Source organism: Nicotiana tomentosiformis, chromosome 4, assembly GCF_000390325.3.
Source record: "Nicotiana tomentosiformis chromosome 4, ASM39032v3, whole genome shotgun sequence".
In the NCBI taxonomy this organism is placed as follows: Eukaryota; Viridiplantae; Streptophyta; class Magnoliopsida; order Solanales; family Solanaceae; genus Nicotiana; species Nicotiana tomentosiformis.
Window position 1 is genome coordinate 108,224,921 of NC_090815.1, and position 144,179 is coordinate 108,369,099.

General features: G+C 38.2%; 3 protein-coding genes and 1 long non-coding RNA gene across 18 annotated transcripts; 3 read left to right on the forward strand and 1 right to left on the reverse strand.

The window, feature by feature from the left end:
• Positions 1-34,589: 34,589 nt before the first annotated feature.
• On the forward strand, positions 34,590-34,943 carry LOC138910309 (uncharacterized). The gene has a single exon (XM_070201539.1). It carries the CDS (start codon positions 34,590-34,592, stop codon positions 34,941-34,943), a length of 354 nt encoding a protein of 117 aa, XP_070057640.1.
• A 14,362-nt stretch (positions 34,944-49,305) lies between these two features.
• On the forward strand, positions 49,306-103,911 carry LOC104091713 (uncharacterized). Of its 12 annotated transcripts, none has more exons than XR_685228.3 (8): positions 49,306-49,449; positions 49,894-49,967; positions 54,212-54,364; positions 54,443-54,574; positions 69,270-69,354; positions 75,535-75,626; positions 87,541-87,931; positions 88,313-88,813. It is a non-coding gene; the product is annotated as an uncharacterized lncRNA (long non-coding RNA). The 12 variants fall into 12 exon arrangements; XR_685233.3 differs by having other exon boundaries at positions 69,282-69,354; XR_001968372.3 differs by lacking the exons at positions 49,306-49,449; positions 49,894-49,967; positions 54,212-54,364; positions 54,443-54,574 and adding exons at positions 90,201-90,351; positions 90,854-90,916; positions 92,482-92,667; positions 103,647-103,911 and having other exon boundaries at positions 68,885-69,354; positions 88,313-88,538.
• Positions 75,827-115,615, reverse strand: LOC104091711 (MADS-box transcription factor 23-like). 4 transcript variants are annotated; one of them, XM_009597114.4, is made up of 9 exons: positions 115,373-115,615; positions 115,046-115,261; positions 90,486-90,558; positions 82,921-82,982; positions 76,753-76,852; positions 76,630-76,671; positions 76,457-76,540; positions 76,164-76,315; positions 75,827-76,073 (listed from the first exon to the last, which is right to left on the reverse strand). In XM_009597114.4, exons 2-9 carry the CDS (start codon positions 115,225-115,227, stop codon positions 76,058-76,060), a joined length of 711 nt encoding a protein of 236 aa, XP_009595409.1. In that variant the 5' UTR covers positions 115,228-115,261; positions 115,373-115,615; the 3' UTR covers positions 75,827-76,057. The 4 variants fall into 4 exon arrangements, with proteins under 4 accessions (XP_009595409.1, XP_070056236.1, XP_009595408.1 ...); XM_070200135.1 differs by having other exon boundaries at positions 90,480-90,558; positions 115,369-115,615; XM_009597113.4 differs by having other exon boundaries at positions 90,480-90,558; positions 115,373-115,610.
• A 21,210-nt stretch (positions 115,616-136,825) lies between these two features.
• Positions 136,826-137,752, forward strand: LOC138910310 (uncharacterized). The gene is made up of 2 exons (XM_070201540.1): positions 136,826-136,957; positions 137,420-137,752. Exons 1-2 carry the CDS (start codon positions 136,826-136,828, stop codon positions 137,750-137,752), a joined length of 465 nt encoding a protein of 154 aa, XP_070057641.1.
• The last annotated feature ends 6,427 nt before the right edge of the window (positions 137,753-144,179 follow it).

Sequence of the window (144,179 nt, forward strand, 5' to 3'; positions counted from 1 at the left end):
AGCCAGTCAGAGGCCGTCCCAGGGACGCAATTCAGAGTGGTGGGGCCCAGCCCCGATTTTATGCTTTTCCAGCTAGGCCTGAGGCCGAGTCATCTGATGTTGTGATCACAGGTATTATTCCAGTTTGCCATAGAGATGCTTCAGTTCTATTTGATCCAGGATCTACTTATTCCTATGTGCCCTCCTATTTTGCTTCATATTTTGTTGTGCCTTGTGATTCTCTGAGAGCTTCTGTGTATGTATCTACACTGGTGGGAGACTCTATTATAGTGGACCATGTCTATCGTTCGTGTGTGGTTACTATTGGTAATCTTGAGACTAGTGTGGATCTTCTACTTCTTGATATGGTAGATTTTGATGTCATTTTGTGTATGGATTGCCTGTCCCCCTTATCATGCTATATTGGATTGTCATGCCAAGATAGTGACCCTAGATATGCCAGGGTTACCTCGGTTAGAGTGGAAAGGAACTCCTGGTCATTCTGCCAGCAAGGTTATTTCTTATATGAAAGCTCGGTGTATGGTAGAGAAAGGGTGTCTAGCCTATTTGGCTTATATTCACGATCCCAATGTAGATGTCCCTTCTATAGACTTAGTACCAGTTGTTCGTGAATTTCCAAAAGCATTTCCTACAGATTTGCCGGGGATGCCACCCGACAGAAATATTGATTTGGCTCCGGGCACTCAGCCCATTTCTATTCCACCATACCGTATGGCCCTGCCAGATTTGAAAGAATTGAAAGAGCAGTTATAAGACTTGCTTGATCAGGGATTCATTAGGCCTAGTGCCTCGCCCTGGGGTGCACCAGTATTATTTGTAAAGAAGAAAGATGGCTCTATGCGGATGTGTATAGATTATCGGAAGTTAAACAAAGCCACTATCAAAAACAAATATCTGTTGCCACGAATTGATGACCTATTTGATCAGCTTCAGGGTGCCAAGGTATTTTCGAAGATCGATTTGAGGTCTGGTTACCATCAGTTGAAGATTAGGGCATCTGATGTCCCTAAAACAACTTTTCGAATGCATTATGGGCATTACGAATTCCTAGTGATGTCATTTGGGTTGCCAAATGCCCCAGCAGCATTTATGGATTTGATGAATCTGGTGTTCAAGCCTTATTTGGATTTTTTTGTAGTTTTATTCATTGATGATATCTTGATTTACTTCAGCAGTCGAGAGGAACATGAGCAGCATCTTCGAAGTGTGCTTCACACCTTGAAGAATAATCAATTATATGCCAAGTTTTAAAAATGTAAGTTTTGGTTAGACTCAGTTGCCTTTTTGGGGCATGTTGTATAGGCAGAAGGCATAAAGGTGGATCCTAAAAAGATTGAGGCTGTTCAGAATTGGCCTAGACCTACTTCAGTTACAGAGATCCGGAGTTTCCTGGGTTTAGCAGGTTATTATCGTCGATTTGTGGAAGGGTTTTCATCTATAGCAAGCCCATTGACCAGATTGACCCAGAAAGGTGTCTCATTCAGATGGTCAGACGAGTGTGAGATGAGCTTTCAGAAGCTCAAGACCGCTTTGACTACGGCGCCAGTGTTGGTATTACCCACAGGTTCAGGATCGTATACGGTATATTGTAACGCATCTCATATTGGGCTTGGTGCAGTATTAATGCAAGATGGCAGGGTGATTGCATATGCGTCGCGGCAGTTGAAAGTTCACGAGAAGAATTATCATGTTCATGACTTAGAATTGGCAGCCATTGTTCATGCGCTGAAGATTTGGAGGCATTACCTCTACGGTGTCTCGTGTGAGGTATTTACTGATCATCGTAGCCTTCAGTATCTGTCCAAATAAAAGGATCTTAATTTGAGGTAGAGAATATGGTTGGAGCTGTTTAAAGACTATGATATCACCATTTTGTATCACCCCGGAAAGGCCAATGTAGTAGCCGATGCTTTGAGTAGAAAGGCTATGAGTATGGGCAGTCTTGCGTATATTCCGGTTGGTGAGATTCCATTAGCTGCAGATGTTCAGACTTTGGCTAATCAGTTCATGAGGTTAGATGTTCCAGAACTTAGTCAGGTTCTAGCTTGCACAGTCGCTCGGTCTTCTTTATATGAGTGCATCAGAGAGAGGCAGTATGATGATCCTCATTTACTTGTCCTTAAGGACACGGTGCGGCATGGTGATGCCAAACAGGTTGTTGTGGGGGAAGATGGGGTTCTGCGAATACAGGGTCGTATTTGTGTGCCTAATGTGGATGGGCTTCGTGAATTAATTCTTGAAGAAGCACACAGTTCCAGGTATTCTATCCATCCAGGTATCGCCAAAATGTATCAAGATTTGCGACAACATTATTGGTGGAGGAGAATGAAAAAGGATATAGTTGCATATGTAGCTCGGTGCCTGAATTGTCAGCAAGTTAAGTACGAGCATTAGAGACCTGGTGGTTTGCTTCAGAAGTTAGAAATTCCTGAGTAGAAGTGGGAGCGTATCACTATAGATTTTGTTGTTGGGCTCCCACGGACTCAGAGAAAAGTTGACGCAGTTTGGGTCATTGTGGACAGGTTGACCAAGTCAGCACATTTCATTCCAGTGGCAGTTACCTATTCTTCAGAGAGGTTAGCTGAAATTTACATTCGTGAGATTGTCCGCCTTCATGGTGTACCCCTGTCTATTATTTCAGATCGAGGTACGCAGTTTACCTCACATTTCTGCAGGGCTGTACAGCGTGAGTTAGGCACGTGGGTGGAGTTGATTACATCATTTCTTCCACAGACAGACGGACAGTCAAAGCGCACTATTTAGATATTGGAAGATATGCTTCGCGCTTGTGTTATAGACTTTGGAGGTTCTTGGGATCATTTCTTGCCATTTGCGGAGTTTTTTTAAAATAATAACTACAAGTCGAGCATTCATATGGCTCCATATGAGGCATTATATGGAAGGCGATGTCGATCGCCAGTTGGTTGGTTTGAACCAGGAGAGGCTCGGTTGTTGGGTACCGATTTGGTACAGGATCCCTTGGATAAGGTCAAGATTATTCAGGATCGACTTCACACAGCTCAGTCTAGGCAAAAGAGTTATGCCGACCGTAAAGTTCGCGATATTGCATTCACGGTTGGAGAAAGAATATTGCTCTGGGTTTCACCTATGAAAGGTGTAATGAGGTTCGGAAAGAAGGGCAAGTTGAGCCCTAGGTATATCGGACCCTTTGAAATTCTTGAAAGGGTGGGTGAAGTAGCCTACAGGCTTGCATTACCACCTAGTTTATCAGTGATTCATCCGGTGTTCCATGTGTCTATGCTCCGGAAATATCATGGTGATCCGTCCCATATGTTAGATTTTTGCTCAGTCCAATTGGACAAAGATTTGACTTACGAGGAGGAGCCGATGGTTATTCTAGCCCGGCAGGTACGGCAGTTGAGGTCTAAGAGTTATCCTTCAGTTCGAGTGCAATGGAGAGGTCATCCGGTAGAGGCATCTACCTGGGAGTCCGAGTCGGACATGCAGAGTAAATATCCACACATTTTCTCCAGCTCGGGTACTTTTTCTAACTTCGTTCGAGGACGAACGTTTGTTTTAGAGGTGGAGAATGTGATGACCTAAAATGTCATCTTTAAATTTAATAAGCAATGTTGTGTTCTAAGACCTCGAAAAGCACCATTTATCATTTCTCGACTTGCGTGAGCAGTCCGTACAATTTTTCGGAAAGTTTTTATGCGAAAAATGGATTAAAATGTGAAATAGAGTTTGAAAACTCAATTGAGTTGTCTTTGGTCAGCATTTAGAGCAAACGGATCCGGATCAATGTTTTCACAATTCCGGTAGGTCCGTATCGTGATTTGGGACTTGGGTGTATGCCCGGAATTGAATTTCGAGGTCCCTAGCCCGAGATATGGAATTTTGATGAAAACTTAAAAGCTTGAAAGCTTAATAATTTTTAAAAAATTATTGATGTTAGATTTATTGACCTCGGGTCCGTATTTTGGTTCCAGAGCCCGGTGTAGGTCCACTATAATATTTATGACTTGTCTGCCGAATTTGGTGAGAATCAGAGTTAATTTGATGTGATTCGAAGGTACGGTTGTAAATATAAAGGTTTTAAAGATTTCTTAAAAATTTCCTTTGATTTGGTATCCGATTCGTAGTTCTAGGTATTAGTTTGGCGATTTGATCACGCAAGCAAGTTCGTATGATGTTTTAGGACTTTGGTACATGTTTGGTTTGGAGCCCCAAGGGCTCGGATTGGTTTCGGGTGGTTAATAGATCATTTTCGGACTTAGGAAATCTGGTTTTCTACGGGCTTTAGGCTTCTCGTGTGTTCTTCTTCGCATTCGCGAAGAGCAAATTGGGGCTGGCACGTTTTGTGCTTCGCGTTCGTGACAGAGTAACCACGTTCGTGAAGGCTTGAGGTTCAAAGCTTCGCGTTCGCGAAGGGAAAGAGGTTGGCCAGGAAAATTAACCTTCGCGTTCGCGAAGGCGCCAGGCAAGCATCGCGTTCGCGAGGTAACCCTCGCGTTCGCGAAGAGTAAAATGGGATAGCACAAATTTGTGCTTCGCGAACGCGAGGCACTGACCGCGTTCGCGAAGGGTAAAAATCCCAGAAACAGAACTTAAGTTCTAAAAAATGGGATTCATCCCATTTTCAACCCTTTTCCATTTTTTAGCTCGGGTAAGGCGATATTTGAGCGATTTTCACGGAAAAACATTGGGGTAAGTGTTCCTTATCCTATATTGATTATATTTCATGATTTCATACTCATTTATATCATGAATCCGTGAATTTATGGAAGAAAAATTAGATTTTTATAAAATCTTCTAAAAACGAAAAATTAAGATTTGAAGGTCCATTTTATATCGGAATTGGACAATTTTTGTATGGTTTAACTCATATCGAAACGGGTGTTCGGATTTCGCATGTTTTCCTGGATTTGAGACGTGGTTCCCACTGCCGAATATTTTAATAAATTTTTATCCGAAAAATTTATATATTCCTGTGAAATTAATTCCTATGATTCGTATTGAGTATATCGAATTATTTGTGAATAGATTTGAGGCTTTTGAAGATAACTTTAAAAGGAAAAGCGGTGATCGAGTAATTGATTGAGATTTGCAAAGCAAGATAAGTATCGTGGTTAACCTTGAGTTGAGGGAATAGAACCCTTAAATTATTTGTTATGTGAATAGCATGTGAACAACGTATAGGCAAGGTGACGAGTGTCTATACGTAGTCAAATTAATTATTTGCCTGCTTACTTGAAAAATCATAAATTATTTTAAAATCGTAAATTAATTATTGTAATAATTGTTTCTCTCTTATTCTTTGTCAAATATTAATTCTTGAATTCCTGCATTAATTGTTACATGCTATTTGAATTATGTGCTTTAATTATTATTTGACATTTAGCATATTAATTAATAAACTGTATATTTTCTCTCTGATTTCTATAATAATTTGCTATTTGTCTTTGTTTGTTTCATAATTAAATCAAAATTATTGTATGCTTTTTATCTTATAATTCTATATTAATTGTTGCATTTATTGGAGAAATTCCTTCTATAAGAATTGGTAAATGAATATCTTGGAGGAGCGGGTTGCACACTGTAACAGAATTGATTATAATGAATATATTGGAGGATCGGGTTGCATGCCGCAAAAGACTTATTGAAAGTCTATATTGGAGGATCGAGTTGCACGCTGCAACAGACTTATTAAAATTCTATATTGGGGGATCGGGTTGCTCGCCGCAACTGACTTATTAAAAGTCTATATTTGAGGATCGGGTTGCACGCCGCAACAGACTTATTAAAAGTTCATATTGGAAGATCGGGTTTCACGCCGCAATAGACTTATTTAAAAGTCGACATACATATATATATATATATATATATATATATATATATTAGGAGATCGGGTTTCACACCGCAACAGAATTGATTATAATGAATATATTGGAGGATCGGGTTACACGCCTCAACAGACTTATTAAAAGTCTATATTGGAGGATCGGGTTGTACGCCGCAACAGACTTATTAAAAGTCTATATTGGAGGATCGGGTTGCACGCCGAAACACACTTATTAAAAGTCTATATTGGAGGATCGGGTTGTATGCCGCAATAAACTTATTAAAAGTCCGTATTGGAGGATCGGGTTGCACGGCACAGCAGACTTATTTAAAAGTCGACATACATATATATATTGGGGGATCGGGTTACACGCCGCAACAGACTTGATTAAAAATGAATATATTGTGAGAGCGGGTTGCACGCTGGAACAGAACTTATGAAAATGATAATTGGTTATGACTGCTGAGTTGGCTTCAATTATTATAAATGAGTTACCTGATTTATTTCTATTATTGTTTTTGTTACTAATATTGCGTACAGGTAATGTAAGTGACCCGCCTTAGTCTCGTCACCACTTCGTCGAGGTTAGGCTCAGCAGTTACCAGTACATGGGGTCGGTTGTACTGATATTACACTCTGCACTTCTTGTGCAGATTTTGGAGTTGGTCCCAGCGGCGTACCATAGACTTGCTTGGATTTCAGCTACTCAGAGGAGACTTGAGGTATAAATGCACGGCGTTCACAATTCTGAAGTCCCCGTCTATTTTACTTTAGCTGTGTGTTTATTTTCAGATAGCTTTATTTTATTTCAAACCTTTATTTTGTATAATTCTAGAAGCTCGTGCACTTGTGATTCTAATTATGGGATGGTATTTAGACACCGTTATTTGTTTATGGATTATTCACTATATTTCATACGTTACTTCCGCAATTGTTCTATGTTATTAATAAATTTAAAAATTATTTTTAAAATGGATAATATTATTCTAACGTTGGCTTGCCTAGCAAGTGAAATGTTAGGCGCCATCACGGTCCGAAGGTGGGAATTTCGGGTCGTGATACGTGAGTTATCCGTGCTTAGCGCTTGGGCTTTGGGAGCCCCTCCGGAGTCTGTACACACCCTCAGTGAGTGCAGAGTGTTGAGCGTTGAGTGTTGAGTGCAAGTATTGAGTGATGGAGTGACACTGCTGTGAGGTTGCATTTACTTTTGCTGTTGTTGCATTTACCTGTTACTTTTCCTTGTAGTCTTACTAATTTATGAAATTACATGTCTACTCCTGTTTGTACTTAATTGTGGAAATAATAATTGGATTATTCTGCTTAGCTCGTCACTACTGCTCAGTTCCTTAGTTATTTATGTTACTACTAAGTCGGTTGTACTCATACTACACCATGCACTTCATGTGCAGATCCAGGTGAGTTAGAAGGTGGCGATCGTTGAGTTCGGGCCAGCTATCTTTGGAGACTGCAAGGTAGCTATTAGCGTCCGCAGGACCTTGTTACTCCTCTTGTCATTTCTTCTTTTGGACAGTTAGACAGTTTATATATCTTAGTTCATAGTTTTAGATGCTCATGTGTTAGTGACACCCCGATATTTGGGACTCGTTTCCGTATTTTCTATAGTATATTTAGAGTTGATTTAGTTTATGAGAAATTCAAATGTTGGTATTATTTTTATTAAATTCTTATAATCGATTTAGTAATAAAATTTGGAGAAATAGGCTTGCTTTGTAATACGATAGGCGTTATCACGACCATGGTTAGATTTTGGACCGTGACAACGGCACCTTTACCTCTTAGTTCCATCTCCACTACATTCAAGCTAAGTTTCTGTTTACACTCTTTAATAAAATAGATGAAATGGTCTTCATGGCTTTTTTTAATTGAAATTAAGAAGTTATTATTTTTAGATCTCTTATTTGTAAAAGATAGATCTCTTAGGTGTAAAAGATAAATTTGTAATGACCCACAAAACCATTTGACTACAATTATAATACAATTATATATATTCCAAAATATAGGAAATGAGAAGTATTAATAATTTCAAAAAACGAAATAGAAGATAATTGATATAAAAAATTATAATACAATGAAAACGTGCTCACTTCAAGAAAATTCATACCAGTTGAAATCAAATAGGAAGTTCACTTCTAGATCCCAAAAAAGAATGAAACAATAAAGAACAACATAAAATTGAAAATCATAATTACCTGTCAAAAACAACACATCAATGAACTACCAAAAAGCAAAAACATGATAAATAAAATGACATCCACCATATAAGAGAAATAAAATAGAACAAACAACACTTGGGAACATTTATTATAAGGCAAAATAAAACATCAATGAATTACCAAAAATAAAAAATTATGATAAATGGAGTTACATCCAAGGTAATATTGATCTAGGCCTACAATTACAAACAGATAAAAAAACCTACCAGAAAAAGAAGATTCCAAAGGAATGACAAAATAAGTTGGTGGGGGAGCAACTGATTAAATTTGTATTACTTACATCCAAAGACTATTTAGTAAGCATGATAATGTTCTAAATTTATTCACGGTAAAAAATTGAATATGAATATCTTTTATATATATATATATATATATATATATATATATATATATATATATATATATATTATGAGTTTTTCAAAACGATATCTGGAACTATTCCTGGAGCATTCACAGTTTGAAAGTTTTGTTTGGTATAATAATATTTACAGTTGCAGGATTTCCCATAGTGGCAATACCAAATAGATGCATGTAAAACAACTTGTTAATTAAAGATTATCCAACAAAAGGTGACGAAAATATGAAATTTAGAATTACCTGATGGAACATTATGAGTTTTCACTAAGCTTGTTGGGAAGCTGCCAGAATCTTGTGTCTAAAGCCTCTAGCATTTTGTTGAGTTCTTACTACCTTCAAACGTTATAATTATTAGGAAGAAACTGAAGAGGTGGGAAAAAGAAGAGGAAGAGATGAATGTGTAATAAAGAGAATTTAGAGTAAAGCAGTAATTATTGAGTCATTTACTGTTATCAAATAAGGCGCATAAAAATAGAAGAAGAAAAACAATAAGAGGGAAAAAGCAAAAAAAGGAGGTAAAAGATAAATGTGTTTCTTGGCCAAAGAGGCATGCCACATCATCTTGTCTATGCCCTATATATATATATATATATATATATATATATATATATATATATATGGAAAAAGATCAAAATAATTACTCTCTTGCAATGTCATGTGGCAAATAGCAATGAAAATCTAGTTTAGAAAGGATGTCTCTAATTAGTTCCTTCCTAGAGTCCCTTAAGTCCCAAGGGCATTCATTTCTACTGCGAGCTCATGAATGTTGAAATTTCTTTTTAAGTTAAAGTTTAGTTCGATTCGGAATCTCGGTTCTTTGACTCGATCAATCATGTGTAATTTTTTAATTTTAGAAATGAACTCCATTCCTTATGTTTGTAGTTTTGGTGTTTCATACTTCTATTTTGATGTACATAAATTTTTAATCACGATGTAACTCAAGCCTACTTTATCCACGACGTGAAATATTGTAATTACAATGTTTAATGTAAGAGTTCAAAATTACAGTTGAATTAAATTCTCAATTCGAATTTTGATTATTTTATTAACAAGATAAGTATCAAAAACTATTTACAAAAAGTGACAAGGTGAGAGAGGAAATTGAAATTGGGAATAAAGGAGGGGGAAAAAAAAAAACTAGGAATATGGAGCCAAGATTTCAACTTTGTTAGTTTTGTGTTTTTAAAACGACAATTTCAACTACTAATAATTGAGTTATAAATTTAATATTTATATATATTAAATAAAAAATTTAACATAAATGTATTACTTGAGCAAAAATTACTGAGTTCGAATGAATCTGTATCCGGACGTCTAGCTCCGCCACCGGTAAATAGCCAATCTCAATATTGCAAGAAAGCATTAGCGTTAAAGATATTTCTTAATGATTTCAATTTAGCTAGAAAGTTTTTCATCTTTTATATTTTTCTTCTTCACTATCATTTAGACTTACTGTCACCATAAAAAGATTACAGATGAAACAAAAAGAGGAACAAATAAAGGAAAAGTAATTGGAAGAAAATATGGAGAATTAAGGAGATAAAATACATAATTCCATTTCATATTTGCGCTTTGATCCTATGATAAATTATCTCATGATTGCAAATTAACACGTAATTATCATAATTCACTCCACAAAACCCTATTTTCTCAAGGATGTAATGGACTCAAATTCATCACCAAGTATTGTGGTGGAAAGGTAAGTAATTCTTGATTTTTAATTAGAGGTTCCGATTTAGAGCTTTAAATATAAAGTTATCACTATTAAAAAATACTTTATCCCTAATATTGGACTTATCGATGCAAATTTGGATTTAATTGCACCAGAATACATATGCCGAGCATGTGGTGCTAAAAAAAAAGTAATGTTCTCAAATTCTCCTTTTGCCCAACACGTCAATTGTTCAATAGCTCAAACCTACCAATCATCGCACATTTGCCCTCGATCTCGGTTATATGTCCATGACCACGACTCCTAAGTCTATATCTATCTTTGCACCCCCCCCCCCCCCGGGGCCAATACAACGTACTCCTTCCCAGTCAGCAGGGAACTCAATCAAACTCCATACACCCCTTAGAAATGAAAACACGAGCGGTGAATTGAATATTATTAGTAGATTAAGTTCGACTATTTTTATCTGCTGACAAATTTTTCTACTTTAAGCAAAGATTAGATTAGATGAATTAAGATATATATAAAATCGTAAAGTAAATTTGTTTACCCGAAAAATCGGATAAAGGATACGCAAATTCCTTTTAATACAAAAATGACAATACAAGTATTTTCACTATAAAATGGGGGTGATGAACAGGAAAACTGAATGAATAGAGAAAAACAAGTACCAAGTAATCTATATGTCTATGGAAAAAGAATGTCTTTATTACAAAGTCTTGCCTCTTTTTATAATAGAGGGTCACCACTTTATCTATAACAGCATACTAAAATAATACATATAGTGGAGGACCAATGATGGTTTGTCTCTTCCTTGATTCCCGCCGAGATTCTCTCCCTTGGTGCGGTTATAGCGGCTTTTGTCTGCGAGCTCGACACTGGCTCGAGCTCGGTGTTGGATCGAACCCCCGGTCTTGGTTCGAGCTTGATTCTACTTTGGAGCATCGATATCCGGGGCCTGTATCGGTCGGTGTTGTCTCGTAGTTCGATTCGGATACGGGCTCGATAATGATACCGGGTTTTGCCGTTGATCGGTCTTATAGCTCAAAGCTCGATGCCCCTGCTTCGGAATTCGTTCGAGCTTGTCATGTGGATACCCTTTGGTCGAGATGTCATCGTCTCGACCAGTTGTTACGACCGAGAATCGATTTTGACCGTACACAGATAGTCCCCTCGTTTCTCGGAAAGGATGTGGCGAGAAACGATATGATCTCTCTATGACTCGATCAAATTTATGCTGACGTTTCTATCGAACTCGATCATGATGTATGTGATAACTGTCCCATCGGTTTGATTTTACCGAGGCATTTAATGTGTGTCAGATGGTGGTCAGCCACCGCTAATACCGAATCGTCATGCCTCAGTCTATAAATAGTCTTTCCATACAACTTTTACCATTTTTGCGCCTCCTCTTCTTCCAAATTCTTTTATTTATCCTCTCTATTTCGTTGCTACAGGGCACCCCTTACTAGAGTTTTTTGGAGCTGTCCATTCTTTCACCTTCCTTTGCACTCTTTCTTCCCATATCAATGGCGAAAACTTCCAAAATCGTACCTCAGAAGGAGAAAGCTTCTTCCTCACGGCCGTTTGACGATAAGGCGCCAGTGGAGCCGTCCGTTCATGACTATGTTCCTGGCCCGTGCACTTTGAAGACCGATTTTAAGGTGGAGAACCTTTCATCTGTTCCGGGTCGATGTGAGCACGTATCGATATATACGTGCTCCATAACGGAGGATCACCTCGAGGCCGTCAGAAAAGACTGCAATTGGGGTTCCGAGGTTGTGTTGCAAATTCCATCCTCCGATGAGAGAGTCACTACTTATGTGGAGGGGTTTTAAGTGTTTATACTTACTCCTTCACATTGGGACCCGTCGACCTGGTGATTATTAATTTTTACAAAAGATATCAGGTCACCCTTGGCCAAATTCATTCTTCGTTATGGCGTATAGTGATTTTGTCGCGCTTCTTCTCTATCAAAGCCGGGGGGTTGGATTTTTCTCTGAACGACCTCATACGACTGTACCGGCCTCAGATATTTTGAGGACTAATTAGACTTCATCGTCGAGCGTCGAAGGCTTTGATGTCGAGCATCGATGAAGACAAGGATCGGGGTTGGATGGGTCGTTATATTCGAGTGAGGACCCGTGATCTTATTCCGGAAGAGAAGATGTCGTTCCCCGAAGAATGGAATTTTGAGCGTGAGTGATTCTTGTTCACTTTTCATGTCCTTTTTCGATTTTTTCTGATGTCTATCCCTGATGTTCAGCTGCCCCTTGGATGCCACAAGCGGTGCCTGACCTCGAGGACTGGGTTCGGAAGTTGGCCTCGACCTCCTCTTATGCCGAGCGTGCTTGGCGTGATTTGGCAAAAGGCAGATGGGAGGCCAAGAACCATGGTGAGGTTTGCTTCTTATTTCCTTCGAAGTATTCTTTGCGTTCGATTTGTAACCGATTTCCTTTTGTGCAGGCGTAACTAGGGATGCCGCTTTGAGGCCTTCGAGCAGTGAAGAAGGAAACAAGTCCCTGGTCCTTAAACATGGGAAAGATAAGAAGCGAAGGGCTTCCTCTCGGTCAGAGGACCCTAAGCCCAAAACTCGAAGGGTGAAGAGAAAAGCAATTGCCCTTACGATTGACTCGGTCCAACGACAGAGAGAAGAAGAAGAAGAAGAAGAAGATAGCTCCTCGGCTTTGGTAGTCCGATCTACGGAGGCCATCGAGATTGCTAGAGCCCCCGAGCCGATGGCGGTTGTGCCTGTCAGGGTTGGTTCTGAAGACCTGAGCCTCGATCGGAGTACTCCGAGAGATTTGCTCGGGGCTATGACAATGGGTCATTCGCCTTCTCTTCCATCTTTTTCTGAGGAGGCGTTGAAGGAAGCTCGAGAGTTGAAGACTCCCGATATCGGCGCAGGCTCTGGTGCAGGGGATCCTTTTAAGGATTGTTTTACTGGAGTCGACGACGGTTTCTATATCGGTGATGCTTCTCTTTTATTAGAGGAGGCTCAGCGTTTCATTACTCGGGTAATGATTCTTCTATACTCGGTTTCTTTGTTCTTTTCCATACTTGACTCGTGTTTCTTTACTGTGCAGGCCATTAGTAGGTTTCGAGTCGATCTTAGCCAGTGTGAGGCCGAGCTCCGGAAGGTCTCAGGTGAGAGAGATGCCATGCGGCTTCTTTGCAGCCAAAAGGATGAGGCTATAAAGGATCTCCAAACGGATTTGGCTAAGGTCTGTGAAGAAGGGGTCGAGCTCGATAAGCAGGTGAGCCTCGTTCTGTTAAAGTATGGGTCTGACTCAACTGTGGAAGTTAATCCTTCGTTGTCTCAGTTGCAGCAAAAGATCAAAAAGATTGGGTTACTTTGAGAAGAAGTCGATCATATCCGAGCTGAATGCAATCAATGGAAGGAGACCCTCGACCGTCTGGCAGCGGAAAAAGAAACCATCTTAACAAAATTATTATCGGCCGATGTTCAACTTTGAAGTGTCAAGCAAAAGGGGTCGGTTCAATCTAAGAAGATCGATGAGCTTGAAACACGACTTTCTGAGGCTAAGGCGGATGTTGAGTCGTCAAAAGTCTTGGCGGATAAGTCCATTGTTGTATATCGGGCTGATGCTGAGGCTGCTCAGATGGAGGCCCGAGAAGAAGCGAAGACCACCGATGCTCGAGGTCATTGGGTTGCCGAACTTGCTAAGTGTAGGTCTCGGAGGGAGACCCTCGAGGAGATACATGCTCGAGGTTTCGACCTTACCGAAGAGGTAAAAAAGGAAAAAGAGCTCGAAGCGGAGGCTGAAGCCTTGGCTTCTGATGATGATGATAATGATGGTGATGGTAGTAAAAGCGGATCCGAGGATGGGGAAGAGCTCGACCAGGAAGTTTAGTTTCTAATTCTTCATGTTTGTAAATTAATCACGTAGGCAATTTTGTATATATATATATATATATATATATATATATATATATATATATATATATATATATATATATATATATATATATATAACAAGGTCCACTTGTTTTTGTTTTGTGAAGACTTTTAATCAAATGTTGACCTCGTAGTCTCTCTGATCGATTAGATTTGTAGCCCCTATGTTCGCTTGTTGAGTCGATGATTCAAACTTTGAAGGAACATAATCCATAGGTGTAATGTAATGGTTGAGTTAATGTAAACTCGGTGAAAAAGTAGCTTTATTAGCCGTCGAGTGAATGTTTCGAATTTGAAATATTGTAGCCCGTAGGCTTAATAGTTGAATGAATATTTCGAACTCTAGATAATGTGGCCCGAAGGCGCACGCGTGAGTGTTTGCTCGAACTCGAGATAAAGGTAGCCCGTAGGCTTAATAGTCGAGTGAATGTTTCAAACTCGAGATAATGTGGCCCGTAGGTGCAATGGTCGAGCGAGTTTTTCGAACTCGAGATAAAGGTAGCTCGTAGGCTTAATAGTCGAGTGAATATTTCAAACTCGAGATAATGTGGCCCGAAGGCGCAATGGTCGAGTGAGTGTTTGCTCGAACTCGGAATAAACGTAGCCCGCAGGCTTTATAGTCGAATAAGTATTTTGAACTCGAGATAAAGGTAGCCCGTAGGCTTAATAGTCGAGTAATTGTTTCGAACTCAAGATAAAGGTAGCTCGTAGGCTTAATAGTCGAGTGAATGTTTCGAACTCGAGATAAAGGTAGCCCGTAGGCTTAATAGTCGAGTGAATGTTTCGAACTCGAGATAAATGTGGCCCGTAGGCGCAATGGTCGAGTGAGTGTTTCGAACTCGAGATAAAGGTAGCCCGTAGGCTTAATAGTCGAGTGAATGTTTCGAACTCGAGATAAATGTGGCCCGAGGGCGCAATGGTCGAGTGAGTGTTTCGAACTCGAGATAAAGGTAGCCCGTAGGCTTAATAGTTGAGTGAATCTTAATTCTGATTGCTCAATAAATCTCAAGTCATTGCATATGTGTTTATGTTTGGGCCAATCTATATGAGCATGGTACATTTTGACCATTTAGCTCTTACAAGTTTTCCTGTTGGAACCCTATTGCTGTGAAATGACGTTTCTTGCATCTGAACTCGATGTATTTGAGCTGCTATTTGAGGGCCTGATGCCCCCCCTCCCCCCCCCTCCGCCCGGTATTCGAGGTCGATTGGAAAGAGGACTCGGATACTACTAAAAGTGCAGCACGATCAATTGTTGCCTCATTAAAAACCTTGCCGAAAAACCTATTTGGGATAAAACCGGTCTAAGGGAAAAAGAGTGCAACACGTGCTTTTAAGCGAAAGATCCACCTCAGCTCTTGCTCGGACTTTTGCAGGGGTCAGTTAAAATGGATATGGAAAGGTCGTACCTTAGCAGTAGTACCGTTATAGAGGTGATACATTCCAACTGCTTGATAGCTGTTTGCCGTTTATGATGTCGAGCCTGTATGATCCTTTTCCAACGTTCTCGAGCACCTGGTATGGTCCTTCCCAATTTGGTCCTAATTTTCCTTCGTTCGGATTCCGAGTATTGATGGTGACTTTTCTTAACACTAAGTCCCCGGGCTTGAAATGGCGAAGTTTAGTTCTTCGATTATAATAACTTTCGATTCGTTGCTTTTGGGAGGCCAATCGGATGAGGGCAGCTTCTCGTCCTTCGTCCGATAATTCAAGGCTGGTGTTCATAGCCTCGTTATTTGATTCTTCCGTCATGAATCGAAATCTGGGGCTAGGTTCACCGACTTCGACTGGTATCAATGCTTCGGAACCATATACTAAGGAGAATGGGGTCGCCCCTGTGCTGGATTTTGACGTTGTTCGGTATGCCCAAAGGACTTCGGGCAGGATTTCTCTCCATTTTCCCTTAGCATCGTTCAATCTCTTCTTCAGGTTTTGAAGAATAGTCTTGTTTGTTGATTCGGCCTGTCCGTTCCCACTGGGGTGGTATGGTGTTGATAATATCCTTCTTATTTTGTGATCTACGAAGAATTTTGTGATTTTGCTGCCGACAAATTGCTTCCTATTGTCGCATACTATTTCGGCGGGTATCCCGAATCGGCATATGATATGATCCCAAATAAAGTCTATAATTTCTTTTTCTCTTATTTTCTCGAACGCCTGTGCTTCAACCGATTTAGAAAAATAGTCAGTCACAAATAAAATAAATCTGGCTTTACCTGGGGTCGATGGTAGAAGGCCGACGATGTCCATTCCCCATTTCATGAATGGCCATGGTGATAGGACCGAGTGAAGTTGCTCTCCGAGTTGATGGATCATTGGTGCAAACCTTTGACATTTATCACATTTACTAACAAATTCCTTCGCATCTTTGCCCATATCAATCCAGTAATATCCCGCTCTGATCACTTTTCGAACTAATATATCGGCACCAGAGTGATTGCCACAAGTGCCCTCGTGTACTTCCCGAAGGATGTAATTGGTATCTCTTGGACCCACGCATACCGCCATCGGTCCATCGAATGTTCTTCGATATAGTGTTCCGTCTGCAGCCAACGTAAATCGAGCAGCTTTAGTCCGTAGGGTCCTGGAATCCTTAGGGTCTGAAGGGAGCTTTCTATTTTTTAAGTATTCAATATACTTGTTTCTCCAATCCCAGGTTAAGCTAGTAGAGTTTATTTCGGCATGACCATCTTCGAGTACCGATCCTGAAAGTTGAACGACAGTCCCCGAGCCCAGATCATCTACCTCGACCAACGATCCTAAATTCGCAAGGGCATCGGCCTCATTATTCTGTTCTCGTGGAACATGTCGTAGACTCCATCATTTGAAATGGTGCAAAGTGATGAGCACTTTGTCAAAATACCTTTGCATCCTACCTTCTCGGACTTCGAAGGTTTTGTTTACTTGATTCACCACCAGCAAAGAGTCACAATGCGCCTCAACGATTTCTGCTCCCAAGTTTCTAGCTAGTTTGAGACCTGCAATCATGGCTTCATACTCGGCCTCGTTGTTAGTTAACCTGATAGTTCTAATAGCTTGCCTAATAATGTTACCTGTCGGGGGTTTCAAAACTATGCCTAGCCCGGACCTCTTTACATTTAAAGCCCCGTCCGTAAAAAGGATCCACACCCCTGACGATATACCTGATTTCGAAAAGAGTTCTTTTTCGACTTCGGGTATGAGGGTTGGAGTGAAGTCGGCCACGAAGTCTGCTAAAATTTGAGACTTGATGACCGTACGAGGTTGATATTCGATATCGTACCCACTGAGTTCGATGGCCCATTTGGCCAATCGGCCTGACAGTTCGGGCCTATGTAAAATATTACGGAGTGGGCAGGTGGTTAATACGCTTATGGGGTGACATTGAAAGTACGGCCTTAATTTTCTAGAGGCGCTTACTAGCGCAAGTGCCAATTTTTCTAAGTGCGGATACCTAGTTTCCGCTTCTCCTAAGGTCCGACTTATGTAATAAATGGGAAATTGCGTACCTTTCTCCTCTCGAACTAGGACACTACTTACGGCGACTTCCGATACCGCCAAGTACAAGTACAGTTTTTTGCCGATTTTTGGAGTGTGAAGCAATGGTGGGCTCGATAGATATCGTTTCAATTCCTGTAACGCTTGTTGGCATTCTGGTGTCCAGGCAAAGTCGTTCTTCTTTTTGAGTAAGGAGAAAAATTTGTGACTTAGATCTGATGATCTCGAAATGAACCGGCCTAAGGCTGCAATTCTTCCCGTTAACCTTTGTACAGCTTTCATGCCGTCCACGATGGTAATATCTTCGATAGCCTTGATTTTGTCGGGGTTAATCTCGATTCCCCGATTTTTACACCATGAAGCCGAGGAACTTGCCCGAAACGACCCCGAAAGCACATTTTTCGGGGTTGAGCTTCATGTTGTATTTTCTCAGAATTTCGAACGTTTCCTGCAAATGGTCCTCTACGCGCAAGGACTTAACTAGCATATCATCAATATAGACTTCTATTGATTTACCTATTTATTCTTCGAACATTTTATTTACTAGGCGTTGATAAGTGGCCCCTATATTTTTTAGCCCGAAGGGCATTACGTTATAACAATATATTCCATATCGGGTCACAAATGAAGTCTTTTCCTGGTCGTCCGGGTTTATCTGAATTTGATTATACCCGGAATAGGCGTCGAGAAAGGTGAGGATCTCGTGGCCGGTCGTGGCATCGATCATGCGATCGATGTTGGGCAGTGGAAAGGAATCTTTGGGGCATGCTTTGTTCAAATCTTTATAGTCCACACACATTCTAAGTTTGTTCCCTTTTTTAGGCACTACAACAACAGTGGCTAACCATTCGGGGTATTTTACCTCCCGAATGGACCCTATCTTGAGAAGTTTGGTTACCTCGTCCTTTATGAATGCGTGCTTTTCCTCGGACTGGGGTCTTCTTTTTTGCTTCACCGATCTGAACCTAGGGTCCAAGCTTAGCTGGTGCGTCGTTATGTCTGGTGGGATCCCTGTTATATCTAGATGGGACCAGGCAAAACAGTCGATGTTATCGATAAGAAATTGAATGAGTATCTTCCTGAGTTCGGGGCTCAAACCCGTTCCTAGGTATACCTTTCGTTCGGGCCATTGCTCGATCAATATGATTTTCTCCAGTTCCTCGATTGTTGATTTGGTGGCATCGGAATCATCGGGGGTTACGAAGGATCTAGGGATCCATCGATCATCACCTTCTTCAATGTTTTGCTTACCTGGATGGATCGAAGCCGATGTCTGTGATTGCTATTTGGCGCTCTGCTCTTCGATTGTGTTTCCTTCTGAACCTGATCCTTTTATCGGCGAAGACGAGGATATCGATTTTGCTTCTTCGACGGAGAACATTTCCTTTGCGGTCGGTTGTTCTCCGTACACTATTTTCACGCCTCTCGATGTTGGGAACTTGAGGACTTGTGTAGGGTCGAGGGTACGACTCTCATGCTGTGGATCCACGGCCTCCCGAAAAGGGCGTTATATCTCATATCGCCTTCGATCACATGAAACTTTATTTCCTGGATGATTTCGGCCACGTTTATCGGTAAGGTAATTTCGCCTTTGGTGGTTTCACATGCAAATGAATCCGTTTAGAACAAGAGTTGCGGGTACGACCTGATCTTGCAGGCCGAGCTGTTCTACGACCCTCGATCTGATGATATTGGCCGAGCTACCTGGATCAATTAACACACGCTTAATCTTAGTTTTATTCATGAGTACGGATATTACCAGTGCATCGTTATGGGGTTAGATGATTCCCTCTGTATCTTCATCATTGAAGGACAAAGTCCTTGTGGGTGTGTAATCTTGAGTTCGAGATTGCTTTTCCCTCACAATCGATGTTTTAGTGCGTTTAAGCGTTGGTTCTTGAGGGGCATCGATGCCGCCGATGATAATGTGAATGACGTGTTGCGGTTCTTCTAGCTCGTTTTGCTTGCCGAAGTCCTTGTTCTTAAAATGGTTCTTCGCCATATCACTCAGAAATTCCCAAGGGTGTCCTTTGTTAAATAAGCGGGCTACTTCCTCTCTTAATTGCCTTCAATCTTCCGTTTTGTGGCCATGGGTGCCATGATATTCGCACATTTGATTGGGATTCCTTTGGGCAGGATCGGTCTGCATGGGTCGAGGCCACCTGGTGTCTTTGATGCGTCCGATGGCTAATACGATGGCGGATGTATCAATGTTGAAAAAATATTCCGATAATCGAGGAACTTCTATAGGATCGGCGTATTTATCAAAACCACTCTTGCTCATAAGTCCCCGAGAATTTTGCCCCCGATCAGTCCTGCGGCTGTTCCGAATCGTATCACGTGCTGAGCCATTTTTCATCCGATCTGTGACGTACGGTTGGTATCGGTCTCTGTTCAACCTTTGTCCTCTGTTGATTTCCCTCTAGTTTTTAGTGGTTGTGTGGTTCTGATGCACGGGTCCATACAGAGTTTCCAATTGATCATCTTCGATCCTGATTTTCGATTGATACTGGTTGTGTACATCTGCCCAAATTATTGCTGGATACTCGATCAGATTTTGTTTCAGCCAACGTGATGCTGTCGAACTTAGCCCGTTCAACCCTTGGGTGAAAGCTTGTATGGCCCAATCGTCTGTGACCGGTGGCAAATCCATACATTCCATTTGAAATCGGGACACGAATTTCCATAGCATTTCGTTACCCCTTTGTTTTACTATAAAAAGGTCTGATTTCCTTGTTGCTACCTTTATGGCACCAGCATGTGCTTTTACGAATGAATCTGCTAACATGGCAAAAGAATCAATAGAATTTGGTGGTAAGTTGTGATACCAGATCATTGCTCCCTTTGCGAAGGTCTCTCCGAACTTTTTCAACAACACGGATTCGATCTCATCATCCTCTAAATCGTTGCCTTTGATGGCACATGTGTAGGAGGTGACGTGTTCGTTAGGATCGGTTGTACCGTTATATTTGGGAATTTCGGGCATACAGAATTTTTTGGGGATTGGTTTTGGGGCCGCGCTCGAGGAAAAAGGCTTTTGTTTGAATTTTTTTGAATCGAGCCCTTTTATCATTGGCGGAGCCCCGGTATTTGATCAACCCTAGCGTTATACGTTTTCACTTTTTTGTCGTTGGCTTCGACTTATTTTGTGAGTTCCTCGAGCAATTTAGCAATTTCAGTAGCGGTCCCCGATTCTTGCTCGTTTGATTTCACTATGGCGGGCTCCGTTCTGAGGGTGACTTCTCGAAGAAGCGGATTGGAGTTCGGCCTGCTTTGCATATGAGTTTGGCTCTGCAACTGAGCTATCGCTGTTTGTTGGGCTTGTAGCATTTCGAAAATCATGCGCAAGCTGACCCCGATTTCCCCCGTGTTGTGGGTGTCTCGGGCTATGGGTCGAATACCGCCCTGAACACTTCTTTCTGGTTCAGAACGCTGATTCGTTTCTAGAGCTATTTGTGAATTGATATCCAATGGTACTTCGGCTCGAATTTCTGGTTCTTCGATTCGAGCCTCGTTTCCGTCACCAGGTAGCCTTCTGGCCCCGGGCACCAAGTTGTTGGTTTCATCTAGAAGGCCGGCTTCGAGGTTGATAGGTAGAGCCATTGCTGATTTGAAGTTGTGAGCTGGAGTGTACTGTAGATTTATATCAAACAATCACTGTTACCCTTAGCCCCACGGTGGACGCCAAACTGTTTACCCGAAAAATCAGATAACGTTGAATTTAGGTATGGTTCTAAAGATACGCAAATTCCTTTGATAATATAATGACAATACAAGAATTTTCACTATAAAATAGGGGTGATGAACAGGAAAACTGAATGAATGGAGAAAAACAAGTACCAAGCAATCTCTGTCTATGGAAAAAGAATGTCCTTATTACAAAGTCTTGCCTCTTTTTATAATAGAGGGTCACCACTTTATCTATAACAGCATAATAAAATAATATATATAGTGGAGGACCCATGATGGTTTGTCTCTTCCTTGATTACCGCCGAGATTCTATCCCTTGGTACGGTTGTAGCGGCTTTTAGCTGCGAGCTCGACACTGGCTCAAGCTCGGTGTTGGATCGAACCCCCGGTCTTGGTTCGAGCTTGATTCTACTTTGGGGCATCGATATCCGGGGCCTATATCGGTCGGTGTTGCCTCGTATTTTGATTCGGATACGGGCTCGATAATGATACTGGATTTTGCCGTTGATCGGTCTTATAGCTCGAAACTCGACGCCCCTGCTCCGGAATTCATTCGAGCTTGTTATGTGGATACCATTTGGTCGAGACATCATCGTGACATCTCGACCAATTGTTACGACCGAGAATCGGTTTTGATCGTACACAAAATTAAAATGTAGTTTGACGGAGATAATTTTTATACAAGTTTGTGTACCGATATGATACTTACATTCAGTCCCCTTGAGCCACAAGGTTATCTTATTATTGCTTTTCTATTTTGGGTTGATTAGAACTGTTATTTTAAAAATCGGTCACCACCAACGATTTTCTCTCAACACTTTAGTTTTACATGTAAGGATGTTTATGTTCTAGATTGTCGTAAATAATCTATAGAAAATCCTATCAATTATTCAGAATCGTGGAACTATATGATTTTCACATAAAATACATATACAATAACTTCAATCAAGAAAACTTACCTGAATCCATGATGTGTTTTCTTGATAATATTGAGTGGAAGCCTTCTTTAGAGTTGTTGTTCTTGAGAAAATTAGTACTTCTCTCTCTTTACTTTTTTTGTATTCTTTTCATAATAGAATCTGATGGAGTTACACTATTCTTCTTTCAATAGGCAAAGAGAGGGATCATCGGTTAATTTCCACTTTCCATCAAAGTGGGTTAGTGGGGAGTTATAACTATAACTAAATTCCCCTAATTTTATCCAAATATTAATTTAACAAAATATATTTATTAATCCAAAATATTTATAAACCACACGTGGGCCATATTTTACATTCTCCCACTTGGCGCACGTGATGTTACTCACTTAATGGTTTAATAAATATTTCAATCATTACGTGCACAATAAAATATTAAATTCTCCTTCATTAGAAACATCACTCGTTGTTATTGAATAAGTAAACTAATATGAGTCATGGCGGTTGTACATCACTTACTCGATATAGTCCCTTCCGTGTACTACAATATCAATCTATTACCCAACACAACCTGTAAAAGTAATACTTAATTGGTCCAACGTTAATGCTTAGAATATCTTTATTTAAGCCTGAACTTGTCATCGTTATTCTCCATATTATGTATACAAGAGAAAAACATGTAGAGAATACCAAAAATATATGTTTAAATGAGCTCAAAGTGTCAATTGCATAAACATAATAAAGTCTTTATATAAAGTCATACCTTGCTATTAAGAATGCCCATTCTTTCAAAATGTTCAATAAATATTTTGGGCGGTAATCCTTTCGTCAAAGGATCGGCAATCATAAGTTTAGTGCTAATATGTTAAATTGACACTTTATGTTTATGGACTTCTTCTTTAACGGCAAAGTATTTCACTTCCATATGCTTAGCACCCTTCGAATACTTGTCATTCTTAGAGAAGAAGACTGTTGTGGATTATCACAATAAATTTTCAGTGGCCTGGCAATATTGTCGACTAATCCAAGTCCTGAAATAAAGTTCTGCATCCAATTACATGAATTATAGCCTCAAAGAATGCTACAAATTCAGCTTCCATGGTGGATGCAGCTATAACATACTGCTTCGCACTCTTCCATGATATTACTCCTCCAACTAACAGGAACAAATAACCAAATATAGATTTTCTCGTATCCATATAACCAACATAATCTGAATCTGAATATCCAATCACATCAAGATGATTAGATCTTCTATAAGTTAGCATATAATCTTTCATTCCTTGCAAGTATCGCAACACTTTCTTTGCAGCCTTCCAGTGGTCCATCCCTAGATTACTTTGATATCTGCCCAATATTCCAATAGCAAAATTGATGTTTGGTATTGTACATGTCTGGGCATACATTAAGCTCCCAACTATAAATGCATAAGAAATATCTTTCATTTGCATACGTTTCAATTCATTCTTTGGATATTGATTGTGACTAAATTTATTCCCTTTCTGAATTAGAACGGGACTTGATGAGCATTTTTCCATTATAAATCTCTCTAACACTTTATTAATATAGGTTTTATGAGACAATCCTAATAATCCTTGTGATCTATCCTGGAATATTTCAATTCCAATCAGATAAGATGCCTCTTCCATATCTTTCATTTCAAAGTTGTTAGAGAGAAATGTCTTGGTGTCGTATATCATACCAAGATCATTAGTAGCAAGCAAGATGTCATCAACATACAAGACTAACATAATAAACTTACTCCCACTGACCTTCAGATATATACACTAATCAATAGTGTTTTCTTTAAATCCAAAGTGGCAATAGTTTCGTTAAATTTAAGATACCACTGTCGGGAAGCTTTCTTAGGTCCGTATATTGATTTCTTAAGTTTACACACCATGTGTTCATTTTCTTTAATGGAAAACCCCTCTGGTTGATCTATATAAACTTTTTCCTCTAAATTTTCATTTTAAAAGACGATTTTTACATCCATTTGATTTAGCTCTAAATCATAATGAGCTACTAAAGCCTTTATAATTCTGAGTGAATCCTTTCTAGAGACCGGTGAAAATGTCTCTTTATAGTCAATGCCATCTTTCTGGGTGAAACCTACAAGTCTTAAGGACCCATTTACACCCGACTCTTTTGCAACTTTCCGGTAATTCAACAAAGTCCCAAACTTTATTTTGTTCCATAGACTTCAACTCATCTTTCATAACATCTAACCATTTATTAGAATTATAGTATCAGAATTATTACCTATAATGGCTTGTGAAAATGAAACTGGATCATTATCAATTCCAAAGTCAATTTCTGACTCATGTAGATAAACTAAATAATCATCTAAAATAGCAAATCTCTTTTGTCTTTGAGACCTTCTAAATGCTACTTCTTGCAGTTCATCTACTATAGGTTCATCAACTGCAACTTCATTGTTAGTAGTAGGATCATTTATTTGTTGTTCTTGTTGATTGTTAGGTTGTACAACAACTTCAGGAACTTAAAGTTTAGAAGAAGTGCAGGGAAGGGGCGCTTGCACCCTGACTTCTTTAATTTCCACATTACGTAGTTCTTCACTCCCACTAACTTCATCATTCTCAATGAACCTAGCATTTCCAGTTTCAACTATTCTCGTATTGTTATTAGGACAGTAAAATCTATACTCTTTTGATTTTACTAGATAACCAATAAAGAAACCACTGATTGTTCTTGAATCCATTTTCTTTTTTTGTGGATTATAAATTCTTGTTTTTGTCGGGCAACCCCAAACATGCAAGTTCCTCAAACTAGGTTTCCTACCAGTCCAAAGTTCAAAAGGAGTCTTTGGAACTGCTTTACTAGAAACCCTATTTAGCAAGTATACGGCAGTCCTTAATGCATACATCCACAATGAGATGGGTAAAGATGAATTACTTAACATACTCCTAACCATATCCATTAATGTACGATTAAGCCTTTCTGCCACACCATTTTATTGTGGTGTGCCAGGCATTGTATATTGAGCACATATGTCACGTTTTTTAAGAAATTTAGCAAATGGACCAGAGTGTTGTCCAGTTTCGTCATAACTTCCATAATACTCTCCACCTCTGCCTGACCTGATTATTTTTAACTTTATGTCTAGTTGTCTTTCAACCTCATTAATAAATACCTCTAAGACATTCACTGGTTGAGATTTTTTATGCAACAAATAGAAATATCCATAACGTGAAAAGTTATCAATAAAGGTGACCAAATATCTTTCCATACTGGAAGAAGTGACATCAAAAGGACCACATATATCAGTGTGTATAATTTCAAGAAGTTGTGTGTTTTTTGTGGCTACTTTCTTTGTGTGTTTTGTTTGTTTTCCTTTAATACAATCCACACAAATATTAAGGTCCATAAAATCCAAATTTGGAAGGATTTCATTCTTAACTAACCTTTTTACCCTTTCTTTGGATATGTGACTTAAACATTTATGCGACAAGTAAGCAGAATGTTCATTCACCAAACTACATTTGGTTCCAACATTATGATACAAAGTTAAGAGGGTTTCGACAAACAGATTATCAAGGTTCAATTTGTATAAATTATCACAAATAATACCATAACCAATAAGATGATTATGTTTAAACAAACTGAAACGTCCGTTGCCAAAATTGAAAAAATATCCAGCTTTATCCAACTTAGATAAGGAAATTAAATTTCTTGAAAGAGAAAGTACGTAAAAAGTTTCAAATAAGTCTAAGTGACCCCCAATATCTAGGATTAAGCGATAAATCCTGATAGCTTCAACTGGAGCCTTCACTCTATTCCCCGTGTACACAAATCTTTCATTCCGATTTATGGTCTGGGTTATAAGGAATCATTGCATCATATTAGATAACATGAACAGTAGAACCAGAGTCAATCCACCAAGTATTATAAGGAATTTCATTTAAATTTAATTCGAGACACGTAAAATTACAAGGCTTACCTTTCTTCTCGAACCATGCCTTACGTTTCAGGCAATATTTCTGAAAGTGTCCAGGTTTTCCACAAAAACGACACTTATCATTCTTGTGTTCCTTCTTACGTACTTAAGAAGAGGACTCATTGACATTATGTTGCCTCTGTTTAACTTTTTCATGTTTCTTTCCTTTCTTTCCAGCTCCTTGATGGCCTACAAGGTTAATAGAGTGGGTTTCTTGATTCTTTACCCTTGTTTCCTCTTGAACCAGCATTTCGTGCAGTTCATGCACGTTCCATTTATCTTTCATGGTGTTGTAGTTCATTTGGAAAGGACCATACTCAAATGGTAATGAGTTAATGATGAATTGAACAAGAAAATTCTCATCCATTTCCATTCCCAAAGACTTAAGTCTTGCTGCTATATTTGTCATTTCAATGACATGCTCATGCATGATACGCGAACTATCAAATTTCATGGTGGTTAAAGCACCCCATTAATGTCCCAGCAAGAGACTTATCAGCAGTTTGGGAGCATTCTTCCACAAGTTTTAGAAGTTTTTTCACGCTTTCAGTTTTGGGGAGAGTAGTCTTAATGTTGCCCACAATATTTATTAGCATAAACATTAGGCTTAGTCTGTTAGACATGTCGTAGTGCTTTAAATAAGACCTTTCTTCAGCACTGCTAGTTTCAGTAATAGAAGTTGGCTTTTCAGTGTAAAATGCAACATAAAGATCTAAAATTCCGAGATGGGATTTGATCTGTTCACACCAATCTGAGAAGTTGAGTCTGTTAAAGGTTGTAACAGAAGCAGAGTGCAAATGAAGAGCAAGTGATGCAAATAAAGTATGCTCATTCGTTAATGCTTTGAGTTAAAAATTAAGGATGCTATTAGATTCAGAATGATTTATGTATTATTAAATGTAAATTGATGTCCTCCTTTGGGCGATACATCAAAATACAACTTTAGACATTATGATGCTTATTTATTTTAACTTAATTTGATAATTTTTAATGCGCCAATTAGTAATACTTATTATCTTTGGATATATATATATATATATATATATATATATATATATATATATATATATATATATATATATATATATATATATATATATATATATATATATATATATATATATAAAATTAAAACTAATAACACATTCAGATTATCGACTTAATGTTCAATGGTTGCAAGAACAAACAATGAACCTTTGAGCGATCCATAAATGTCTTATAACCAAGAACTTTAATTTACCCATAAAGAAATATCTATTATGTCGTTTATAAGCATCATAATTTATGGGTAATTGAGTATAGATTCAATCGTTATTTGGAATTAAGTATTCGTAAAGATTCAATCACTTTGGTGATTAACAAATCTAACGTAATAACTCCAAAGAGGATAAAGAAAATAGTAATTTTTTTAAGTTTCAGTTACTGTACAATATAGGTACTAACACTTCGAAACATTGCAGTAGACTGATGAAACACAACATCAAGCAAATTTATCCGTTTACTGCAAATTCAAACTTGATTCAACTATAACCAAGTATTTGTATTTAATTTAATATATTATGAGTCCATAGTCATAAGAAGACTCCAGAATAGCTACGTAGATAAAGAAACAAAGTATATTCCCAATATAATTCTATTTAAGGAATAACATGTCCATTCAAGGTCAAAGGCCAAAAGCTTTTACTTTAACGTTACAAGTTAAAAGCCTCAACATTAAAGGATCCACAAAGATTATGTTCCCCATTATTTGGATAAAAATGGGCAATATTTAAGCATTAATCATCAAAGATGGAAAATGATAAGTGGTAATTTTGACTACTTATCGGCGCCTTTTAACTTTCGTTTTAGTCAAAAAGTGTCTAATTGTATTCCCGAAAACTGATAAAATATGCTTACGTGAAGGAGTATTGGAATATGAGCCACTACGATGAAATCCAACTCAAGGAGGAGTGATCTGAACAAGGAAAAAAATCAGGCACAAAAGCTCAAGTACAGACCGCAAATTTCTATCTGCGGCCGCAGAACGTGAAGGAAAATTAACAGAGCCCCAGTGCAAAGTGCGGACCGCACAATTATTGTGCGGCCGCAGAAGTTACGTAAGAGCCAAAGTTCAGAGGGTTTCATTTCAAGCTCAAGAAAAAATGTGGACCGCACAATAATTGTGCGGCCGCAGAAACAGTTATGCGACTGCACTCAGGAAATGTGCGGTCCGCAGAAGAGCCCAGTGCGGCCGCACCCAGAATTGTGTGGACCGCATAACATGAGAAATGCGGCCGCAATCTAAAATTGTGCGACCGCAGAGTCAACTCCTGTCAAGATCTGAAGAGAAGTGCGGACCGCACATATAATTATGCGGCCGCAGAACCTCTGAAAGGGCAATTTTGTCCGAAAATTTCAGCTTTATATAAATAGACTACTTTCACGAAATTAGGTCAAGTTTTGAATATTGAAAGTTCTGTAGCTGTTTTTCTTTACCCCTTTAGGCAACTTTAGCTTACTTTGGTGATTCAACATTGGATTTTTATCTTTTAATCTTGCAATATGAGTTTTATCATCTTTTCTTCTCTATTTCCCTCTATACCCATTATGAGTAGCTAGATTTTTAGCTAGGGTTGTGACCCAACCCTAATGTGTGAACCTAATGGGTGTTTGATTTATAGCTTGTTTATGGTTGGGTGTTTATTATTTAGCCTTGTTATTGCCTTTAATTGTAGAACTAATGGTTGCAAACATTAATTTATACCTATTTGACTTGGTCTCTACTTGAGAAAGAGAGACTAGTCTAGGAAAACTTGGCTAACAAGAATTTGGGATAAAATCAAGAGATTGATAGTCCCAATTAAAGGGTTGAACCTAGAGATAGTAAAACCCGACTTGAGCATTTTATCAATTATTTTGTTTAATACCCATTTGTATTTGAGAAAACCAAATTGGGAAAATCACTCTCTTACCGAGAGGTATAGAGTGGGTATTTGAGTGTTGATTGCTATAATACACCCCGACCAACAAAACAAGCTTTAAAGTTTACAATCCGTTAGAAAAATACCCCTAGGACTTTTTATATATTTGAAAACTATCCAAACACAATATTCTCTAGTTTTATATCTTTAGAATTGTAATCCTTAACGTAATTTTAGAAGTAAAAACAAAACTATATTTGTGGAAGTGCAACCAAGATACTTCACATACTTTATCCAAATATATACCACTAATCCCATCTAAGCTCCTTGTGGATTCGATCCCGGCTCCTTGTTGGGTATTATTATTGCAATCGACCATTTCACAACTCCGAACAGAAGTGTGACTTGGACGAGATTAATTTTTGGCGCCGTTTTTGGGGAGCATAAAAATGGATTTAGCTATATATTTGGTTTTGTGTGTGAATTATCTTCTTTTCCTTTCGTGTTACTAATCTTTTTGGTGAAATAATTGTAGGTGAAACAATGGCTCTCAACAACAATGATCCTCTCAGAAACATGCCTTTGGGGGATGTGGACGTGGAAGATGACCAAGTTGAAGGGGTTCCTCTTGAACCTCAAGCAAATAGACGAGGCTGACCACCTCAAGACAACGTTCCCGTTCCACCCTCAAATCCACCAAGAGCGGCTCCACACCGGGTGTTGCCGAATGAAGGGTATGCAAGTTCCATAGTCCCGCCCCACATTAGGGCGGGCAACTTTCAAATCACAAATGTTATGCTCACATTGCTAGAGAAACAAGGATTATTCACCGGGGCTCTGATTCAAAATGCATACAAACACTTGAAAGGGTTTGAGGACACTTGCTGGGGGAGTAAACAGACAAACATCTTTGAGGATGCTTTAAGGTTGAGGCTATTTCCTTTATCTCTATGGGGGAAATCCTTGGATTGTTTAGAAAGGTTGACAAACCATTCCATCCATACATGGGATGAATTGGCGGAGAAATTTATTTCCAAGTTCTTTTCTCCCGGGCATATGGCTACTCTTAGAGACGAGATTCTAGCATTCAAACAAGAATCCAATGAGCCATTTCATGAAATATGGGAGAGGTACCAAACTATGGTGAAAGAGTACACAAACAATGACATGACGGAGGCTATGATTCAACAAACTTTCTACAAAAGGATCAATACTACCAATCAATGCGTGGTCAACCAACTTGCCGGTGAAAATTTCATGACAATGCCATATGCGGAAGCTTGTGAGATCTTAGATGAAATAGAGGATACTTTATCAGCATGGCAAAGTAGAGAAAATGCTCCTCAAGGGTGATCCAAACGTGATTCACCTACATAAAGAATTGTATGATCATGGGCAAGCAATTGCCAAGTTGACCACCACAATGAATCAATTAGCCAAGGCTCAACTCCAACAAGTGCAAGGTCCTAAGCAAGTCAATGCTATGGAGAGAGTTAATATGATGGTAAATAGGAGAAGGCAAAAGGGTCCTCAAGTGCAAAACTGTGCGGAACATTATGTGCAAGAAGATAGTAGGTTTAATAAAGATGAATCCTATAATGACCAAGAGGAAGAAGTACAATATGTGAACGACTTCTAAGGGCAAAGAAATAACTCTCAAGGCCCGAATCAACAACAATGGCGACATCATGGTAATCAAGGGAATTGGAACAATCAATACAACCAAGGGAATTAGAACAATCAAAACAATCAAGGAAATTGAAATGGTCAAAATAACCAAGGCAATTGGAGTGGCAATAGTCAAGGATATTGGGGAGGCAACAACCAAGGGGGGTGGAATAATAACTAAGGAAATCAGGGGTCGGGCATTCAAAGGCCCCCGATGTATCAACAACCGAGCAATCCGCCTCCTTATCTTTCCAATGGTCCAAGCTCTTCCAACAATGAGATGGGACGAATTGAGAGCATGTTCAAACAAATGATGAAGAAGAATGACGACTCTGATGTCCAACTAGCCTCTCACACCACTTCAATTCGCAATTTGGAAGTTCAACTGGGGCAAATCTCTCAAGCTTTAAACACTCGTCCTAAGGGGGCACTTCCAAGTGACACGGTGGTGAACCCAAAGGGTGGGAACAACATGGTACATGCCATGGTCGTGACTACAAGGAGTATAAAAGGCGGGTATGCACCCACCTAAAGTCAAAGAAAAATTGTGGATGATGAGCAAATGGTACAAGAAGATTGGATCCTGAACAATGTAGTGCAAGCAAATGACGAAGTAAGAATTGATATTGATGACAATGTGGAGGAGGCTCAAGAGGAAGTGAACCCGTCTAGGGAGCACATTGTTGACATACCGGAACCGGTAGTGCCAAAGTCTAAGGCACCAATGCCAAGGCCTCCTCCTTCATATCCTCAAAGGTTTGCCAAGCAAAAAGATGAGAATCAATTCAAAAAGTTCATTGATATGATGATGAGTCTATCTATTAATATTCCATTAGTTGAGGATTTGGAGCAAATGCTCGGTTATGCAAAGTTCATGAAGGACTTGGTGACAAAGAAGCGGTCGATGAATTGTGAAACTATACAAATGAGTCATCAAGTGAGTGCAATTGTACACTCAATGGATCCTAAATTGGAAGATCCCGGCGCTTTCACATTCCCTTGTACCATTAGAAGTGCCGACTTTCTAAAGCTCTTTGTGATCTTGGGGAAAGTATCAATTTGATGCCATATTCGATTTTCAAGTCTTTGGGAATTGAGCAACCAAGCCCAACATCTATAAGATTACAAATGGCGGATCGTACCATGAAGAGATCAGTGGGTATCATTGATGATGTGTTGGTTCGTGTTGATAAATTTATTCTCCTGGTGGGTTTTTTTATTCTTGATTGTGAAGTGGACTATGAGGTGCCGATTATTCTTGGTAGACCTTTTCTTGCTACGGGAAATGGGAAAGAATCTTGTAGATGTGGAAGTCGGTGAACTCACTTTCCGGGTGGGTGATGAAAAGGTAGTTTTTCATGTGTGCAAATCTATGAGGCAACCGAATAGCAATGAAGTGTATTCGTTTGTGGACTTGCTGACCGATGTGACTATTGATGATACTAGTGCCACAATGAATGTTGATGATACTTTGGAGGCCATTTTGCTTAACCTTGATGATGACAAGATGAATGGCTATGTGGAATGTGTGAACTCATTGCAAGGAATGGGGTCGTACACTTATGAACCCCGCAAATTGTCCTTGGATCTTAAAAATCGGAAGACTCCTCCAGCAAAGCCCTCAATCGAGGAGCCTCCCACTTTGGAGTTAAAGCCATTGCCTCTGCATCTCAGGTATGAATTCCTTGGCCTTTGTTATACTTTACCGGTTATTCTTTCCTCTTGTTTGATTAACGTGCAGGTAGACTACACATTGCCAGTGCTACAAAAGAGGAATAAAGCTATTGGATGGACATTGCCGGATATTCGGGGAATAAGACCCGCATTTTGTATGCACAAGATTAATTTAGAAAGATTCCAAACCCTCCATTGAACATCAAAGGAGGCTAAATGAAGCAATGCAAGAGGTGGTCAAAAAGGATATCATCAAGTGGTTAGATGCAGGGGTTATTTACCCTATTTTCGATAGTTCGTGGACCTCTCCGGTGCAATATGTCCCAAAGAAGGGGGCATGACGGTGGTTACCAATGACAAGAACGAGTTGATTCTTACAAGAACGAGTTGATTCCTACAAGAACGATGACCGGGTGGAGAGTGTGTATGGGCTATCGCAAGCTCAACAAAGTCACAAGGAAGGATCATATCCTACTTCCCTTCCTAGATCAAATGCTTGATAGGTTGGCCGGCTGTGCTTTCTATTATTTTCTTGATGGGTATTCCGGCAACAATCAAATTCTTATTGCCCCGGAGGATCAAAAGAAGACTACTTTCACATGTTCTTATGGTACCTTGGCATTCTCGTGGATGCCATTTGGATTATGCAATGCACCGATGACTTTTCAAAGGTGTATGATGGCTATATTCACGGACGTGGTGGGGGATTTCCTTGAAGTCTTCATGGATGACTTTTCGGTGGTCGGGAATTCTTTTGATGATTGCTTAAAAATTTTGGATAAGGTCTTGGCAAGATGTGAAGAGACGAACTTGGTGTTGAATTGGGAGAAATGTCATTTCATGGTTGAGGAAGGAATTATCCTTGGCCACAAAATTTTAAAGAATGGCATTGAGGTCAACAAGGCAAAAATAGAGGTGATTTCTAAACTTCCACCTCCGACATCCGTGAAGGGAGTGAGGAGTTTCTTGGGTCATGCAGGGTTCTACCGGTGTTTCATCAAGGATTTTTTCAAAGTGGTGAACCCCTTGTGTAAGCTTTTGGAGAAAGATGCCAAATTCCATTTCAATGAGGATTGCATGAAGGCATTTGAATTGCTCAAGTTCAAATTGACAACTACTCTTATTATCACCGCCCCGAATTAGAGCTTGCCTTTTGAGCTCATGTGTGACTCTAGTGATGTGGAGGTCGGAGCAGTTTTGGGGCAATATGTTAACAAGATCTTTCATCCGATCTACTATGCTAGTAAGACCATGAATGATGCCCAAGTCAATTACACTGTGACCAAAAAAGAGCTCCTTGCTATTGTTTTTGCTATGAATAAGTTTCGCCCATACTTAATGGGTACAAAGGTGATTGTCCACAAGGATCATGCGGCACTTCGGTACCTTATGAGCAAGAAAAATTCACAGGCTCGGTTAATGAGATGGGTGCTTTTATTGCAAGAGTTCGATCTAGACATCCAAGACCGCAAAGGCAGTGAAAACCAAGTGGCGGACCACTTGTCTCGCTTGGAGGAGGAGGGGAGGCCATATGACGGCCTTGAAATCAATGACTCTTTCCCCGACGAGCAACTTATAGCCATTTCAATGACCAAGATGCCATGGTTCTTTGATTTAGCAAATTATCTTGTGAGTGGTATTGTACCGGATGAGTTTTCTTCAAACCAAATGAAGAAGCTCAAACGGGATTGCCTAGACTATTATTGGGATGAACTGTACTGATGGCATGATTAGAAGATATGTGTTGGAGGAGGAATAAGTTGAAATTCTTGGGGCTTGTCATTCTTCACCCTACGGTGGTCACCATGGGGGAGCAAGAACGGCGGCCAAAGTGTTGAGTTGTGGATTCTATTGGCCTACTCTCTACAAGGACGCAAGTGATCTAGTCAAGATTTGTGATGAATGTCAAAGGGCCGGTGGGATTTCAAAGAAAAGTGAGATGCCCCTCACCACCATCTTGGAAATTGATATTTTTTATGTGTGGGGTATTGATTTCATGGGACCGTTTGTAAGCTTTTGTGGGAACACCTACATTTTGGTAGCTGTGAATTTTGTGTCAAAATGTATTGAGGTCATTGCTCTACCCAACAACAAAGCTAGAAGTGTGGTGGCATTTTTGAAAAAGAACATCTTCACAAGGTTTGGTACTCTGCGGGCCATTATAAGCGATAGGGGGTCGCATTTTTACAACAAAGCTTTTGATACCTTGCTTAGCAAGTATAGTGTCACTCACAAAGTCTCGACCCCCTATCACCCTCAAGCAAGTGGACAAGTAAAAGTCTCCAACCGGGAGATCAAGAGTATTTTGTCAAAAATAATGAAGGCCAATCGAACTGATTGGTCAAAGAAACTTGATGATGCTTTATGGGATTATAGTATGGCTTACAAAACACCGATTGGGACGTCTCCATACTGGTTAGTGTTTGGGAAAGCTTGTCACCTTCCGGTGGAACTTGAGCACAAGGCTATATGGGCTTTGAAGAAGCTAAATCTTGAGTGGGATGTCGCCTCCAACTTAAGGGTGGCACAATTGAATGAGCTAGATGAATTTTGGAACAATGCATCTACAAGTTCATCCTTATACAAAGAGAAGATAAAGTACCTCCATGACAAGTACATTCGGAACAAGGAGTTTAAAGAAGGTGATCTTGTGTTATTGTTCAATTCTTAGTTACGGATGTTTACGGGAAAGTTGAAATCTAAATGGAGTGGCCCGTTTGAAATTGTGAGTGTGACACCTTTTGGTGCATTGGACTTGAAGAATAAAAATGATGAAGTGTTTAGAATCAATGGTCACCGGGTGAAGCATTATCTGGAAAAAGTTGGTGATGGCCACGTAGTGGTAGTGATTCATTTCAAGTGATTGACGGTAATCTGCGTCGTGCCGCGACATTAAATCAAGCGCTTCTTGGGAGGCAGCCCATGTTTCTTTTTCTTTTCCTTTTTATTTTTCTTTAGATAGATCTTGTTTTGTGCTAACTGGTTTTGAAGTGTGTTGCAAGAATGAGTGTGCTTTGCAGGAACTGTGCTCACGAAAAGTTGCTAAGTGTGAAAAAAGTGCGGACCGCACATTTATTGTGTGGACCGCACAATTTTGAAGGCCACAGCAGAAAGGGATCTGCGGCCGCACAATTCTTGTTGCGGCCGTACAACTTGAGATCATAAATTGTAAACTCTCTGAAGTTGTGCATGTCTGAGAAATGGCCAAAGTGCGGCCGCACAAGGAAATGTGCGGACCGCACAAAAATATGCGGCCGCACTCAAAACTGTGCGGACCACAGATCATCAAAAGGGTAATGTGTAACAGGTAAAGGAGTGTGGACCGCACACAAAATTGTGCGGCCTCACTCATCTCTTGAACTTTTTCCCTAACCGGTCAAGTATAAATAATAGACTTCTCACTAATGGTGAGACTTTACGAACTCTAAACAATTAACACAAAGGCAAACACAGTGCACTCAACTGATTCACGCATCTAACACTCATTCCATCATCTTTGATTCTTCCTTAGCATCACTACATTATTGGTATGTTCAATTCTTCTTTAAATTTTTCAATTTTCTTAATTTTGTACATAATTAGTTTAGTTATTTTTAGGCCTAATGTCAAATTCATCATCATGTGAGCTTAAATTTGTGTGGGTAACTTCCTATTTGCTATTTAGGCGATGGTAAATTGTGTATCATGTCTAAATTGCTACTACCATATCTAAATTGAGCATGAATTAGAAACCCTAAGAACCTGCCCGATAAATTTTTGAATTATGCGGCCGCACAAGGAATTGTGTGGTCTGCAGATCAGTAGGCTAGGGCATTTGGTGTAGAATGATTGTGCAGACCGCACTTGAAATTGTGCGTTCCGCAGAAATTTAACTGGGACCGCAGAAAAGTGTGTGCGGTCGCATATCGATCAATTCTCTGACTTCAGAGAGTTCTCATCTTGGAGCTTGCAATTGTGCGGCGGCACTCAAGATTATGCGAACCGCACTTCAATTGTGTGGTCGCACTTAAAATTGTGCGGACAACAGAACCACTAGTGCGGCCGCACTTCCAAAATTGTGCGGTCCGCACAAGCCCATCTGTGGCCGCACCCAAAAATGTGCAGACCACACTTCCCCCAACCTACATATTATTTGTCTACAACTATCTGATACTTTAGATTTGAACTATAACTGATTCATGTTGCTATGTATTGCAGACAATGGTTAGATCACGGGAACGAGAAGATACATCCAAGGGGAGGGGTGAACCCTCCCGAGGCGGAGGAAGGGTTACCCTACCACTCTCCGTGCAAAGAGTGTTATCTAAAAAGGGAACTGCAGGACAAGGTAGGGCTGCAGAGCCCTTTGAGTCAAGTTCATATGCCCCGTCTAGGGAAGCATCGGTGGGCGACTCAGTGCAAAGGCAGCCTGCTGTGATATCACAGCCACAGCTGCCCCAAGATAGATACCAACTGAGAGATGAGCCTACCTCTTTTGAGAGTACTTCTGAGGGGTCGGAAGGGAACAATCACGCTTCAAAACCCTCATCTACTCATTCCCCAACCGCACCATCACAGTTGATAATGATGATGATATTCCGGATGACGGTCGGGGGGGGGGGGGGGGGGTGATACCATAGTTGCAGTCTTGGAGAGGTCAAAGAAGAAAGAAGTTTGGGAAGATAGGTTTGGGAGCCTGACTATATTCAACAGGTTCCGAGAGTGGTGGCCGCAGAGATCGCTCACTCTTGAGCGGCAGTTTGTGTTGAAAGATCTGGATAGATACAACCCAAATGTGTTAAGACAATTTCGGGAAAGAAAAGGGTGGAAATGGTTCACGAAAAGAATATTGGATGCCAAGGAGCACTTAGTCCTGGAGTTCTACGCCAATGTGGCACACATCAAGAAGGGGACTAAGGTGACTAAGGTGCGGAACTTGAAAGTACGATTTGATCAGAGCACCCTGGACACTTATTTGGGGCTCGAGGATGTGGAGCCGGTGTAGTATTTAGAGAAGTTTGCACTGGGTGATGCAGCTCGCCCTTGGCTAGCTGAGATACTAGCAGCTCCAGGACCACCACCACCATGGATCACAGCAGGGGTTCCTATTCTACGGAACACCCCCAACTTTAAAGCAAAATGGTGGCAAACATTTGTGTGCAGTCGCATAGACCCAAGTCAGAATGAAAACAATACCCCAATTCCTCGAGCAGTCCTAGTTGCTTTCATCATGGCCGGGTACCCAATCAATGTGGGTGCCATCATGTCGGCCAACATGTCTCTGGTTGTCAGGCAGGGTGAAAGCTCTTATCCGTATCCCAGCACTATCACAGAGTATCTCACAGATGTGGGGGTGGAGCCCAAGAGCTTTGATACGAAGGTTAGGGCAAAGCAGCCCTTCTCCTGGTACTCTCTGAAGGACCCAAGGAACCCGAAAACCAAGGGTAAGTCGACTACTACCGTAGGCCAGTCTGATGAGTCGTCGGTGATAGTTGCAGATTCAGCTGCCATGCCTTCCACAGCAGTCGGGCCTTCCACCGATACAGCTTCCATACCTCTACCTCCATCTTCAAGGCCATCAGTACCAGTGTCTTCCTCATCTACTTATCCACTCTTTGCGCTGCGAGTCTCCCAGATACTGGCGAGTCTCAACAACTGGATGCAGACAGCTACTGCAAAGCTGTCTGACCTATCCAGTGTTGTTGCAGCTCAGACTTCTACCCCAGCACCCCAGATTCCTCAGTCAGTGGAGGAAACTTTGAAGAAAATATTGGAGAATCAGAAGACCATCATGGACACCTTGGTGGCACATGGGGGAGCAATTGAGGAGCTTGGGAAGCAGGTGAAGAAGATGGGTAAATCTCAGGCTTCGAGGAAATCAGTTGACAAATTAAGACGAGAGGTGACCAAGATAGCAGTCGCTGGAGATCTTCCATTTGACTTACTGATGGATACATATCTATCAGTACCAACAGACCCAGCAACACCATCAGCACTAGTGGCACCAACTGGCCAGTCTGAGGATCCAGACCTCATTGTTCACACGGCTGAGGTAGTGCTACAGATGTTCACCAACCCAGCTACTCCCCGAGCAGAGGATGATGAGATCCAGTTAGAGGAGCCTGAGGGAGGTGATGCTGCTATGGACACTAAGACTACATAGGGAGTCCTCTCTACTCTTTCCCTTCCTTGTTTTTATTTTGTTAAGCATTGAGGACAATTCTTATTTTTATTCAGGGGGCGGAGTCTATTTTGATTTGACATTTGACATTGGCCTGTAATAACTTATAACATTCTATTTTTATTTTTACTTTCATTATGTACATATTCTTCTCTATCTATTGATGTATATATTCTCTATCCCTTTCTCAGTTTGTATATTCATTTATGATTTCAGTAGTTTACTTCATAGCTACTTTATTTTATTTTCTCAGTAGTCAATGTTTAGTCTAATATATTCTTATTTACTTTAATAGCTTCTTTTTAATTTAGTAGTTTATTTTCATGTTTAAGTGATCAATAAGCCTTTGATTTTCTTATTGTCATGGTTCTTTCCAAAGGTGGTTTTTGTGTGAACTGGGTGACTCTTCCCAACGATGGATGGCGTGGCAATCTTCTTAAGGGATTGAGTCCGTTTTTTTATGTTTAGGTAAGAACAGTAGTAATAATGAATAAGAGGACCTAATTGAGTCGAACTAGAAGAGTCAAACATGCTTCACTTGGTACCAACACACTTAACTACATGCTTATGATTAAAAACAAGTTCTTGGAAAGAAATAGCTCTGGTTAGTGACCTTTTTTACTCTTGTGTTGACTTAAGCAATCATCGAGTGGTTTAGTTGAACCATTAGTGATTTTCAATCTCGAATATGATTGTTGTGGGCCCTCGACTCTATCCTCTTGAACAATCCAGTTGTGTGAGAGGTGAGATGTTTTGTTGCAAGTCCAAGTACCCGTGTAAATGATCTAGAACTTGCCCCGAATGTGTTTCTAGGCAAAATTCTAAGTTTTGCTTGGCTTGAGAAATGATTGTAGGCTCTCCTTGACCCATTTTAAAATTTTCCATGACCCACCAATGTTGTTATCCCTAGTCAACCCTTTTGAGTCTAAAAACTTTCTCATTTGATAAATATGTTACAAGCCTTTACCCATTTTGTAGTGATCCTTTCTTGGCACCCAACCTTTCTTTAACACTCTTGAGAAATAATTAGCTAAAACATAAGTTTGGGGGAGAGACAAGAAATTTGAAAGTGGTATCAAGGTACAAAAAGAGAAAAGAAATAAAGAAAATGAAAGCCAAAGAAAAAGAAAGAAAGATGCAAAAAAAAAGTGAATAAGTTGAAGAGTTGAAGGGATTCAAAGAAAAGCAAAAATGCAAAGCATGGAAAAAACAAAGAAGGAGAAAACAAATATCATGACCAAGAAAGAGTGATGTTAAGTCTCTCTAGATTCCCTAAGGAAAAAGGAAATAACTCAAACAGTCGGCAAAGCATGAGCCAAAAAGAGAAAATGTAGTGCTTAAGGAAAGATGAACCCGTTCTATTCCAACATTTCCTACCTTAATCTAAAAGCCTTCATTACATTTCGAAAAATCCCTACGTGATTTTAAGCCGAGTGAACTTACATTAGTGGTGATTTACATGAGAGGCAAGCATATGGTACTTAGAGCTGTACTTGTGACATTCTTTTGAGAGAGATGAGCGAACTTTTCACAAATCCTTGAAGTGAGTGCTACATTCTTAAGGGAGATATGCTAACGGAGAGTAGATGAGGGGGAGTCTGGGATCCACAATGACCTACATGAAAGAGCGAACTTCCTTGATGAGTAAAGTCAACTCGTGATGCTCTAGTGTCACATTAAAACTATTTGTGCTTAAAACTTCAAATCATTGCCTTGTTGATAATTCATAAGTGTTGCGGGTAATTGTTGGTCCCAATTGATGTGTGTTTGATTTACCTTAGATTAACTAGAATAGCTCTTATCTTGTGGAGGTAGGAATTACCTTATTTTCTTGAGGACAAGAAAAAGCTTAAGTTTGGGGGAGTTGATAAGTGGAAATTTTAACTACTTATTAGCGCCTTTTAGCTTTCGTTTTAGTCCAAAAGTGTCTAATTATATTCCCGAAAACTGATGAAATATGCTTACCTGCAGGAGTATTGGAAAATGAGCCACTACGATGAAATCCAACTAGAAGAGGAGTGATCTAAACAAGTACAAAAATCAGGCATAGAAGCTCAAGTGCGGACCGCAGATTTCTATCTGCGGCCGCAGAATGTGAAGGAAAATTAACAGAGCCCCAGTGCAAAGTGCGGACTGCACAATTATTGTATGGCCGCAGAAGCTACGTAAGAGCCAAAGTTCATAGAGTTTCATTTCAAAATCAAGAAAAAATGTGGACCGCACAATAATTGTGCGGCCGCAGAAACAGCTATGCGACTGCACTCAGGAAATGTGTGATCCGTAGAAGAGCCCAGTGCAGCCACACCCAGAATTATGCGGACCGCATAACATGAGAAATGCGGCTGCAATTTAGAATTGTGCGACCGCAGAGTCAACTCCTATCAAGATCTGAAGAGAAGTGCGGACCGCACATATAATTATGCGGCCGCAGAACCTTCAAAAGGGCAATTTTGTCCGAAAATTCCAACTTTGTATAAATAGACTACTTTCACAAAATTAGGTCAAGTTTTGAATATTGAAAGTCTTGTAGCCGTTTTTCTTTACCCCTTTAGGCAACTTTATCTTACTTTGGTGATTTAACATTGGATTTTTATCTTTTAATCTTGCAATATGAGTTTTATCATCTTTTTTTCTCTATTTTCCTCTATACCCATTATGAGTAGCTAGATTTTTAGCTAAGGTTGTGATCCAACTCTAGTGAGTGAACCTAATGGGTGTTTGATTTATTGCTTGTTTATGGTTGGGTGTTTATTGTTTAGCCTTGTTCTTGATGTAGAATTAATGGTTGCAAACATTAGTTTATGCCCATTTGACTTGGTCTCTACTAGAGAAAGAGAGACTTAGTCTAGGAAAACTTGGCTAACAAGAATTTGGGATAAAATCAAGAGATTGATAGTCTCAATTAAAGGGTTGAACCTAGAGATAGTAAAATCCGACTTGAGCATTTTATCAATTATTTTGTTCAATGCCCTTTTGGACTTGAGAAAGCCAAATTGGGTAAAATCACTCTCTTACCGAGAGGTATTGAGTGGGTATTTGAGTGTTGATTGCTATAATACACCCCAACCAACAAAATAAGCTTTAAAGTTTACTACCCATTAGGCAAACACCTAGGTGAAGGTCATACCCCTAGGACTTTTTATATATTTGAAAATCATCCAAAAATAATATTCTCTAGTTTTATATCTTTAGAATTGTAATCCTTAACGTAATTTAAGAAGTAAAAATAAAATCATATTTGTGGAAGTGCAACCAAGATACTTCACGTGCTTTATCCAAATATATACCACTAATCCCATCTAAGCTCCCTGTGGATTTGATCCCGACTCCTTGTTGGGTATTATTATTGCAATCGACCGTTTCACAACCTCGAATAGAGGTGTGACTTGCACGAGATCAGAAAACATAATTGACATGTAAATTAATTGTCCTTTGAAGAATCTTATGAACCTTCGAAAACTTTTTAATTCAATCAGTATCCGAAACAACCAAGTCGCATACTCAGTCGTAAAGAAAACATTAATTTTAATGAAAAATCATAAGTTTCTATACCTTGCGTTCCTAATACCACATTTAAGGATTTTTATGTTCTAGATTGTGATTCATAGACAATCTATATAAAATTCTATCAATTATTTAGAAACGTGTAACTATATGATTTTCACATAAAATACATATACAATAACTTCAATCAAGAAAACTTACCTGAATCCATGATGTGTTTTCTTGATAATATTTAGCGGAAGCCTTCTTCATAGTTGTTGTTCTTGAGAAAATTAGTACTTCTCTCTCTTTACTTTTTCTGTGTTCTTTTCAGAATAGAATCTGATGGAGTTACGCTATTCTTCTTTTAATAGGCTGAGAGAGGGACCATCGGTTAATTCTCACTTTCCATCAAAGTGGGTTAGTGGGTAGTTATAATCATAATTAACTTTCTCTAATTTTATCCAAATATTAATTAAATAAAATATATTTATTAAACAAAATATTTATAAACCACACGTGGGCCATATTTTACATTACAAGCTTTCCCAAGAAATTTAACCCTCGGCACAACTTTTCTCTTTTCGCTCACACTTTATTTTTAAATACACTCACAATATAAAGATTATAGTGCTTGCTAGAAAATTGAAAGAAAGTAATCTTGCTTGAGATGAAAGGTGTGTGATTTGAACTGTGAAGCTCTTAAGAATTTATAAGCTTCAATGTAGCTAGCCGTTGTCTCTTCTTCGAGAAGTACTTTGGTTATTTCGGCATTGACTTGATTAGTTCCAAAGGAGAATATTGGAACTAACTTGGGCAAAGATCACTTTTAGCCCGCGGTCAAAACTATTTATATTTGATCGTCACAAAAGTGTATAATATATATATATATATACAAAAGTGTATAATATATATATATATATATATATATATATATATATAAAATAATATATATTTTTTGACTATTATTTTGAGATCGATTATACAATATCATTTTCCCAACTAACTTTACGGGTGGCCCAAGAGAATTTATAACAATCAATCTTGATACTTGGTGTCTTGACTCGTTCTTGCATTGGTTCGGCATTCTTGATCTTTATGGACTTATATCATCATGGGCTTCATTGTGAGCTTGTTCTGTTAGAGCTGATTCAGTGATCTGATTTTTATGGGCTTGATTTTCTTGATAAGGACTCGGACTCAGACAGATTGATCTCCAACCGTTACTTTGAGCCAGCTAGTCTTAAATTTTGCTGCGATAATAATTTATATAGTCAATATATAACTCAGTAAATTGTTATCATTAAAATACAAAGGAATGCCAACATAATGCTAACAAGAAATACAACATTGGTTTTACTTTTTCACCTGCCAATTGTAAATTTGTATTCTCGATAAATTTTCTCAACGTAGCTCTTTTTTCTTCTAGCGTCGAGAAAATTTATCGAGAAAACATCACGAAGTGATATTTTTGACCCTTATACCTTTAGAAGCGTGATATAACACTTTTGAAAGAAAAGCAAGGCGTGTGAGAGAGTAATGAGTTACGCTCTCGTGAGTGTTTCTTTAGCTCGAGGGGCACAAATATCATATACAACGTTTTATGATTTATTCTCGACAAATTTTCTCGACATAACTCTTTTTCGTTCTAATATCTATTTTACTGGTCTACTAACTTTGACATAGTACCATCTCACCACCCTACAACTTTTTATTATTGGTTCGCCAGACAATAAAGTGATCAAAGATTTCATACCATAAAAATTAATTCATGTGACATTTGTACACATACAGATGCCTAATCTTTCTCGCATCAATTTAACAAATCTTTAGACATCGTATTTAAATACCACCTTCATTTGTCACTCGCTTGACATGAGAGAGAAAAATAGCTTTAGCTTTTTTCGTGTTTTTATTATTTTGGAAGGCCATTGAGTTGACACGTTGTTTTGTCTCTGTTTTCTCAACTATCACCACCAGAAAGAAATACTAGTAGCAAGAATTATAGTTAAATAATGTTTACTTTTATCTTAATATATCACTTTCATATAGTAAACTATAAAAATGTGTAAATACAAAACATAGACAACTATTTTTTTTCAATAAATTTAAATAGTTTTCCATTACATTGGGGGTCGGGAAGGAGAAGAGAAAAAGGAATAGTAGAAAATGAATACACTCACGTAGATGTGAAGATTCTTTCAAATATTACTACTAAACTATAAGTCTTGATAGTGTATAAACGAACATTTTCCCAATAACACTGTGCCTTTTTCCAGTCATTTCTACATGACCCTTTTTCCCTTGGTCAATTTTTCACCTGCCTATTGTGGTCGCTACTTGCTAGGATTACTTTATCCTGACATTAATTCTCATATAAAGTTAATGGTATATCTTCTATAAACATTGTCTTTCACTTTAATTTGTTAGTTATCTTTCGTATCGTGTAGCATCTCTGCAACATTAAACTATGTTACATATTCTTTCGTCTCACTATCATTTTAGAACTTAAACTTAAATATTTGAATTTTGTGCATTTAGTAACTATAATTCCGTACAATCTCACTTCACATTTATTCTTCTTACAGGTTATTTGAGGCAAAATATTGCATACATATATCTTGCCTTACTTATTCAAAAACCCTTATTCGATAAATTGGTTCTTCATAGTTCAAATTTTTAATAGCATAATTTGCCTAATTTATTCAAATATCTGTATTATATAATTGGTTCACCGTAGTTTAAACTTTTGACTGAATAAAAAAAGTTTGATTAGTGGTCATACACTGCCACTTCCAATTTATTACCACCGAAGTTTATTCTTATTTGTACCTTAATTTTTGAATTTCAGATCGACCATTGTCATGTATTTTCAATCCAAGTAGGAACTTAGAAAAATGTAAAGATTAAGAAATGGAGCGAAGTTTGATCCGATTTTATACTGCCTTTTGTCAATAACCACATTCTTTTACATTTTTGAACGGATTACAGTTTGTGACATGCCATTATCTAGGGATTGTACAAATAAAACTGACAAATCGTGCTAACCCGATATTTCGAGTCAAACCGAGAAAAAAAATCCGACTATGGTTTGGTTTGATTTAGTTTGGTGTTGGAAAAAAAATCCGACCATATTTGGTTTGGTTTGGTTTTAACTAAAAAAAGTCAAACTGAAACCAAATCAACCCGACACTATATGTATAGAATTTTTAAATATATTTAATACATAAAAATATTTATGGTAGTGTAGTTTATAAATATTTTTTAAGTTATTTCATAGTTTTATCTTTTAACGTATTATTTCAAGTTTGGACTTATAATTTTTGGATGCTCCAATAAATTTTATAGTCCATAAATGTTAGTAACTCAAATAAATCCTAAACCAAAATCAAATCAATACTAATGCTTAGGGGTGTACAAATCAAATCGAAAACCGCACCAAACCGAAAAGTCAAACCAAACCAATTAAAAAACCCGACTTGGTTTGGTTTGGTATTGAGTAAAAAAACCGAACCAACCCGACATATAAATATATAATTTTTATATATACTTTTAAGATTTTATATAGAATTTTCTTTAAAAAATGTCTAAAAATATATATTTGGGATTCTCTTGTGGGATATAAATTTTAATAGAATATGAAATGCTCCATATTTTATTGACCTCAAATAATGGGTTGTATGATCACTTTCTTATCAAGTGTTACTGAAATGCGTCTATCTCTTTGTTCTTCCATATTCATATCATATGTTAAGATCTATTAAATTCTTATATCTTTTTCGAATGTGAAGTGATTATTAATATTTAGGTATCATATTGATTTTTATGTTTAATTACTAAATTCGGTTAACTTGAAAGTGTATATCAACGAAAAATTATTGTCAGACGACTAAAATAATAACTATTACTATGTGTTACTAATAGAATTCTCCCATAAGAATATTTTAATCTATAAAATGTTTGTCAATTTTTTTTATATTTTTACTAAATATATATTTACTTATCAAATATTTAACAAAGTAAGATTGAAATAATATGTAAGTAACAAAAATCCGAAAACCCGACAAAACCGAACTAATCCAAACCGATATAGTTGGTTTGGTTTGGTTTTGATAAAAACCGAACTAACCTAGTCCATGTACACCCCTACTAATGCTAATAAAAGGCATTCAATTCAATTGTACTATGAATGAAAATAGTGTTGGATATCTATTTTTTTAGTTTTTCCATGGTTTAGATAAAATGTATAATTTATTTTTCTTTTAGTGTTTAGTCATGTAAATAGAAGTATTTATTAGTCATAATTTTAAATTATATTTGTTTTCATTATGATTTATTAATAATATTTATTTTATGCGATTTTATTATCTTTATTGTTGAATATTTTAGTACAATGCCATGGCTCATCTCATATTTATGTTATTTTATTGAAAAATACATTATATAATTATGTCTTACTAGGATTAAAGAAATATTTGGAGCACGAATTTTACGTTTTGTGCTATGAAAATTTTATGAAAAAAAATCCCGAAAAAACCCAAAAATCCAAAAAACCGAGATTAAAAACCCAACTTTTATTGATTTGATTTGATATTTAAATTTAATAACACGATACAATTGATTTGGTTTAGTAATTAAAAAATCTGAACCAACCTGACCCATGTATACCATACCATTATCTAGGAACCATTTTCATCCAAAGGAACTTAATGAAATAAGAAAAGGAAAATAAAAAAATATCTCATCTTTGCAAACTAAAACACGTAATGTTCCCATATCCACTTTGAGAAACCCTATTTCCTTAACACGTAATGTCGTCAAATCCTCCTTTATAACTAACACGTTTCAACTATGCATTGGCGGCAACACACCAATTTCCCCCACTTTTGCCTCATTCTCGGCTTAATCTCCACGAGTCCATTTCTATATTCTCTCCCACGAATTCTACCGTACTTATTTTCAGTCAAAATGAAAGTAGACTGAGTATTATCAATCAAAATCCATGTGACCCTTTTCCCATTGGTTTTCTTTTTTCACCTGCCTCATTGTGATAGGTACAATGACTTCGTGGCCTTCGTAGGTTTCTTATATTTATTTACTGTTCTAATAACCTTGACATATCCCCTCACCACCCTACAACTTTTAATTATTAGTCCCCCTAGAAAATTAAGTGTGACTAAAGATCTTATACTATAAAAAAATTAATTTATGTACAAATCGTACAGAATCTAATTTTCCTCGCACCAATAAACAAATCTTTAGACCAAGTGGGATTCAAACTTCACTTTCCATTGTCGTTCGCTTGACATGAAAGAGAAAAAAATATCTTAGTGCTTTGTGTTTTTTAATTGATTTGGAAGGCCATCGACTTCACACGTCGCACGTGACAGGTGGACAAGGAACCTCTTTTTCTTTTACATTAAATAAACAAGTAAACAACTAATAATGCACCTTTTCCTTTTAAGTTTTCTGTTTTTGTTTCGTTTCATGTACTAATGCTTTGTAATAATAATACTACGTGTTGAACTGTGACTTGTTGGAGCTCCTGTGGTCAGAGACCTAAACTTCAGCTCGGGTGTAGAATATAGAGGAGCGTACGTGGTTCTCTGTGATATCTACACGTGGTATTCCTTAATTAAGACTTTGGTTAATGCAAGAAAAGATTAATTACACGTTAAACAGCTTTAATTTTAGTCGTTTCTGGTTGTTAAGCACAAAAAGAGATGCATGTTGCTGCTTGGTTGCAGACAGAGAAACAGCTGCTAGTGGAGGGGTTACCTTTAGGGTTCAGTTAAAAGCTTAATTATCTTTCCTTTCGATATAACCGAAAAATTCTCAGTGAGTTAATTAGTTCAATCATAATTACCCACAGGTTCTAAACTCAAGAGCATGAACCTATCCTTTTACTCCACTCACTTTAAAATATTAGTCTGTGTATTTGTGGCGGAGTTTAAAATCATAATCTACGTATTATACGCACATCTGATTGTGGATTTGAATAAAATTCAGTGATATAACACTTATTATTCATGTGTAATAATAAGGTGAACTTCTCCCTCTCTGTATATAAATTGTTTTAAATTCTCTGTGTATATATAAGTTATTTTGAACTATATACATAGATGTTGAATTGACTGAAAAGGCAATTAATCTTGCTGCCTAATACTTGGGCATTCTACCCGGAGCATACCACTTCCACCATTGGGCAAGTTTGAAGTTTCAAATACTACTAAAAAAGGAATTATCAACCATGAAAAATACATGAGAGTTCAGAGATTGTCAGTTTTTGCTTGCTTACTTTTGATTGGGATGTCTAATTAGTAACTCTTGTGATTGCAATTGTTATGTTGATGAACCGCAACACCTACATGGCACAAATCTCCGAACCATATGTCTTAGAGCCCGTTTGAATATAAAAAAAAATTCACCTTTTTCCGAAATATTTTTACTTTTTTTCGAAATCAGTGTTATTTTCACTTGAACATGAATTTTTCGAAAATTTGAAAAATTCCAAAAAGCTGTTTTTCAAAATTTTCACTCATATCACTCACAAAACTTCAAAAACAACCCAAAATTATATTCACGTTCAAACACAACTCTAATTTTCAAATATTATTTTCACTTTTAAATTTTTTTTCACTTTTTTTTGAAATTTTACATTTCTTATGTCCCGCACTTACTCTTTATGAAATGTACTCTCCATAGTATTTATTTAATGACAAATAAGTTACAACACTAAAAGTAAAAACTAAAAGAGAAAGGGCTGAATCTAGTCAACAACCTTGTGATCCAAGATGGAAAGCTCAACTGTATGCCCGAGACTCGTCTAGTTAAGCTAACTAGCCAAATGAAAGGACCAAATGAAAAAGAAGAAGAAATTTGCAATTAAGTTTCATTTACCCATAGAAAAGTTTTTCTTACGCAATTAATTTAACTCTATTAGTCCCAACAGGCTATGAACTATATTTGCGTATTATCTGACCGTTAATTATATGGTGTAATACTTGTTCAAGTTACTTTAAATTAATACGACTGTAAATATTTTGAAGAGTGAGAGTTTAACAAGAAAAGATAGACTTGTTTAACTCGAAAATTGCCTCGACATGACTACGGTAGTAAGTTAGAAGTTCACGTCAAATGAACTCAATGAGAATAAGAAAATAATATAATATATATAAGAATAATAATAATATACTACCAGTTCATAGCCAGCTGTCTCGGAGAAGCAAAAGGAACTCATAAAATAATGACCAGTTGGCCATATTGAAACAGCAGCCGGTCCAAGAGAACCACAGAACCCGTCAAACCCAAACCACAATATGCGTCCCAATCTTGTAGGGGGTACCCCCAATTTCACAACCCCCCCCCCGTTTCCCTCCTTGTAGGTGTGTGTGTTTTTTGGGGGGGGGGGGGGGGGGGGGTTCTTTCCTTATATAATGTCCTCTATTCTCCACGCAGATATTTTTCTTGCTCTTCGCTCTATTCCATTCCCCATCTCTCATCTCTTTCCATCTCTATTGAACTTGTGTTACAGGTACGTATTCAATTATGTTATCTATCTTTTTGCATCAAATGCAACATTAGTCTCTCTCTCTCTCTCCTTCAATAGTTCATTCATCTCCTCTTCTTGAATCGGATTGTCCGAAAAAAATTTTTGATGCTTTTTCTAAAGGTTTTCTTTTTTTTATTTTTATTTTATGAAATCTCAGTGTTTGTTCTTGCGTTTAATGGCGTTGATTCATTCACCGCTTATCTGTTTGGTTCTTTAGCGAGTCACAGAAAGAGAACTAAATCTTATTGTGTCATAGTATGAATTTCCTTTTTGGCTTAATTATATTCGCACTTTTTCTTTTTACTGACTTCGGTTTTCGATACTTTTGCGTCATATTTAATTTTTCTTCCATCACATAATTTAGTACAACTTGTTGATGGGAATCATATGTTAATTGCTTTTTCGTTTTCCTACTGGAATTTTCAGATCATAAGTTTTTGAAAGACATGCCATGTAATCACGATCCAGCATTGAGGAAAAGCCGTTGCTTGTTTTCGCAGGTACACTATGCTATTTCTTTTATACTGAAATCTAGGCTTCAGTTAGTCTTTTGTCCTAAAATACTTTTGGTTCACAAAGGTTATCTTGCCAAGTTGGAGTCCCATTCTTTTTTCGACGCTAGACACCAGAAGCATCTTAAGTTAAACTTTGTAAATACCGTTGTTAATAAGTTTAGCTTAGTCGAATCTGTGGTGGCTCCATATTTGTTAGGGCATGTACACTTTAATTTTCTTTGTTTATTTGCATCGTCCTTTTGGTTCATCACAGTAGCTCAAAGAAAACCAACAACAACAACAAACCCAGTGATTTCCCACAAGTGAAATTTAGGGAGGGTAAGATATACGCAACCTTAGTCCTACTTTGGAAGGACAGAGAGGCTGTTTCCGATAGACCCTTGGCTGAAGAATGTATGAAAAAAAATTAATGGCTACAAGTAGGAACAACAAGAAGACTAAAATAAGACTAAAGCCAAGAAAGCAGATAAACTCCAGGTAATAATAATAATCTATGAATAAAAGGATATCATACTAACACTAATGCTAGCGAACTGAGTAAGACATAGATAAACGCTCGTCTACCTACTAGCCTTGTACCCTAATATTCTACCTTCACACCCTTCTATTTAGGGCCATGTCCTCAATTAGCTCTAGTTGCGCCATGTCCCGCCTAATCACTTCTCCCAAAGATTTCTTAGGCCTACCTCTACCCCTCCTGATACCCACCAAGGCTAACCTCTCACACCTTCTAACTGGGGCTTTTATGCTTCTCCTCTTAACATGCCTGAATCATCTCAATCTCGCCTCCCGCATCTTATCCTCCACAAGGGCCACTCCCATCCTATCCCGAATAATTTCATTCTTAATCTTATCTAACCTAGTACGTCCACACATCCACCTTAACATCCTATCTCAGCTACTTTCATCTTTTGGATATGAGAGTTCTTGACATGCCAACACTCTGCTCCATACATCATAGTATATTTAATTACTATCTTGTATAACTTACCTTTAAGTCTCAGCGGCATATTCTTATCGCATAAGACACCGGAAGCAAGCATCCACTTCATCCATCCTGCTCCGATACTATGCGTGACAATCTCCCCGTTACTTTGTATTATAGATCCAAGGTACTTGAAACTTCCTCTCCTAGGTATGACTTGTGTATCAAGCCTCACACCTATATCCGCTTCCTGGATAACATCGCTGAACTTGCACTCCAAATACTCCATCTTGATCCTACTCATTTTGAACTCTTTAGACTCAAGAGTCTGTCTCTAAACCTTCAGTCTGTCGTCAATACCTCCTCATGTCTCATCAATCAGAACTATATCATACGCAAATAACATATACCATGGCACCTCCCCTTGAATATGTCGTGCCAATGCATCCATCGCTAATGAAAATAAAAACGGGCTAAGGGTTGATCCCTTATGCAACCCCATCACAATTGGGAAGTGTTCTGAGTCTCCTGCCGTTGTTCTTACCCGTGTCTTAGCTCCAGCATACATGTCTTTAATCACTTTAATATAGGCTATAGGCACACCTTTAGCCTCTAAACACCTCCATAGAACCATTATCGAGACTTTGTCATATGCTTTCTCTAAGTCTATGTACTCCATATGTAAGTCCTTCTTCATTGTCCTATACTGCTCCATCAATTTCCTCAGCATATGAATGGCTTCCATAATCGAACGACCCGACATAAAATTGAACTGGTTCTCGGAAATAAACACACTCTTCTTCACTCTCCCTTCCACCACCCTCTCCCAAACTTTCATTGTATGACTTAGCAGCTTGGTACCCTATAGTTATTGCAATTATGGATATTATCCTTATTCTTGTACAACAGAATCATCATACTCCACCTCCATTCTTTCACGCATCCGCTTCGTCCTAAAAATAACGTTGAACAACTTAGAGAATCATTCTAAGCATGCCTTACTCGCGCTCTTCCAGAACTTTACCGGGATCTGGTCTGGCCCGATCGCTCTACCCTTGTTCATCCTACGCATTGCCCCCTCGACCTCCCCCATATTTATGCGCCTACAGTGCCCAAAGTCCTGATGACTCACTGCATGCTCCAGATCACCCAACACAATATCCATATCCCCCATCATTCAAGAGTTTATGGAAGTATGACTGCCATCTCCGCCTAATCTTAGCCTCAGTCATCAACATTCTACCCTCCTCGACTTTTATGCACTTCACTTGATCCAGATCACGGGCCTTCCTTTATTTCACTTTGGTCAGCTTGTACAACTTCTTATCCCCGCCTCTCTCCCCAAGCTCGTCATATAAACGCCACAGTCCTAGCCGCAGTGACCGCTAATTTTGCCTCCTTATTAGCCTTCTTATATCACTCCCTATTGGCTCTCTTATCCACCTCGTTTATGCTCTCTACTAGCTTTTATATTAATTTTTTTACATATTCCCATTGCTAACACAAATATTCTTATCCGTATTTAATATCGCCAATCAAACACTACATAGAGTTTATACATGTATTTTCTTTTTTCTTATTGTTTAACCCAAAAATAGATTTCTCGGTCAAAGTTAAGATAAAGAAGAAATCGGGTTACTGATAATCAAAATTACCTCACTTTCTTGGTAATTTGAAGAATAAAAAGAATAATGAAAATAATAGACAAGGAAAGAGAACTTAAAGTAGATAGTTAATCTCTCCCAGAATTGCGGGTTGAACCTTTTGAATAAAGTAAAAGACTAATTGTATATATTAATAAAAATCCAAATGCCTTTACAAAAGAGGATCATGTCCTTATATAAGCATACATAATTATAGCAGTTTTCATACTTAATTCTGGCTTGTTAATGACATTAATTACCTTGATTGTCCGTTACCACATATAATTGTAACAGTGGCATTAATGATTGAGGATTCTTCATAACCACGATCAATGCCGATTCTCTTTCTTATTTATAACAGTTTCATGAACCTTCCCTCTTTATGGTCTTCATTCATTCCGTACCTATTTCTTCTTTTCCAACTGTCACGTCCGGTACCTTTTCTAACAAAACACCGGGGGTATTCCGCTCGTGCCTTTTCAATTCTTTTAATTTACTTAACTAGATCTGCCACTTGTCACCTTGCTGATGATCCATGTGTCATACCTTTTTTCCCATCAATACAGATAGTCTCCCCACTTTTTGAATATTCTCAACTGAATACTCGGGAAATGGTAAGTATTTATGGCGAGAATTTCTTGCCGTCTTTTCCCGATTATCATAATGTCGTCTTCAGAATCAATGAGACGTACGTCATGTCCATTTAATGCTCAAGACACGTGTCCCATTGTAATTGGCTTTGCAGTTTGTAGCACCTTTTTAGGGTTGTCCTGCGGCTGCACCAGTCACGAAGTGACGGTTCCATGTTGACAGTTCATAATGAGCAACTCTGATGACGGTTGCTTTCTCCTATAAATACTTCATCATGCTCAATTTCGAAAGTCCCTTCCTTCTTCCTTGCATTCATCTCCCTAACTTCTCTTGTAGTTATTCATCTCTTTTCCTTGTGTTTCATCCATTAAAGATGTCTTCTCGTTCATCGAATCCTTCTTCGTTGTCAGAACCACGTAAAGTGGTGATCGTTGATAAACTTCCTCCCTCTACAACCCCTACCAGAAGTAGGAAAGGTGGTAGACTATGAAATTTAGGTTCGTTGACAACTCGTAGTTCTATCCCTCAAAGTAGTACTGCTAAGACGTCATCTTCTAGGGTTAGAACACCCATAACTCCTAGATCTTCTTCTAGAGGAAAGGATTAGAACAAACCCATGCGAGAACCTACTGTTTCTGAGATTGTCCCACAAAAGTTCTCTTTTGTATCAGATCGTGAAGCTATGAAAAAACAGGTTTTTTCCATAGCTTATCTTAACCCTAATGATTATTACCCTAGCTTGATTACCCCAGGCCCTCTTTTCTTGGTTCGACGTGAATGCCATTGGAAACCTGACTTTCTAGTGATGACTCCTAGTGCAAACCAAAGAATCATTTCTTACCATGTAGGTTATTCCTTTATTTACACCTATCCTTTTACTTTAGGGTTTACTCCTCCCATTGATCCCGTGACTATTGAGTACTGCCGCTACTTAAATGTTTGCCTCAGTCAAATAGGTCCCATCGTGTGGAGGGTAGTTGCTTGCCTTTGCTACTTGTCGGGTTTAGTTTTCGCCCCTTTTACCTTCCGTCACTTGCTCCACTTATATTCTTCGAAACTCTTTCGTGAAGGTGTCTTTTCCCTTATGGCTAGAAGTAAAGGGGTTTTAGTCAGCACCGAGAATGACCGTGACCGTGGCTGGTATGCTCGATTTGTTGCCGCCCCCACTCGTGGGTTAGTGGGTGATGAAAACATGCCTTTCCCTGAAAAGTGAAACTTTGCACGTAAGTGTTTTTCCTCTTATTTCCTTACTTTTCTTGACGTTTTTGTTTTCTTCACATTAGTGTATGTTCATTTTTCAGCAACCGTGGAAGTCTTTAAAGAAATTCCTAACTTTCGTGATTGGGGAGAAAAAATGATGATCGCTGCTCCCATGGATAAGAGATCATGGAAGTTTCTTTCACAAAAATTTGGATGGAAAATGAAAACTCGCGGTAAATTTGTATTCCCATGGTTTCCCTTCTCTTTGGTTGTTTTTTTCTTTTAATACATATACTTTCTCCTTTTTTAGGGTTTGCCATTCGTGACATGAGCCCCACTTCTGTTCCTTCTACGAGGCTTTCTATAAGCTCTGCACAAGAACATATTTTAAGCGTATCTTCCTTCAAGAGGAAGAATGCTGAAGCCCATGAGTCTGAAGATGAAAAGGATATCGAAGAAGGTTCCTTAGTGAGGAAACCAAAAGTCAGAAGGCGCGTGGTTTCAGATGATGAAGCCCATGTCTCTCGAAATCTCCCTCCAAGTTCAATTCCTTTTAGTCTCATTGATGAGCCAGAGAATGTCCATTTGGATATCTCTAATGAAGATGCTGGTAATTTTTATAACCCCCCCCTCAAGTCCTATTGACAGGTTCTTAGCCCAAGGTTTTGAGGTTGAAGAAGAATTTGGTACTGTCTCAGAAGAGCTGCCACTTGCCTCTCTTCCGATGACGCCAGTTCCTCTCGGTGTTAATCCCCATGTTTCTCCGCCTACGGTCACCCTAGTAGTTTCCCCCGTTATTGCTTCTCATGAAGAAGCTGAGCCTTCTAGCGGTAGACGTGGTATGAAGAAAGTTCTAATTGAAGTCTCCGATGGTGGAAATCTATTGAAAAAGTCTGGACAAGCTGATGTGTGGTTAAAACCATTGCTTGGTCCAGTGGAAAGGAAAGCTCGAGTCTCACAGTTCCTTGACCCTGTTGAATGACATCATCCATTCTTCCCTCAAGGTGTATCTTTACTCTTTACTTTCCTCTCCTTCCTTTCATGTTCGTAAACCCCCTTCTTCTATCTTTTTATAGAACAATTTGACAGGTACGGAGTGAGAAGGATTTCTTGGACAGATCAACATGTGACCGAGTTGCGTACCGAGGCTGATAATTGGAAAGAGCAATTCGAAAGCCTTCAACTGGAGAAAGACGTTCTTGCTGAGAAAAAAGGAGCTTTAGAACAAAAACTGAGAATAATCACCGCCGACCTAGCTATTTTAAAAACTTCCTCCAATCAAATTGAAAAAGACAAGGACAGGTTGGAATCCTCCTTAGCTGAACAACACTCCAAGGCAACTGAAGAAATAAGAAGCTTGAAATAGCTCCTTAACCAAAAAGAGGTATACGCTGTACAAATGCTCACCCAGACTCAAGAAGATCTTCGTGCCTCTTCAGACAAGATTCAATTCCTTGAGAGTTCTCTTGCTCCTTTAAAGGCATCTTATGAAGCCTCAGAAGCAGAAAAAGAAGAGTTGAAAGCTGAAATTGAGCAGTGGGAGAAGGATTATGAGGCCCTTGAAGATAAGTTAACTTTTGATGTTAGCTGAGCTTTCTTGAACACCCGCTTTGAGACCCTGACCGAAGCTAGCCAGGAGGATTTTGACCTTAATGCTGAAATCGCAAAGGCTAAGGAAGCGATTGATCAAACTCAGCAACGTCAAAGCTTCTCAACACCTGAAGATGAAGGTTCTAAAGGTGATGGAGATGGACTAACTCCTGGTGAAGCTGGCATTCAACCTTCTTCTTCTCAAGCTGGCCCCTCTTCTCCCGTAGATGATGCTCCTTAATTTCTCCTTTGGCTTTTGTGAAAGTGATTTACCTAGGGGTGGGCGTTCGGTCGATTCGGTTCGGTTCGGTTTACAGAAATTCAGTTCGGTTATTTGGTTTTCGGTTTTGTAAAAGTAGTAACCGAAACCGAACTGAAATAAGTTCGGTTCAGTTCGATTTTCTAATTTCGGTCCGGTTTATTTCTAATCGATTTTCGGTTTGAACATTATCATATTGGGCTCTCTCTATGTAATAATTGGACTGTCAAATTTATTGGTTTTCTTTCAAAATTTCGGTAAGTTAGAATAAAATGGTAAGTTTGGATTGGGTCTTTGATGGACTTCAAAATTGGGCTTATATTATTACCTATGGGCTTAGCCTATATATAACTTAAAGAATCTATATGCTAATAATTCGATTTTTCGGTTAACCGAACCAAATAAATTAATAACCGAAAATCGAACCGAAAAACTGAAATTTTAAACTGAAACCGACCAAAAAAACCGAATAACCAAAATCGAAATAAAAATATTTTCGGTTCAACCGATTTCTTCAGTTCGGACCGAAATATGCCCGCCTCTAGATTTACCCTTCTTTTGGTTTTTGTTGAAACTCTTTTTCCTTTTTGGTTTTTGGAATATTTTCTCCCGCTCCCCCTTTGGGGTAATGATATAAATATTTCTTTGATGCATATTATGCTTTCTGCTCTTTAAGTTTTTGAGTTTGTACTTGGATTAAGAATGCTTTAGTAGATCGCGTCTTTTAATATGTACGAGTTTTTCTAAAAGAGGGCCTTTTTATATTAACAACACTGATGAAGATGACGTCTCATCTTCATATTGGTGCAATGATATGAAACATGAAGTAATTTGAGGAAGTCTTTTTTTTTTTTTGAACTTCCAAATAAATAATCTTATACAACATTCTCATAACTGTTTTCTTTGTAGCATGTTTACAAATACAGGTATATTTTTCCGTGATTAAATTTATGACCTTAACCGAGAAGCTCGTGAGAGTATTTTGTAGCTTCTTTAACTCTTTACTGCCCATTTTTTCTACGAGCTTGAACGCCTCTTTTGAAATCTTGATATTTTCTTCAAGGGTATCTTCAAGGTTTTAACTCTGGCTAAACTATGCTTTTGTGGTGTACATCTTCTTTCCTTGTGTATCCTTCCATATGCATAGTACCCCCAGTGTTGGAGTATTGAAGTATGAAATCCCGAACACTGGATCAACTCCTTACTTTTGGTCCTTTCCCTAAAAAAGGAAATACATACGGGACTCAGAGGTAATTGTTTAGATGATGACTGCATAAAACTTTCTGCCATCAGAAATGTTGTAACCTAGACCAGGAATAATTCATTAATCCGCGTGTCTTTCAGGTCTAATATCATCATTTGGTACGGGCCAGCTTTTTGCCTATCATCTAAAATAGTTAGTAAAACTTAAATGAACAAAATAAAATCGGACTTGTATGATGCCTGAACGTGGGTATTAACCTCTTTTAGAAGTAATACTTCTTCAAATGGACTGCATTCCAATGAGAAGGTAAATCCTTGCCGTCCATGGTTTCCAATTCGTACGCTCCTTTCCCAGCAATGCCTTTAACTCTATACGGGCCTTCCCAATTTGGACTCAACTTTCATGCGTTTGCCGCTATTGTTGACCGGAATACCTTTTTGAGGACGAAGTCCCCAATCTTGAAATGCCTCAGGTTTGCCTTCCTGTTATAGTAACGTTCAATCATTTGCTTTTGAGCCGCCATCCGAATTAATGTTGCTTCTTTTCTTTCTTCCGTCAAATCCAAATTTACTCGCAACTCTTCTTCATTTGTTGCCTCATTTGTACATATATACCTCGTGCTCGGTTCGCCTATCTTAACTGGAATTAGAGCCTCCATTCCATATACAAGTGAAAATGGTATTTCTCCGTGCTAGTTTTTGCTGTTGTTTTGTAAGCCCATAATACACATGGTAGTACTTCTCTCCATTTGCCTTTTAACTCTTCCAATCGCTTTTTTAAGTTGTTGATGATAACCTTATTCGTCGACTCAGCTTGTCGTTAGTTACTGTGTGGTAAGATGCCGAAGTGATCCGTTTAATCTGCCAGCTTTGGAAAAAATCAGTAACTTTCGTACCTATGAATTGCGGCCCATTATCACAAACGACCTCCTTTGGGACTCTAAACTGACATATTATATTTCTCCAAATGAAATCCATAACTTCCTTTTTAAAGGCACCTGCTTCTACCAATTTGGAGAAATAATCTGTTAGAATTAACAAAAACCATACCTTTTCCTTAGCTTAAGGCAATGGTCATACGATATCCATCTCCCATTTCATGAAGGGCCATGGTGATATAATTGAATGCAATAATTTCGCCGGTCGATGCATATTATTAGCGTATTGTTGGCATTTATCGCACGTTGCTACAAAGTTTTCTGCTTCCTCTTCCATTTTTGGCCAATAGTATCCCGCTTTTATTAATGTCTTCGCCAATGATCTCCCTCCCCCCCCCCCCGACATGATTGCCATAATGCCCCTCGTGTACTTCTCCCATCACATATTCCTTTTGTGATGGTCCAAGGCATCGTGCTAAAGGTCCACCAAATATTTTGCGATATAAGTTCCGACAAATTAAGCAATACTGAGCAGCTTTAACCGTAACAATCGGGATTTTCTTTTATTCTCGGGCAAAATATCATACTGCAAAAAGTTCACAAATTCATTTCTCCAATCCTAAGTTAAATTATTGAAATTTACCTCACTCTTGGTTTGGTCGAGGGTTGAATGAAATAAATGTACCACAACAACATTTTCTGCATTTGTTGCATCAGCGACAGATGCGAGATTTGCCAATGCATCTGCTTCTGCATTTTCCTCCTTGGATATTTGTATAGCTTTCCATTACTGGAACTACTTAAGCAATTCTCGTACATTTTTGAGGTACTGCCGCATTCGTGTCTCTCTTGCCACATAAGTCCCTTGCATTTGATTGACTACTAGTTGCGAGTCACTTTTGATCACGATTTGTTCAATACTAAGCTCCCGTGCTAGTTCCAAGCCTACAATCATAACTTCATACTCTGCCTCACTGTTAGTAATTGGGTAATATTTTACCGCAGGTCTTATTATTTTTCCCGAGGGTGGAATTAAAATAATCCCCAAACTTGCTCCTTTAACATTTGAGGAACCGTCAGTAAACAAGGTCCAAGTCCTCGGATTAGCTCCAGTAAATATTCGTAGCTCGTTTTCTGCTTCAGGAACTAAACTTGAGCTAAAATCTGCTACAAAATCTGCTAACCCCTGAGATTTTATAGCGGTTCTAGGCTGATATATAATATCATATTCACTGAGTTCTATTGACCATTTAGCTAACCTTTCTGATAATTCTTGTTTATGCAATATATTCCTTAGTGGAAAAGCAGTTATAACAGAAATAGGATGACAATGAAAGTAAGGTCGTAACTTCCTTGAAGCCATAATTAAAGCTAAAGCAATTTTTTCTAGGTGAGGATATCGTGTCTCAGCATCTAATAAAGACTTACTAACATAATAAATCAGAGATTGTTTACCTTTATCTCCACGTACCAATACCGCGCTTACCGCTACTTCTGACACTGCAAGGTAGATGAACAATCTCTCTCCATCTTTTGGTTTTGCTAACAGCGGTGGATTTGATAGATACGCTTTTAAGTCCTTCAAAGCTTGTTGACACTCGTTAGTCCATTCAATCTGATTTTGCTTTTTCAATACTGAAAAGAACTTAAAATACTTTTCCAATGACTTGAATATAAACCTTCCCAGAGTCGCTATTCTACCTGTTAATCTCTCTACTTTTTTCTTGCTCGTGAGTACATCTGGTATTTCTTCAATAGCTTTGATCTGTGTGAATTTACTTCAATACCCCTATTAGAAACAAGAAAACCTAAAAATTTGCCTGAAGCTACGCTAAAAGCGCACTTTTTCGGATTCAACTCCATGTTGTACTTGCGGAGAATTTCAAAGGTCTCAGCCAAATGTTAAAAATAATCCCCTGCCTGTGTTGACTTGACCAACATATCGTCTATGTAGACCTCCATAGTTTTTCCCAGGTGTTCTTGAAACATTTTGGTCACCAATTTTTGATATGTGCCTCCAACATTTTTCAAACCAAATGGCATGACTTTATAGCAATAAGTCCCCCTATCTATAATAAATGAGGTTTTTTCCTCATCTAAAGGGTCCATTTTTATCTGATTATAACCAGAATAAGTGTCTAAAAAACTTAAAAGCTCATGAACTGCGATAGAATCATTTAATTGGTCTGTGTGTGGTAAAGAAAATGAATCTTTAGGACAATCCTTATTTAAATTAGTATAATCTACACAGACTCGCCATTTTTTATTCTTGTTTGGAACCACAACAGTATTAGCTAACCAGTCATGGTACTTTACCTCTCGTATTGAACCGATTTTCAGAAGTTTTTGTACCTCATCCTGGATCACTTGATTTTTGAAGGCCCCTTGCTTTCTTTTCTTTTGCTTAACAGGTGGATGTAACAGATCCTTATTTAACTTATGAGTCATCACCTCTGGTGGTATAATTGTCATATCTGAATGCGACCAAGCAAAGCAATCTACATTAGCACGCAAAATTTTAATTAACTTAGCTTTCATTTCTGGGCTCAAATTTGCTCCGATGTAAACTTTTCTATCTGGCCAGTGGAGAAATAATATCACTGCTTCGAGCTCCTCTGTGGTTGTTTTGACGTTCTCGTTTTCCTCTGGTTCTTGAATCACATCAGGTCTTGAATCCACATCAGTGTGACCATGTGTGTTTTCAATTGAGGTTTGGATAGAAGCGTCCCCAACTAAATTCTATAATTGCTATTTCGCGTCTGCATCATTGGCTGTTATATTTGTAATCACCACTGAATTAATGCTCCGTGAAGCCCGTTGATCTCCCCGGATTTGTCGGATTCCCCACTGTGAAGGGAATTTGATAACTTGATGCAACGTGGACTGGACAACATCCATATCATGAATCCATGGCCTTCCCAAAATTATATTATAGGCCATGTCCGCGTCTATTACCTGGATTTGTATCTTTGATGACTCATTTTGCAAATGTAGCCAATACAACTTCTCCTTTCGTAACGAAGCTTGAATTATCAAATCTAGATAAAGATCGTGCCTTTGGTATGACCTTATTATTAGCTTGCATTTCATTTACCACTCTCGGCAAAATAATATTACTGAGCTACCTGGGTCAATCAAAACCCATTTTATATTAGTATCATGTACAAGTAAAGATATTATCGGTGCATCGTTGTGAGGAATCATCAAGCCATTTGCATCTTCGTCATCAAACATTATACTGTCACCTTCCAAGACTTGGTGAACTAATTTTCCATGAGTGACAGTGACCTTTGATGTCTTTTTTGCAACCATGTACGTTACCTCATTGACTTCATCTCCTCCGGTTATGATGTTTACCGTTCTCTTTGGTGATGGAGGCTTTGGGGGTTCTTGCCTGTTTTTCATTTATGATTGTCTCCCTTTCTCACTTAACAAATTAGTAAGATAACCTTGCTTCAGTAGATATTCAACTTCCTCTTGCAAAAGCCTGCAATCTGTTGTTCTATGGCCATGGTCATTGTGAAACTCGCACCAGAAATTTGGGTTTCTTTTGTTTGGATCTGATCTCATCTCTTTTGGCCATCGTATCTTATCTCACATTCCTCTTAGAACAACCACCAATTCAGAGGTGCTGGCGTTAAAGCTATAATCTCCTATTCTTGTTTGAGTACTGGAGTCGTTGCATCCAACATCTCGCTCCTTTTTGAATCTGGAAGAAGAACTCACCTCTTTTTGCCTTGATCTTGAATCAAATTGTGCATTCTCTTGTTTAGTTCAGGAATCTCTCCCTGCAGGCCCCATGTAAGGCTCGTACCTGTTTTTACCAGATCTTCTCTCTGATTCCGAGCGTCTTGCTCCTGGTCTTTCATCTACCCTTGGTTGTGTAACTGTATCTTCTTCTATTCATAGCTTCGTGATGTATCAATTGTACACATTGTTCCAAGTCGTTGCAGGAAACTCCCGCAAACTTTCTTTCAGCCTCCTCGTGGCTTCTGAACTTTTCTCGTTCAAGTTGCTTGCAAATGCCATAGCCGCCCAGTTATCAGGTACTCGCGGTAGCATCATTCTCTCACGTTGGAATCTATCAACGAATTCTCTGAGCAATTCTGTACTCCCTTGTTTAACTTTGAAGATATCCTCTATCCTTTTTCCAACTTTCGGAGCCTCCGAATGCGCCTTTATAAATGAATCTGCAAGCTCAGCAAAAGAATCAATGGAGTTTTCAGGTAAGAGGGAGTACCATGTTAACGCCCCTTTTGTGAGAGTTTTGCCAAATTTCTTAACCAAAACTGATTCAATCTCCCGCTTAGTTAAATCATCGTCGTTCACGCCTATAGTGAATGCAGTAACATGATCTCGTGGGTTGGATGTCCTGTCATATTTAGGAATATCTGGCATTATAAACTTTTCGGGAATTAGCAAAGGTGCTGCACTTGGCTTCAATGGTTGTTGTGAATACTTGTCAATATCCACATCTTTGATCAAAGGAGGCACGCTAGGTATTTGTTCTATGCGCACATTTTGCCCTTTAACTGTTTCTGCAAAGTTAGTACTAAACTTTGTAAATGGGAATTATTTGATGTACCTGATCCTCCATCGCGAGATTCATTGGGCATCTCTCCACTTCCAAAATTATCGAGTCCTGAACGCGAATTTTCCAAGGTGGTATTAACTGGTGGTAGAGTTTGTGCTGCATTAGGTAATCCTCTAGCAAAAGCCTGTAGTGCTTCGTTCACGTGTTGTGCAATCAACTGCTTCAAAGCATCCTGCTCAACGGTCTGGTCATCTCCATGTTTTCCATCAGTGCGCGAAGCACACCTTTCAGGTGAACTTTCTCGTGAGTGCTGAGGAGTAGCTGTGGGTGTGTGATGTGGTAGAGTTCCACCTTGTTGGTTCAGCTGGCTGTTCTTGTTAGCCGTAGACGTATTTTGTTGCTAAAAATGAAGTTTGGAAAGTGAACATATTATCAGATTCCCGGCAAGTAACCAATTTGTTTAACCCAAAAATAGATTTCTCGGTCAAAATTAATATCAAGAAGAAATCGGGTTACTGATAACCAAAATTACTTCACTTTCTTGGTAATTTGAAGAATAAAAAGAAGGCCAAATACTTGTACGGCCCCTTAAACTTAACTCCAATTTTTATTTTGATACTTTAACTATGGCTAGTACCTATCGAACACTCCAATTTAATTTCAAGTGTACCTATTAAATACATCTTCTTTACCCTGTGTAAATAATTAAGTGCTTATTGTTCACTTTCGGATGATGTGGCAATAGATCGAATGAAAAAGTGACATATGCCATTTTGACTTTCGATTTTCTTTTTTTAAGGCTAAATATTCCAAAAAAATTTATTTTCACCCCTTTTGGTTTTATCTTCACCTCCCCCCCCCCCTGCTCCACCCATCTTTCTAAAGCTATCTCTTCCCCGTAGCTCCATTCATGTCTTTCCTCCTCTTATCTATCGCTTCCTCTCTTTAGCTATGTCCAAACAAAAAGCATATTATTGTTTCTTGGTTGAAAATTTGTCATGTTTGTAAATTCGCTACTTGGCGATAAATTCTAACATCTAACGGAAAAGTCGATGCCGGCGAAATCGTTGGGTTAATCTCCATGTATATAGCTACAAAATAAAGTCAATTTTTCATGTTTAATCTCTGAAATTGCTGGATTTCTCTCAGCAAAATCGAATTCGCCTGGTTGATGTCTGAAATTGCTACTTTGTCTTGTTGGGTTTGCTTGGCTGATATTTGACATTGTTGTGCTTTTCTTGTTGGATTCTCTTTGCAAATTAAGCGAGTCGATTTTGCTTGGTTATTGTCTGAAATTACTGGATTTTTCTTGATGGATTTCTCTCTGTTGATTTCTGAAATTGTTGAGTTTCTCTCGTGGTATCTATCCGAAATTGCTAGATTTTTTTTTTCTGGATTTCAAGGTTTTTTCGGTCTCTCTCGATAAATCATTTTTAGGTTTACACTTCTTCTTTGGCATGTAAGTTTATCAAATTTGAAGTGAAATAACAAGTTAATCAATGTTCAAAGTGGGATGAATCCGTAAGTAGATCCAGAGAAGAAATTAAGAAAAGGAAAATCTGAAGGGATATTAGTGATAGAGACGATGAAGGAGAAAGACAGAGAATAAAAAAAAATGTTTGAAAAAAAAAACAAATGTTATATTTCTTATTCACGCGCCCAACTTTGAGTGAAAATCACATATTATGCCACGTCACATGAAGTGTTTAATAGGTACACTTGAAATTAAGTTGGAGTGTTCAATAGGTATTTGACATAGTTAAAGTGTCTAAATGGAAACTGGAGCCAAGTTTAAGGGGTTGTATATGTACTTGGCCTAAAAAGAATAATAGAAATAATAGACAAGGAAAGAGAACTTAAAGTAGATCGTTGATCTCTCCCAGAATTGCGGTTTGAACCTTTTGAATAAAGTAAAAGACTAATTGCATATATTAATAAAAATTCAGATGCTTTTACAAATGAGGATCGGATCCTTATATAAGGATACATAATTATAACGATTCCCATACTTAATTCTGTCTTGTTAATGACATTAATTGCCTTGATTGACCGTTACCACATATAGTCGTAACGGTGGCATTAATGACCGAGGATTTTTCATAACCACAATCAATGCCGATTCCCTTCCTTATTTATAACAGTTTTATGAACCTTCCCTCTTTATGGTCTTTATCCATTCCGTACCTATTTTTTCTTTTCCAGTTGTCAAGTCCGGTACCTTTTCCGACAAAACATCGGGGGTATTCCGCTCGTGCATTTTCAATTCTTTTAATTTACTAAATTGGATCTGCCACTTGTCACCTTGCTGATGATCCACGCGTCATTAACTTTTTTCCCACCAATGCACTTATAGCACCAACCAAATGCTTCATAAATTATACAGTAAGTACTTGTAGCTTCTTCAGAGAGCTGGTCTTGGATGTTAAAGATAAGTTAAAGAATAATACCTAGTTTGAAATACAAGTTGTAGTTGCCAATGAATAGGTAACTTAACCTTTTGAAACCTCTTTCCAAATTCAAACTCTAATTAACTTGTTTGTCGTTATGCATAATTGTATTTGTCGAGGGAAGAACTCCTCAATAAGCATATGCAATTAGTTGAATTCATTAGCTTCCAATCATTACATGACAAAAATAACAACAATAAATTCAGTGTAATCTCACAAGTGGGGACTGAAAAGGGTAGAGTGTAGATCTTACTCACACCTTAAGAGGTAGAGAGACTATTTTAAGCAAGCCCTCGTCTCAGGAATGATAGAGAGGAAGGAGTAACAACAAGCAACAACACTAACAAACCAATCATAAAACTCAAGCAAAAGGAACAATAAGTAATAACCAAAATCTAATAATAAGAAAATACAAGACTAACACTAAGCAATCTACTAAAACTACTAGAACGAGCAAGGATAACACTGTGCTACCTAGTCGTCTACCATAATTCTCAACCTCCAAACATTCATATCCAGGGCCATGTCCTCGGTAAGCTGGAGAATCGCCATGTCTTGCTTAATAATTTTTTCCCAATACTTCTTCAGCCTATCTCTGCCTCTTTTTATAGGCCCTCTAAGACCAACCTCTCATATCTACTTACTGTGGCATAGGTGACTCTCCTTTTCACATCCCCGAACCATCTAAGTTTCGCTTCCCCCCATCTTGTCCTCTACAGGGGTCATGCCTACGTTGTCACGAATAACTTCATTCCTAATTTTATCTAACCTAGTATGCCCGCACATCTATCTTAACATCCTCATTTTTGCTACCTTCATCTTCTGGACATGGGAGTTCTTGGCTGGCTAACACTCAGCCCCATACAATATAGTCGGTTTGACCACTGCTCTATAAAACTTACCTTTAAGTTTTGATGGCACATTCTTAACACATAAAATACCAGAAGCGAGCTTCTATTATATTTATCCCGCCTCAATACGATATGTGACATCCTCGTCAATCTGCCCATTTCTTTGTATTTCTCTCATAGGGATGACTTGTGATTCAAGCTTCATATCTCCGTCTACTTCCTGAGTCGCTCCACTGAACTTGCACTCCAAGCATTTTGTCTTAGCCCTGCTCAACTTGAAACCTTTAAACTCCATGGTCTTCCTCCAAACCTCTAACCTCGCGTTCGAGTGATGAATCACTACGTAAGTAGTTTTGAACCCACTTTACTTAACATGGAAGAAACATGTCACTACTCTTAAGTTGGCTTCTTTTCTCGTTTGATGACAAGAATTCCTTGTGTAGATTGTGGGTTGTGTGAGTGTTTGTTCTCAATCTTGTGTGAGCTAGGTTAATGCAACTCGGGATACAATTGCAGAACACCAAAAGTAACCTCTTCCATGGTGGATTACCTGCAAAAAATGAACATACAATTATAACCTTTCTGCAGCTACTCAACCAGTCTCTGATGGAGATTTGATTCTCTACATTGTTAGAGGTTTATTACCTTATTATGATGGATTAGTCGTACGTGTCTGCCACTTTTTGACCAGGTCCTATCGCTCTTATCTATCTTTATTCCCTCTTAATTTATAAGTTGGGAGTAGATGAATGTTCTATAGCAGAACTTTAGTCAAGCTTATCTCGCCATTCAAGATTCTAATACTTTAAAAACTTAATGCAACTTCAAAGGTCCCATCAAGTATTAAATCAGCATCACGGTGGCAAGTAAGGAATATCGATCTTCATGGCCTCGTCTTGTTAAGTTTGGAGTAGATCGATGAATGTTATATAGCAGAAATTTACTCAATCTGATCTCATTGTTCGAGATTCTAATACCTTAAAAGTTGATAAAAACTTCAAAAGGTCTCAAGCCTCAATCAACATCACGGTGGCAAGTTAGGAAGAGGATGTGGTTAAGGTGCACATATAGGGAATGACTCCATCGCCAAATATTCACTACCGCCTCCCGCACTCCTCCTTGAACCTACATATTTTTCTCAAGCAAGTAAGATTGCAAATTAAAGACATGCTATGCAAGAGGAATAAATTGCATTCATTTTATAATGCTTTCATCTAACTTGTACTTTGGTACCTTCCTCTGGTGCTAAGCACGTTGTTGGATGTAGATGATCACTCCAAGTTGAAACTTATTGTTGATGGTTCCATTGAACGCTACAGAGCAAGAGTTGCATCAAAGGATTTCAATCAAGAAGTTGGAGTAGACTATCAGGACACATTTAGTGTTGTTAAACCTATCACAATAAGAATTATCCTCACTTTTTTTTAGAAATGAAGAAGGGTCCATGTGGAAGCATTGCCGAGACGAAAAAATCAGTTGTGGTACTAACTTGTGGTCTAATCTATAACAATGTGGGGAATTCTGAAAGGAGCAAATGAAGATAATGGCAGGTGAGGGTAGAAGAGACACATTTATCAAAATCAATAGGGAAGAAAATTTCGGGTTAGGACAAATTGGAGCTATCTTTCCATGGTTTGAAGAGGCATCAATAAAGTGTGTTTAAATATGATATGATGATGATGGAAAGTGAGTCGTGAAGAGGATATAAATAGAAAAAGTTGAGAGTTAAAGAAATTTAGAGATACAAGTTATGATTCATAGCCCTATGGCGTTGGTTCAACAATAAAAGTATTACAACGCAAGATGTGTATAAGGTACATGTTACGAGTTTGAGTTTGAGTTTGAATGAAGGATGAGGTTTGATGTTTAAGTGAAGAAGAATAGACAAAGGGGAGGCATCTAAACTAGGTAAAAGAGAAACGAACACGTTTCTTATCTCAATTGGGTGAGAATGAATTTTCTCTCAATTTCTCCTATTCAACTAGCATCACCCATTTGTCTCAATTTATGTGAGAGTGTTTGACATGACACGAAGTTTAAAAGACAAAAATGATTTCTAAAACTTTAGTCTAAATAAAGAGATAGAAATTTCTGTAGCTAAAAGTCATCTAGTTAAGAGTAAAATAAAAAACTTAAAGTTAATTATTTTTTCTAGAATTACTGATGGAGTACTAATTTGTAAACTATAGTAGAAGGAGGTGAGCGATCAATTTCTGCTCGGCCAAGAAATTGAAGCTGCTAAATGTTTCACATAATATATAACACTTACATACAATTGGTCTTTAATTGACTTGATTTCATAATTTTTATGCTATCCGTGGAAAACAACTCAAATAAAAATTAAGATGAATTAAGTTAATATGCTATTTTTAAAAATATACACTTTATTTGTTTTCTTTTCTGTTTTAGCAGTCTATATTTATAATTACAATTTTTTGAGTAAATTGTTAAATGTATATAAAAATTAGATTCAAATAAAATTAATACTCTCACCTAATAGTCACAGACTCACAGTAAAACAGCAGCAGGTCCCCAGAGATTCGGAGAAGCACAAGAACACGGATTTCTCATCTCAATAAAATAATCACCAGTTTGGCAGTACCCAGAGAATCAAAATTACCCAAACCAAATCTAGTGGGGGCACCCCCCACCCCACCCCGGCCCAATTTCTCAAGCCCCTGCCCCACTCTCTACTCCGGCTTAACGCAGATATTTTTCATTCCTTTCCTATTCATTGTTCTCTCCTCTCTTTCCGTCTCCATAAACTTATCTGGTAGGTATCTATTCTCCCGTTTCTCTTTCTGCTGAAAAAGCCATTGAAATTACTCTTATTTTTCTTTCAATTCTCAGTGCATCTTCATTCATCTTCTCCTCAAATTGTCTGATTAACTTTTCGATCACTCACAACACTATGAAATTGCAATTTTTTTGGCCATTAATGGCGGTGGTTCATTCATCGCTTTTATGTTTTGTTCCTAAGAAATATAGAAAAAATCTTTTTTAATATCATATGCTAAACGCAATTTTCACCTTTGCTTATAGACTGACTACGTATTGCGATACTTTTGCTATACGTTTCATGTTTTCTTTTCATCATAGGAGTATAATTTAGTTCAACTTGCTGATCGGGATCGTTTTTCGTTTTGTTTTTTCAATTTTCTTCTAGAACTTTTCTCAGATCATAAGTTTTTAGAAGATACAATATGTAATCACTCCCAGCATTGCGGAAATGCCGTTGCTTCGTTTTTCAGGTGCGTAAATCGTAATGCTGTTTCTATCATATTTATTGCATATTTAAATTAAATAAATGTTTCAATTAGTTTCTTCTTTCTTCTTTGCACAAAGCTTTTCTTTGCCGAGTTATTGGAGTTCCGTTTCTTTACGAGGTCCATAAGCATCTTATGTTGGCTTTAATGTCACATTTGATGTACTGTTGCTAATTAATTCGCTTTAGTATTTCATAGAAAGAATCACTTTAATGTTTCTCGCTCGAATCTGTGATGGATCCATATTTGTTATTGCATGTACCCTTTTTTTTTTTTGGTTTCTGCTGTATTTTTTCTCTTTTGGCACTAATTCATCACAAGAAATAGATACTAGTAGTAACTTTTACCTTATGGCGTGTGAAATATGCTTCCTACCTGTGTGATGTACTCTTAGTGCCGCTGTCTTATGGCTTCTCCTGGGAACTGTGTTATGATCTGCAATACGTTTTGCCTTCCTGTTAATGTTATCATAATTTTTGGTGTTATTGATATAAAGTGTATCCATGCTACATCATTTAAAATACAGATAGCTAAACACTATCAACAAGAAATTGACCATTTTACCAGTATAATGGCCTACGGTAGAAGTTGAACTGAAATACCACTTGGCAATCCAATTAAAATCTAGTCACACCATGTTAATTTTTACCCATTACTCTAGGAAAATAATGTTTTATCGTTAACTAGCTTTGTTCCTCTAGAATTGTTTAGAGATCATATTCAAAGCGATTTTCCTCGTGAAATGGCTTGGCTACCTAACCTACTTTTTTGTATTTAAACACATGTACTAACATAAATTAAGGATTTTTTTTAATAGAAAATTAGGGTTTTCATTTTACAGTTCGAGGAGAGACCAATAAACTCATATTCTCTCCGATCCAATTTATGTTATCCTATTTTCTTTTTAGTCATTCCAAAAAGACTTACCTCTTTCTAAATTAAATGTGACTTCTCATTTTACCCTTTCTAAGAAGCTTTTGTAGCCAAAAAAATGTTCCGGCATATTTAAGATCAAAAGTTTCAAAAGTATTATAGCCACACAAATGTTATGACATATTTACGATTGGAAGTTTCAAAAATCTTCTTTTCTTTCCTAAGCTCTATGGTTGAAAAGGAGGAAGTATTTGACATGAGCCTACGAAAACATAAATGAGTAGTTGAGGAGCGTATGAGATAATTGAGCGGGGCAAATGAAAAAAAATTAAAGAGAGTAAAGTATTTAGATGCAATATAAGTTGTGATCCAAGAAGTATAAGTTATTAATGCTAATTATAAAAATATAAGTTATGGATCCATGTGGGATGAAGGGAAGGGCTAATAGGAGAAGGAAGAGATAGATAGAGTGGGGTGAGAAGAGTGAATGCCTCAAAGTATAAGGGCCATTATCAAGGTGGGGTTAAAGGAGAAATGTATGATTAGCGTGCTTGCAAGAAATAAAAATGAAAAAAAATACCAGAGTCAATTATCATAAGTGTGTGAAAACATAAGAGTGAGAAGTGAAAATGATATGCTTATAATTAGGAGGAGATAAGAAGAGATTGTGGTGTTATAAGACATGTCGATGTTGAAGTTTCGAGATGTGATGAAGGAGATTCCACAATTATTATGATCTTTGAAAGTGTGGATAGTTTAGTCGAGTGAAATTGATGGGTCGGCAAGTGAGGGGTCAAAATGGAGTTTTGAGAGGAGATCTCATTGGTGATGCTACGATGGAGTAATGTGAGATAGCTCGGGATTGCAGTGCAATAAGACTCCTGGAGGAAAGAGAGGAATGTGAGGCCAGCGTTTAAATCCCAACATAGGCAAATATAGTAGGTCATTATTCTCCGATACATGTGCTTATGGGAGATGACAGAATGGAAGTTACCTGATGGATTAGTCGAGTGCATGCGAACTGGCTAGAACATTAATGTTTTAAAAGGAAAGAAAGAGGTGGTATGCCATTCCTTTGGGCAATGGTAAATTCATGATGTAATCAACTCTCTCCCATTTGTTGACTTTCCCATGACAGCTGTTAATTTATCTGATCCACAACTGAAGAGTCAATCAAGGCTCGACAAGTTTCTCATCCAACAGTCTGGGAGGGGATGCTACTGATATTTATCCAAATTGCTTCTTCTCTGCTAATATTAAACCCTATATTGATTTTGTAGATTGTAGCAGAATAAGGAGTGCCCTTCCTAACAATTAGAATCGGTCAGTGCTGGCTGGATGGAGGGAGTACCATATCCAAAGGGCTCCTCTTTTTGTATGGCGAAGAAGTTGAAGCGGCTAACAAATTATTTAAGATGGACTGGAGAAGTACTTTAGAGGATAAAAATATAACAAGGGAACTGATGAATGAATTGGGACAATTGGAGAGGAAAGCAAGAGGGGGCTTAATTAAGAGGGATGAATTAGGAAGTATGAGGTAAAAGAGTAATTAGCTAACATGACAGTCACCCAAGCATTAAATGGAGATAAAATTTGAGGATATTGTGGTTGAAGAAGGGTGATTGCAACATAAATTCTTTTTATCTGTTAGCAATTGCTAGTCGGAGGAGGAATTTTATGGACACAATAAAGGTGAAATAGGTAGAATATGGAGAAAAAGGAAGTAAGAGGAGTTATTGAATGATGATAATGTGGACATAAAACTCTAAATTAAAAAGAGTGGATTTTAGCAACATAGGGAGAGAAGAGGCAGTCAGTGGGAGAGGGAGTTCTTACTGTTGGACGTTTGGGGGGCTGTTGTTGCTGTTCAAGAATTGCTCATCAAAGCTACAAATAGAGTTGTGATTGGGGGTTATCTAAGATCCTTGTAGCTAGCATGGAAGGCTGGACCAATGTAGGGATGTTTCATCTTCTTTTGCGGACAGTACTCTTGCATATTATGACCCCGAGGCGCATCAACTCCGCTACTTGAAAAGCACATAATTATCTAGGTAGCTTTGAGTCTGAAGATAGACATGAAGGAGTGTGAAATAAGTCTAGTTGGTAAGGAAGATAACATAGAGCAACTAAATGAGATCCTATTGTATGGTTGGTTCCCCTTCTGTCAAACTACCTGGGACTAAATGCAGCTTATTATCTAGTTCTTATAGCCTTTCCATGGTGTAAATGATATAGTTATATGGGTATTGCATGGTATTCTTTCTCCTTATCTTTATAGGATTAGAGCTTTGATTTGATGTGCTATTTTTTCTTTTTCATTGGACAGTTCTTTTTGGTCCTGATTATGTTGAACTGTCATATTTTCCTTTCGTTAAACGTAGTCTTATTTTGAAATGGATTTCTACCATACATTTGGTGGCTAGTGGGATTTATTAGCATTTTGGTAAATGACAAGGCAGTTAGTACTTAGTCCTATTTGAGCTGGTCCGGATTACATTCCATAGATAGCCCTGGATGTGATGGAAATCTTTAGTGCATTCGTTTAATCATATCCTTGAATAAAGTGCATCATACAGGTTCCTAGTGATTTTAATTGAATAATTCCTCTGTTTTACAGTACAACGGCTAAAGTACCTAATTTTTGGTGTGGATTTAAACATGGATTCTTCAAGTTTTTGAAATAAAATTTACATAGTTGGAAACTGCATAAAAGGTACCATAGGTCACAAAAGTTAATAATTCAAAATATTTGAAAGGTTTAAAAAAGGGTGGTTGTGGTCAAAGAACTCCCAAAATAATAAAAGTGGCCCTTTTTCCAAAAAAAGGAAAAGGGAAAAAGAAAAATGTGATAGAGGAAGTAATAGGTTTTTGAGGGATAGAAGAAATAAATTAGACACATTTTTTACTGATATAACTCAGTTACAGTTGCTTTGTTTAATGCAACAAAAATGACTTTTTACCACATTTTCAATACAATAGATGTCATGTCTTAACTGTGAAAATATGATTCAAGAATAAATAAAATGGTTATGATAGACATCAAGATGACAAGATCATAATGCTATTGCTATACATTGTTTGTTTATATGCTTTTGAACAAATGTGCGTGCATCAATGCATGGGCGGAGCTAGGGTGGCGGAAGGGGGTTCCCTTTGCCGGAAAATTACACTGCATATATAAGGTCAAAATTTTTATGTAAATATATTAGGTATTGAATCCCCTTGGCCTCTCTGCATGCCTACTTTTTTGTTTTTTGAATCCCCGTGGCGGAAATCCTAGCTTCGCCACTTGTATTCGTACTCTCTTACCAACATATCACCATAATACATTTTCTTTTCTTTTTGTAGAGTATATATCTGCCTCTCATATTTGTTTGAGTCTGTGCCTCTTATATCAAGATGGTTCAAGTCCCAACTCCTCCCCAATTGTACTTCACTCCCTTCCTTTTTCTGCCAATCTCCTTTTCTGTGAAATAGAGAGCTCGTTCACAATAAGCGTTAAGTTTTGGGAAGTAATAAGCTGGGCTAGCTTACGGTCTCTAGTTCACCTACCTTGAGTAATGCCAATTTTTTGGAATGGTTGAAGTGGGTTAATACATATATAAAGTTTAAAAAAATTCTGAGCTCTTAAAGAAAGGGGAAACAAAGCTTGGTGATTTGACCTCATACTCAATTATAATGGCGCCTCAAACTTAAACTTTAGGCACTACAAATGAAGTTCAGGAATAAGGTTACTACACTATTTCCTTGCCTGTCCTGTTAACAGGATAACATATTAATGCTATGGTCGTAACAGTGCATACTAGTATATTTACCTTTCTGTAGTTTTATTTACTTAGACCCTCTAAATAAGATTGCGCATTTGTTATGTTGCTAAAATTCTCATGATGACTAAAATTTTCATGATGACCTTCAATTAAACCATGATAGAACTGAAAATAAAGGATTCAAGTGGCTTAACTTAGCTTACTATATATAACTAAAAAAGGACAATTTGAAAGAACCTCAATATTGGCATCTCCAAGAGAGAAACATGCCATCTTACTGAAATATGGTGTATAGATCCTTGCTCTGTACAAGGGCTATCCTTGTCCGGCCTGTCAAGGAATTCTTAATCTTGTTGCTACATTGATGTAAAGTGTTATTTAGTTGAGATACTGCAGTAACACTAGATGGTCCATTCTTTTTCCTTGAGTCGTGTCAGTTTCCTCTGAATTTGTTCGATTCTGCATCTTTATGATCCTTACTACGCTAGCTGTCTTCATTTTTATCGAAGTGCTAAGCCAATATGAAACCTTATCTACACCTCTTTTGTTTCTAGTTGTCTTGAACTGAGAATCTTTGACTAAGAGAGATTGTTTAATTATGTTTTGTATTCTCAGTGTTTGAAATTGCTGCTGCTGCCATTATTGAGCTTTGGTTGTAATAAGTTTTCCAACCATTGTTGGTATTGGCATTGTAAAGGATGCTCAGCGGTGCTGATTATTCCACTAAAAACTAAGAAGAAACTTCTCCTTTTTGTTTATTTTACACAATTTTCTGGAATTTCCCGAGCAGGTGGGATCATATTCTTTGGTAACATTGCATGCTTGCAGTTTTGCTGTTTGAAGAGAAATTCAAATTTCTAGTTTTAATTCCTTTACCTTGTCAATATGTAGTACCTACACACTAAACTTTGATAAGCTCCGTGAAGTTTTTGCCTTTTTTTCAATTCCCTAGTATTATTCACTACCCAATATTCCTTCATTCACGTCATGTAAACTACATCCAGATAGCAGTTGAATAGTCTTTTGTGGTTAAGACTCTACACCTTTTTAGATGACTGTGTTCTGCCTATGTGTATTTCCTGAAGTAATACAGAAGACTTCTGCCTGAGATGAACTTTATGATGAGACAGTTCATGACCTAAGCATGAATGCTTTCTTGTTAATTTAAGTGTGCAATCCATTGCTGTACAAATAGATAATTTGGTGAGACTTTGTCTTTTGTAGTATAGAAATTGTTGTTGATTGGGCATGCCATTCGTGTCGGTTTAGCAATGGTATCCTTGTGATCCAGAAATAACTTGTTTAAGAAGCACTTACTATATTCCTTATTTTTAAAAAAAAAGCACTTACTGTATTTGGCAGCAAAGAATGTAGTACTCAAAATTGTGAAATATGTTTCATATATTGTTTCCTGATATAATTCTTTCTATACATATTCAGTCTTCAAGCTCAAGATCATTCATTCTGAAATTCCCGGGAAGAGCATTACTAATATAAATTCGTATTGTGTAATTTTCTTTTCCAGTTGAATGCTGAAATTTGACATTGGTGTGTAATGAACTTAGTTTGTCCTTGCTGAAGCCTATTGCATGCAAAGCATATTGATGCAACTTTGAGGTATGTCTTAACGTATTAAGTTGCTTAGCTCAGATCTGTACTGTTTGCATGTGGTGTGTTTCTCAAGGAATTTCTATGAGGAGCTACTGTTTTGTAAAACCTTTTCTGCTTACATTTCTTCGCTCTTGCTCCTGTTTTATATGCATATATGCATACACATCATAAGCATCAAGTGTCGAGAAAGATGAAGAACTTAGAGATACTGTGCCAATGTATTCTTTTATTTGTTGTTATTTTGACTTAAGTAGCTGTGCTATGAATTACCTCACACTTGTCAAACTTGCTGACATTAACCATATGAAACGGAAGATTTTTCCTGACATCCCTGGTCCTATACCACTACTACCATTACTAATTAAAACATAGCTTTGTAAGCACGGGCTGCTTCTTCAACATGAGAACTCAAAACTCTTACGAGTCTGGTTTTCCCGCTAATGCAGCTGTAGCCTGCAGCATGTTCCAGTTAGATGATAGTCAATGATCAAGGTAGTGAGCTACCCTTGTGCTTCCAGATGAAGTATATGAATAAGAAATTACCCCAATTCGGTAGTTCCTGATGTGTCATAGTTTTGTTGCTGTGGCTGGCTAAGCTGGAGATGTACAGGAGCGTGGGGGTCTTCATTAATGCTTAAACTGTTCGGAGCAAGGGAATTTCCGCTCACTCCATTTGCATCTCTATTTCCATAAACCTGAAGTTTAACACAAAATGTAGAAACAATTTGCTAGAGTTCTAAGTAGAATGGTGAAACATTTTTATTTGGTATATGAATACGAAAGGAAATAATTGTTCTTGAAGCGCAGTGAAAGCTCTTAGTGATGTACATAGATACCTTCTTATACAATTCCATATTTTCTTGACGAATTAGGTTTACCTTCTTATATAGTTCCATGTTTTCTTGATGGATGAGGTTTCCCTGCAAGGAAAAAAGTTAATTTAGCTTCTTTAAAAGTTATCCTTTTTAGAACAAATTGAAAATAAGTCACTGCATTTATGTTGATTGACCTTTCGGTTTAGTTCTTGTATCTCATCAATCAGAATTTCATCCTGTAGAAATGAGAGGTTGAGTTAGTTCTTTCTTAGTTCATATAAGATAGTACACATTTGATGGATCTGGAAGTTTCGTACCTTTCTTACACGAACACCACGGAGACTCATTTCCAGTTGGTTCTCCAAGTTCTGTAAATCTTTGACGCTCAGACCAGAAAGCTGTTCACCCATCATTTGTCTATAGTGCATAAATAAACTGTTAACAAACATGCGACTTCAACAGAAAAATTGATACCTGACTGACTATGATTTAGACATACATCCCATTTCTAACAACTGTTGCTTCTCGCATCTTTTTTTTTTTTTTTTTTTGATGCTAAACAGCTTGAGGGTTTGGGCTTTAGCATAAATCTATAACACCATTTTTGAGATGGGCTTATTATTGGATTTTCACTCCCAACATTGAGTGGTTTCTGAGTTTATCTAGTGTAAACACTTCTACAGAATCCTTCAGTAAATTGCATGATTCTCTGCAGTATATTTTGCAAAATGTAGTATGCTTTAGAAGTCCATGCTAATACTTCTAATCATAAGATATAAGAGATACTGAATGCTGCTTGATACTTATACGCCTTGATGTGAGGGATGATAGTAAAGACATTGTAAGGATTATGCTCACGGTCTTGAATGCCTCATAATTTTGATTGGAATATCAGTAACCTCAAATAATCTGAGTGTCCTTTCTGTTAGCACTTACAGATATAACCTTCTTATGGAGGATCTAGAGCAGATATCTCTGTGTCATCTGCTATTTTGAAAACTGAAAATGCTACCAGCTATCTAGTGGCACTTCCTAGTAAGGTGGCTGATAGTTTAACCCTTAATTTCTTGCATATCAGTAGCTTTTTTAGGGAAATTGGTGGTTATCCTAGGGATTGCCTAAAGCAATAAAAAAATGAGAAATGAGAAATGAAACAAGTTTACTTTTTTAACAATAAAAAAGCAAGTCAACTATTTCATTCGCGTAACTATAAACTATATGAAATGACAGCAAACATTTAGAATTACTCAACTACTCCCTCCGTTTCAATTTATGTGAACCCATTTGACTGGGCACGGAGTTTAAGAAAAGAGAGAAGACTTTTGAACTTGTGGTGTAAAATGAAGCACATATATTTTGTGTGGCTATAAATCATTGCATAAAGGTAAATTGTTTCCAAATAAGGAAAGAGGTCATTCTTTTTGGCACGGACTAAAAAGAAAATAGGTTCACATAAATTGAAACGGAGGGAGTATTAAATAATTCAAATGAAAACTTGACTTCTGGGCTCCAAAAAAAAATGAGAAATGAGAAATGAGAAAAAGGAACGAAACAAGTTTACTTTTTTAACAATAAAAAAGTAAGTCAACTATTTCATTAGCGTAACTATAAACTATATGAAATGACAGCAAACATTTAGAATTACTCAACTATTAACTAATTCAAATGAAAACTTGACTTCTGGGCTCCAAAATGATGAAATAAGTTGAAATGGAAAGGTCTTCAACATATAATTTAGGAGGCAAAGTACTAATAGAACTTTAGGATTGAAAGATATTTAGAAATGAGAGGAAAGAAGAGTACATCATCAACAACAACAACAACATACCCAGTGTAGTCCCACAAGTGGGGTTTGGGGAGGGTAGTGTGTATGCAGACCTTATCTCTACCTTTAAGAAGGTGGAGAGACTGTTTCCGATAGACCATTGGCTCAGGAAAGATAAAAGGGAAGGGACAATAACAAGCAAACCAATCGGAAAGCCAAGCGAAAATACAAACTAACACAAGGTAATGCAATCGGAAAACCCAAGCGAAGGTAACAAGTAATGACAGAAGTCTGGGAAGACAAAAATACACGAAAGACACCAAGTGATGTACTAGAGCTACTGTAACAAACAAGGACATCGCTCGGCTACCTAACCTTTTACCTTTATTCTCAAACTCCACACCTTCCTATCCATGGACATGCCCTCAGTAAGTTGGAGCAACGCCATATCTTGCCTAATCACCTCTTCCCAATACTTTTCAGCCTGCCTCTACTTCTCCGTTGGCTCTCCAAGGCCAACCTCTCACACGTCCTTACCGGTGCATCTGTGCCTCTCCTCTTCACATACCCGAACCATCTAAGTATCGTCTCCCACCTCTTGTCCTCTACAGGGGCCACACCCACCTTGTCCCGGCCCATCTTATCCCGGATAACTTCATTTCTAATTATATCTAACCTAGTATGCTCACACATCCATCTCAACATCCTTATTTCAGTCATCTTCATCTTCTGGACATGAGAGTTCTTGACTGGCCAACACTCCGCCTCATATAACATAATCGGTCTGACCACTGCACTATAGAACTTACCTTTAAGTCTTGGCGGCACATTCTTATCACACTAAACACCGGAAACGAGCTTCCATTTCATCCATCCAGCCACAATACGATGTGTGACATCCTTGTTGATCTCTCCATTCCCTTGTATTAGCTGACCCAAGGTACTTGAAACTCTCTCCTAGAGACTTGTGAATTAAACTTCACGTCTTCATCCACTACCTGAGTCGCACCACTGAACTTGCACTCCATGTCTTCTGTTTTGGTCCTACTCAACTTGAAACCTTTAGACTCCAGGGTCTGCCTTCAAACGTCTAACCTTACGTTTACACCACCTCGCGTCTCGTCAATCAGTACAATGTCATCTGCAAATAACATGCATCACGGTACCTCCCTTTGAACAGAAATGGGCTGAGGGCTAACCCCCTGGTGCAACCCCATCACAACCGGGAAGTGTTCCGAGTCCCCTCCTAGTGTCCTCACACGAGTCTTAGCTCTATCATACATATCCTTAATAGCCCTAATGTATGCAACAGGAACACCTCTAGTCTTCAAACATCTTCACATACCTCCCTCAGTACTTTATCCTAAGCCTTCTCTAAGTCAGAGGAAAGAAGAGTAGGTGATTTATTTATTTTTGCTCGGAATTGGTTTTTAGGAATAGAAAGGGAGGGAAAGGGGAGTTAAGTTCGTTAACACAATGTTCTGTCCAAAAATGGGTGAAACGAAGAAAAACAGGACATGCTGTAGTGAAACTTTTGTAGCATTAAAAGAAAGCTCAGGATTATGAACAAAATAACTATTAAGGGAATTAGTGTCAATTAATACACATTCTTTTATATTTCCTTACTCCATCAATTTGAAGACAGAAAAGTAACACTCTGCTTTCCTTTTCTTTCCTTTTCTCTACATCATCTCCATTCTTCTCCTTTCCCTTTTCTCAATCCAAAAGATCAGTGTTTAATATTTTAAGTAGAGTAATGGAGGAAATAATTCATTTAGCCTAGTTACTTTGTTGATGAATTCAATAATATACTGATATTATGGGCTGATTCCCATATGTATCCAAATCCCTACAAAGAGCATTCGGTCATCAATACTGATTGAGATACCATACATTCTCTAAAAACAGTACATCCCTTGTGTAAATACCGAAGTGACAGGGATTGTCCATTTTCCTCTCAAATTCTTTGTTGTTAGGATAGCTTCTTGTGTTACTATCGGTGTAAAAAGCACCATATTAGTGAGGGAAGTTACCTTGTCTTTAGCAGTCCATTATAAAATGATTTCACTATGAGTACAACATCTTTCTGGCCTTTCCCGTTTCCAGCTGCCTTTGTCCATAAATGATATTTTTGCTTGTGCGGTAATGTAAGCAAACTATTAAGCTGCTTCATCTCCCAATCCTTCACTCAAATGTAGTTTCTATAGGATTCTCCTCGTTCTTTATAATTGGGACGAGTGTTAGTGTCTGCTGGCTGAAAGTATTGAATATTATCAGAAAACTTAATACAAAAGAATATGACTACATCGTCTCTATTTCCAGAAATTGATTCGGGTTTCAGTACCTCCGTCCTAAATTTGACACTTCCATAGAATCTGTCCACATTTTCACTATATCCTCCATAGAGTTGCTCCATATAGCATGGATAATCTGATTGGTCCTAACTATCCCACTTGATCTACATACTTTTTAACTATGATCGCTCTCCACAATGGTTGATTTCCATGCGAAACCCCTTAATCAACTTCCCTAGTTGAGTTCTATGAACATTCCACCTCCCTATCGTGTCCCATAAAAGATTCGTTTACACTTTTCAATCTTTTGCCATGATTCCTGGTACATAGTAAGTTGACAGATACGAAAAATTACTCTTTGATCAATGTCTCTCTCCCTTTTAAGTATTACTTCTACCGTCCTTTTAGTTTCTTTTTGGTTCTCAACTTTGTCTTTCATATTGCACAATCTTTGTAAATCGTACTGGTATAAACAATATGGATACATAGTAAGTTGGCAGATTAAGCAAATTTCTCTTGATCGCTGTCTCTATCTCACATTTTCAAGAAGTATTTCTTCTAACAGCCTGTTAGTCTCTTTTTGACTCTCTCGGCCATCAGTTTTTTTCTTTGGCAATCCTTGAAAGTCGCACCCAGCGGTAGTATTGGTAAGTCATCTTATGATGGGACCCATACTGCAACTATGGATGTCCACCAGCTATTTAATGCTCTTCACTTCATCAATCTTAGAGTTCCCTGAGACCACAACAGTAGAGTGGATTTGCCTCGGTAATAACACAAACATATCATCTGCATATAGTAAGATATAGTAGATAATACACCTGTAAACTATCTTTCCTTCCCTACAAACTGTGAAGCCCCATAAATAACCCCTTGTCCTTACTCTCCATCTTCTTGTTGAATATTTCAATGATCAGTAAGAACAATGTCAGGTGTAGGGTTGTTAAAGTCTCGCTTAAGGCACACTTAAGTCTTGAAGCTCAGTGAAACCAAGTTGTGGGAGTCACCTCCCATGGTTGGCACTTTAGTGTAGGTGCTAAGGTGCTATAATATGTTCTTCTTCACCTATGAGCTCAGTCTTTAAGAGCATAGCACTAGACAATAAATAGAGTTGACAAAGTGATATATTAATTGTTAAAAAAGCCATATGACTGAACTTTTAGTGATTAGCACTAAGAAATTAGAAGTTGCACCTAAGGGTATGACCTAGTGGTCAATGAAGTGGTTTAAGCACTATGAGGTCTCAGGTTCAATCTCCAACAGAGACAAAACACTAAGTGATTTCTTCTCATCTGTTCTAACCTTGGTGGACAGAGTTACCTGATATCTGTTGCCGGTGGGAGGTGATTAGGTATTCCGTGGAATTAGTCGAGGTGCGCGCAAGCTGGCCCGGACACCACGGTTATCAAAAAAATGGAAAAATGAAATTAGAAGTTAAATATAAGAAAACTAGCCATTAAAAATATAAACTATGTTTTTCATCTAAATAAGAAGTTTAAAATTGTTTCTGAACTTACTTTACATGACTTTTACTTCATATATATAGCCTAATTCCATTCTTTTGTCCAAAGAACTTTTTTTTGTAGTTACACTGCTTTACATTTTTTTCATTAGCTCTTTTTTTTCGTTAAAGCCCATACTTGGATTGCACTTTAATCTTAAAGCCCAACGAGCTTTAGCACTTTTTGCTTTTGACTACTTTGGTAAGGTGATCACTGGTGCTAACATTCTTTGCTACTTGGTGCTTTATTTTCATTGTTTCTTGAGCCGAGGGTCTATCGAAAACAGTCTCTCTATCTCTATGAGATAGGGGTAAGGTCTGTGTACACACTACCCTCCCCAAACCCCAATTATGGGATCAAACTGGGTTTTTTGTTGTTGTTGTTGTTGTTGGTAAGGTGATCACTTTGTCATAGACCTCTTGAGCTTCCAAAGAAACCTTTGGGATTCCATTTACTAGACTGAGAACTTGATAATGGGTATCAGAAAGTGGATCATTGTTATCATCTCTCCCATCCCTTCTTCTCTGTAACGAAGTCCAGAAGTCATTTGTCTTTTACAGACCACTTTGCACATTACTCGTGTCTCTCTACTCTTCCGTTGTAGCTCAGTCACTATATAAGCTCCTTGTATAACTTAAATAGCAGACAAAGTAGATTTAAGCACCTAAATAATAAAACAATTCTAAGAACAAAAATTTCCACTTGTGAAACAATTTGACTCCTATGGTACGGAACTCAATGAAAATTACTGGGTACTTTCTCCTGATATAATTTTGCTTAAACATCTCAAAAGCTGCATTGGACTAACATGAACTCAATTTAAGAAAATACCTGAATTGCTTAACACGCAAAAACATTCTTATTTTTATTCTAAGTTATTAGCAGAAAGAAGAAATATATGTGATAAAGAACAAGAAAGTTTACCGATGATTCTCTTGCAAGTTTTGAAGTTGTTGCCTCAGCATTGCTGCTTCTCTTTGCCAAAACTGCTAAGAAGAAAACATATTTCTTACATTTTGGATTATCAAGAACAAGAACAACATGAACAGTGTGATCTCACGTGTGGGGTTTGGAGAGTATAGGGTGTACGAAGACCTTACCCCTACCTTGTGTGAGGTATATAGGTTACTTTCGATACACCCTTGGCTCAAGAAAAGAATTTTCAAAACAGGTTTGAAAAATACAAAAGTAAAAAAGCTATGATAAAAATACTGAAGAAAAGAAAAGTATTGCCAGCAAAATAGTAAAGTTAATCAAAGTAAAAAAAAACAGTTGTATAAAATTGAAGAATAAGATAATAATACTAGGATAATAATAATAATACTGATAAAGAGAAGAGGGTGCTCTAAACTAGAACCACTGCTCTCCCGTAAAAAAGAGAGAAACCGCTTGACTACCTACTAATCTTCTACTCTAATCCTCGGCCTCCAAGCTCTCTTATCTAGGGTTATGTCTTCGGTGGGCTGAAGATGTGTCATGTCCTGTCTAATCATCTCTCCCCAGTTTTTCATCGGTCTACCTCTACCTCTCTTAAGACCTATCACTGCCAACCTTTCGCACCTCCTCATTAGGGTATCTGTGCTCGTGCTTTTCACATGCCCGAACCATCTCAATCTCGCTTCCCGCATCTTGTCCACCGTGAGGGCCACTCTCACCTTGCTCCGTATATCTTCTTTCCTAATCTTATCTCTCCTTATATGCTCACACATCCTTCCAAGCATCTTCGTTTCCGCTACTTGCATCTTCTGAACGTGTGAGTTCTTGACCGGTCAACACTCTGCTCCGCATTTTGGATTATCATAGGAGAAATTAATGGATGTTGCTGCATGCTAGGTTCTATTTAGATTAATGTATAGACGTTCCTTCCTTGCAGTCCAAGAATTAGATCCATGTATACCCTCAAGATTGTGTATCTTTAATTTATGAGCCCTTTTAAATTAGGGGAAAACAAAATGAGCTAGGGTTACTTTCTTGAGGTTGCATCCTGTCAATGACGAAAAAAGAAGGAAAAATGAAATACACTAGCTTATGGTTTCTCTCCCCTCTATTTCACTAGCTAACATAAATAAAAATATCATTTCCTTTGTGTTATCCCAAGGATTGGAGATTTGGTTAAGAATCCTTGTATACCCTGCTTGAGTCAGTCTTAGTACATTGTTTGTTGTTTCCTTTTCAATCCTACTATGCCTTTGTAGTTGTTGGAAATGATGTGTTTGGTACTCCTTATGAATGTCACTTCACTTTTATAAGATGAAAAGGGAAAAGGAAGAACTTGAATTAGTGTTAAATGCAGAGACACTTCTTGTAGTTAATTTTTTTTACGAGGTAAATTTTTTCAATAGAAGAATCTGGACATCAAATGTGATTAGAGGACGTAGCATATGAAACCTTATTGATCTACTTTGGCTTAGAGACAATTATATCTTAAAAAAGACTTCGTAGGCATGCTGTCAATTTTTGCGCTAGTTCAAATTAGGATTTTAGAAGTTATTTGGTTTAGGTGCAAAGTTCGACATTTGGGAATTGAAGGGGATTCAAGTCTCAAACATTAGAGATTCAAAAATACACTGACAAAGAGAACATTGTTGTTGTGTCTGTGAATCATCTGCTTTCTAGAATGACTCTTTGACCGTTTTCTTCTGTATCTCCTCACCTTGATGAAAATGGGTGTTACCATAAAATTTCATTGTTGTTTTCAATTAGGTCGGGGAGGGGGGGGGGGGGGATGAGATTTCTACTTTTGGTACAAAGGTCGACATGTAGGAATAGAAGAGGAGTTGAGTCTTAACATGACTAGGACACATCAAAGGTGTTGACCATGCAACCAAGCCAGGTTGAATTCAATTTTTGTCATTTTTGTGGAAGACATATTGTAGATTTAGCTACATGACTTCTTTTGTATAGCACTAACAATTTGATGCATCTCATACGAATTTAGCATGGACCCTACTATTGACTGGTTGCCCTGATCAATACAATGCCTTGATATGGATATACTGTAGAGTGGCTTAAGTGATGTTAATTAACAGCCCCTCTTGATATTTTGTGGCATATTACTCCTACAAACTTGTGATGAATTCTTCAAACCAATGGGTTTGGATGACATTTCAAAGGGGATTCAAAGTTTTAAAGTAAAAGAGATAGCCACAAGGCATCTCTTTAATCTTTGTTGCTTTCTACCTTCAAAAATTTTGCTCCACAATATGCCATCAGCCATAGAAATATAAGTTATAGTTGTTTTGGTAGCCTTGAAGTTGCTGGCCATAAACTCTGGTGTGTGGTACATCATGGAGGATGCGAATTCAACCTTCTGTTTGGTAAATGAGTAATTACAGTAGCTGCATAGTTACTCTATGCTATACTATCATATGTTATTCAAACCTCGGTCCTAATTGTGCTATAATTTGTTTGTAACTTCCTTCTATGCTTTGCACCTTATGTGGGATTTTTACAACTGGATCTAGCTTAATTGACTGAGAGATAATCCTACTGAATAGATGAAATAGGACTCCACCATCTAATAGGTGCACAAGAGACTGATTTTCCCCTCTTTGTATACAGTTTTTAGTTCATAGGAAGAGTTTGTTCCTTCATTTACCATCTTCTGTTGTACCTTTTACTATCAAAGTGAAATATGTGAAAGAAGAAGAAAAGATTTGATGCCTAATGTTATTGACGGTTTTTATTGGTTATGTTGAGTCCGACCTAGACCAGCATAAAGTAATGGTAATCACTCTTCGTCTATGCATATCTAAGAAGAAGAAGACTTGTTATTTTATTTTTCCAGCTACATTTTTATTTGTTGATATTTGTGGTCTATTGCAAGGAATGAGACTTGAGTCTCACATCGGTACTACAAGTGCTGATGTGGGATTTATATAGCCTTGGGCTCTCCCCCCTCAATAGCTAGCTTTTGGGGTGTGGTTCTCCCTAGGTTGCACCAATATCTAAGTAGAATTTACATGCTTAATTTTATACCAGAAAGAGATATTTTACATGCAATGAAGCTAATGGTAGACGACCGCTCCTATATGTTGAAGGTGGGATTATGTGGAGAGAGGCTACATCTCATCCCACCCATGTTATAATAGTTGGCAATGCTTGATAACGTGAAGTTTAGCATTAGCACTTTTGACAAAAGGTAAGCAAAAGGTATATATATATATATGTGTGTGTGTGTGTGAGAGATAAGTGAAGAGCTTATCTGCATATGGAAGAAATCATCTAGAGTGGGATTGAACAGAGATATTGGATCTCTTTGCGGTGGCAAAACTGAACCATGGATACCATTGTCCCTCTCTATGGTAGCTGAGGCTTCTATTTGAGGTTTCATGACATTTAGGCAATTATTAGTGGCTTTTGTTAAGAATAATACATAAGTTAGTGTCGTTTAGATTCATGTTGGGGAGGAAGGATATCCGTCAGATTATTATTTAGGCTCTTTAGTTGTTGGTCATTTTCAGTTTGCTTCATTTTTGTAGAGTGATAGTATGGCATGTGATGAAAATTGGTTTGTAGGCGGACGGTTTATCTGGTTATAGTTCTTCAATGTTATAGCCATATCCTTGGTTCTTATGTTCATGTCTTTGCATAATATGTATTGCTTAGGTTTAGGGGTGGCAAACGGGCGGGTCGGATAGGATATGGGCAGGTCGAAAACGGGAATGCAAAAATGGATAAATTACCTGACCTAACTCATATTTAATACGGATAGAAAATGAGTTAATCGGTGGATAATGTGGATATCTATATTATCCATGGCTTCTTGAATATGATCATTTTTGGGAGAATTCCTAGTCTCCCAAACTTGAGGAACCCTCAATTTGAATCTTTACAAATGTAAAAGTTAAACTCATTAGTTATCCATTGGTTATTCATTTTCTAGGTGGATAATATGGTTCTTATCCATATTTGACTTGTTTTTAAAAAGTTCATGATAATATGAATGGATAACTATTTTTTAATCCCTTTTGTCACACTAATTAGGTTCATGACATATGGGCAACATTTGTTTTTCTTGTACAAGTAAGAAATTAGACGTGCCCCAGTTGGAGATTATAACACAACTCTAGATGAGATCTTCTGTTCTTGGATTTTGTGTACTGTAGGAAGTGTGTGCTATGAGCATGAGTGCAATATGTCATGATGGCAGTATTAACCCCTCAGCAGAATGCTTAATTATGTCCTAAATTATGTTGACCTATGCAGTCTTATTAATAAAAGGAGTCAAGTTCTGCTTCTGTGGTCAATCTTACGAGAAATTACCTTCCAATACCATATCCAAAGTTCCTTGCTGCACCTGAACTGATATGGCTCTCTGTCACATGAAAATCCCCTGAAAGGTAGACTAATCTACACTGCTTCAGTTTCACAGTAGTATCAGTATCTCAGGGTGTGTGATTTCTGAACACAGGAAGGCCCAATGTTTCTCCTGTTTCACTTCTCATCACATTTCGTTTTCCTATGTGCCTGAACTGCATAATTCCTGTAATACTGATATGAAGAACGAACTATTTTTTAATGGGAATTTTTATTCCTTTGCAGCATCTTGAAGACATGAAGCATAGCGTCTGACTTCTATTTTTACCTTCTGCAATTGCAAAGAAGGATTAGAGACTGATCTCCAGATACTGAACAGATGGCATGACAAAGACAGGTTATAGAGTTGGATACCTTGAGTGAAGCAGTGGTACCTAGAACCTAGTGCTATCCATGAATGTCATTATCTGCTTAATAAAGACAAGAGGGACTGTGTAGAAGTAAGAAGATAAGTTGCAGATTAACACCAAATGTTATCTTGGTAGAAAGTTTAGGACAGCTATCCTCCTCTTTTTTCAAAAAAGGTACTCGTATACTAAATAGTACCACATTCAAGTTTGACAAGTTAGGAGAGGGGTGTGCCTTAGCTGACCATTATCAAGAAATGAACTTCACGGTAAGGAAATCATTACTCCTTATACCACAAATTGAATCTCCTTGTTGAGTTACATGACTCAGATGATGAAAATTCTGAAGATTTTGTTTGAGATTTTGTAGACACTGGTTAGAAGGGGGCCTGGGGGGATAAGCAATCTTTGAAGTCTGTCATACTAGAAGTTTTCCCACAATAAAAGAACCTTTACACTGTAAAAGTAATTTAAAAGATGGCCAAACTTTCCTGTACAACAAAATTTGACATATTGTTAAATCCTTGAAGTTGATTTATTAATGGTGATCGTCAGTGAAATGGTAGCATGTGGCCTTTATTCTAAACACGTGGCCTGTAAGTATCCTCAAGAGCTTGAAAACCCTAATTTTTGTTGTTTTAATCTAGCAGGAATCAGGCTGTGTCGACTGTAGTGGTTATGTGGAATCTGTTTAGCCGAAGAAGATGTTCTTGTTGATATGATGCAAATCGAAATAATTGTGAACTATAAGACAGTTCTGTCCCTACCTATGCTTTGATTGCTAGACAAATGGGAGTCTCTCTGATCTATTCTTTTATGTGACCTCTCTCCAGTTAAATCCTGAATAGCTGAAGTTGCAGTACGTTCATACAATAGGTAGCTTTTCATGCCGCATTGTAATACTGGAATACTTAGTTCCTGTTCTCCGTCAATGTGTTGGATTGCCCCTGGCTTATCGTGTCTTTTATAAAACACTTTGGAGAAATCTTGCTATTGTCTTGTAAAATATCTTCCTTCCGTTTAAACTATATGTCTTCAAACTTTAGCCTTCAGTCCAGCATCTTCAACGGTACAGCTGACTGTAACTATGAGAATCTGTATGCTTCTTTCTTGCAGCATTTTGTTTATGTTTTTTTGCTTTTGCCCCTTTATCCTGCTCTCCATCTCCTAATTCTAATTAATTTGCTTCTTGCAGCATTTTGTTTATGTTTTTTTGCTTTTGCCCCTTTATCCTGCTCTCCCTTTATCCTGCTCTCCATCTCCTAATTCTAATTAATTTGCTAAAATTTGCGGATAGGTGCCAATATCTTTTAAATCCTTTTCACAAAGAGGTGTAAAGAACAATGCCCCCCAGGGCTTTGTTCTAGTGGTAAGAGCACATCGATGATGTGTGGATTAGGCACACGTCGCAGGTTCGAATCTTGCCTCAGATAAAGCCAGATATTTAAGTGGAGAAGGGTAGAGGGGCGGGCCCATCATATGCCGGAGTTTCGAACCCTTTGGCCGCCGGGGATCTCTCGGTAGCGAGGAAAAACTGTAAACAACAATACACCACAATTTACGCATGTTGTGAAAAGAGGAAAGAGGAGAGAAACTCTTACTGAACTTTTTTGGGTTAACATATAGGAGGGCTCTTTTTTAATGGACTGAAGAATCCTAATTATTGGGGTTTTCAATTATGATATAATAGTTAATAGTTATCTTGTCAATGGCAGAACATTAGGAGTAATTCTCACTAAGATCATTTTGACAACTCTTTTAGACTTAATAGACTCCTTGTATCTTGGATAGGAGTTGAGCCAAAACTTTAGTACAGGTTCAACTCCTGATTGTTGCCGGAACAGTGATCATCATCGAAAGGTCATATTCTTTCTCATAGACTGTTATCGACACAACCAAAGAAATATGCCTTGCAGCACATGGGAAAAATCGTTTTGATTTAGCGGAAAGAGATTTTGGTGACACAAATCTCTATTAAATCATGTAAGCTTGAATTAAAGTTGAAGGGTAACAAGAAATTATTGGAGTAATTGCTTGCAAAGCCAGAGAAAAGTGACTGGAAGAGACGATGCCGTCAGGATGGTTGCCTGAAAGAGATCAGCGCGGTGCCTCAAATGTTCTCAGGAAAGAAATGTGGAGCCTGAAATGTCACAATGCTGCCTAATGATGGCTGGAAATAAGAATAGTGCTGCCTAGAATGGTTATCAGAAAGAGGCAAGAGTAGTACTTAGATTTCCACAAATATCGTAGAAGCTTAATACGCCTAATACCACATGGAAGGAGAGAGACGAAGAGAAACTCTTATTGGAACTGGTTGATAACATCAAGAAGGCTCCTTGTAGAAAAGTTTTGAACTATATATGAGATAAGGAAGTTTCATGTTCCTAAGGTTTCCTATTTATTACACGACACTAAGGATATTTTCCATATTATTCTTATTGATCCTCTTAACTTTCATTGATAATATAATCATTACCAAATTCTCTACTATTTAATTTTTCTGTTAACTTTGAACATCTTTTTTTTTTCTTATTATAGTGGTGTCAGGGTCACTTTGCTCGCACCTAGACTATCCCACCGAAAAGCCTGCTGCAGGCCACCGTACACGTGTCGCGAAATCAACTCACCATGGTAGAGCAGATAGGCTTATACCGAGTGTCATAGCTTAGCTTTGAACCTGAGATCTCAGGTTGTTACTCATGTGTCTCAACTACTCAACCATTTCCTTGTTCAACGACATGAAGTGGCTATGATAGAAACCTTAGTATGCATATTTTTCTTTGACTAGTTGACCGCAAATTAACCAGTGAAACTTACCCTAACCTCAGAAGTTGGAGTTGCCAATTGGTGATTCTCCTCCTTTGTTTTGTTGTATCTTTCAATCACCGACTTCATGCTGTCAAAATAAATATATTTAGAATTGTCTACGTTGTACTGATTGAGCAAATATTTTGGAGTGTATCACAAAGTTGTTCTGTTTGTTTCTAGTCTAGCCTCTACATACATAATAGTTAAATTGTGTTGACTTCCCTTGTCAAAAAAATTGTGTTGTCTCCATACTAGGTCAGTGTAATTAAATACTGTTTTATCTAATAAGAAAGAACTCGAATAAAACAGGGCAGATAATATCTTTTGCAGCCTCTTATTAACACGATGGCTGCAGTTCTTTATTTTCTCTCTTTGTTTTTCAGTTGAATGGAGTTGAGAGTGATGGCACGCTAAACGTTGACAAAGTGAATGGTACTGTCTTTAAGGTAGGTCTCTGAAGTTTGTTTTGCTCTTTTTACTCTAATTTCATGTACCAATCATCAAGGTATGGATTAACTCGTTAGTTGTGGGTGTTCCCTTCATGCTTAGTATTAGAAGCAAAATAAGGGGGAAAAATATCGAACACGATCTAATGAGCATAAGAAAGCTTTGTTATCTTGAACACAAGTTATTTCTGTAGGCATTCTCTGTGCTTCTTCTAAATTATATACTAGTTATTGAATATTGTTCGAGTGATAAGGAATTGTCTAAACATACAACCTGAACTCAGATAAAGAATATAACATGGGGATATTTCAGAATGATAACCCAAATGCATGACAGCCATGTATTTGTGGTCCAATGTTCAAGTTTTTCCTCACTAAAGATTGTATAGTCTATCCAAAATCTATTCTGTTAAAACCTTTTCAGTTTTCAATATAAGATTCCTAGGAATACCTTCAGGTAAACCCCCCCACAAAAAAAAAGAAAAACGAAGAGAATTTCCTAAAACATAACTAGCATAATGTAAATGCATGCAAGAGATGCATAATGATAACTGCAACTGTAGTTAAGTAACTATCTGTAGGTTTTTGGGTGAAATAAGGTAAGTATTGGGATCCCGGATATGATAAAAAGAAAAGAGGTCCAGTCTTTCAGGTCAAACTTTCCTTGCCTTTCGCCTTTCTCTTTTGTTTAACATATCTTTATTTCTGTTTCTGTCTCCTTTTCTGTTTGTCGATCTGTCTGTCTGATGGAGTATTTCTGAAGCATTCATGACATTGAAAGCAATTGTTTAGTGGTATAATGGTAATAGATAAAATAATTCTAACAACAACAACACATCAGCGGTAGTAGTTTGTCAGCCAGTAGGGTAGTGGGGTGTTATGGTATACTTCATGAGTAGTTTTAGTGACTCAATGAGAAATGCTTAATGAAATCATGATAAAGATATGTTTAGGCAGAATAGAAATGCTGGCAATCAGAAGATAGCACAAAATGATTGGAACAACAAATTTATTGGGCCATTTGCTGTTTAGGACTTCTTTCTGTACTATGGAAGACTGTATTGGTCCACCCCTGTTTTGGGACTTTGAGTACACATAGTTTTTTTGTAAGTTTCCTCAGTGTCCGTCTCTAATTTCCTCTGTTATTTGGGTTTGAAATCCAATATTGTTGACATAGAAATGGGAAATGGCTAGAAGTCGAGCCAAATTGTAGTTCTAGTGCCATGATGATAGTTTTGCAAGCAAAACGTGACACGCCTTCTGAAGTCTGTTTCGTACTATAACATGCAATGCATCCCCTTCCTCCCTATGTATGTCATAGGGTCTTTCATTTGATTTTGTCAGTAACATGCTTGAATGTTATCAAAACTAGAAGTACAGCGAAAAAGGAACACATTCGTGCATGAGACACAGAATTGCTTGATGTTCCAGAATAATAGTAAGAACAAGATACTAGAGTAGTTATCATTTCAGAAAGACGTGATGAGAAAAACTTAGCATATATCTTCTCATTCTGGAGTCCTAACGGAAGAACGATCGTCATCTAGAGTTCTTCATTCATGTAGTTGCTGGTGTATGATAAATGGACCTTGGGCCTAACTCAACCCCAACAGCTAGCTTATGAGGTGAGGATTGCCTAAGACCATATAAGGAGACCAAGGACCTCAAATCCTTCCGATGTGGGACAACTCAACAGTGTAACTAGTTCTATTGTCAGAAAGCAGCACCAGAAAATAGTATCATGCATTGAGGTATCAGACTTCGTAAAACATGCCTTTGTCACCCTTGTAGCAGAGTTCTAATATCATCTGTATTTCTGCTGGTTTCCACTTTTCAATGTTCCTCCTATATTTTCTTGTGCATTATATTCAGACTCGTCTCCCACTGTTATATGATTAAATAAGGAATCTATCATGATCATAAGTTGAGCTACATGGTGTGACTGCTATTCAGATAGTGTTCCAGTCACGTTCTTATAATAATTTTGGTGGTTAAAGATGTTTTTGCGCCATAGTAAATTCAATGTAAGATACTCTATGCAAGTTCACAAAAATCACTATTCTAACGAGGCTCTCCCATATATATATCTATACTGAAGAACTTCCTTTCCTATACAAGTATATAAATAATTCAAGGCATGTCAAACTTATAAAGTCTTGAAAGTTTTCCAAACAGAGATTTTTCTTTCTAATTCGAAATAAAGGGAATTGGATCCTATCCATATTGAAGTGCCCTCTTGCTTCCCTTGTTAGCTCTAGTTTTACATATTCACATATTCCTCAACTTTCCCAACTTCCTGCGATTGAACTACATTGATCTAGTCTTCCCAAATTACATAGTCTTCAATCAATCACCAAAGTTGAAAGGGAGAGAAACACTTTCTCCTGTTGAAATCAGACCAATTTTGAATATCAAACAAAGTTGAGCAAGGTAATTGATATTTACCCATCATTCTTAATTGTTTCCCTGCTTCCTATCTGTTACGCGACGCTTTCCTGAGATTCCTTGTAAGGATAATGTAAGGCTAAGCAATCGATGTCCGTGTAGTTACTATCCGCCAACTGAGTTCCCCTCCGTATGCTAGACTAGATTGTCAGTACCGTACGAGAAAATCAATGTCAAGAGCAATTGAGAGAAAAAAAATGAGAATTGAGAATGAAAGAAAGTTTGATTGCATTAGTGAAAGCTATTACAGAAAAGCAACACGGTGTCGAGGACGGTATCGAGGGGGAGAGACACCAGTAAAGAGAATTGCTTGCTTGCTAGAAAGTTTGATTGCTTGATCCTCCCTAATAATGCTTAAAATAAATAAACCCAAGTTACATGACTTGGCCTAACTAAGCTAGAGGAACATAATGGAAGTACATGAAATAAAAGTATTTTATATTTACAATGAAAAGGACTTAGTTTTCTGCAAGGTAGAAACAGGTCCGTTGTCAGCAACCTTGTCTTTGACATCACGGTCTACGCGCGCGGCGCCGTTCGCATCGGCCTGCGGCTGGGCGCTCCCGAGGGCTATTGGTGGGGCGACAGAGGCACATGCGCGCTAGTCACTTGGCGAAGCCAAGACCACAGGGTCGTCCATGGCGCTAGGTGTTGGGAGGCTTGCTAGGATGCCATGGGGCGCGTCCAATGGGGCATGGCTGGAAAGCCGCCCATGACATTCTCCTCCGCATCACAACCCTGCTATTTTACCAAGAATTCTTGGTGATCTTTCCTTTAGGCGTGAATCACTTGATCATTAAGAATAGCTTCAGCACGCCTTTTTCCCGATTGAATTGGGGCCTCGAATACTGGGTATTGTGAGTTGGCTCCGTGAAGGGTCCTCCATGTCTTCCCGAAAAGGTTTCAGAAGACTGACATGAAAACCGGGATGGATTTTCCACCAAGCTGGGGTTTCCAATGCGCCTTTCAATGGACAAGGGTCTAATGTATTTTTGCAATAAGCGAGGGTCATGGACCCATGCAAACAAGTACCGCTTTGGGATTTTGACCATCATTTTGTCTCCTACTTGGTATTCAAAACAAAGCGACGATTTTGATTAGCATGCCTCTTCTTCCGCTTTTGGGTTTTGACAAGATAGCTCTGCACTATCTCCAAATTTCGCTTCCATTCTTTTGAAAAGCTAGCAGCTCGAGGAAATTTTGACATGTTTGGTGCATTCACGGTGTGGGAGTAACGGTTGTTGTCCGGTAACAATTTCAAAAGCGCTTTTTTTGTACTAGAGTTTTTTTGTGAATTGAAACACAGTTGAGCAGCATCCAGAAGCTTCACCTAGTTCTTCTGCGATCCGGTTACAAAGTGGCGGAGGTATTCCTCCAGCATGCCATTGAACCGCTCCGTCTGGCCATCAGATTGCGAATGAAAACTTGAGTTGTGACTCAATTTTGATCCGAGGAACTTAAAGAGTTGGGTCCAAAATTTGCTAGTGAAGCGTGAGTCGCTATCACTAACGATGTCTTTAGTCAGGCCCCAATATTTGACGACATGAGAGATGAAGAGTCGAGCTGTATGTTCTGCTGATATATATTGTAGGGCTGCTATAAATATAGCATACTTGGAAAACCGATCCACCAACATCAAGATAGTTGTGAGATCTCCAACCTTTGGCAGCCGGGTGATGAAAATCCAGATAAACGCTTTCCCAAGGTCTCTTTGGGACAGGTAGTGATTCCAAGAGTCTCGCTTGTGTCAAGCGGTCCGACTTGTCCTTCTGGTATACTAGACAAGTCTTCACATACTGAGCGACGTCATCAGCCATTTGAGGCCAATAATATGTGCGGCGAAGTAATGCCATGGTGCGTTCTTCACCATCAGAAGAGTTCTTCGCAGATCTCCTCCTTTAGGAACATAAAATTGGTTCCCTTTCACTTTCAGGAACTGGCGAGTCTTGCCCTGTCCTACAAGATCAACCAAATACTGTGCAGTAGGATCCTTTATGAGTAGATCATGTATGTGAGAAGGCACGGGAGAAAATATGTTATTAATATTGGATGATAAATACAATACAAAAGGTCTCTATTTATAGCTATACACTACAAGGAGATATTACTCCTCTTCTCATGTGGGACAAGACTACACTATATATATTTGTAAACTAACACTCCCCCTCAAGCCGGTGGATACACATCATATGTACCGAGCTTGTTACACATGTAACTAATACGAGAACCAGTAAGAAACTTAGTGAAAATATCTGCTAGTTGATCATTCGACTTTATAAACTTTGTAACAATATCTCCTGAAAGTATTTTTTCTCTAACAAAGTGACAGTCGATCTCAATGTGTTTAGTCCTCTTATGGAACACCGAATTTGACGCAATATGAAGAGCAACTTGGTTATCACACACTAGTTCCATCTTGCTGATTTCTCCGAACTTTAACTATTTGAGCAACTGCTTTACCCAAACTAACTCACACGTCGCCACAGCCATGGCTCGATATTCGGCTTCAGCGCTAGATCAAGCAACTATATTTTGTTTCTTGCTCTTCCACGAGACCAAATTACCTCCTACTAGAACATAATATCCAAACGTAGAACGTCTATCAAAAGGTGATCCTACCCAATCAGCATCTGTGTACCCAACAATCTGCTCGTGGCCTCGATCCTCGAATAGTAATCATTTGCCTGGAGCTGACTTTATATACCGAAGAATGCGAACAGCTGCATCCCAGTGACTATCACAGGGAGAATCCATAAACTGACTTACAACACTTACCGAAAAAAAAATGTCAGGTCTAGTCACTGTGAGGTAATTCAATTTGCCAACCAACCTCCTATATCTCGTAGGGTCTCTAAGAGGCTACCCCTGTCCAGGCAGAAGCTTAGCATTCGGATTCATAGGAGAGTCAATAGGTCTGCAACTCATCATTCTAGTCTCCTCAAGAATGTCTAAGGCATACTTCCGCTGTGAAATAACAATACCTGAGCTAGACTGAGCGACCTCAATACCTAGAAAATACTTCAATCTATCCAAATCCTTAGTCTGGAAGTACTAAAAGAGATGTTGCTTCAGATTAGTAATATCATCCTGATCATTACCAGTAATAACAATATCATCAACATAAACCACTAGATAAATACACAGATTAGGAGCAGAATGTCGATACAACACAGAGTGATCAGCCTCACTACGAGTCATGTCGAACTCCTGAATAATTGTGTTGAACTTACCAAACCAAGCTCGAGGGGACAAAACCAGGTGGTTGCTCCATATAAACTTCTTCTTCAAGATCACCATGGAGAAAAGCATTCTTAATGCCTAACTGATAAAGAGGCCAATGACGTACAGCAGCCATGGACAAAAAGAGACGAACAGATGCTACTTTAGCCACGGGAGAGAAAGTATCACTATAATCAAGCCCAAAAATCAACCTGGCAATCCGGACCGACTTTGACTGCATAAACCGACCAACAGTAGACTTACCTGCAGGAAGAGGAACAAGCTCCCAAGTGTCATTCGCATGTAAAGCAGACATCTCGTCAATCATAGCATATCGCCATCCTGGATGAGATAGTGCCTTACCTGTAGACTTAGAGATAGAAACAGTGGACAAAGAAGATAAGCATAATGAGGTGACGACAAACGATGATAACTTAAACCGACATAGTGGGGATTAGGATTAAGTGTGGATCGTATACCTTTGCAGAGTGCAATTGGTTGACAAAGAAGAGACAAATCCGCAGTAGGTGCAGAATCTGATGCGGGGCATGAATCACTTGGTTCTGATGCTGGATGTGGACGACGATGATAAGTCAAGAGTGGTGGAGCTGCAGAAGGTTGAACTTGATTATGCGGAGGAACTGGAGCTATAGGTGGTGGAGCAACAACCGGAGCTGTAGGTGGTGGAACTGGAGCTATAGGTGGTGGAGCTACAACTGGAGTTGTAGGTGGTGGAGCTGGAGTGACTGAATCTCCAAAAGATGAAACTGGTAGTACCTCAGAAATATCTAAGTGATGACTTGAGCCAGTGAAGTATGATTGGGTTTCAAATAAGGTAACATTAGCGGGCATAAGGTACCGCTGAAGATCAGGAGAGTAGCATCGATACTCTTTTTGTGTTCTCGAGAAACCCAGAAATATGCACTTAAGAGCACGAGGAGCTAACTTATCTGTTCCTGGAGTAAGGTTATGGACAAAACAAGTGCTTCCAAAGATACGGGGTGGAAGAGAGAACAAAGGTAAGTAGGGAAACATGACAGAGAATGGAACTTGGTTCTGGATAGCTGAAAATGGCATACGATTAATAAGATAGCAAGATGTAAGAAATGCATCCCCCCAAAAACGCAACGGAGCATGAGATTGTATGAGTAGGGTACGAGCAGTTTCAATAAGATGTCTATTCTTTCTTTCAGCTACTCCATTTTGTTGAGATGTGTACGGACAAGATGTTTGATGAATAATCTCATGAGATTTCATAAACTGCTGAAATGGGGAAGACAAATACTCTCGGGCATTATCACTACGAAATGTGCGAATAGAAACCCAAATTGATTTTGAATTTCAGCGTGGAAGGTTTGGAAAATAGAAAATAGTTCAGATCGTTTTTTTACCAAAAATATCCAAGTGCACCTGGAATAATCATCAATGAAACTGACAAAGTAGCGGAATCCCAAGGTGGAACTGACCCGACTAGGACCCCAAACATCTGAATGGACTAAAGTAAAAGGTGACTGCTCGATTATCAAGACGCCGAGGGAAATGGGAGCGGGTATGCTTACCGAGCTGACATGACTCACACTCTAGAGCTGACAAGTGAGATAAACCAGATACCATTTTCTAAAGTTTTGACAAACTGGGATGTTCCAACCATTTATGTAATAAATCTGGTGAATCAGTAACAGGACAAGTTGTAGAAGGAAGACAAGATGTGAGTCCATGTGATTTAGTAAGGATAAGGTACTAAAGTCCGTTTGATTCACACCTGGTACCAATGATCCGCCCCGTACTGCGTTCCTGTATAAAAATATGGTCATCAAGAAATAAAACAGCGCATTTAAGTGATTTGACTAAGCGACTAACAGCTATGAGATTAAAAGGACTATTGGGAACATAAAGGACTGAATCTAAAGGTAAGGAAGGAAGTGAGCTTGCTTGATCTATTGCAGTTGCCATGGTTTGAGACCCATTGGCCATTGTGACTTTTGGAAGAGATTGAGAATACAAAATAGTAGTGAAAAGAGATTTGTTACCAAAAATATGATCTGATGCATCTGAATCAATGACCCAAGACTCAGAGGATGAAGATTAGGAGAAACAAGTCAAGTCTGCTTACATGTTTTATACTGAATGAACTCAATATAATTTGCTAAAAATACCATCCGACTATTCAAAGTATCGGTTCCCATGTCGCTACAACATGGGAAATAGCTTGAAAACTGAAGAAATAGCTTGAAAATCACTGTTTACAGCAGGAAAAGAGAACATTGTTCTAGCTTGAAAAACACTGTTCACGCCGGAAATACTGTAGCTCGCCGGAAAATTCCAAAGTCGGAATTTGTCGTTACCAGGATGGATAGACTCGGAATTCCTTTGCGAGCAAGCTGTCCTGAAAAGCTAGCTTCGCGAAAAAGTTCTGATACCACGATAAATGGACTTCGGGCCTAATTCAACCCAAAATCTAGCTTCGCAAAAAAAAGGCCGGAACCCTCGCCGAAAAAGTTATTGCCGGCGCGTGGCGGCTTTTCTGCCGGATAAAATTTCAGGGGTTGGTCGTCGGAGGGTGATCTACCTCGTGGTGGTGTTGGTTTTAGCACAACACCGACAGAAAATGACTTTCACTTAGACAAGCCTTAGGTCACCGGAAAAATTATACGATGACTAAGTACCTTCTTCCTGGTTAACGCCGGAATGACGCACAACGATCTTTTCAAACTAATGCTCTGATACCATGTGAGAAGGCACGGGAGAAAATATGTTATTGATATTGGATGATAAATACAATCAAGAGGTCCCTATTTATAGCTATATACATCCTATTACAATGTGGGACAAGACTACACTATGCATATCTGTAAACTAACAATGTATCTGGTCTTTTATAGTGGTGGCTACTTCGCTCCCCCTTAGGGTAGCGAGTAGGCACACCGATGCTAAGTCAGCCCTCCGACTGAGCGCATCAGCAAGCTGGTTAGTCTTCCCACTTCGGTACTCCAAGTTGAAGTGAAATTCTGCTAAGAGTTCCTGCCACCGGGCCTGGCGGCCATTCAACTTTGGTTGGGTCATAAAATGGCTAACCGTTGTGTTGTCTGTCTTGACCACGAACGGGGTTCCCAGCAGATAGTGCCTCCAAAGGCGTAAGCAATGGACGATAGCCAATAATTCTTTTTCGTGGGAGGCATAGCGCCGCTCTGCATCCTTCAGCTTCCGGCTCTCGTACGCTACTAGATGCCCTTCTTGTAGCAAGACCCCGCCAAGGGCATAGTCTGAGGCATCCGTTTGTACCTCGAACGACTTGGCCAAATCAAGGAAGGCCAAGACGGGGCTACTAGACATAGCCGTTTTCAATGCGTCGAAGGCCTCCGCTCGCCTGGGTCCCCAATCCCAAGGCGTAGCCTTTTTTAGGAGTTCTGTCAATGGCACCGCGATGAGGGAGTAATTTTTCATGAATCGCCGATAGAAGTTGCATAGGCCAAGGAACGCCCTCAAGGTATGGATATCCTTAGGCGGCGGCCAATCTGTGATAGCCTGAATCTTCTGCTTGTCCATTTTGATTCACCCTTCCTCGATGACATGTTCGAGGAATTCAATCTGTTTTTGAGCAAAGGAGCATTTGGATAGCTTTGCATATAATTCGTGCTCCCGCAATCAGCCTAGCACCTTCCGCAAGTGCTCCAGGTGTTCTTCCAGTGTTTGGCTATATACCACAATGTCATCCAAGTAGACCACCACGAATTCGTCAATGTACTCACAGAAGACATGGTTCATGAGGGTGCAAAATGTGGTTGGAGCGTTAGTCACCCTCCGCAATCCGAACTTGCCAATAACCTGTCTTCAGGTCTATTTTGGTGAACATCGTCGCACCACCCAGCCTATCGAACAAGTCTGCCATTAGCGAAATAGGATACTTGTTCTTCACAGTGATTTTGTTTAGAGCCTGATAATCCATATAGAGTCGTAGGTTGCCATCATGTTTCTTTTGGAATAACACAGTGGATCCGTACGGGGATTTGGAGGGCACGATGATCCCTGTGTCTAGCATTTTCGTCAATTGTCTCCGAAGCTCGGTGAGTTCGGGTTGTGACATTCTGTAAGGCGCCCGGGCGGGTGGCTTCGCACCCGACACCAACTCAATTTCATGGTCCATAGTGCGCTTAGGGCGGGAGTCCCTTGGCATGTCCTGTGGCATGACGTCTTAAAACTCTAGTAGCAGCTCCTTCACGGGTGCAGGAATGGGACCCGAGGAGCGTTCTATATCTTCAATACATAGGTTGTTAGGTACGTAGTTTCATGTCTTTTGACCCCCCTTCTTCAACTGTAAGGTCGAGATGTTCTCAGCGGCCATCTTTATGGGCATACACGGGATAATGCAGGGCTTGGCCCCGTGTGCTCCCATCATCAGTAGCATGTCGGCATACGGTACGGGCATGGTGTTGGTTTATCTCAGGAATTCCAACCCAACTATCAACTCGAAGTCATCTATGATCACCACGCGCAAGTTGAATTTTCCTTCATAAGGGCCTAGCTTCACTAGTACTTCTTTGGCTATTCCACCCACTGGCTGAGGCGGTGAGTTGATAGCCTTGACACGACCTCTGCCCTTTCCTACAACTAGACCAAGGCGCTCTACCTGAGTAGAGGCTAAGTAGTTGTGGGTAGCACCCGTGTCTATCATCGTTCGAATGGGCTTGCCATTCACCTTCATCTCGACGAACATGAGGAGTCTTCTCATCCGCCTTCTTTTTCCCTTTCTTGGTGATTGGGCATGGGTCCTTACGGATACCAACACTGGTTCCCGCTAAGGCTTCAGAAATAGAGCCAACTATTGCATTGAAGGCACCTACGGGTTCGGTCTGGTCGACATCATCTGCGTCGTCATTTGTCCCATCATCAAAAGCTTGATGGGCGTTCATCTGTGCATGCGGGCATTCATTATTCCAATGTGGCCCGCCGCGATGATGGCATCCTAAAGGGGGTTTTCTCCCCCGATCGTCGTTGTTAGATGCAACACAAGTATTGCCTAAGGAGGGAGCCTTAGATTTGGTTGCACTCCGATCTCCTCCACTTCTGTTAGGGCCACTAGTGTTAGGTTGGCCCCCTTTGTATCCCCCTCGGGCAGGCTGTTGAGGCCTATCCTTCCGAGCTTCCACTTGATAGTCGTCAAGGCACTCCGCTGCTTGTATTGCCTTAGGTAAAGTGTCTACCCTGTCTTTGCAGCTCCATATAGGCATAAGGTTTCAACCCTTCTTGGAATGTGAAGAGTTTGTCTTTGTCCCCCATGTCTCGTATGTTCAGCATGAGCGCGGAGAATTCTCGCACGTAATCCCGCACTGATTTGGTCTGGCAGAGCTCCCGTAGCTTTCTCATTGCATTGTACTCAACATTTTCGGGGAAGAACTGTAGGCGTATGGCTGCCTTCAGTTCTGCCCATGTCTCGAGAGTATCTTCACCGGCCTTGATGGCTTCGTACTTCACCCGCCACCAGAGTTTAGCATCACCCTGAAGATACATGGCAGTAGTTGCTACATTCTTCGCTTCTTCTAGGTCCCCAACGGCATCGAAGTATTGTTCGATGTCGAAGATGAAGTTTTCCACTTCTTTGGCATTCAGAGCTACATTGTATGGCTTTGGCTCATGAATTTTCAGTTTTTGTGCCACGGGGGCGAGGTTCACAGCATCCCCAATTTGATTTTCGCCTCCTCCAAGCAGGCCTTGTAGCGCAGCATTGGCAACATTGAACTGGCCTGTCAAGTTGTCTATAGTTTGTTGCATGGCAGTCACCTTTATGCCCTGTAGGTTAAATCCTCGGCACGCTCGTATTGGAGGCCCTCAAATTTACCAAAAGTTTTGGCTGCCTCTGTGGCTGCCGTTTGCCAGTCTCCCTCAGAGTCGCGACTAATGTTTTCTATGTCAACTTCGGCCTGGAGCATTCTGCGATCCAGGTCGTCCAACATTTGCATTAGGTTGGTTCTTAGTTCAGGCACCGTATCCACGATGGATCGTAATACGTCAACCGTCTGCAATGCGGTCCCATGATTCACCATGGTCAGAAATGGTGGTAATAGCAACGTGTTCCCTCGTCCGATGTCGAGCCTAAGTTCTTATACCAACTATTACGCGACGCCTTCCTGAGATTCCTTGGAAGGGCGACGTAAGGCGAAGCAACCGATGTCCCTGTAGTTACTATCCGCCAACTGAGGTCCCCTCCATATGCTAGACTAGATTGTCAGTGCCGTACGGGAAAACCAATGTCAAGAGCAATTGAGAGAACAGAAAAGAGAATTGAGAATAAAAGAAAGCTTGATTGCATTAATGAAAGCTATTACAGAAAAGCAACACGGTGTCAAGGGGAGAGACACCAGTACAGAGAATTGCTTGCCATCTAGAAAGTTTGATTGCTTGATCCACCCTAATAATGATTAAATAAACCCAAGTTACATGACTTTGCCTAACTAAGCTAGAGGAACATAATGGAAGTACATGAAATAAAAGTATTTTATATTTACAATGAAAAGGACTTAGTTTTCTGCAAGGTAGAAACAGGTCCATTGTCAGCAACCTTGTCTTTGATATCACGGTCTGTGCGCGCGGCATTGTCTGCGCGCGGCGCTGTTGGCATCTGCCTGCGGCTGGGCGCTGGCGAGGGCTATCGGTGGGGCGACAGAGGCACATGCACGCTTGTCACTTGGCGCAGCCAAGGCCACGGGGTCCATGGTGCTAGGCGTTGGACGGCTTGCTAGGACGCCATGGGACGCGTCCAAAGGGTCATGGGGCATGGCTCGCCCATGACATATCTTACGCTCCTTGGACAAAATTCATCAAACTAAATTAAACTTATTGTTCTGAAGTACATTTTGTTTTAGCTCAAAATATGACCTTCCCTTGAACAAAGATAATCTTGTTATAACTTGACAACTGTTAGATAAGATTCTAGTGGAATGCACAAAATGTTTTCGTTGCCCTATTATCAGTAGGCAGTATCGCCCTTCATGCCCTTGGAAATTGGCATAAACTAACTTTATCCATGACACAAACTTCTACATTATTCTAACATTATTTATGATTGCAGGTAAGCTAGACAAGCTGGGGAGAACCTTTGATGAATGCAAACTACAAGGAACAAAACAAGTTGGCGGATCAACTAACAAAGGGTTGATAAAATCAGCCACTATTAGCAAATTTAATTTTGTTATATTGTGTATTTATTCTTTTCATTTTTCATTTAGAATATATTGTTTAGCTGTTTTATTGTTTTATCTTATATTTGTTATAAAGTTAAATATATGTATTTTAGTTTATTTAACTTCATGTAGGAAAATGTATTTATTCTTCAATTAGGAGTTTTATCTAATTTACGTTGCAGCTGGTAAAATATTGACCCCAGGAGGGAAAAACACAAAGGAGAAGTAAAAAGGAAAGAAGAAGAATTAAGACAGAAATACACAAGAAAGAGCATAGGTAAGCCACTCGAGTCGTTCCGCCTCCCTAAATATGATCGGCTGCCTATTTAAGTCAAGAATGCGCTCCTGTAAACAATGAGAGCATCCGCTTAAACTTACGATTAACTTGAATGCTCGTCAATCACTATTCTATATGCTGGCTCTGACTTGCTGACCGCTGTGAGCATAGGAATTTTGTTGCAGAAGACAGGTATTTGGCATTGTTAAGTTAAATTGATGATTCTGAGAAGAGTTGATTTTTTTAATAGGTATATTGGTGTGAATACACACATTATGGATTATAGTGTATAAGAATTTCAACATACAACATGAGCAGTAGAGTACAATACTATCATGCCTCCATTTTGATGTGCGAGGGTTTGCTGGTCCTAGTAAGTAAGTTTAACAATCTCACGACAAATTATATCCACATGCAAAATCATGCTAAAAATAGATAGATTTCTAGAAGAAGACGCTATTACTTGGATGAGAAATAAATAATACTAATATCGAAAAGTTTGAGTGGTTGAAGTGAAGCAGCTACTTCGAAGTTACGGAAAGAAAAAGCAACAACTAGAACAGGAAAGTCCAAGTCAAAGTAAAAAAAGGAATCTTCGCTTATTTCTCTTTATGCCATGAAAATTATATTGACAATTTTAGCAAAGCATACGATGATCATAACATGACATGGTTGGTCAAACAACCCCCATCGCCTAAAGGTTTAGGACCTCTCTCTCTCCCTCCCCCGCCTCTTTTTTATTTTTTTATTTAACACCCAGTAATTCTGGTGGAAATATTATAGCACCAAAAATTACATGAGCTGGGACTAGGCCTAATCCCTTACAAGTTGAGAAAATGTCGGTAGCCTCACAAAATTTTAATAGCCCATGTTTTTTTCCATTGATCTGAAACGTCTCTCCGGCCCAAACATATTATATCTATTAGCCCGAAATGTTTATTTTGTATATTTTTGTATAGCGATAGTCTATTTTGTATATATTTTATATAGTGGCAGTCTATTTAGTATATTTTTTGTATAGTGACAGTCTATTGCATATAAATTGTACAGTGACAGTCTATTGTATATAAATTATATAGTGACAGTCTATTTAGTATATTTTTCGTATAGCGACGGTCTATTTTTTATATATTTTGTATAGTGACAGTCTATTGTATATAAATTGACAATCTATTTTATATAGTGACAGTCTATTGTATATAAATTATATAGTGACAGTCTATTTAGTATATTTTTTGTATAATCACAATCTATTTTGTATATATTTTGTATAATACAGACTGTATTTTTCAAATTAATGATGCAACCATATTTTGCACACGTTGCTCCACCACAGAGTACAACTAATTTAACGAATGTTATTTTCATACTCGACTCCTCTATTTAGGGTATTTCTTGAAAGAAAATGACACTAAACGCCACACTTGCATTTTAGCGATTGACAGTTCTCTTTTTTTTTTTTTTTACATAAAGGATTTTCGCCATGCAAAGAAATGCTTATATATATTTGGAAAGAGGGCATGCTCGTGATAGTGAAGGATAAATTTCACAAATGGTCATATAATTATGATTTATTTTTAATCAAAGTCATACAACTATGTTTTCTCACATAAAAATCATAAAAAATGCTAGTTAACTCACAAAAAAATCATAATGACCGAAAAATATAACTTTTCGATAGCATTTTTTATTTTTCAGTCTAACAAATAATAACCAAATTAAAATAGAAATGACCCAACCTAATATAAATATAAATAAATTGAAATAATACTAAAATTGAATCCTTCCCTCAAAATACACGTAACTTCCATTTTTGGAGTATTTTGCTTTTTAAAATTTTAATTATTTATCTCACTTACAGTATGGGCACATATTGAACTCATAGAGGAAAAGGCAAAAAGTAACATTTATGACAAAAGTTTTATTTTTATATTCTTCACAAGTATGTATAAAATATTAATATCTAAATAGCACAAAAGTCAAAAAAAATAAAATAATGAACGATTCCCTTTGAATAAATTAAAAGTCATCTCCCATTGTGTTTCCGTGATAGTTGGATTTGTCAATTTCAGTGGCTAGCCGCTATAATTAGTTTTGGGCTATAAAATATATATTGTAATTTGTGGCTACCGATTGTCATTAGTTTTTTCCGGATGGCTAGAAGTGATAATAGCTCTTACAAGTTGCTATGTAGATCACACCATTCGTATCACTTTTCTTCTATTTCTCTTGTGAAAAAAACTAGAATTACAATATACACTTACCTAGTAACCCCATAATCATGCTATATTACAATTAATCAACTTGCAAAAAAAGTTTTTCAGTTGCCATATCTAAAGGTAAATGTTAACTTGGCAACTGCAATCTATCCATCTGATAAGGCCCCTCAAAGGTTGCTGGTAGATTGTAGTTGGAATTGTACCAAACTTGTTGCATACTTAGCCAACCATAAGCTACTTGATTAGCTTATGTTAGATAGTTATATAGATAATCCTAGTCCCACATGAAATAGAAGTAGAATATACATTGTGTATAGTTATAAATAGGGCTAATGTAAAAGATTTAATAGAATATCAATAATAGTTATTTTCTCCTGTACATTCTCACATGATATCAAAGCAACCGTGAGAAATCTATTGCTATGCATAAATTTCAGTGACTTCGGGAAGAGAAATCAGTCGACCGGAAGCTATTTTCCGGTAAAAATAGGTAATCTGCAAGAACAATAGTATTCGTCAGTATTGTGCAAAAACCAACACCACCAGGAAGTAGATCAGAGTTCGGCGACCAACCCTTAAAAAGTTCTCCGGCAGAAAAGTAATCACGCGCCCTCAAGCGCCGCCGGAAGAATTTCTCTAGCAAAGCTCTGACATCTATGCGCCGACGCGTGAGGCTATTTTCGGCAAGATTTTGGCAAAACTTCTTCAGGACAATCTATTCTTCTTGCAATTTCGAGCCTACCCATCCAATTTAAATTAAATTTCGACCACTTTTATATTTTTCCGACGTGAACAATGATTTTCCGACGTGAACAGTAATTCCCAAAAAACATTTTGCCTTTTCCAGCGTAAATATTATAATGGCATTCGTATCAAAAACCTTTGACTCACAATTCGTCGGATCCAATGCATTGAATCCAATCCAGATAGTTTCTTTATCGGATTATATTGAGTTCCTTCAGTACAAAGCATGTAAACATACATCTTCAGGAATAGCTTCCGCTGTTCAAACAGATAGTAGCGTGACTTGTGTCTCCCAATCTTCAACATCCGAGTCTTGGGTCATTGATTCAGGTGCATTTGATCATATTTCTAGTAACAAATCTTTTTTCACTACTATTTCATGCTCTCAATCTCTTCCAACGGTCACAATGGCCAACGGGTCTCAAACCATGGCAACTGGAATAGGTCAAGCAAGTCCATTTTTTTCCTTACCTTTAGATTTAGTTCTTTATGTTCTCGGTAGTCTTTTTAATCTTATAGTCGTTAGTTGCTTAGCCAAATCGCTTAAAAGCTCTGTTTTATTTCTTGATGACATTGTTTTTATACAGAAACGCAGTACGAGGCGGATCATTGGTACCAGACATGAATCAAATGGACTTTATTATCTTATCCTTGCAAAATCACATGGATTCACATCTTATCTTCCTTCAACAACTCCTCCCGTTACGAATTCACCAGATTTATTATATAAACGGCTGGGACATGCAGTATGTCAAAGCTTCAAATGGTATATGGTTTATCTCACTTGTCCACTCTAAAATGTGAGTCATGTCAGCTCGGTAAGCATACTCGTTCCCATTTCCCTCGGCGTCCTGATAATCGAGCAGAGTCACCTTTGAATTTAGTCCATTCATATGTTTGGGGTCCTAGTCAGGTCAGCTCTACCTTTGGATTCCGCTACTTTGTTAGTTTTGTTGATGATTATTCTAGGTGCACTTGGATATTTTTTATGAAAAATCGATCTGATTTATTTTCTATTTTCTAGACCTTCTACGCTGAAATTCAAAATCAATTTGGGGTTTCTATTTGCACATTTCATAGTGATAATGACCTAGAGTATTTATCTTTCCCATTTTAGCAATTTATGAACTCTCATAGGATTATTCATCAAACATCTTGTCAATACACATCTCAACAAAATGGGGTAGTTGAAAGAAAGAATCGACATCTTATTGAAACTGCTCGTACCCAACTCATACAATCTCATGTTTTGTTGCATTTTTGGGGGGATGCAGTTCTTACATCTTATTATCTTATTAATCGTATGACATCCTCAACTATCCAGAATCAAGTTTCATTTTCTGTCTTATTTACCTACTCACCTTTGTTCTCTCTTCCACCTTATGCCTTTGGGAGCACGTATTCTTTTCATAACCTTACTCCAAGAAAAGATAAGTTAGTTCCCCATGCTCTTAAGTGCATATTTCTAGGTTACTCGAGAACACAAAAGGGATATCGATGCTATTCACCTGACCTCCAGCGTACTTTATGTCTGCTAATGTTACCTTCTTTGAAACTCAATCATACTTCACAGGTCCAGGTAATTACTTAGATATTTCTGATCGAGGTGCTACCAGTTCCATCTTGTGGAGATTCAATCACTATCTCCCATTCATGAACTCTACAGCTCCAGCTCCAGCTCCAGCTCCAGCTCCACCACCTACAACTCCAGTTCCAGCTCCACCACACATAACTTCAGTTCCATCACCTAGTCCAGTTCAACCTTCTACAGCTCCACCACTCCTGACTTGTCTTGGTCGTCCACGTCCAACATCAGGCTCAGCTGATTCACATCGTCCACATGACCTTGTTCCTACTGCGGACTTCGTCTTTTTCTAGTCAACCGATTGCACTTCGAAAAGGTATACGGTCCCCACTTAATCATAATCCCCATTATGTCGGTTTAATTTTCCATCGTCTATCATTACCCATTATGTGTTTGTATCATCTTTATTCTCTGTCTCTATCCCTAAGTCTACAAGTGAAACACTGTCTCATCCAGGATGGCGATATGTTATGATTGATGAGATATGTGCTTTACATACGAGTGGTACTTGGAAACTTTTTCCTTTTTCTTCGGGTAAATCTACTGTTGGTTGTCGTTGGGTGTATGTAGTCAAAGTTGGTCTAGATTGCCAGGTTGATCGACTTAAGGCTCGTCTTGTTGCAAAAGAAAATACTCAAATATTTATGCTCGATTACAGTGATACTTTCTCTCATGTGGCTAAAATAGCGCAAGTCTGTCTTTTTCTATTTATGGTTGTTGTTCGCCATTGGCCTCTCTATCAGTTGTACATTAAGAATGCTTTTATTTACGGTAATCTTGAGGATGAGGTTTATATATAGCAACCACCTGGTTTTGTTGCTAAGGGGGAATCTAGTGGCCTTCTATGTCGGTTGCACCGGTCCGTCTATGGTCTAAAGCAGTCTCCTCGAGCCTGGTTTGGTAAGTTCAATACAATTATTCAGGAGTTTGGCATGACTCGTAGTTAAGCTGATCACTTTGTGTTCTATCAGCATTCTGCTTCAAATCTCTATATTTATCTGATGGTTTATGTTGATGATATTGTTATTACCAACAATGATCATGATGGTATTACTAAATTGAAGCAACATCTCTTTCAGCACTTTCAGACAAAGGATCTGGGTAGATTAAAGTATTTTCTGGTATTGAGGTTGCTCAGTCTAGCTCGGGTATTAAGATCTCACAAAGGAAGTATGCCTAAGACATTCTTGAGGAGACAGGAATGACAGGCTATAGACCTGTTGACACTCCTATGGATCCGAATTCTAAACTTCTGCCAGGACAGGGGAGTCGCTTAGCGATCCTGCAAGATATAGGTGGCTGGTTGGTAAATTAAATTATCTCACAATGACTAGACCTGACATTTCCTTTCCTGTGAGTGTGGTAAGTCAATTTATGGATTCTTCCTGTAATAGTCATTGGGATGCAGTTGTCCGCATTCTTCGATATATGAAATCAGCTCCAGACAAAGGATTATTGTTTGAAGATTGAGGCCATGAGCAAATTATTGGATACTCAAATGTTGGCTGGGCAGGATCACCTTCTAATAGACGTTCTACGTCTGGATATTGTGTTTTAGTAGGAGGTAATTTGATGTCTTAGAAGAGCAAGAAACAGAATGTGGTTGCTCAGTCTAGTGCAGAAGCAGAATATCGAGCAATGGTTGTGGCAATGTGTAGTTTGGATCAAACATTTGCTCACGGGGTTAAAATTTGGTGAGATCAGCAAGATGGAACTTATGTGTGATAATCAATTTGTCCTTCATATTGCATCAAATCTGGTATTCCATGAGAGAACTAAACACATTGAAATTGATTGTCACTTCGTCAAATAAAAGATACTCTCAGGAGATTATAAAGTTTGTGAAGTCGAATGATCAACTTGCAGATATTTTTACTAAATCCCTCACTAGTCCTCGTATTAGTTTTTTATATATATATATATATATATATATATATATATATATATATATATATATATATATATAAAACAAGCTCGGTACATATGATTTGTATGCACCGGCTTGGGTGGAGTTTTAGATAGTTATGTAAATAACTCTAGTTCCACATGGAATATGAGTAGAATATGTATTATGTATAGTAATAAATAAGGCTATTGTAAAAGACTTAATAAAATATTAATAATAGATATTTTCTCCCGTGCATTCTCACATATGTAACAATGAAGAACCTCCACATTAGTTTGGCCTATAATATATTGTCTTCCACACTACCCTTCATCGTGTTATTATATGTTCCCTTTTCTCAAGTAATTAGAGACAATGAGTGAGTCCAATCCAGTATAATGTCCTATATTATTGTTGGATGCACCATAATAATTCAAACTTAACTACAGAAATCTCAGTCGTATAATTATTGTTGCATTAGATAGGAACTAAGAAAGCAAGAGCAAATCCCTCTACTCATTTATCACTACCTCCACTAATCCCAGCCTTTCCATTAGTATATGAAAACCAGGGAAGGTTTGATCCATTGCACTTGCTTCTACCTTGAGACTGGCCTCAACCTTTTCACTATCTCACAGATTCTGTTCCAAGTTAAAATCCATCTCATAGCTAGGGAAGGGCATCTTCAAAGTTGCTTTCAGGAATCAAAAAATCTGAAATCCATTTTGTTCTAAACAAACATTTTTGTTCCCATATTTACAAGAACATCTGCACTTCCAAATTTTCCAACATATGACGGTGGTACAATCTGAAGTAACAGCTTGTGGACCTAGCTAGTTGTTTGTTTTACCCCACCATGTCTTCAAGATCCTTCTTATGGACAAGAACTGGTGTTGAATGACCGATGATCCTCCATAATATTTTCATATATGATGTGCAGCCTCACTTTGAAAATAAACTTGTTGAATGGCTTCACACTTGAAAACTTTACAATAGTTACACTTAGACACAATTTGATTACCAAAATTTGAAATGATTTCACCAAAAGGCATAATGTGTTGTAATGGTCTCTAATTAAGAAAAGAGATCTTAAATAGAATGTGTTTATGCCATACCTTATTGATGAAGTCATTTCTCTGACCAAGTACTCTAACCTTCAACTATGCTAAACTATTCGAATAATGACCATCAATGGGGGGATCCAAATAGCATAGTCAGGAAGGTTTTGGGTCCCCAATGTCAATCTTTGATATGTATTGCACCAAGTGGTAAGGGAGAACTTCGTAGGGCTTCCAAACATCCCATGTCCTCCCCTCCATAATCGTTCTATTAACATATTTGATGATGGGCAACATTCTGCCATAGCACACATGTTCAATTATCCCACCAAAAACTACTATTACATTTCCTTACATGCCATACTTGACATTTGCTTCTTGTTTGACCTCCATAAGTTTCCTCTATGAATGTGACTGCCCTGTGCAGTTTTTCTTGGCCACAGGTTGTACCCTTGTGCAATACTTAGCTCTTAGGAAATCTTCCCAAAGAGTGCCTATTCTAAAGTTCCAATCTCTTTATGGAAAAAGTGCCGTCAATATCCTCCATTTTCCTAATGCCAATTCCACCCTCTTATTTAGAACTTAACTTATTCCAAGAACTCCAACGATATTTAGATTTCTCTGAATATGCCTCCTAGAAAAAATTGGCAAAATAGTTTTCCATTAGGGTAAAGGAGCTCTTTTGTGGGTTTATAGCAACTAATGTATATATTGGAATGGCATGGGGCACATGTTTGATAAGAATATATCTGCCTCCATATGAGAACTTCCTCCCTTGCCATCTATTTAACCTCTCAATAATCTTGCTAATTAACAATATCATCAAAGTGTGACAACTTTTTCCTTCAAACATACACATGGCACCCCAAATATATGAATGGAAATTCCTTATTCATTAAACCGATTGTGTTCCTCATTCTGTTGGTCATGGAATTAGAGGTTTTAGGATTTGTGAGGGAAGAAGCTCTTGTTCATGTTTGCCGTCTGGCCTGATGATCTTTCATATCTTCTCACCTATTTTATAACAAGCCTAATAGACTTGCTATTTCCACCACTAAAAATAACTAGTATATCATTAGCATATGCTAAATGATTCGCCTTAGGGCCATTACAGTTCATGGAGAAAAAAGTGTATCTGTCTGATTGGTTCAGCTTGTTGAGAAGTTTGGACAGAACTTCAGAGCCCATTATGAATAGAGAAAGGGAAAGGAGATCCTTGATTGACGGAGAAGAACACTTGTTTGGATCCATTATATTAATGGTAAATAAGTACCAGACATCAGATATAGCTCTCTATACCATGTCAATATATCCCTCTGCAAAACCAAATCTCCTTAACACAGAAGTAAGGAAAAGCCAAGAGATGCTGTCATAGGGTTTGGCCATCTCCACTTTAATAACTACGTTGCCACCTTTGTTTGGTTCTGACATGTCTTGAACCATCCTCCTGTGTCAATAGTACATTTTCTGTTATGGGTCTATGTTGCCACCTTTGATCGGTTGTGAAATGTCTTGATCTATCCTCTTGTGCCAATAGTACATTTTCTGTTATGGTTATGGATCTGCCTTGAACAAATCCAATCTAATTCTTAGATACCAACTTAGGCAGCATGGGGTTAAGCCTTTTAGATAGTATCTTAGTGATCACCTTGCATGTGAAAGTGCTGAGTCTGATGGACCGCATCTCAGCAAAACAAGCAGGACATCTACCCCTTATTTGAACTTTTACTTGCAAATGATTTTAAAAATCAAGCCCATTATTTCAGAAGACCAATTCTACCCTCACAATCTAATCTGAAATCATATTACAACCATCGAAATTCTCAAGTCCTATCAGCTTTCGTTTTTAGCATATGTGGTAGAAGCCATATATGTAAAACAACATACTTAATTCATCTATCAAAAGATCACAAAAGTACATGCACACAACGAGAGTAGAAAGTTGAAGTAGTAAATTCACAAGAAAAACACCCTTATGGCTTATGTATGTATCAGTACAACCAATTAATAGCTTGACAGACATTAAAAAAATGAAATTATTAACTTAAAAAACCAAAACTAAGAAGCGATGGATATTTTGGTCTAATATAGCACTTTTTTCCAAGGATAAAGCATATAGTTCAATAAAGTTCTTCCTATTTTAAGTTTTTGATGATTTTCTTACATAAAGATGGAGATTAGCAAGATCTACCTAATATTTCAAACACGAAGAAACACAATTAGAGGTATGTAATTAACGGGTAAATTAATTAAGATATCGAAAATTGAAGCATAGATGGTCTTGCTACTTGTAAAGATTCTTCTTTGGAAAAAGATGCAAGTTTTAATCAATGAAAAAGTACTACTGATATTGATGCTATTATGTACTCGAGTATTATAGTGTATATCACGTCTAACTGAATAATTTAAGGCAACCTTTAATTTTCACAAAATGCTAATCCTGTTAAGTGCAATGCAGCATTCCTTGAATAGTTATTCATGTAGATATAGTTTATAACTATGGGAGTTCAACTGTGCATCAAAATGCAAGCACGAAGAATGTACATTTTGCATTATCCAGTTACTCACTCCGCTCCAATTTATGTGAAACTTTTTCGCTTTTTGAGAGTCAATTTGACTTTGTTCATGTCAGTTATTTCATGAATACTTGTAGTTATAGCCTACTATTTAGTAGGCGTGGCTACAATTATGCTCAATGTATTAAAACTTAATCGAAGTTTCACCAATTTTACAAGTCCAGCTAATCGAAGTTTCACCAAGTTTCACCAATTGGCTTAGAGACAATTATATCTTAAAAAAGACTTCGTAGGCATGCTGTCAATTTTTGCGCTAGTTCAGATTAGGATTTTAGAAGTTATTTGGTTTAGGTGCAAAGTTCGACATTTGGGAATTGAAGGGGATTCAAGTCTCAAACATTAGAGATTCAACCAAGCTCCTCAATCGTAAACCAATAAACATCAAAAGGAAGGTTCAAGTAGCAATGGTATACTCTCTCAAGCACTACTGACATAAATACTTCCATTATCCACATTAAACGGCCAGTGGCCATAATCTCATAATTAAACCAGCTATAGCCTCATTCTATACAATCACTTAGCTTAAGCTAGCTCTTCACTCACTATCCGCACATTTTCCTACATATTGAGCTCCTACAAGACAAGTCATTAAACAAACTAACCGACATTATAACAAACAGAAAGCGTGCAATAAAAGGAAGCATCATATTTAAACAAAGCATTTTGAACCATAAACTCTCGGATTATGAGCTCATTCTACTATTTAGATTTGAAATTCACTCGCTAGCTATTTGAATTTATTAACTGCATAAGTATTAAACTGTCTATTATGCCACATTATCCAGGTCAAACACACTAGCAGATGCAAAATTGGAAGGTGAAAACTATTTAGCACGCAGATCTTGTTAATCTACATACATTAATAATAAAACTAAAAATTCTGAAAAATTAATAAATTAAATCAGTAAATTTGAAAAAAAAAGAAGGAGATATTGAAAAGCACCTGGTGCTAGAATATTCGTAGAGCCTGCCAGTGCTGGAGAAGATGATGACTCCGACCTCCGCATCGCAAAGGATCGCTAACTCCTTCGCCTTCTTCAACAATCCATTCCTCCTCTTCGAGAACGTCACTTGCCTGCTCGTCGAATTGTCAATTCTTCTTATCACTATCTTTCCTCTCCCCATCGCCGATCTCACACACTCTCTCTACTTTCTCTCTCTACAAATACACACAGTACAATTACACACCTATACGTACACATGTACGAGCTATATGTGCAATTTTTCACATAAGCGAAAACAAAAGATATGTTTCCATATGAAGACTTACCACAGAAATTGAATTTGCGAGAAGAAGCAAAAATGGGGAAGACGAAATCAGTGTTTAGATATGAGGAAAACGGAGAGAATTATCCGAGGAAAAAGTAAGAGAAAGTAAGAGAGGAAAAACTTGCGGTTAATGGAGACAAAAGGAGGCTTCACAATCGTCGTTTTGGGTCAGTCTTCTGATTGAATTTGCCTATATAAGGAAAGTGTTTCTATATATGAAAATGGCGAAACGCGGATAGGTGGGTAGGTGTAAAGGTGGGTGGGGCATTAGGGTGTCTCCAAAAAAACCGCTATTCTCATTGGGTTTTGTAAAACCGATAGTGGTTTTGTGTGCTTATATGCTACGTGGCGAATTTCTATTAGCCAATTGGTTTATTATAGGTCAGACTCGTACTACAAGTTTTGTCATTCGTATAGATTGCTGACGCGTGGTTACTTTGCAATATAAAATTAACTTCCTACTTTAGGAAATTGCCTTTTCGAACTATAGGCTGCATACTGACGGATTTGCCCTTTTTGGATTTGGGTGACTAATTTACCCCTTTCGAGCTAATAATGGAATGACTACTCCAATAATGGAATGACTACTCCACTATTTGCCATTATTTTTTATCTTTGCTAATTTCTACTTTGAAGTATGTATATAGTGCAAATCAGGAGCGGTTTTTTGGGTTCCATTAAGTCAAAACACAAGTTCACATCATATATATATATATATATATATATATATTTTAGGGTTGATGATCTCGTAGTCTAAGAAGTGATAGAGCCAGAAAACATATAAGGGGATTCTAAATAAAAAAATATATCACACCTAAATTTGAACCTACGCTAAAGAAAATCTTTAAATCCTCCTTGCCGCTGAAATAGAATTTATTCCTACGTCTACGAGATTCAACAATTTATATATATATATATATATATATATATATATATATATATATATATATATATATATATATATATATATATTACTCTATATATTTAAAAATATGACACTGTATAGCCGCTCTCAAAATAATAATCGAAAAAATGTATATTTTTTTTATATATATACATTATGTATGTTATTATAAAAATTATACAAATTTTATACATATACTTTTCGGCTACCGAATATAAATAGTTTCTGACGCGGGCTAAAAGTGATAATACCTCATATATTTATGCAATATAATTTTACGGTAAAAAAGGGGATCCAATCATCCAATTGAATCCATTGCCACAAGCTAGCTTCACCACTTAGTCCAAAGATAAATCCGTGAGATCTATTAAATTAAAGCAGATAATAAATGGCATGAATGGGTTGTGAGTAGGGGTGTACATGGACCGGTTAGTTTGGTTTTTATCAAAACCAAACCAAACCAACTATATTAGTTTGGATTGGTTCGCTTTTGTCAGATTTTTCGGGGTTTTCTTATTATATGAATATTATTTCAATCTTATTATGTTAAATTTTGATAAGTATATATTTAGTAAAAATTTTAAAAAAATGATAAATATATGATATATTAAAATATTTTTATGGAAGAATTTTCTTAGTAACACATGATAGTTATTTTTTAGTCGTCTGACAATAATTTTACGTTAATGTACACTTTCAAGGTTAACCGAATTTAATAAATAAATATAAAAATAAATATGAACCTATATAATGATATGTTCTATTTATTTAAAAAAAGATATAAGAATTTAATAGACATATGAATATGAAAGAACAAAGAGATTGACGCACATCACTAACACATGATAAGAAAGTGATCATACAACCCATTATTTAAAGTTGATAAACATGAAGCACTTTATATTTAACTAAATATTACATCCCATAATAGAATTGGAAATATTTCTTGATATTTTTTTAAAAATAATTCTATAAAAAGTCTTAAAAGTATATATAAAAATTATATATTCATATGTCGGTTTGGTTCGGATTTTTTACTCAATACCAAACTTAATCAAGTTTTTTAATCGATTTGATTTGACTTTTCGGTTTGGTGCGGTTTTCTGGTTCGGTTTGTACACACCTAGTTGTGACAATCTCGGGCTCATCTAATTGATGGAGGGATAGGCAAACTAAAGTTCTGAAAATTAAATAATTATCATATTTGTTCATGTATTTTAGGTCAGCGGCGTCTTTAATCTATTTATACTATATTAAAGCACGAAAGACCTTATCGAAATGTCGTTCTCCTTTTTACTCTTTAAAAATAGATTTCAGACTGGATAAAATAATTAATTAATTATTTTCCTAATATCTAGGACTTTAATTTTTTTCTAATATTCAAGACTTTAATTATTTTCCTAATATTTTAGGACTTAAAGACTTACTAATTTTTTGTGTTAATTTTTTCTTATTTGATTTATGTAATATATACTATATTTGTAAAAGAAACCACGTTTCTAGGTTTAGAAGCTTAAAAAGCCATTGCAAACTCACATAATCGGACTTCCAAGGCATTGAAAATCACATTTCAAAACATTTTTGTAGGTTTATAAGTCGATTTTTTGTTTAAAAAATGTTATAATTTTAGAACTTCCAAGATATATAGGACATGTATATTCTTATTAACTAATAGAAGAATTAGAATTTCAAGTCCACGCAAATTTCTTTATTTAACCATTTTAATAGGGTTCTTCACCAAAACAAAATTACAAAGATGAAAAAAGAAAAATTATAAAGAACAAAAAAATAAAAAATAAAAAATAAAAAATGGGGATAACTCATGACTATACTAGACTAATTTAAAAAGGGAATAACTTATAACTATACTAGCATAGAAAATAGAGTGCAAATTCACATTAGGAAAGCGTCGAACAGTTTTTAGGTTTAACAGTCTTTTTTTTTTGTTTTTGATAATTAAAATGTGAAAGTTACAATCAAATTTTAGCACTCTTATAAAATGAGTAAAATGTGTAAAGAATTTTTAATTACCGGTAATATATTTTATATAAGTTTAATAGTAACTAACAATATGCATGCAACGCATGTACCCAAATGTTCATGTAAAGTTGAACGACCATTTTTTTTTCAATCGAACGCTACTTTTTTTTTTTTAAAATCGAACGCTACTCCTGCTATATTTTTGTACAATGAAGCAAGTGCTAACACAAACTTACGAAAAAATTATTGAGTGGATCCACTCCCTAAATATGATTAACACTTATCATTTTAGAACTTGTAATTTTTTTTATATCGTAATGCAACATATTCTTGAACAATACTAATATTATTTTAAAACTTTATTCTCATTAGTAGCAGAGACATGCGCAACACACGTACATTAAGTCTAGTCTAATTAAAAGGCTGAAGTTATTAATTGAAATTTTAAATAAGATTATTGGCGTGCATTAAAATAAGATTTTTGACTCGGCCTTTTGGATAAGGATTTATTTTCCTTTTATAAGATTTTTGGCGTGCTTTGCATTTTCTTCGTTTTTTTAATCTCTTATCACTAGAATAAAAAATCATGTCTTAGCAAAGATTTAATCAAGAAAGGTATGACTATAAGAGGAATGGGATTTTTTGAAGAAACAATCCTGGGATTTGGAGTTTTTTCCTCCTTTAACCGAAAAATGCCATAAAGGGCTCGTCGGCCGGTACACCAAACGACCTAGTGGGAGATCACGTGTTAACTGTCCATTTGTAATTAATCTGCAAATATTGTACTGTCCTGTTAATGCCTTCTGTTTTTAGATTTCAACTTTCCAAATAAGGAAGTCTTGCTCCGTGCCTGCAACTCCTAATTTCCATGGCAAAATGTCCTTCTTTGTCTCCCGGGGGCGGATTTAGGAGTGGAAGGGTTCACCCGAACCCATTTTATCGAAAATTATAATATATATATAAGTCAAAATTTATTTTTTATCATTATATATTAAGTTTTGAATCTCATTGACACAACCCAAAAATATAGTTTAGTGGTCAAGAAAGTTCAAAATTTTTATAAGGTCATAAGTTCAATTCCCACTAGTTACAATTTTTTTTAACTTTTTCCTTTTTAAACTCATTCGCGAAGTTCGTGCCTCCGCACTGGTGTCCCTCTTCCTCACCTTTCTCTGCCTCCTACCAAAAGTGGAATGGAAGAAAAAGAGAAAATAAGAGGACAAAAAAGGCAAGAGCAAAAGAATCACTCCTAAAAACATGTAGTGGATACATAAAATATGAAGTTTGAATTATTCGCACAACCAGTCAGAACTTATCTATTAATTTAATTTCACACAGCTCGATAAACATGTCATATGAAAGTAAAGAATATTCGGTTAGAAATAAGATCCTTTTATCGGATAAAATTTGATAGAAAAATATTCTGTTTAGTAATAATATCGTTGCAGATAACTATATGTTAAAAACGCATAAAATTGTCACTACCATCATCATATCTTATTTTATTAATAGATTAGTTGCTCGATATAAAACAATAAAGAGTATTTCGCGTGAAAATCATTATTTTCGTAGTCAAACCACTGTAAATAACTTTATCGATTTGTCAAAATAAAACTCATTTTTTTGGGTCAAAATAAAACTTAGAAGATCAAGTGTATGCTCTAACATCGGCATTTTAATTTTAAAATAATTTTCAATGTGCTTTTCTTTCTTCTTATGAAACGAATTAGAAAAACGATGTATATCTAGAAGAAAGATTTAAGTAATTGGCTATATATCATTCCATTCCCTGTAAGCACATTTCTTCATGTTATTCAACGAAGAGAACACATAGAGAAAGAAAAGGAGAAACAAAATGAATTAAACACTAAGCAAATGAACTTATTGCTATTAAAATCAGAAGATAACAATATAGTCCGGCGTTATCATATTAATTATATATCTTATATCCCTTCACGGCAAAATCTAGTGACTAAAAATGTTTGATCTGGATATACTCTGGTTACTATTGCATAATTTATTCGTGTGTACCGATAAAATCGGGGGCAATATCTATTCCGATTCCCCGATGAGAGAACGAAGGGGAGCACGGATCCGCGAGATTATAATCGAGGCCAGAGACTCATCGTATCGAGACCCGGAAAGAGTGAACGATATATCCGACATCGAAAACGGTAAAACGACGCACCCCGAACCAAGTATAACTTCTAGACCTCAGGAGACACGGCGGACGGTTATGCACGACGGAAAGGGGGTCGTAATAATCGCCCTCAATCGGACATTACGGCGTAAATCTCGTTCAGAATCGATTATGGACCAACAATTAACGGGAAAAGAAGATTTTACCTTTTTTAGACTTGTACTATGACTGAAATTCTCTTACTATATGAAGAAAAAGTTTTTCTATGATTTGACACATTATAACACGCAATTCAAAGCAATAAAATGTTATTTTTACCTTCTAGCTACTGTTAATAACTTTGCTCACTTGTTATGTTCTTCATTCACGACAAGGCTTGAACTGAGGGTCCAATCGAGGACAAGGTCACTATTCAATCTAAGATCAGGCTTGGTCATAATATTGCGATTAGTTTGATTGTTTATTTCGTCTTTAATTTATTTATCTGTTATTCTTAATTTTTCGTGTTGAATTAGACCACGTATCCTTCAAACCACGTATAAATTTAATTGTTACCCAATTTCGGGGTAAAGACTTTGGCGCTCACCATGGGGCAAAGGATAATAGTGGTAATTTGATACGAATCTCCATAACACACCCTATTTTACGCTTGTTCTTTGAAATCTTAATTCCAGGTCAACCTAAAAATGTCAAACTCTCAGTCGGTTCACTTGAACGTTGACGCTGAATCAGGCTATCATGGCGAAAATAATATTGTGGTGCCCAGTAATGATGTGCTTTCTGCCAATCCCAACAGTGTCCCAGCCGTCGATCCGGTCAATACTAACTTAGAGGTGGCCAACAATATCAATTTGCTAACTGATCCCGAAAATAGTGTTCGCGAGGGACCCCAACCAACAGCTCGAGAAGGGCCCGAAGGTGAAGGTGATGGGGTGAGCCTACGACTGATTTTTGAAATATTGTAGGTTCAACAAACGGCAATAGCACAGCTGCAGAATCAAAGTCAAGCCCCTAACAGGGTCGAGCCTGAACAATCTCGGGAAAGCACTCGAAGAGACGAAGAAATTACCGAGAGATCGGGTGAAGTTGAGCTCGGGGTAAATTCTGAGGTAATAAAGATGCTCGAGGCGTTCACAAAACGGGTGTAGTCAAGCGAAAAATAGATTGAAGCTAATGACAAGAAGGTGGAAACATACAACTCTAGGGTCGATCAGATCCCCGGAGTACTCGCGATATTGAAGGGACCGGACTCCAAGAAATTTATCCAAAAGCCCTATCCTTCGAGCACGACACCAAAACCGATCCCTTAGAGGTTTCGTATGCCTGACATCCCCAAATATAATGGGACTACCGATCCAAATGAGCATGTGACCTCCTATACATGTGCAATCAAAGGGAACGATTTGGAAGACGACGAGATCGAGTTGGTGTTACTGAAAACATTTGGGGAACTTTGTCCAAGGGAGCAATGATATGGTATCACAACTTTCTTCCAAATTCCATTGACTCTTTTGCTATGCTTGCAGATACTTTCGTAAAGGCCCATGCAGGGGACATCAAGGTCGAGACCAGAAAGTCAGATCTTTTAAAGGTCAAACAAAGGGATAACGAGATGATCAGGAAGTTCGTGTAAAGATTTCAGATGGAACGGATGGACCTACCACCGATTGCAGAAGATTGGGCCATTCAGGCATTCACCCAGGGGCTCAACCCCCGAAGTTCCTTGGCCTCTCAAAAGCTAAAACAAAATTTGGTGGAGTACCCGACGGTAACCTAGGCCGATGTCCACAACAGGTACCCCATCAGGGCTAATGATAGATCTAAGAGAGCCATTGACCAAAAGCCAAGACCAGTCCGAGATCAATACCAACCATACAGCGCGGATCGAAGGAGAAATGGATTCGGGCGTCAACCAGCAAGGGGTGAGAAGAGAAGCGATCGAGGGCCTAGTGGTCGGGGTATGATGAGCAAGAATGGATTCGATAGGTCGCTCGGGAGTAGAGAGGCACCAAGGTTATCAGATTATAACTTCAACATAGATGCTGCAAGCATCGTGTCGGCCTCGACCATTGCAGTTTGACCCAGCCCAGAGAGATCCTATCTTGATGTGTAAGTATCACGACACTCACGGTCATAGGACCGAAGATTGTCGACAGATAAGAGAAGAAGTTGCTCGACTGTTCAACAATGGGCACCTCGGGGAATTCCTAAGTGAACGGGCCAAAAACCACTTCAGAAATAGGGACGCCAACAAACACGTCGAACAAGAGGAGCCTCAGCATGTGATCAACATGATCATTGGGGGGTCAAAGTCCCACAAAGGCCAATGATAAAACGCACTAAAATGTCTATGACGAGGGAAAAGTGCACCCGGGACTATGTTCCGGATGGAGCCATTTCGTTCAATAACGGAGATGTCGAAGGCATCAGACAGCCTCACAATGATGCACTGGTAATATCATTACTTATCAATAAATCTCGAGTTAAACGTGTGCTGATTGATCGAGGTAGCTCGCCCAACATCATTAGATCGAGGCTCGTAGAGCAATTGGTGTTACAAGATCAAATCGTGCCAACAGTCTGAGTATTGAACGGATTCAACATGGCGTATGAGACCACGAAAGGGGAGATAACTTTGCCAATAAACACTATCGGGACAATCCGAGAAACGAAGTTCTACGTGATCGAAAGGGATATGAGGTACAACGCTTTATTCGGAAGGCCATAGGTCCACAACATGAGGGCAATACATTCGACCTTGCATCAAGTGCTAAAATTTCCCACACCGGGGAAAGTCAAAATGGTCTACGGAGAACAGGCAGCCGCAAAGGAAATATTTGTTGTCGACGAAGTGATCCCGGTGCCCGCGGTTTCAACATCAAGGAGTGCAGGACCGACCAAAAAAGAAGAGATTAAATAGAAATCACTGATACCGATCTCAGCCGAACCGGAGAGCCTAGAAGAATAAGGAGCAAACGATGAGGACGATTACAGCATCCCGAGATCATTCATAGCTCCCGATGATACCGACGCCACCAAATAAACGGTTGAGGACTTGGAGCAAGTCATATTAATCGAGCATCTCGAAAGGTATACCTGGGCACGGGGTTAACCCTCGAGCTCAGGAAAAACCTTATTGATTTTTTTAAAGCTAATGTCGATTATTTCGCTTGGTCCCATCTTGGCATGATAGGGATCCCACAGGAGGTAACCACTCACAAGCTGAGTTTGGACCCGAAGTTCCATCTGGTTAAGCAGAAGAGGAGACCACAATCCGAGATCAAACATACGTTCATCAAAGATGAAATATCCAAACTTCTAAAAATAGGATCCATCCGGGAATTTAAACACCCGGATTGGTTAGCTAACGTAGTGGTAGTACCTAAGAAAGGAAATAAACTAAGGATGTGGGTGGATTATAAAGAACTATACAAAGCATGCCCAAAGGATTCTTTCCCTTTGCCTAACATCGATCGAATGATCGACGTGACGGCCAGGCACGAGATACTCAATTTTTGCGATGCCTACTACGGGTACAACCAAATTCGGATGGACCTGGAAGATCAAGAAAAGACTTCTTTCATAACACAATTCGGCACCTACTGCTATAACATAATGTCGTTTGGGTTAAAGAACGTCGGTGCCACCTACCAATGCCTAGTAAACTGGATGTTCGAAGAACAAATAGGGAAATCAATAGAAGTTTATATTGACGATATGTTGGTCAAGTCCCTGCGAGCAGAAGACCATTTGAAACATTTGCAAGAAACTTTTGACATACTTAGAAATATAACATGAAGCTAAACTCAGAGAAGTGCGTATTTGGGGTAGGTTCGGAAAAATTCCTCGGGTTCATGGTATTTAATCGGGGGATAGAGATCAACCCTGGCAAAATAAAGGCCATAGAGGACATCACCATAATATACAACATCAAGACAGTTCAAAGACTGACCGGGCGTATAGCCGCATTGGGCCAGTTCATTTCGAGGTTCTCAGACAAGAGCCATCGGTTCTTCTCACTATTGAAAAAGAAGAATAATTTTTCCAAGACTCCGGAATGCTAGCAAACTTAAGAAGAACTCAAACAATACCTGTCAAGTCCCTCCTCTGCTGCACACTCCGAAGGTAGATGGACAATTGTACTTGTACTTGGCAATTTTCGAGGTGGCGGTAAGTAGTGTCTTAGTCCGGGAGGAAGAAGGTACGTAATTTTCGATTTACTATGTTAGTGAAACCCTAAGTGATGCCAAATCAAGGTATCCTTACCTAGAAAAGTTAGCATTCGCCTTGCTAAGCGCTTTCAGGAAACTAAAATCGTACTTTCAAAGCCACCATATATGTGTCGTAACCTCTAACCCGCTAAGGAATATCATGCATAAGCCCGAGCTCTCGGGCCGGTTGGCCAAATGGGACGTGGAGATTAGCGGGTATGATATCGAGTACCGACCATGAACGACCATAAAATCTCAGATTTTGGCAGACTTCATGGCCGACTTTACGTGGGCCTTAATACCAGAAGTCGAAAAGGAATTACTGCTCACCTCAGGGGTTAATTCGAGAATCTGGACCCTATTCACGGACAGTGCCTCCAACGCAAAATGGTCTGGGCTCGGTATCGTGTTAAAACCACCTACGGGAAGCATAATTAGGCAGTCTATTAGAATTGTAAAATTGACTAACAATGAAGCCGAGTATGAGGCCATGATTGCAGGTCTAGAACTGGCTAAGAACCTCAGGGCCGAAGTGATCGAAGCCAAATGTGACTCCCTCCTTATTGTAAATCAAGTCAATGGAACGTTCGAAGTAAAAGAAGAATGGATACGGAGGTACTTGGACAAATTGCAGTTGACCCTACACCAATTCAAGGAATGGACTCTACAACATGTACCCCGAGATCAAAAAAGTGAGTTCGATGCACTAGCTAACTTGGGGTTGTCTGTCGACTCCGATGAATTCAGATCGGGGGCAGTGGTACAACTGATGAACTCGGTGGTAGAAGAAAGTCATGCCAAAGTAAACTCGACAAGTTTGACTTGGGATTGGAGAAACAAATACATAGACTACTTGAAGACATGAAAATTGCCTTCGATCCCAAGGAATCGAGAGCCCTGCGCACCAAGGTTGCCAAATTTTGCTTAGTCGAAGGGACATTGTTCAGGAGATCCTTCTTCGGCCCACTGGCCAGATGCTTAGGGCCAGGAGAGACCAAATATGCCATGAGAGAAGTTCACGAGGGTACTTGCGGGAACCATTCGGGGGTAGAATCCTTAATTCGGAAGCTAATAAGAGCTGGCTACTACTGGAATGAAATGGAGAAGGATGCGAAAGACGTCGTGTGAAAATGTGATGAGTGCCAAAGACATGCCCCGATAATTCATCAACCAGGATATATGCTCCACCCGGTCATGTCACCATGGCCGTTTATGAAGTGGGGAATAGATATCGTTGGTCCCCTGCCATGGGCACCCAAAAAAGTTCAATTCATACTATTCATTACCGATTATTTTTTCAAGTGGGTCGAGGCATAGGCGATCGAGAAGGTCTGAGAGAAAGAAGTCATCGACTTTATCTGGGATCATATAATATGTCGATCTGGGATACAGACCGAGATCATTTGCGACAATAGAAAATAATTCGTCGGCAGCAAGGTAAGTAAGTTTTTCGAAGAACGCAAGATCAAGAAGATATTATCAACGCCTTACCACCCTAGTGGTAATGGGCAAGCAGAATCGACGAACAAAACTATACTCCAAAACCTGAAAAAGAGGTTGACCGGTTCGAAAGGAAAGTGGAAGGAATTCTTGCCCGAAGTCCTGTGGTCATACCGTATGACTTCGAAGTCAAGTACCAGGGCGACCCCGTTCTCTCTATTCTACGGAGCGAAAGCCTTAATATCGGTCGAGGTAGGGGAATTGAGCCTCAGGGTCCAGTATGCTACCGAAGAGTCAAACGGCGAGGCCATGACCACGAGCCTAGAAGTATTAGACGAAAGCCGGGAGGCCGCACTGATCCGGTTGGCCGCCCAGAAGCAAAGAGTTGGGAGGTACTATAACCGAAGAGCCAACTTCTGACATTTTCAAGTCGGGGACATGGTATTGAGAAAGGTAACACTACACACCAGGAACCCAAATGAAGGAAAACTGGGCCCAAATTGGGAAGGACTGTATCGAGCCGTCGGAATAACCGGCAAAGGCACGTACAAACTCGAATCGAGAAACAACATGCAACTACCGAACAACTGGAATATGGCTCACTTGAAGAGGTACTAATGCTAAGGTACAAACTTAATTCCTTCTTAATTTAGTTACATTACAGACTAATGCATGCAGGTAACCGGTCGGGGGAAAATATGACTATTAGGTTTGAAAGCATGTGTTGTACTCCTTTCTCCTTGAACCGATTTTATCTCAAAGTAGGTTTTTCAGTAAGGGTTTTAACGAGACAACAATAAAATGTTCTACCTTATTTTTTAAGACCGGCCTTAATCCGAAATTGATGATCATTTGTACCAAATCAATGGTCTCCGAGCCCTTACAAGTTCGGCCTCAAATACCGGGGGCCATCATCCCTAGGTTAGGATTCTTAGAAAGGGAAAATTTTATATGTCAAAAGCCAAGGCTTGGTGATTAGGATTCATTTGTAAGGGTCAAATGGTCATACGAACTGTGCCCATGTAGCCCACTCTAGCCATGGCACAAGGTCTATAGGCCTCCGATTATGTACCCTGCATATAAAACAATGAAAGGAATCTGTGCTTCCCTTGTACTTTATTACTACATATTTCGCTTCTTTGATGTTTCATAACGAATCCCAAATCCTAAAGCCCACGAGCTACCCCCTACTCGGGGACTATCGTCCGATAAAAAATTCAGACGACCCGGGCTATCGAATCCCAGAGGCACCAAGCCTATTAGTCAGTGCCCGAATATAAAAGGCTATAACCACCCTGAAACGGTTCGGAGATGTCCAAAGTCCGTACCCTGAAAGTAAGGCCCTTACGTATGATCAAAACCAATTAAAAGATTAACCTCGGCAAAAACATCTTCGTATATGACTAAAACACTTAAGCATCTTAAAGGCCTTCGATTTTATCAAAGACTCGAAGCCACAAGTAATCCGGGGTTGCCATCGAAATCGGGCCCCATTCGGACCTCTGAAGAATGGATGCTCTAGACTATATTCGATTTTATGCTAAGGCATTAAAAACGATACACAAGTAAAAAATTGCAAATAGATGTTGAAAGGTAAAGATACGGTATTGCCAAAAGGGAAAATTTTATATATTTCCAAAAATATTTAAAAAGGCGCGATAAAAAAGCTCCAAAATGAACAAAAAGAAAATATACAAGGGTAAACAAAAAAAAACTAAGGCATCTACGCCTGGTTTTCACCGGGGCTTGGCTCGTCACCAGAACCGTCGGAACCTTCGAAACTCTCGGAGACTTCGGGGCTCGCATGCTCATAGAGTCCCATTGCCTCGGCCTCGAGTTTCTTGGCTTCTTCGATCTCGGCTGTCAGGTCAAAACCTCGAGCGTGAATCTCCTCGAGGGTCTATCTTCGGGATAGCCGCTCCACATATTTGGTCTTCGTCTTTAAGCAGGGACTCGGCTATCTCCACATCAACTTTATACTGGGCCAGCATTTTCTCAACATCGGAGGAATTTATCGAAGCTGCCTCCAATTTGGACCTCAGCGCAGTATATTCTTGGCCGAGGGCATCCTGTTCCGTGACGGCTGAGTTCAACTGTGCCCGGAGTTTATCGTTTAGCCGAGACCACTTGTCGGCCTTGTCCTTTGCCACCCGGAGTTGGTCCTTGACCGATGCCAGCTCCTCTTTTGTCACCTCTTTTTATGAAACCAGCAGGTCCATCCTGCCCCTCAACGCTTCGGTCGTGACCTTGACCTCGTCCATCTAAACCCGAAGTTGGCCGATCAAGTCTATCTTGTCTTGGACCTACGAAGTTGTGTTGTTAGTCATCACAAGTAGCTTCTCGGTTTTAGACTCAAAGATCCTTACCTTCTCGACCAGGTTGCCATGCTTTCGTTTCACGAACGAGGCCTCTTTCTAAGCCTTTTCTAGCTCGGCCTGAAGAGCTGGGAGATCCTTAAGGGCCTCGTCTTGTTTCTCACTAAGAGCCTTATACATGTCCTTCTTCCGGATTTGCTCTTTGAGCTCGAACTCAAGCTCGCTGATTTCCAAGCGAGACTGGAGGAAGCTTTCATGATGAAGCACCGAAGCCTGAAAAACAATGAGGTCATTAGACTATGCTAAGCAAATATTTGCAAAGGATGCAAAGGATAGACGTCTTACCCGGTTTAGTGCATGTTGTACCTCGTTGAAGAGGCTCAACGTGCCTACTTCGTTCATCTTTGCCTGGTCCTCCCCAGTCACCATGCAACGAAGGTAGTTTGCCATGCCACCGGAGCGGACAGTGCTTGGCGTCCGCTGGGATAGTAAGAATGACCATTCTCTTATGGTCAAAGTCCACACTCGGGGTAGGGAACTGCTTCACTAGTTTCGGGCTCGAGCTCGGCTCGCCCCCTCCCGATGGCACATCCTTTTTTGGGACCTCCAGGTGACCAATCCCGGAGAAGTCCTCCAACGAGGCCATGTCCATGTCGTCTAAGAACGTGTTGAGGGCATCATCTGGACCCGACACCATCTCGTTTGATTTCTCTTTGTTAGCTTGAGCCTCTTCGAGCATGGACTCAGTATAGGACGGCGTCTCCGCGATGTCAATAACACCAGTTACCTTCTTCGGGGCAGGAGTAGATTTTTGGGAGACCGTGGCCTCTGACTCTCCCTCTGGTTCTCGAGCTTGAGGGGTATCGATCTCTTGATTTCCTTCGTTGAGCGTCAACGCATGAGCAATGAACTCAAGGTCATAGTCCCCGGGATAATCCCTGAGCCAGTAAGGGGAATCAAAGTCCGGTACCCTAGACTTGGTGCTCTTTTTATTACTTTTTCGGACCCGGATGACCACCCTCTTCTTCTTTATCTCGGCATCCGGGGAACTCGAGGACTTCCTCTTCTTCTTCTTTTTCTCCTCCTTTGTGGCAGCCCCGAGCTATCCTGAAGCGGAGGGTTCGGCGAGCAAGGACGGATCCTCGTCCTCATCTAATAGCCTGATCTCGGTGGTCTTGGGAAAACCTGTGAGAAGGAAGAAGACGTAGCGAAATGTGTCAAGTGTATGAATGCAATCATTTAGGAGAAAGCCTCACCATGGGAACGGGCCTCCCACTTACCCTTCGAGAGCTTGCGCAAAGCGCGCTCGAAGTAGGACATCTGTTTGCAGATCCCCTCGATCCACTCCTTCAAGCGGGCAACTACATTAGGAACCTCGGAAACCATTGCACAACGACAAACACATGCAATTAGAAAAAGAATATAAGGGAATGCCAAATACTCGGAAAGGAAAAGACTTACGAGATACGTTCCACTTTTCGAGGAACGATAGAAATTCGGATGGGATGAGGTCTTCGGTTTTCACCTGAACGAACCTCCCATGCCAACCTCAATCTCGGTCCTCGTTGATGTTCGAGAACGGAGCCTTGCTTGCTTGGCTAACGAGCTTGATCAACCCTCCTTAGAAGATTCAGGGACTATATAGACGAAGCATATGGTCGAGGGTGAATCGAGGTGCTTCAGTGTTATTTACGAAGTTTCGGTGGATGATTACGATCCTCCAATAGGACGAGTGAATCTGCCTAAGGTAAACCTCGTACCTTTTACAGAAGTCGAGGACTAGGGGGTCCACCGGGACGAGCATGAATGTGTAAGTGTAAACACTTAGGTACCCATCCACGTGAGTGGTGATGTCTTCGTTGGGCCCGAGGACGACCACCTCTTTGCCCTCCTAGTTACAGTCAACCCGAACTTTGGGTAGTGTTTTCTCAGTAACTGAGCATATGTACCTCTATGCTCCCTCGCCTCGATCCTGTTTCTGGAGGCCTCTTCGACGTTGAAGTCGTTCTCGATAGTGCAACCCCCAGGTAAGAAGCTCTTTAAGGGAGGATCCTAGGCCACCTCAGGAATGGCCGCCTCGACGTCTGTGGTCGGGTTAGAAGATGAAGGGCGGTTTGCTGAGGCATGAATTTGGAAGTTTTTGCCATCGGGTTCTGAAAAATATGAAGGTTTGAAGAAAAAATATGAAGATTTGAAGATGGGACGAAGATATGAAGGTTTGGGTTAAAGATTTAAAGAGATTGTATGAAGATTGAGGATGAAGATATGAAGATTTAAGGAGCAATGTATGAAGATTTGAAGAAGTTAAAGGTAAGTAGAGAATCGAGGGTAAATCAAAGAGCTCTGAAATCGAAAAGTGGAGAAGTGAAGAAAGGGTCGGAGCTTTTATAAAGGAAGAAAAATCAATGCGCGATGTTTCACATTCGAGGACAGTCAACCGACGGCTGACACGTGTCCGAATTCAGAACGACGCGACTGATTGGACGTCTCAATGACCCGTCATCTTGGTTGTAACGTACAAAGGAAAGAATCAAGGTTCATTTATCGTTTTCCGTCATTTCGATAAATCTACCCTCTGGAAAACGAGGGGCTATCTGTGTACTGGTAAAATCAGGGGCAATATCTACCCTGATTCCTCGATGAAAGAACAAAGGGGGAGCACAGATCCGCGAGATTGTAATCGAGGCCAGAGATCCATCATATCGAGACTTGGGAAGAGTGAACGATATATCCGACATCGGATACGGTAAAGCGACGCACCCTAGACCGAGTATAACTTCTAGACCTCGGGAGACGTGGTGGACGGTTATGCTCGAGGGATAAGGGGCCGTAATAATCGCCCTCAACCAGATATTACGGCGCGAATCTCGTTTAGAATCAATTATGGACCAACAATTACTAGGAAAAGAAGATTTTTACCTTTTTTAGACTTGTACTAGGACTCAAATTCTTCTACTATATAAAGGAAAAGTTTTTCTTTGATCTGACACATTGTATCACGCAATTCAAAGCAATAAAAGTTTATTTTTGCCTTCTAAGTACTGTTAAAAACTTTGCTCACTTGTTCTGTTCTTCATTCATGACTGGGCTTGAACCAAGGGTCCAATCGAGGACGAGGTCATTGTTCAATCTAAGATCAGGCTTGATTATAACATTGTGATTGGTTTGATCGTTTATATCATCTTTAATTTATTTATATGTTATTCTTAATTTTTCATGTTGAATTAAACCACGTATCCTTTAAACCGCGTACAAATTTTATTGCTATCCAATTTTGGGGTAAACAATTAGTTCGTAGGAAGAGCATCTACCACTTTATTAATTCTTCAAAATCTTCTGATATCATAATTCATAATTACCAAATACGTAAAACCTAAGTAATTTTTGAATAAACATTTATGTGAAACAACTTCTTTAAGCATTAATTAATTGTTCAATATATCAGCATATGGAAGTTATGCATCTTGCTTTTCAGCATTATAATTGAACTGCACTATTGCACCCTTTATCGACCTTGATTAGTCAGTGACGAAATCAAAAGGAAATAAAGGAGTATAATATTTGTACCAATAAAATTTAAAGTCTGAAATTATATAAAAAAGTAATATCCCAAAATGTTAAGGACATTTTGGTCATTTTAATGGCATAAAATACTAGGCCTAAAATCGCTAACTATATTTTATGGGGGAATGAAACCAAGAAACTATAAGAGCACTCCTTAAAGGAGATTCGGAGGAACCCAAAGCACCCAAAGCCCAATTTCTACTAAATGAAAAATATTTATTCTGGAAAGTAAATTCCGTCTACTAAACACTTTCTTCAAAGTTACTAATTTAACCTTAACATCGCCTTTGTATAGAGTTCTAATCTAATTAAAGATTCTCTCGTCTAACTTCTCTTTCTCTATTGCTCACGGGCCAAACCCACTAAATAATGAAACACAACAATGTAACACTTGAATTACAGCGTAAAAACTTATCGGGTCTTTTCACTAAATTATACTATTAACTACCATAATTTAATGATAATTAAGGGGAGAATAAATATATTAATTGACTATGAATTATTGATAATTTTGTTGTGAAAATATGTCATTTGATGCAAACACTGCGGGCGGATGAGTTTTTACCTGAGTGTTGCTACTATGGAGTAATTCGGCGTTATAATACTCTTTTAAAAAATAATAATATAAGAAAATCAATAAATAAAAAAGAAAAAAGGAGTTGAGTAGTTGATCATGTCTTCCTGTCCTTAGTATTTAGCTCTTAGAAATCTCTGAGTTATGAAATTGCCAGCTCGATACCTGTTCTGCATTTACTGATTAGATATGATTCGTTTCTCCCATAACCAGAAAGTCTTTTTTATACATAAATTAAATAAGGAAAATGCATTTATAAATTGTCTATCTTTTTTACTGCTTTCACCCTTGGCTCATATTATTGAGTGTGACAAGCACATGAAAAATGATTTCAAAAGTAAAACGCCGATGTTAGAGCATACTCTTGCTCTTCAGGTTGTATAAGGGTTTTCAAAAGTCTCTGATCACAACATAGATAGTTTTATTTTGATAAATCAATGGCCAAAATTTCACGTGAAACCTGATCTCTAGACCTCGTTAACCTGATCTCCAGACAAGGTGGGTTGCTCTGATGGTAAGCACCCTCCACTTCCAACTAAGAGGTTGTGAGTTCGAGTCACCCCAAGAACAAGGTGGAGAGTTCTTGGAGGGAAGGATGCCGAGGGTCTATTGGAAACAGCCTCTCTGCCCCAGGGTAGGGGTAAGGTCTGCGTACACACTACCCTTCCCAAACCCCATTAGTGGGATTATACTGGGTTGTTGTTGTTTATTGTTTTCTACTGAGCTATTAACATTTTAATAACATAAGATATAATGATGTTTGTGATAATTTTATGCTTTTATAACCTATAACAATATGCAACGACATTATTGCTAATAGAATATTCTATCAAACTTTAACAAATAAGAGGATATTATTTTTAAGAATCTTCTTTACTTTCATTTAACACGTTTATCCAGCTGTATGAAATTAAATATATTCTCTGGATGCTGTACGAAATAGTCTGAATTTGATAATATATGTATCCACTACATGTTTTTAGGGTGATTCTTTTGTTCTTGCCTTTTTGTCCTCTTATCTTCTTTTTTCTTCCATTCCACTTTTGGTTGTTGGAGATATAGAAAGAAGAGCTAGGAGACAAATAAAGGACATTTGCTATGGAAATTAGGAGTTGCAGGCACGGAGAAAGAGTTCCTTATTTGGAAAGTTGTAATCTAAAAACAGAAGACAATTAACAGGACAGTCAAGTGAACAATTAGCACGTGAGCTCCCACATAGTATCTTTCATTGCGCTTTTGTATGTTTTTACATCTTGGCTAATTACAAGTTGCAAAATAAACACTTCATAAGTAACTTCTAGTTGTAAGTGTCTTTAGAAATTAGAAGGAAAATAAGAGTGTAATAATATTACCCCATGTTTTTTAAAAGGCGCAATTGAATAATGGAGGTATAGACCAAAGAAAGTAGAAGTCCGACCAATCTGCAAGATGTCATTTCTTTCTTCTTATTCTCGTTTTTATATCGTTCACATAGTTGAAAACTTGAACGTTATAAGATTAATTTATTGTTAACTCTCAATATACACGTGAGTTAGTTCACCTACCGTATGGACCTCCAGTTTAGATAGAGGTGACTTTTTCCGATTCTTATAATTATTCTCTTATCTTGATTATATTCCATAAAAGAACAAATTATATATCCGCTAGTAAATTTGATCTTGACCAAATGGGAAGTCGCAAGTTTGAAACCCTCCGCATGCTTTTTTGGTCGAGTTCGTCGTGCGAGTTTGTCTAGTGCAGTTTACCTCTCTAGTATGATTTACGAGTTATTGCAATGAAGCGGAGTTTTACCCAGAGCGCACCCGAAAGGTAGCGGCTGCGGGTTCCTTAGTTTACAAAAAGAAAAGGCAAAATTATTTTTAATCTGCGGCCAAAACTATTTACATCCGGTAGTCGATCGAAAAAATGTATAAAATTTATATATTTTTTGTATGTAACACACAGAAATATATTTATATTATTATAAAAGCACAAATATTTCACATTAAATGTTGAACGACAAAAATATCCCCAAAATATTGATCGACGATTATGCCCTTACAAGACTAAATTCATTCAAAGAGATAATCCATATTGGATAGAATTGTAAATTTAATTTCACCAAATATTTCGAACTCTTGATTCTAACTAAACTTCCGCCTACTTGAATTTGGGTTAATTCCTTATGAATTTGAAATCGTTCCCAATTCAAGTTGCAACTGTTTCCACTCTAATTTCTCCGCTTCTCTTTTTTTGACTATTAAAGTTTATATAACATATTAGCTTTTATTTTATTTAATATAATTTTAATTTTGAATTATTGGTAGGTAGTTGTGTAAAATTTCTGTGATCATGCATTATGTGATTCGTAATAATTGTGTGGTAATTTTTTGTATACTTTATTTATGTTCTACATAATTGGGTTAAAAAATTAGCATTTTAATTTACAATTTTTCTTCTTATTATTGAATGAATGTTGGGTTGAATGAATGTTGGGTTGATTTTTCTTCCAAGTACTTCCTTCTTTATTGAATGAATGTTGGGTTGATTTTTATTCTGAATTACTCATTTATTTTTTAAATTGATTGTATATAACTTAAACTTATATGACTATTTGACTATATATATATATATATATATATATATATATATATATATATATATATATATATGCGTGTGTGTTCCTACAAATGTATGTTGCTTTGTGTAAATTTTGTCAAAAGACAACACATAGACATATTAGTATGACAAAAGTATTGCTTTTTAATTTGTCTATGAAGTGTAAGTTTTGTGTTTAATTTTTTATTCTTTTGAATCGATGCAAAAATATTGAAAGGCTTTTATACATAGAGTATTGTTTTTTTCCTTTTGTCTTCTAATGTTTTTGAGTTTTGTTGATAATGTGATGTTATTTATTACGATTGAGTTTATCTTAATCTTATTGTAGTTAAATTGCTCTATGAAAACTGTAGAGGTTATAATACGTACCTGTAATTACTCAATTTATTGTATAAATTGAGGTATATTGTTTAAATGACTTACAACCATATCTTCAAAAATTGCTTCTTTTGGTTAAAAAAATTGTTTAAAATTTGAAAAACATAGTAGAAAATAAAATTTTATTTTAAAAAACAAATAATAGACTGAAGATAATTCAAACTTATTAAAAAATCTATATCTTTAATCAAACTTATTTCTTGTATATAATATTCCTTAAAGTTTAATTTTTGGCTCCTCTATGTAAATAATTGACTGAAGATTTACGTGCAAAGCATGTACAAATAGACTAGTATATATATATATATATATATATATATATATATATATATATATATTGAGAGTTACTACACAATATCATTTTCCAAAAAAAAAAATTGATCTTGACGTTACTACTTAAAAATTGCTTTTGCAATATTCACTTTCACCATTAAACAAAGTCTTATTGACGAAGTGTAGTTTTATTATTCTTTTAATGATCCATGCTTCTACGGGCTAGCTTGTGGTGGTGGATTGTCTTTGTTCAATTCCTCGCAAGAGGTTAAAGTTCTGAAGCCTCCAAATAAAACAAAGGTAAAAACAAGAGAGTATGGTGCCATTTCTTATTTAGGTAGTGTATCTTTGAAATCTTTGGCCTTTAAAGCATCTTTGTATGCCTAGACGAAGAGGAGAAGAGGGCGATAGAGAGTATTATAAGTTGGCTAAGAAAGATGCAAAGTTAACAGTTACGACAGTCAACATTGTAGCTTTTAGTCATTTGTATGAGAAACTCGAGGGCCGAGGTGCGGATAAGAGGTTGTTCAGGTTAGCCAAGGCGCTAGAAAGGAAGACGCGTGACTTGGATCAAGTGAAGTGCATCAAGGACGAAGAAGGTAGAGTTTTGTTGGATGGGGGCTTATCCGTCGGAGATGGCATACCTACTTCCATAGTCTCTTGAACAAGGAGGGGGACAAGAGCATTGTACTGAGTGATTTGGAACTCTCTGGGAGTCGTTGTGACTTTGGGTATTGTAGGCGGATTAGAGTTGATGACATTGAGGGGGCTATGCGTAAGATGAGTAGGGGTAAAGCGACCGGGCCGGATGAAATCCCTGTAGAGTTTTGGAAGAGTGCGAGCAAGAGAGGCTTGGAGTGGCTCACTAGGTTATTTAATATCATTTTTAGAACGAAGAAGATGCCTCAAGATTGGACGTAGAGCATGATGGTTCTGTATATAAGAACAAGGATGACATCCAAAATTACAATAATATAGGGGTATCAAGTTGCTTAACCATATTATGAAAGTCTAGGAGAGAGTGGTAGAGCTAAGGGTGAGGAGGAGTGTGTCTATTTTAGAGAACTAATTTGGGTTATGCCGGGGTATTCAACTACAGAAGTTATCCACCTTGTTAGGAGATTGATGGAGCAGTACATGGAGAGAAAGAAGAACATGCATATGGAGTTCATCGACTTAGAAAAGGCTTACGATAAAGTTCCGAGGGAGGTTTTGTGTAGATGTTTGGAGGCTAGAGGTGTACTTGTTCCCTACGTTAGGTTGATTAAAGACATGTATGATGGAGCAAACACCCGAGTGAGGACGGTGGGTGGGGACTCAGACTATTTTTCGGTTATGATGGGGTTGCATCAGGGGTCGACACTCAACCCTTTTTTGTTTGCTCTGGCGATGGACGTACTGATGCCCCACATCCAAGGGGAGGTACCGTGGTGCATGCTATTTGTAGATGATATTGTATTGATTGACGAGACGCGAGACATTGTGAATACGCAATTAGAGGTATAGAAGCAGCCCCCGAAATCTAAGGGTTTCAAGTTGAGCAGGACCAAGATAGAATACTTGGAGTGTAAGTTCAGTGGCGAGACTCAAGGAGGGGAAGGATAGGTGAGGCTGGACTCACATGTCATCCCTAGGAGAGGAAGTTTTAAGTAACTTGAGTCTATTATTCAGGGGGATGGGGAGATTGATGAAGATGTCACACATCGTATTGGGGTGGGATGTTTGAAATGGAAACTCACATCTGGTGTTTTGTATGACAAGAATGTGCCACCGAAACTTAAAGGTAAGTTCTATAGAGTAGTGGTCAGGCCAACGATGCTGTATGGGGCTGAGTGTTGGCCAGTCAAGATCGCTCATGTCCAGAAGATGAAGGTAGCAGAGATGAGGATGTTGAGATGGATGTGCGGACATACCAGGTTAGATAGGATCAGAAATGATGTTATTTGCGACAAGTTGGGTGTGTCCCCTATTGAGGCCAAGATGCAAAAATCATGGTTTAGGTGATTTGGTCATGTGAGGAGGAGGAGCGCAGACGCCCCGGTGAGGAGGTGAGAGGTTGACATTGGAGGGCCTACGAAGAGGTAGAGGTACGCAAAAGAAGAAGTGGGGAGAGGTGATTAGGCAAGACATGGCGCAACTTCAGCTGACCGATGACATGACTCTTGATAGGAAGGTATGTAGGTCGAGTATTAGAGTATTAGAGTAGGTAGTCTAGAGTGTTCATAACAGTAGTATTGGCCACTTTCTGTTGGTAATAGATTTTTATGACTAACTGTTGTTTTCTTTCATTGTTGATCACCTTACTATCTTGTTGTTTTTATTCTGTTTTTATATGGCTTTTTGACAGGGGCGGAAGGGGGTTTCGAACCCCCTTCGCCGAAAAATTACACTGTATATATAAGGCAAAATCTATTTTTTTACCTTTATATATTAAGTTTTGAACCACCTGACACAGCTCAAAAGTGTAGCTTAGTGGTCAAGGGGGTTCAAAATCTTTAAAAGGTCATAGGTTTAATTTTCACTAGTTACGATCTTTTTTTTCTTGAACTCCATTCGTGAAGATCTTGCATCCGTCACTGCTTTTTGGTATTGTCCCTTCTTGTTTATATTTTTTATTAATGTGGTGCTCATGCTTTCCTGAGCCGAGAGTCTATTAAAAATAACTTCTCTATCCTCACAGGGTAGGGGTAAAGTCTGCGTACACTCTACTCTTTTTATACCTCACGGTATGAGATAATATTGGATATGTGTTAAAAGCATCTTTGTCAATTAAGGAACTTACTTACAGAGTGACGTTTCCCAAAATGCATTTTGTGCTCTATAAATCCTCAAGGAACAAATATCGCAGGCTGATTCCCACGTGACAAGATTTCCTGGACCAATAAGATTCCTTCTTAATCCAAGGCCTTAAGCTAAAATCAAGGGGAGCTAATTATTATAGTACTCCTATTAATTAAAGTTCTTTCACCTGAAGCTAAAATGGATGGACAAGTGTCAATCATCAACCAACTCATACAGACACACGAGCCAATACCAAGAAAAGTGATTTCCTTTCCCATAACGTATACCTTCTAACACCTTACTTAAGTAGTAAAAAGCGCTGTATTTTTTTGTTAATTAAGTCATTATCTCATTGAAAATTGCTTCTATGTGTACTTGTTGCCCTAAATGACATTTTAACAATATAAGTAATCTTTCTATTAGAATATTGAGCATTTTCTTTCATAGGTAGGAGTGCTATGTCGTCCATGATAATATGTTAGTACTTGCTTCCAGTCACATATTATTTATTTATTTATGTGGGAAACGAGAACTTTTAACCTAAACTAAAGCATGTTTTTGGTACTTTTCACGAGTGGACGAGTTGCAAGAAAATTGTTGCTCAAATTACCATATTAAAGAAAATTTAAGCATTTCATCCACAATGTAATCATAGGGGTTTGACAGTCTTGTTTTGGGGAAGAACTTTACGAGACAAGTGTTAGTGTGTCACTTGTATTTGTTTTTTTTGTGAGATTGCTCTCTCGATATTTTGTACTCTCTTTTATAAAGTGGATTGCTCATCTCCGTCGTTGGACGTAGGTCAATTTACCGAATCACGTTAAATATCTGTATCTCTTTTGGTATATTTCTCTTTTGTTGTCTGATTTATCGTCGTTCAAAGTTTGCTTTACTAGAATCCGCAAGATACATGACTATTTCGATCCTAACACAAAATGCATAAACAAGTTTGAATTACATAAACATGGTTTTCGTATCAATATCTATAAAATATTGGAACTTAGATGTGATCGTGCATCATCTTTATCATCTTTTCAAATAAATAAGTGATTAAGGTATATTTGATTTGTATTGTAGTGTTGTGGCTTAATATCTGTCTTTTGAGTTTTATTAGTCTTCCATATATATAGGTCAAGGGCATGATACGTAATCTCTTCATATAACTTAATTGGACAATTCTTATCGGCCTTTTCGATTGTTTTCGGGTTTTTGAATTTTTTTTGGGTAAAATTTTCATAGTATAAAATATGTAATTTGTGCTACAAATATTTCTTTAATTAATCCTAGTAATATATAATTATATAATATATTTTTTAAGAAAATAACACAATAATATGAGAAGTCATAGCATTATACTAAAATATTCAATAACAAAGATAATCAAATAGCATAAAGCAAATATTGCTAATTAATAAGCCATAATGAAAATTAACATAATCTAAAAATACTATATAGGTCATGCTAAATAAGTATAGCTAATAAGTATTATTAATTACATAACTAAGCAGTAAAGACAAAAATATAAACTAAGTTATGCATTTTCATTATAAACCAATATAAAATTAAAAAATAGATATCCAACACTATCGTTATTCCTAGTGTTGAATTGAATTTTTTTGTTAGCAATAGTATTGATTTGAACTCTGTTTGAGTTACTAAATTTATGGGCTATAAAAATTTATTTATCATTCAAGAATGTTACGTCCAAACTTGAAATAATGATAAAGTTTAAGAAATATTGATAAATTACATTACAATAAATATTTATATGTATTAAAAATTATATAAATGTACTATCGGGTTGATTTGGTTTCGGTTTGATTTTTTTAGTTAAAACCAAACCAAACCAGTTATAGTCCAATTTGTTTTCCAATACCAAACAAAATTAAACCAAACGACAATCGAGGTTTTTTCTCCTGCTTGATTTGGATTGTCGGTTTTGGTGCGGTTTATCGATTTTTTTTGTACAACCCAAATATTAGAGTCAAATTCATCCCTCATGTTGAATTTCCTGATTTTGAATTCGCGTGATGTTTATGTGATGCCCCGAAATATTTTTGTGACTCGTTTTAGGACTGCAACATTCTTGTTGCTCGATTTAATCATCTATAATGATTGGGGATAGTGAAATTCATGCAAATAATATTATGATATTTGGAAGTGGATTATAGTTGTTAGAAAGGACTATTAATTTATTGTCTTAATAAGAGTTTCTTATATTTATAGAGTTGTTAGAAATACTTATAGAGATAATTATATTTATTTAGTTTACGTATGAGTGCATAGCTACATATTTATGTTTGAAAGTAATATTATGTATTGAAGGATATGAAGAATATCACTTAAATTAGATAAATAGTTAATGGGCCTTATTTACCAATATGAGCATGAATGGATAATGAATTAGTTTGATTAATAAATAATGGTGAAGTGTTCAAAGCTCATACTTTTCTTGCTGGCCGCATATAAAATACCGAGCAATATGTAAGAGGGCAATTGGTCTTTTGGTGTATTTGGAGGAGAAAACTTATACGGAGAGATAGGGAAAATTTTGGAGGCGCTGAATTGGAGAATCATGGCTGTTATATCTTATGGTTTTCAATAATATCATTGGTTAAGAGAACTCTTGGCAAATTCGGTTGTTGTTAGAACTTTCCTGGCAGAAACTATTATAATTGAGCATATGGCTTCTAAAGCCAAAACGTGAGGTTGAAAAAATAAATAAATAAAAGACATCAATTACATGGTTATTTACGGAAAAGGTGCGGTACGACGAGGGGTTTAGAAAAGGGATAAGTGTTGGATTCTTGGCCTTGCTTGCTATAAAACAAAATAGATAATATATATAATTGGAGGCTAAATCCACCATTACAGTGGTATATACGAAGGAGATAAGAGGTTCTACTTGATTCTTTATGAATTGAATTTCAAACCATCTTTTGGAAATTTTTGGAAGAAAGAAATAATCTCGTCCAATTTCACACCTCAATTCAAGGTTATGAAACAGTCGAATGCAATAATAGTACCCAACAAGAGTCGGGGTTAATTTTCATATTGAGCTATATATGAGAGTTAGGAGTATATATTGTAGTATGTGAATTTGACTATCCCAATTTACACTTCCACAAATTGGAGTTGTTTTTAAGTCTAGTTTATAACTAAGAGTGCAAGGTGAGAAATAAAACTAAAAAATTATTTTTATTATTTTTCAAGTTTTGTAAAAAGCCTAGGGCTATGACCATCGCCTAGGTGTTTACCTAATGGGATATAAACCTTAATGCTTGTTTTATTGATCGAGATGTATTATAGCTATCAATACTCAATTACCCACTCAAATACCTCTCGGTCAGAGAGTGATTTTGCCCAATTTGGCTTTCTCAAGTCCAAATGGGTATTGCACAAAACGGTTGATAAAAGCTCAAGTCGGGTTACTACTATCTCTAGGCTGAACCTTTTAGTTGGGATTATCAATCTCTCGATTGACCCAATTTCTTGTTAGCCAAGTTTTCCTAGACTAAGTCTCTCTTTCTCAAGTAGAGACCAAGTCAAATAGGCATGAACTAATATTTACAACCACAAATTAAAGCATGAACAAGGCTAAATAATAAACACCTAACCATAAACAAGCATTAAATTAAACACCCATAAGGTTTACACACTAGGGTTGGGTCACAACCCTAGTGAAAATCTATCTACTCATACTTGAAATTGAACAAAAAGAAGAAGAAATGATAATTAAACTCATATTGCAAGATTAAAATGATAGAATCTATGTTAAAATAGCTCAAAATATGATAAACTACTAAAAGAAGTAAAGAGAAACAACTGCTGTAGCTGCTGATGTCAAAAGTTGACCTAAAATTGTGAAACTCGTCTATTTATACATGGCTGAAAATTTCGGACGAAAATAACCTTCGGAAAGTTCTGCGGCCGCACAATTCCATGTGCGGTCCGCACAATTCCATGTGCGGTCCGCACTTTTCTTCAACTTATCAAGACTTGAAGTCTGCGTCCGCAAAATTCTGATCTGCGACCGCAAGGCACTCTTTCTGCGGTCAGCACTTTTACATGTGCGGCCGCACTCGATCTTCTTCGGTCAGCGCTTTTACTCTTGCGGCCGCAGGGCACTTATTCTACGGCCGCACAATTCCTGTGCGGTCCGCACTTTTGATGGACTTGGAATCCATACTCTCTGAACTTTTCTCCTGGCCCAGCTTTTGCGGACGCACAATTCATGTGCGGACCACATTTTGTACCAAACTCTACTGGTTTTTCCTTCATCATCTGCAGCCGCAGATGATATTTTGCGGTCCTCACTTTTGAGCTTATGTGCCTTTTATGTCCTTGAGTTTAGATTATTTCTTTTTGAGTTGGATTTCATCTCGGGAGTCCATCTTCCAATATTCCTGCAATTTAGCATATTTTATCAGTTTTCGGGAATACAATTAAATACTTTTGGACTAAAACAAAAGTTAAAAGGCGCTAATAAGTAGTCAAAAATCTTCACTTATCAACTTTCCCAAATTAAAGTTTTTGCTTGTCCTCAAGCAAATAAATTAATTCACACCTCCACAAGTCAAGGGCCATTCCAGGTAATCAAAAGTGAGTCAATCACACATCAATTGGGACCAACAATTACCCACACCATTTATGAATTACCAACAAGGCAACAAGTTAAACTTTTATGCACAAATAGTTCTAATGTGGCACTTGAGCATCAAGAGTTGACTTTACTCATCGAGGAAGCTTGCTCTTTCATGTAGGTCATTGTGGATCCCAAATTCCTCCTCCTCTATTCTCCGTTTGCCTATCTCGCTCAAGAATTTTAGCACTCAATCCAAAGATTTGCGAAAGGTTCACTCATCTCTCTTAAAAGAATGTCGCAAGTATGACTTTAAGTACCATAGACTTACCCCTCATGTAGATCACTACTAATATAAGCTCACTCGGCTTGAAATCACGTAGGGCTTTTTTGGAATGCAATGAAGGCTTTTGGACTACGGTTGGATATGCTATGATAGAACGGGTTCATCTTTCCTTAAGCACTCTATTTTCTCTTCTTGGCTCATGCTTTGCCAATTATTTGAGGCATTTCATTTTCCTTGGGGGAACTAGAGAGACATAACATCGCTCTTTCTTAATCATGATATTTATTTTCTCCTTCTTTGAATTCTCTACGCTTTGCATCATTACTTTTTTTTGAATCCCATCAACTCTTCCACTTATTCATTTTCTTTTTGCATTTTTCTTTTTTGTTCTTTCCTTTTCTTGCTTTTCCTTCTCTTCATTTCTTTCTCTTTTTGTGCCTTGATACCTCTTTCAAGTTCCTCTTCTCTCCCCCAAACTTACGTTTTTAGCCAATTATTTTACAAGAGTGTTAAGGAAAGCTCAATTGCCAAGAGAGGGTTACGACAAAATGGATAAAGGCTTGTAACATAGTTATCAAATGAGAAAGGTTCAAGGCTAAAATGGGTTGACTAGGGATAACAACATTGGTGGGTAATGAAAAATTTCAAATGAGTCAAGGAAAGCCTACAATCACTTTTCAAGCCAAGCAAAACTTAAGATTTCCCCTTGAAACACATTTTGGGAAAGTTCTAGACCATTCGCACGGGTACTTGGACTTGCCATAAAATATCTCACCTCTCAC

Bases quoted from the DNA above. Each gene is read 5' to 3' on its own strand.
- LOC138910310 (XM_070201540.1), top strand. From the start codon at position 136,826: ATGCCGGGGTATTCAACTACAGAAGTTATCCACCTTGTTAGGAGATTG. The intron at 136,958-137,419 runs GTTTTGTGTAGA...TCTATTATTCAG, and splicing joins ACGATAAAGTTCCGAGGGAG to GGGGATGGGGAGATTGATGA.
- LOC138910309 (XM_070201539.1), top strand. From the start codon at position 34,590: ATGAAGGCCAATCGAACTGATTGGTCAAAGAAACTTGATGATGCTTTA.
- LOC104091711 (XM_070200135.1), bottom strand. From the start codon at position 115,227: ATGGGGAGAGGAAAGATAGTGATAAGAAGAATTGACAATTCGACGAGC. The intron at 76,853-82,920 runs GTAAACTTTCTT...TATGCACTATAG, and splicing joins AACTTGCAAGAGAATCATCG to ACAAATGATGGGTGAACAGC. The intron at 76,316-76,456 runs GTATCTATGTAC...GTTAAACTTCAG, and splicing joins ATATGGAATTGTATAAGAAG to GTTTATGGAAATAGAGATGC.